Here is a 144,179-nt window from a genome sequence, read left to right on the forward strand (position 1 = left end):
TTCAGTCTTCTTTCAGCGTTATCATGATTACAAGTGTTTTCACTCTTCCAGTGATTTGTCACTTTATCCATGCTTCATATGTTCTGAACCCAAAGCAAAACCTGACTGTAGCTTTGTGGATATCCAGATCTCGAGTAAAAGATGTGTTCACATATTCAGAGCCCTTTGATACTGGTTTTGGAAAGGTGGTCTGATCAGAGAATTTCAAATTCTAAAAGTTATACAAAAACACAAGCTAAAAAACCTCCAAACAAACCAAGAGCTCAGTATGAAATAGCAACAGGCTCCCCTTCTTACACCATAAGACTAAATCTTTTTTTTTTTTTTTTTTTTTTTGATTCAAAACTAATAGTCACATAACTGTTCATGAATAATTTTACCTGGAGAATCACAAGACTCAACATTTAATGGCTCTCCTGTTTTCTGACTAGGTATTAGATGTTCCACTTCAACTGACGAGCAGAAGAACCCAAGAACTTTTTCAAAGTCCTTTTAGACAGAAGAAACTAATAACAATACACATCAATAAATTAATAAATATTCAGAGACATCCAGCTTTATTTAGTTTGCTGCACTGTACATTTTTGCTTTAGAAGAGAGTACCACATTTTTATAACTTCCTCCAGGATTTCTCTGTAAATAGGCAGTTTACCATTCACATTCATGGGTGGCTATGTTCTGGTCATAGTCACCCTGTCATGAGCATAAATCCAAAGATTTCTGTGTTTTGGCCAAAGTAATTGAAACATGGATCTGACAGAATATTTACCAAATTTTGATTTAGTTAGTCTGATTTTGATTCTGCAGTGTCTCAGCAAAAAGCAAGGTAATACCGAGACTGTACAAGTATCTGTAGCTAATATCAACTTTCTTCTGAAGAATTAGTATGCAATTATGTTGTACCCCAGCCATCTCAGTGAGAATCCTCAAGTCTGCTTCATTTCTGAATTCACCAGGGCAGAACAAGATCGTGTGATGTGGGTCAAAACACTTTGAACAGAAACACTCTTGGCACAATAATTTCATCATTCACTATTTAATGAAAGAAAAAAATATATTCAGTTATTACCTTTGTCCTGGCATCATGGACAAGGCTTGTTACCTTGATCTATGCTTATTATTTGAAATTTGATCATCAGGTCAGATCAGGTACTTGTTGTTCATAGATGTTGCCAAAGGGTAGGGTTTTTTTCCATCACAAGTCAGACTTAAGTATTTGTTGATATACACATCTACGTGAAAGCAAAAGAAACTTCAAAAGGTGAAAGTAGAAGTGAGAGTTAAAATTTAAAGCTACCAGATTTAAAATACTTCAGAGATTTGAACCTGTTATATGTAATGGCTTGCAAAAGTGCCCTTTGAAAGTAGTTTTCCCTAACACTTTTGGGCTGTGAGTGAAATCTCTTCTGTTTGTTATTTTCATGATGTTCAGACTCATATTTGATACAGTGTGAAGAATTTGATCCTGAAAAAAAAAACCTGCAAAAGTATATAAATCAATGTACTGTGACCAGGGGTAGCTAACAGAAGAGAAAAAGAAAGCAGTCAGCACTTAAGTTCTGTACTATATGCAGACCATATTAGGAACAAAAATGAAAATGCAGCAGAGAGGGAGAGAAAAAAATAGAGATATGATAGAAATAAAAGGGAAATGAAAAGTGCACTTAAAATGAAGCACTTAAACTAAGTCTAAAAATTTAAATACACTCCCCTAAAAATAACAAAGAACTAAGGCAACAAAAGTACAACTTCATACTAGTCAAATTAAACTAGAAAAAGAACAGAAGGAGAATATATTAAATAAATAGTGCTTTAGAACTAGAGATAAATAAGTGGGGGGGGGGGAAGCATATACTGCTTGATATAACCAAAGATAATTTGTTGTAAAATAACACTATACAGCAATAAAACTATACAGACAACAAAAAGAACATTAAAGTTATCTGTATTTGAGACAAGGATTCAGGCCTCAGGTGTTTGCAGGAATGGCTGCAACAAGATTTTAAAGGTTTTTCAAAGCACTAATAGTTTTATTTCCTTGCTTTACTTATTTTTACACAAGCAGTTGTAAAGTGATGAACTACAGGATAAGCACAAAGTGATAATAGAATTTGATAAGATAGAACATGTTCAGTGTAGTACAATTCATGCCAGATGGTGAAACTACCAGAAATTGCAAACAAATAAAAGGTATTGCTCATTCAAGTCCAAAGCTGATCTCCCAGAATTCACGGGGGGAATGTCAGATAAAAGGAAGAAGACATCTTTGCCCCATAGCACAGTTTGATATGGGCTACAGTGTAAGAAAGCTTATGCCTAACCAATTACCTGTCGTCTTCCACATTTATTACTTGGCTATATTCTGGCCCAACACCAAGTCTACTCCAGTTCTAAGATCTCAATACAGTTGCTAGAACCTCTCATTTTAAAGATGTATTTCCCCTCTCTTCCATCACTGATTGACTCCTCCTTTTCATAGCATGGAGGTAATCTGAGTCCAGTCCTAGTCCAAGACTTATTTTAGAACACAGCTAAACCCTCAGGGGATAAAGAGAGAAGCAGGAGGAACAGCAAAACCATCAGAAGAACAGAGACATTCATTGCTGCAACTCACCAAGACTACCCAAGCCCTAGGCCTGATTTATTAAAACAGAAGGAATTCTATTGCTAAAGGGGAAGTTTTATGTTACAGACTCATGCCAACAAATAAATACTTCAATGCTATTGATTAGCATCATCTGGTATAGTTTTGCCATTTCTAGTCTGAGCAGGCTTCAAACTAGCAACTCAAAGAAAATAATCTTTCATATTCTATGTCAGCCACCCACTTCCCTACAGGCAGAATAAGATTTGCCAATACTTCTGCAATACATTTATAGGCATAACAAGAAAGAGTATCATTATTAACAGGCCACAGCACTGGTTTCACACTTACTAGCTCTTCTGATCTCCTCTTCCTCTGTTCCTAATTAGCACAAGATGCTTGTTTGTATGCTTCAGGCTGGAAGTAGTCACCCTCACATCCAGTTGAATGTGTGGCAGTTATTGCTGCAGCTGCAAAGCTGCAGTTGTAGTCAGAGGTCCCTCCAGCCCCAGAGATTTGCTGCAGCTGTGCCTCCTCTTGTTAGCCTAGCTGCTGCAACGCAACTTTAAGCCTAGCTTGGGTGACTGCTCTGTTTCCACCCCTTTTTTTGCAAAAAGCCTGACTTCCCATTGCCTTGGGCAGTGCGCTATCATTTACCTCTATGCAACGTGAGTATAACATATTATTAGAGCAGTACATTAGACAGATGAAAACTACTAAGATCAAGCTCACAACATGAGATGGTTTCCTCGCAGCAAGAAATTTCAGTAAGACACTTTCAATTTAAGTGTAAAATTCTCTGCCTTTTTCTCTACTGTAGATTTAGCAGGGGCCAATCCTTTCACAAGCAACTCTGTGTTGATTTTTCTTAGGCTTCTTGTTTTCCTCATGGACCAGCAAACACAATCAAGGCTACTACTGTAAAGGTATTTTACCAGACATACCTGACTCACACAGCAGGCTACAACAACAACAACAAGAGATCTGATGGGAAAGTAGACTGGTCCAGAGGAAAGGAATAGTAATCAAACATAAAATTGTTAATGAAATGGGGAAAAAAAAACTTTAGAGAGCTATGCAAGCAAAAAATGCTGGTCAAGAACAATTGAATTGTTAGCTTTAATTACAGAAGAACAACTGGAGAAAAAAAACAAACAAAAAAGATTACTCTGTGCCAAAGGTGAAAGCGTTGCTCCCCTCACTCCTTTACATATTGTAAGAAAATAATCCCTTAATGAATGTAGCAGGATGGATTCAGCAAAAAAAAATGCAAAAAACAGGGAAGAACCATTAAAATAGTAAAAAGGAAAGATGCGATGCAGTACTCATTTATGACCTGTAACCTTTAATGTCCTAGAAGAGAGATATACCTAATTTCTTACTTTTGGGCTTGTTTCTTTTTTTTAATGATTGCTAGTTCTCTGGTTTGTTTCATTTCCATTCTCACAATATGCCCTAATTTTATAACTGAGTGTTTCTAGGGGGTTTTTTGGTTTTTTTTTTTTTGTCAGTTGTAACATCCTGTAGAAGGAGAATGCACAGCTTGAAAGAAATTGTGGCTGTACAGCCTCTTCCCCTCTACCTACAGGGGTAGGGGCTGTCATAACATGCTGTTTGGAAAGCCACAGTGCCTAAGTAGTTCAAACATCAGCAATGCTATGTATCCAAGCATGCCTGAATTGCAGTCAAAGACAAAACCATACAAGTTAGCTTTGAACTGGACAGCTTGTGTGCCAACAGCAATGTATCTCAGCATCACCATGGTTCTTTCTTCACTATTTCAAATGAATTTCCTTATGTGATCTATATGCAGAGAATTACAGAGTTCAGCACACCTATCACTTCAGCCTGGGAAATATTAGAAATAATACTATCTCTTTTATAGTAGAATTACAATGATGTATAAGAGTAATATACTACATAGAACAGATCATTTTAATTAATTTTTATGTTTTTCAGGGGAAACGTATTTTTTTCCTTGTCTAAGCATCAGAAAGATCTAATCATTATATTTGATGACCACCCCATCCATCCATCCATCCATCCATCCATCCACCTGTATACAAGAGTATCTCATGGTATGATGCATTTCCACTGAGTCCCAATATTTGCTGTTAAATAAAACAGAGACAGGGACCAGTGTCTGGGCAAATGGTTTGGCTTAGCTACATCCACACTACATAGCACTTACTATTCATCTTTCCCTGGGCCTTGGTCACCTTATATCATTTTTAACATATCTATATGTTTTCTTTTCAGCTGAATATGTCTAGACTACTGAGAACTCTGTGTTGCCGTCTATCAGTGTTTCCTGCCTGAAACTGGAAGTGTTTTGGAGGCTCTGGGGTGTAGCCTGAGTATGTGCATATGGGAATGCTTGAGGATGCCAGGCTTGCTGGTATACTGTTGGGAGGACTGTACAGGGCAGAACTGTTGCACTATAAGTGACCCTCATGGACAGGGATATGAGAGCTCCCTGACACATGCTATCCCCCAAATTCTACTCAGAGATTGTTTCAGAATATTCTGGTGGGTGCCAAAACCATGACTGGGAGCATGATAACAAAAAAATAACATGCATGATGACAGAGCAAGTCCGTAAGCCCACTCCCTGGATCTGTTTTGTTTAGCAGTGTAGATACAGTTTATGCTACACACATTCCTGACTAATTTTTCCACTTCTTTTTTCTTGTTCTTTTACTAATGCCCCAGGCAAAAAGGACTGTACAATTCAGTTGAGTCAGTGGAATCTTTTAACAGGACCTAGCAATCAGCAACAAAAAGAATAAAGACAGGAAGCAAGTATAAAGAAACAAAGACCTGATTAAGTGAAACATTGCACACAATTAATGGTAATTCAAATATGAGAAGGAAACAAAGGCTTAGATGGCCATGGCAGCAGTATTCTCATTGATGTGGTGACCTATGCAAACATGCAAATTATTCTGTCCCTGGTGTCACAGATCACCATTAAAGCAAGTCTACAAAGGATGTCTTAAGTTTAGGGGCTTGTTTGCTTTTATTCCCCTAAAAAAAAAAAAAAAAAAAAAAAAAAAAAAGGACAAGCTAGAAATCCAACTGCAGAAAAGGCATTACCAGCTGTCATTTACTGACAAACTGCTCTAGCAGTTCAGATGATTCTTGCTGCTTTGCAATTAGTTACAAATTTCTGAGGCCCTTTTCTCCTTGCAAAGACACAATGGAGGTGACCAGGGCTAATCATGGTGTCTGAGCCAACACTCCCATTAGTGGGCTCTGATGCAGTCTCAACTCTGTGAACTACATCTGAGCACTGATCTGTCTCCCCCACAGAAAACCTGAAGTAAGAATAAATGTAGACTGTAATCACATTTACAAAAACACCTATGAAGAAACTGAAAGCTAATGAATATGTACCAAAAGGATGTGCCCTGTTTTTCTAGGAACATTCACATTATGACTTATTTTGCTGCCGTTAGTCTTCACGTAAATGAATGCAAAGTCATTATCTGCTGACCAGTATAATTAAAGAAGTGATTACTTTAACAAGTAATTGGTAACAAAATTTCTAACTAGCAATCAGAAGCACAGGCCATATGTTTTTAAATATGACCAAATCATTTGCATAGTGTTTATGTGCAATAAATTAAAGCCAAATGAAAAATCTGCTGACAGGAAATAAGTAGCAATAAGGGTAGAGCGATATGTTAAATCCTTCATTCTGGATCATTTAGGTAATGTTCCATTCATTTTAGATTCATGAGTAGAAGACTTTACAGATTGGGCATGCATACCATAAATCTCAGGTTATCCATTATTAGGTGGCATTCTGCTGTTTGCAATTGTACATGTTTACTTTGTGCATAATTAACTGCATAATAGCTGTCTGTGTTCTGCACAGAATTTACACTCAGGCTCTCATCAAAACAAATGACTCTAGAAAGTAGGGCAGTTCCATTAAGCTCTCTGCAATCTGCATTTTCTAATACTGGTTCTCAGAAAATGGAGTTGGAGCTTTGATTTTCCAACCACAATCAGAATAAAATCCAGTCTTTCAAAAGGCCCCATGTTTGTTTTTCAGGGTATTTTATTAAATCTCACAGAAGTAGTTGGAACACCAAGGGGTGGAGACAGAGCGAAGCTGAGAATACCTAACAGAAGCTGGGATGATACATTTCCATAAAAATAATAAGTACAGAGCAGATTTGGACAGGCAATTGATCATTGCACAGCTCCATGCTATGGATCAAATACTTCACCCCGCAGTTCTTCTATTTCTGTGCACGATTACGACTACTAGGTCAACTACTTCTGCCATACAGTTTCTTTATATACTGTATGTCAGCAAAAGCTCCCAGGTTTTTTTTTTCCATAATGCAAAATTGGATGGAGCAGAGAAAAAATAAAATAAGACAAAAAGAAAAGAGAGAAAGCTGCTAATAAAATAAAGTCAGGCTCAAAGAAAGACAGAAAAGCTGCTAATATGGAGGCCTGCAGCCACAGAATAAAATGAGACAAAATATAGAGAGGTGGTGAATTTGACTGCTTCATGGAACTGCAAGCTGATGTCTCTATATTTTTAAATGATCTAGATGCTGCATAAAGAATATTTAGTACAAATGCAGGTATGCAGTGAATATTATTTTACAGCTGATCTGCTGCATAAAGAAATTGTTTTATAACAGGAGTTGTTTGAAAAGTGATTACTAAAAATGTGTGGGAAGAAATCTTATAACCTACCCTTATGTCTGAAGGAAGTATTGTGATAAAATGTGACTATTATGGTGCAGAATAATATAAATATTCATAACAAATAAAATCTCTCAGATTGGGCAGCTCTAAGCTAAAAAGCATGAAGAATATAAATGGCCCACTAATGCTAATGAGCTTCCATTTCCCCCCATGAAATGATGTAGGGCTACACTTGAGGGAAACAAATTAAATGCAAAATTAATTGCAAAGATAATAGCATGTGTTTTAGATAAATTCCATTCTTTCTGTTGTTTTACAGGTTGCCATAATGTAAATTGACATTATTTTGTTACAAACAATTATATACTACTTCCACTCGGGGCAGGGAAGGCAATTGTTTCTTGGTTTTCCTTTTTGCTTTTAAAAGAAGCTGTGGTTGCTTTCAGAACAACAATTGGAGGGGCTCTTTTTTATTATTTTTCTAATTGCTTTGCTTGGGAGGGATCTCTCTCAGTCAACACTCTACATCCCCCAGATACGTTTGCTATATCTGATTTGTGTAATGTCAGAATGTAGGATTTTTTGTTAGAGGACATTCCAAGATCTTGTGAAGCAAATGACAGTGCTTTTCCAAATGTCATATTTAAACAGATAAATCTTTCTACAGCCTGGCATGGTTTCCTTTTTTTTTTTTTTTTTTTCAAAAACACTTCACTATTGAAAAGTAGATATCAAAACATATCAAAATCAAAACCAAAATATGCCACACTCTGCAAGCTGATGTCTACACTTTTAAATTATCTAGATGCTATGTAAACAATAATTAATACCAACACAGCTATGCAGTGAATATTATTTTACACCAATCTGCTGCATAAAGTGGTTTAAAACAGGAGTTGCACTCAGTCCTCATACTGATTAGTCCCAGTACTTTTTTTCTGCTCCCTTTTGTTTTTGAAATACAAGGGATGAGCAGCTAACACAAAAGTTTCTACTGCAGGCTTTTCCAGGCTGAGATTTATTTATCTCTTCACAACTAAGATGTTATAACACGCTGCTTTATACCTTACCTTTCAGCAAAACATCTCATTATTAAAAATTCCTTCTGCAGACCATTGTTTTCTATTCTTTTTATATATGATGTATTAACATATACAGATACCTAAATTGAACAAAAAGGTTCATCAAAGGCTGTTAAGCACCCAGTGGAAGTGGATAGAAGTTTCTGCTTATTTCCCATTTATGCCTTTGAGAATCTATACTCTCACACCTGCAAGCACCATTGTGCAAGTTGAAATAGAAGTCTGCATTCATCAAAAAGCTACTCCAGTAGAGTCATCCTTTTCATTTACAAGCCCCCGTCATCTTTCTTACAAGAAGAAAAAAAAAAAAAAAAAAAAAAAAAGAAGAAGAAAAAAGTTGGAACTCTTCAAAGAGAAGTAAAAAAAAAAAACCTTAGACATTAAATGTCACCTGGACCCATGTGCATCCAAGGGGTACCTGTATAAAACCATGTACAGCTCAGAGTCTTAAGCAAACTCTGCCCATCTCAGCTATGATCAAATCCAATACTCCACTTTGAACATCTCCTGTTGTAAAGCAGCACAGCCTCCTGGCTTTCAGGAGGCTTGTTCATTTTCATTAATTGAGCACTTGGTTCCTTTCAACTTGTGTTTGCTCTTGTTATGATCAGGTAGTATATTTATATTATATATCTACAAATGCATGTATATCTATATCTTTACTATGTAATTTATAAACACGAATATACATATACATGCTGCTCTGTGAAATATTATTTCCAATATATTTTGTAACAAGAAATATATATAGCTGGTCTATTTGAGATTTAAACATCCTCATCAGAACATTTTGTGCCATGAAGAAGGTAAAGGATTAAAAGAATGAGAAAGTGATACTTCAGGAATTGTATTAGCTTTATAATGTTGATGATGTCTAGTACACTATTGAAAAGTATGCTTGGACAAGACGAGCATTTACTAATGTGCATAGTAAGAACAAAGAAAATAGCATTTTCTGTTTGGTAGGCTTCTTTTTAAATAAAAACCAATGATTTCGGGGTCAAAAGTCTTTCCCTTTCTTTATAATACTCAGCGGTGCATAAGTTGCACCTCTGTAAGAGCTCCAGAGATCTGGAGAGGATTCTCATGCAGGAACAAAATTACCCAATCTGTCACTTTCTTCTACCTGGAAGTAAACAGTGAATCAAGGAGTATAAAGATGTATGTCTACATCTTATAATTAGTCAAAATTCAGGTAGATTAATTCCTAGGAATGGTCAGAGAGGGCAAGAATAACTCCGAGCAGTTTTGAAGATCTGCCTCAGACTTTGACTATGGTTTGTTTTGTCTGCAACAGCCCAGGACAAAGAGAGAGTAAGGACTTCTTAATTTCTCCTTGACCACCTGGGTTAGATTCCTCTCATGTAACTGACCACAGTCATTGACAATACAGACATCTACATATAAATTGGTAATGCCTGGTTCCCCTCCTGGGCAATGGAGAGAAAGAGGTGCTTCTGAGGTTCAGTGGCCCATTTTAGATAGTTCCTGTGGCATGAGATGTTTTGTACCCTTTCTCTGACAAGGAAGAGAACTGAGACACATACCTTGGTAATACGCACCTGCACTGCAGATGTCCTCAATTTGGACAGATTGATCCAACCTTTTTGACTGCTCTCATTCTCAGGATCCATTTTAGTGCCGTTCAAGGCCTTGACTAAGTAATTGTTTTTCGGCAACTGTAGCCCTTGGTGCAACGAGTAACAATGTTTTTATCTGTAAACCTGTGGAGACAGAAATTCTGCAGCAGCAAAATTTAATCTGGTCTGGCCATCTGAATCATTCTAGAAAAAAATCTGGATCAAAGCTCATAGTCTGAGTAACTTAGCCGGTAATATCTGACTCCCTGTTCTAATTTTTGGAGCCTCTTCTGCCTAGATAATGTCTGTCAAGTGTGGTCTTGCCTTTCAATTTTTTTCCACATTGTTGAAAAAGCCATAACTTATTTTTTCTCCAGAATCACTTTGTGTTGGGAATGAGAACTCTCTTACTCTGCCTCACCTGATAGTCTGTATTACTGGGAAAGCCAAGCCACAGGGAAACAGGGTGCCCTATCTGAGCTGCTGGTGGTGAGACCGCTGCTTATATGAGCTCTTACTGCAAAGGGTTCCAGCAGTTCATTCACCACAGTACACAGGCACCAAATTTTAGTCCTGTTATGAATTTATCCTGACAACTACTTTCACTTCTAGGCTGGTCTTAAAATCAGTAGAAGAAATTCTATTAGAAATTCCACAAAATCATAATGTCTTAGTTTAATTTTTTAGTCACTTTTGTCTGTGCAAATGTACATTTTGTAGACAGTAAGAATGAGGTGTACATCTCTATTCACCGGGTAAAAAGTCTTGTTCCCCTGTGAGCCAGCATATTTTTCAAGAACAAACAGAATCATGAATGTTTAACATGTAAAGGCAGGAAAACGCAGGAAACAATTGGATGTAAATTTATTTCATCCCAAGCACTCATTATAACAGCAGATATTTTTTAAGTGAACTGATTTTACATCCCGCATGTCTAAGCCATAGAGGTTCCTATTTCTCTCCACTGACTACAAAGGAAGACCCCAGGGAGAAAATCAGGTGAAGATGCCTAATCAAAAGCTAAGCAACATGAATGCCACCATTCACGCTTTCTGATTGAGTTTTCATTCTTGCAAATAGTACATGTAAATTTAAAGCACAAAGCCAAGTTCTCTGGCAAGTGTAAATATTTACAGTTATTACCTTGGTTATCATTCTGGGTCACTGCTACATTTACCCCACTGATTTTTGTTATTTTAGGATTTTGATCAAAGACTCTGTTGGGAAAAGTCATCTTCTACCCTTCTAGTTTTGCTTAGTCAAGGTTGCAGGATGTTTTCTTATGGTAAAACGTGTTCTCGTTTCTAAACTAGGGTATGATCAGAGTAAAATCTTGAGGGTGGTTTTCTCAGCAAGAATGATAAACTGATACATGTGAAAGTGATGACTGCTTAGATGTATGTTCCAGAATATGTATGTAAGTGCAGATAAAACAAGTCATATTTAACCTTCATGTCTCTGATTTCTCCTTCAGTAGGAAGAGGAATTATAATGCCCTGGGCATTTATCATATTCTGCAAAGAATTAGGTTATGAAAAAAAGCTACTATCATTGACATCCACAGAAACCATTTCACAATGTGTCTTCCACAGTATTATGCAGGATTTACTTAACATTTGGTGCTTTTATGTGATTCCTTCACACTTTGTAAATTAATTTGCTCATACAGTCCTAGAAAATGAACACTCTACAAGTTATCTCATAGAAAGAATCTATGAAATTTGTATAAGTATCCACAGGGGTCATTCAGGCCTGTTTTTCACAGAGGCATGCTTGAATCCATACTTAGAGCTCAGTTTAAGTTGCTTTCAGAACATGGTAGCAGTTAATAACAGAGGAAGGTATTTGCAGCAGCAGAAACTGTTACAAAGCTAACTTGAGACCCTTCTTCAACTGCTGTTTATAAACATCAAATCAGGAAAATAAAAGAGCATACTTAGTTCCACTGTAAACACAAATGCTTCTCAAACATGCTGCCTCAAAATCCGTTTCCCTGAGTTTGAAGGTGCTTTTCATAAACATAATCCCCTCATTGTTGCACAATGAAAATACTCTGATGTCTAACAAGCAATTTCTTGCACACTTGTAAAGTCAGCCCAAGCCAGACCCTATATTAATCACATCACTAGTATTGACTGTTTCATTTATTTTCCAATCTAAGTGTCTCAGACATACTTGAATGAAATGCATGTCAGCCTATAATGCCTGGTTTCTATTCAGTAATAGGAACGACAAATGTATAGTCTGCAGCAATTTATGTCAAACCAGTGTCATGTTATTTTTAAACTGTATTTGGTAGGGAGATTGAAGTGTTGTGAATAGGGTTATCAGTCTCTCTCCCACCTACAACATCTTTGGAGACAATTTTCATCACATTTGAATAATGTTTTGGCATAGAAACACTTTATCTCTAAGATCTGGAAGCAGCACCTATACACAGTTTTCTTACATTTATCATGTCCTGTATATTCTGAAAGAGTTCGAAAGAAACAGGCCGTTTTCCTTTCTGACTGGCTGGAAGTTCTGTTAGTGATTGTCATCAGTAGAGCAGAGAGATCACCAGAAAAAAATCAGTCAGTCTGCCATGACTTATCCAAACACACAGTCAGAAATAACACCATCTCTTCCCCAAGAAAGAGAGACTATCCTGTTCTATCATTGGTGCCTGCTATCTCTGTAAGAGTCATAAAAGGAAATTAACTTTACTGTCTCCCACAGCCTACTAATGCATGATGAAAGAGCCACATATTATATTTAACAGAAGATGGAGTGCATCCTAGAGGAGATTTCATTGACGAAAGAGAGCGAACTTCTATCGAAACCTAGTGAAGACATCTCCCTAAGGTTTGGTGAGACCCTTTTATACACAGCAATGTGAATCATTACTGCCTATATTCTGGTCTGTGCATCAGTCAGGGGCTTATCTGTAGATAATGGCAGATCACCATGACAACTTACATCGGCCTGGATGTTTACAGTTTGTTGTTTCTAGCAGAAGTTTAAATTCTGCTCCTTCCTCAGTAATCATAACATGTGAAGACTGAAGTAAGAGCCTATGTATTTATCTTTACTTTCTGTCTACTATTATATGTCTTTCCTTATCACTCTCATTTCAGTTTGCCTGTCTCTGTCATATTCTTAACTTACATTAAATTTCCACTGACAATAATGTGAGTTAGGCATTGTAAAAGGAACCATGAAAATGGGAATAAAGAAGTTGCCTTTAATCCAGAAATTTTTATAAGTGATAATGCTTTAATAAAACATCACTTATATAAAAAGGGAGAAAAAGAGAAAACATGGTAAGAATACAGCTAACATAAATTTGTTGTACAGTAATAAGAATTCATGTACCATTTTTCTAATGAAATATTAATAAGCTATCAGTTGCACAAGCCAAATAACAAAAACTACAAGTATTGAAAAAAAGGCACTAATTACTTTGTTTTAATTCTTGATTAATTTGAATTTCTGCTCCTGTTGACCAATTGTTATTAAAAACAGACTATGTTTTCTCCAGTTTATATGGGTTTTTTCCTAATTCAGCAAAAGACCTTTTCTATTTTGTTCTTTAATATAGAACTCCATCTCTTAGAATTAGTGGGAAGTGCTTGGATCAAGGGAAATCAGTCTGCTAATCCCAAGGATCCTACTGTGCATGCCATTCTCATCTCCTTACTAGAAATGGAATAACTGCTATTTTGAATGAAGGGGGCAATGCTTCTCCACATTAATCACCATTAATCACCATTATTTAACAGTCAGAAGAGTCACATCCCATCTTTCACTTCTGTTTTGACACATCCATGAAATCAACAGCTTTGAATCTTCGGTGTTCAAAATGGAAATTTAGAAGAGATAGTATGAAAATTTTAAAATAACACTTACCTGTTCAAACATTGTTGTTTCAGCTGAAAACAGAAAGGAAACAGGAAATATTTACTCAGTACCACAATGATGTGCTGCCATACATAGGCTCATTTTGAACAGTTAGCAATTATGTGAAAGCAAACCGCGAAAGGGAATGAGAGAGACAAAGGTCCATCTAGATCAGTATACTGTCTCTGACTGAAATCATAATGTTATGCCGTGTAAGAGTGAAAACGAGGCAAATATGTCTAATGTTTTCTCCTAATCAGCTGTTTACAGTTCATTTCCAAACTTAAAGAGATGCTTTCGTGTGATAAATACAGCTACTAAGTTATGACTATACAGGAGGTTACAGTATTCTCTAGAGATATCAAAATGACCCTTCAATAAGACAATTCAACTATCAAAAGTAATTTAGCCTATGCAGGAAGTTTTGCATGGGTTAATTTATCTCGATTATCGCTGAATTATGTTGTATGTAGTTGGACCAGTTGGGCCCTCTGCTCTTGAAGCTGACTAATTTAAACTTAGCTCTACATTAACAAGGTGTCATTATGCTGACTGTAGAGTAAAACAACGAGGGGGTTTTTGCAGAAATATTGCAGTGTGAGGTTGAAGCTCCACAGGTAGATTCACCAGTGCTCAAATGTATGCCTAGAAGAGACAAGAGTTTCTTGACTATTGACTAGAGAGGAACTGTCAGGAGTAAAGATCGAAGTGAAGTGACACATAACCCACCCTCATCACCTCAAAATGTGTCACTATTTTCTAGTATTGTTTTCTAGTCTTGCTTTCTAATATGTCTAGTATTCTCTATACCATTTGTTATTTGGTGGGAGGCAGAATATGCTGGAGATCTAAATGTGGAAATTTTAGGAGATCACTGTATTCCTGGGGATCGCAATGTTTACTGCAATAGTTTATCATAAACTCAGTGAAAGATATTTAATAATGAAATACATTATTGCCAGCACATTCTTTCTGTAGTTTAACCTCAGATTTTGACATATGAAGAATCTAGAAAAAAAAAAAGTTGTTATCACACATATTTACTGCCCCATTACTGCAGCTGTACTAGAAATATAGACAGGCCATGTCTTTAATGGATTGAGACATGGACATTGTTAGTATTCAGCCTTTTCAAATCCATTTATAAGATATATAATTAGAAATCATCTCAGTAACCTTTTCTGGCTCATAACCTGGACATGGGGCAAGTAATTACTGACTTAATTTTACTGTGTTTTCTGAAACCAGTTATTTAAATGATCATAGACAATTTTTTTCTCTAAGGACACTAATTTTGTAGGTATTATATGGCTAATCAAGTCCACTAACTTGTTGCTGAAGGTACAAAATTATTTCTGTGAAACTAAATAAGCAATTCACTAAGCATGGTCTTTGGCAAGGTACTGCACACTGCGAGTTGTTATCCTTTCAATGAGGTGTTACAGGGAAGCCACATCTGTTTGCCTCTCTTGACAGATGGAAGTCAAAAGACCCCCAGTAGTACTATAGTCACGTTAATCTTGGTGTCCTTGCCAATGTTCTTTTATCTATCAAACAGGTCAAACAAGTCCTCATCTTAGGTCCTGTAAGCTTGAGTCATTACTGAATATAATACATATTGCAGTAGGCTACGTTGTAATTGCACAACATTCCCCTAACCTTATTTATTGAATTATTGTCAATACTATGTATATGAAATTAACTTTTCAGAGGCAGACCTTTGACAAAACCACATATCTGACCTTTCTGAATTTAGAGAAACTTTTGTTTCCACTCTTTAGAAACAACTTTCTTGGTCCAGTCCTTAAAAACAACTTTCACTTAAGTAATATAGGGAAAATAATAACTGTTGCTTTGTGAAATGAGTGTGAAATCATAGGCAGACCCCCTGATTCTGTCCTTGAATTTTATGGATGACCCAGGATCCAGCCTCCAAACAGCTGCATCATGACCTGAGTTCTATGACTCAAGACTGATTTCTAATGTAAGTCACTGTTGTACCCCAGCATGTATAAAATGAGTAAAGGACCTTATTTACTCTTATCTCTAAGTAAAGCTTCAGCTCTTCACTCTTTTCTAATATACATTTAAATTACTTTAACTCCTCTTTACGTTCCAGTCTTAAACTGATACTTGATTTATTTCTGTTCTGTGTGGTTTGTGTTCAAGGGGAAAAAAAAAAAAAAAAAAAAAAAAGAAACTTTATTAGATATTCACTTTGACATTCTGGCCCCAGAAGAAATAACATTAGTTTCATACTTACCCATCTGTTTTTCTGTTTTAGCTGGAGAATCTCTGCTTATAATTTTCTAGGGACATGTGGGCAACCTTCCATTTGTGCCATTAAAATCCGTTACATCCTAACAACATGCTAATTAATGTTCTCTGATGGTTTTGCATGCAAAACCACAGTGGAAAATATATCCCAAAATGAAAAGTTTGGAATTCAAAAGCAAAAGCCAAGTGATGTCTGTTACATTCTTTGCTTGATATGAAACCTTAGTTTAACACATCTGAAATCACATTTAAATAATAATAGTTTGAATTTCAGAGAAGAATACATAAAGCATTTTTTAAAGTCAGCTCTTGCAAGAAAAAGGCTGACCACTCATGTTGCCTAGCAACTCCATTTTGTTACAGAGAATCCAATATTGGATTGTAATGATTTGGGGAGTGCTAGTTAGAAGTAATGATTTGCATGAGAAAGATATTAATGCCTGTTCTCATTAGGAACTACACATCTTTACTAAAATTGGTCAGCAGTAATCTGGAGCTAGCCATCTGCCTGGATATGCTTTTGTTTGTGTGAAATAGCAGGTGAACATCGTACTATCAGCAGCATCTTGATGAAACAACAAAGCAGTTCAGATATTAACAGAGAAAAAAAAAAAAAAAAATCCCCACAGAATCTTGCTTGGGCTTACACACTGCTAAGATATTGCACATTTAATAATATGTCCCATTCAAGGATTTCAAAGACCCTTGCAAGCATTTAAGTTAGAAATTATAAGTTATCATATTAGTCCTCATGAGAAGGGCTTCCACTGATTGCTTCTAGCATTTTTTAAAATGCTTTTTCCTTTTATACAGTTTTTATACTGGTTTAATTTTCTCTGACCTCCCCTCATTCTGTAAAGCACTTATAATTAGCACTTGGGATACAATTTAGGGATTAAAAATAGCATTAAAATTTTAATATTTTATCTGCTCCAGGTCTGTGTTCCTATGTAACATTTCTGTGGTAAGATCTCTTTTAGACAGGCTGAATCAGACACAAACTTACTGTCAAGAAACAGGCCCTGGTGGGTCAATGCATATTTTTTCTTTTTTCCTGGATGTTACATTTGTGTTTGAATATAGGCCTTGACAAAGCTCACAAAGATAAAAACCACAAGCACTGCATCAACACACCCAAATTAATTGATTATTTACATTTGCTGGATTCTGACTTTTTACGTCCAAAACATTGAGTTCTGTTCACAAAGCTCTGTGTTTCCATCTGTCTTCCTCCTCTTGAGAAATTGTATCTATGGACCTTTTAAACTTCTCCCAGAGGAATCATTACACTCTGATATATTGTAAACAAATACCATTTTATAAGCCTACAGTTCATGTTTATGATGAATACAAGCACAGCAGAACTCAAGTCCATCCAGACTGTAAGAAGCTGGTTTGGTTTCTCGAATCAGCAGTTTCTTTAATCATGAAGCACTAATTAATATGCTTTATTAAGTGTGCAGATAGCCCCACTGAAATATGACTTCCCTTGAGCTCTGCAGAACTAATCTCTGACAGAGCCTAGAGAAAGACTAAAAAAATGAATATGTTATTGTACCCTGCATGGTGTTTCCTCTCAGCTAATATCAGTCTATGGCTGAAGAACATACTGACTGAAAGGTTATACCTGTATATCCATATTAAATAACCTCTTTTAAACTTCTCTTCCATTAATTCATCTTACTGCTTTTCATTTTCTCACTTACACCTGTAGCTTCTACAGCCACAAAGGATTCCCAGTCTTAAGTCTGTATTATGTAGAGAAGGAATTCCTTTTGTTTTAGTCTGCTGCCTGTTAATTTCATTAAGTTCCTCTGGTGTTTTCTGATGTAAGAAATAGTCACCATTTCTTTCCCATATATCTTTGGCCTGTCACTTTAGTATTTTAGGAAGAAGTAGTCTGTCACTGCAGACTAAACAGAATAATTACCTCTGTTAGGTGTATGATTTTATAGAATCTACCATAAGATCATGTATTTCTTTCCCATGTTAAAGTATCCTCGATTTAATTTTTGTAGAGAAATAATTCCATACTTTCAAATACATCTGCCACCATTATCTTTTTGTTCTACTGCCTCCTTCTTTTTATTTTCTTTTTCTTTTATTTTCCCTCAGTGAAAGCAAAATCACGGGAAACAATACAGATTAGCTCAGTAATGATTTCTGTAATTACATGACTATATTTTCTTGTTTATCCCTTTCCTAGTGAGGAATTCTCAAATTCTGTTGACAAGTTGAGTGCTGTTGACTACTGAACATAAAGGTAAACAAGTATTTACACATTTACTGCATCAGAGTTCAATGACTTTTATGTATTTTCTAATATGAGGAATAGAAGAAAAAAAGGTTCTAGCTAGTTCTGATCAAGTGCCAAGCTATAAGGATCACATACTTTAATATTTTGAGATAGTTATAGTCTATTTGTTATGTTTACAACCTAAGCCTGCAATATTCAAAACCACTGATCATCCCATAAGGTTCTTTGAACTCAAGACCAGCAAATAACACAGAATATCTAAAATACTAAGCAAGAAAGATTGAGCTGGTGACAACAGAACACGTAATCCTGTGCAGCTGAATCATGTTCACGGATAGATATCGTAGGGTGTAGACTGAAATTCATCTGTGAATACCTCAGAAGCACAACTAAAGCATTCATTTTTTTGGCTGAAAGGCCTATTGCTGGTGAATGGAGTAGTCCGAATATCCTATCACTGGACAGATGAATCATTAAGGAATAGGATGTGCTGTTGATGAAAGAGATGACTAATATCAGAAGAGATCATAATAAGTATGGCCTTCATTCATCATACTCATTGAAAAGATCAATGTTACACATAGAGAAGCACCATCTCTGTTTTCACTGTAGGAGACTGTTGTGGTTTAACCCCATCTGGCAACTAAGCACCACACAGATGCTCGTTCACTGCCCCTCTGGTCAGATGGGAGAGTGAATCAGAAGAGTAAAAGTGAGAAAACTCATGGGTTGAGATAAAGACAGATTAATAGGTAAAGTAAAAGCCACGTGTGCATGCAAAGCAAAAGAAGGAATTCATTCACTGTTTCTTATAGGCAGCCAAGTGTTCAGCCATCTCTAGGAAAGCTGGGTTCCTTCACATGTAACGGTTACTTGGGAAGACAAATGTCATCATGCTGAATGTCCCCCTCTTTCTTCTTCTTCCCCCAGTTTTATATGCTGAGCATGACATCATATGTAATGGAACATCCCTTTGGCCAGTTGGGGTCAGCTGTCCCAGCCGTGTCCTCTCTCAACTTCTTGTGGACCCCCAGCCTACTCGCTGGCGGGGTGGTGTGAGAAGCAGCAAAGGCCTTGACTCTGTGCAAGTACTGCTCAGCAATAAGGAAAACATCCCTATATTATCAACACTGTTTCCAGCGCAAATCCAAAACATAGCACCATACTAGCTACTATGAAGAAAATTAACAGTATCCCACACAAAACCAGTACACAGGCTAAGCCAACTGTTAAAATACCAGGTCATTATTCTTTGTAACTTCATCTGTATTCTTTCTCCAGTGACAAGAACAGCGATAGCTACAACTTATTTCATATTAGGAGCTTATTCTCTCACCATAGCTGTTGCCATAAGTCTGTGATATATTTTGATCGGAAACTTTTTTGTGGGAACTGTTGTTAGCAATAAGGATCAAGTTCAAATACATACATATACCTTACAAAATTATTATCAGATGTACCACTTCTGGTTCTTGCTATCAGTGTCCTGATTTCAACTTTGTTTTCCTTCCCTATGCCAGTATTTTGGCTCCCTGGGCTCAGGAACAGGTTTTGGTGCCATCAAGAGGCCCTAAATTGGAGAGCTGTGTGGAAAGAGCAGTATAAGATACAGCAGCAAGTAGATTCATCACCCTCTTTGTTCAGAAACTGCATTGAATCCTTGGCATTCACTCTTGGTCCTGTCCTGCAGTACAGTGCAGGTATACCCTTGCCTAGTCACATACCTTGCTGATCCAGCCCCAGATTCTTGCCTACAGATATGAATTCCTGGCTTGACCTCAATCAGACCTATCTCATCACTACAGAATTATCACCAAACTTTTGGCTGATCCTGTTTACCGTCACTGGCCTTGTTCCACTCACCTTGTTCCAGCACAGTGGGACCACACCCATGTCAGTGAGACCCCTACCCTGCTAGCCCTACCATTACCCCTCAGCCCCCATCTCCCCTTCCCATGCAGAGCAGCCTCCCTCACTGCTCCCTGACAATCACCTAGAAACTTGGGTGAGCTAACCACTTCTTCAAGTACTCTTAATTAGGCAAGTTTTTGTTTAAAATGAAAGAAACAAAAACCCAGAAAAACTATTGAGAAAAGAGACACAATTAAATGTGGTAGCAATAAGTAAATCCATGTTTATATAAATAGAGGCAAAGCAGTTAACATATTGATATCTTAGATATAAATACTTTGCCACTGTTCCCACACCTAAGAATATGTATATCTTCTAGATATGCATCTCCTTGACACAGCATTATTATTGTTTGGTGCGAGCCTGTCGTGACTTGCTGTCACTGGTTAGCAGTGCCCCAGTGCCCATAGATGGCCTGTCTCCCAGGGTTTGGTGAAAGCAAGGCCAGTGTGTTTATGCTGATATACTTGGTGTCACCTCTGGCAATGAAGCCAGACTCATCAGTAGGTGCTGGCAGAGAGCATTTATCTAACACATTTATACCACATGGCTTCCAGATGAATACACAATTATTTTAGATGAAATTGCACCAAGAGTATGTGATAATATTTAAAATGTGTGTAGAAGTACATATAAATATATATATATATATATGTGCATATATTATATGTGTATACACGTACATACAGATAATTTTAGGATTAAAATTCTACTATTGCGCCTTTTTGGGTACTTTGAATATGTTTACTTCATACTCTTAGGTCTTCTTTGTGTTAAAAAAGTAATCGTTTCTTTGATCTGGAAAAAAACCCACAACAGACATATGTAAACATGTTTCAGTCTCTATTTATGTATACTTGACCTGATTGTTCAAGGAGTTCATTGAAATGGACTGCACAGTGCATGTATTCAGAGCTTTCTTACACATGTGGATTATAAAAAAGAGCCCATATACCTAGTGGTAAAGCTTATGTACAAAAGTACTAGATATTTCCTAAATTTAAAGTGCTGATTAATAAATGTACATTTAGCTTCATAGAAACTTCTTATTACATGCCAAAATTTTTAAATGCATTACTAGTGTGTCTTTCCAAACAACTGTGGCATTGGATGCTAAGAACCCAAAGAACATTAAATTACATAGATGAATGCACATTATAAGATTCATAATGATATTATTGGATGGTTCCAAATTATGCAGGTATACATTATTATGTAGACCTGAGCTTCCTCAAAGTGAAAGAGTGTTTTTACATAGCCTTGGAATCTGTTTTCTGAGGACAAGAATTTTTAACATCAACCACTGTTTACATATTGCCAGCTGAATTATATGAAAAATTTGCTGATCAAAAAGTCACAAAGATCATCATGTTATATCTTTTTCTACATGTTTTCACACTAAAGTGACAAGAACCATACAGCCATTATTTAGGTATTGCACCAAAATCTCCAGTTTTGGCTTTAGTATTTCAAATAGTTAATGCCAACACTTTCACAGCGAAATTTCTCTAGGAAAATCTTAGAGGACTGGAATGAGAAGAGGTGTAACTAAGACAGATGCTAAACCTGTCATTGTGGAATGTCATCCAGTAAGCATATTTGCTTAAGAATAAGATTTTGCTAGAATTTTGTAGTTTTGGACACTTCAGAAATGTTAGCCAACTCAAAGGTAGAAGATTCTTATTTATTTTGAATGAAGGTTTAAGCAATAACAGTGACATTCAAAGGATTGCTTATCCCCACCTCCTGACCATGTGAAGTGAGAAACCAAAGACCACCTCTTCTGTCATCAAGAGTAGCTCCTGAACCCTTTTCTTTTTGATACATCACCTTCTGTTGCTGTTTCATTCTACTTTGAAATTGTAATCCTGTGTTCATGACAGAATGGGTTGTCTTGAAAATACTGAGGTTCAACAGTTATTTTTACAAACTTTCTGCAAATGTGGGATGAAGAAACACTCTTGTAGCATGTAAATATAGTTGATGTGGGCTAACACAAGGAGGGGGAAATGAAGGAAGGGCCTCTACTGTCACCTCTTTTAACAGAAATAGAGGCATAGTATTACTGGCAGGGAACCTGTTGAGGTAATTAAAAGAGATCTTGGACTGTAACTTACCACTGCTCACTTCACCAATGGTGTAAAAACTTACATGGGTCTCTAAACAGATATACTAAGCAGACACTTAGCAGACAAACCACAGAAGTAATGATGCAGTCTCTCTGCCAGTCTAGAGTCTGCCTGCAGTCCTGGAGTCACACACTACAATGGAAAGCTCTGTGATTCCCAAGCATGGCTCCAGAGAAGGTCTGTCTACTACAGCTGGGCAATGCAATGATTCATCTTCCAAAGCAGGCTCCCATTCCCGTCAGCAAATTGAAGATGTTCTGCCCCAAAATTCCTGCCCCAAAGGAAGCCATTGCTTTTCTCTGGAAAACTCCTCTGGAGTTCAGTTGTCCCTGTATATAACTGTCTCTCCAGTAGACTGTAACATTAAATAAACATTTTTAGTTTGATGCAGTTAATGTTTTCCTAGTGGATGTAACTTCCTTCAGGATTAGATGAACTGAGTCAGTATGTTCTGAGAAGCAGAAAAAATGTGTTTTTTGAGAGACCATTCGTGTTTTAGTCTTTCCTCGAGTAACTTTTTTTCTGGCACATTTTCTAGCTGCTGAGAAAATGATATCTTTGCTTCAAAGACACGGCAAAAAGTTTCGCAGTGAGGCATGAGTCTGGGTCACTGACAATTATATTTCCAAACACAGTGTCAGTTTTAGCTCCACACTGTTGTTACCAGCAGGTATTGTCTCTTTTCTTATATGAACTCTGGAAAAAAATACATTCCTGCTTCTCCTCTAACACTCACACTAACTCTAACAGTGCTCAACAGCAGTTTTTGCTTATGCTTTTCATGTTTATGACTTCAGCTTGTGAGCAATTTACTTTTATTTTAGTCTTTTTATTTTCTGAATTCTATGTGCAGTTCTCCATCTGCTGTTCTGCTTTTAATTTTTCTCTATTAGAAATCATGCTTGAAATTTTCAGTCACATGAGAACTAGATGCTCAAATCCCATTAGTGTTCAATTAGATGGACAGTTCTAATGAACATTCTGTTCTGATGGAGACCCAGTGAAAATCTCAGTCACTATTTTTGACCATGTTCTAATCTAATACAGTATGGCTCATTCTTTAACCCTAAACTAATCTTTTTATTTTCTTTTTCTTCCTTTAACAAATATTGACAGGACTACCCATTTAAATCTCAACTAGGCACATATTTATGCCATGATCTGAGTGATATTGTTGTGTTTTTTTAATGTTTCATCCACTCTTTACAGACAAAAGTTGACTGTCAGATCACACTGACATGGTATTAGGCCTAAATGATCCATATAACTTTTTCCAAATTCATTTCTTTCCAATTATACTGACATTATTGCAAGAAATTCAGAATTTGCTTCAATGGATATCCCACGTCAGTGTTAATTTTTTCCTCATTTCTTAAGGCAAAGAAGTCTTCAATCAAGGCTGATGTCTTTTTGTTGTTTGCCTTGAAGAGCACGCAAGAGTAGAGAGATGTATGAGGAAATTTATCAACCTGGATCCAAAGAAGCACTCTTTCAAAATAGCTTTTTATATGTATTTTATTTAGTTTACCTACTTACTCCCTAAATATTTCTTTACCTTACTGGCCAAAACATATTGAATTCCTGGTGGCTATTTCAGTCACTTGTTAAATTTGACTTTTCTAAAACATATGTCAGCAGGTATTATCATATGGTAAGTCTAGAATTAAATAAAAATAGTAATTATCTAATTTAAAATTATCCCAGCATTTCTTTAGCTAAACAGACCTCCCATTTCTTCAGTTTTTCTTTCCAAATGAGTTTTCAAGATAACAGAGAATCATCAGTATTTCCTCAATTCACTTTATTTTAATTAAGAACTCATTTCAGCCCTATCTTTCCCAGCTTGCTAGAAAAAAAGGAGAAAGTCATTAGGGTCATTACAGAAAAGTTTCATATTTTCCTTATACATGACATAGAATATTGTCTTTACCTCGTTGTCTGTTTAGGAGTAATTACTCCCACAATTTTTTGGTGCCTTTTCTAAGCTGCAGCATAAACTTGAACCTGCTCTCTAATCAGCATAACCATGAGTCCTGCTCCCATCACTGTCATTCTTTGCATCTCCCCTTTCCTTTTGATTTTTATTTTACTGCTTCTGAAAAACACTGCATTCAGTACTGAAAACTTAAAATGTAATAAAACCTACTAATTTATTTAGATTGTTCTTTTAATTTGAAAAAACACTTGAATCAGTATTCTAGGACAACTGTACCTGGAAAACCTTTCAGTGAAAGTACTATTTATCAGGAAAAACATTATTTTGTCAGTATTGCTGATTTCCAAAACACAAGTTTTGTAAGCATTTTTATTTAATATAACTATATTCACCACACAGATATTGTTGGTTACATGTAGGATTTTTCTTTCCATCCTTTTTGCTCACAAAGCATATTTTTTCATCCTAAACCTCTAAGCCCACTCCCTCTACCTCAAGCACTGTTGTGCCTGTTCCGTGTTGACACAGGTGGCCAATTTCTCCCATACACAAAATTAATACAGTATTTCCCATTGCCTTTCCCATTCAGCAGACCACACACAAACTACTAGACAATGTGAAATACAATTAACATGTTCCTTGTGAGAAGGGACAAATAGTATGAACGTATTTTTCTTACTTCCTCATTCAGAAGTTTCAACAGCAGACTAATCAGGAGGTGTCTTTTAGTCAGAGAGGTTTGTTTTGTGTGTCCGTGTCCAAATGCTGGCAGTGGATGGGCTGCAGGGGTGGCCTCTGTGTGGAGAGACCAGGGGCTGCCCCATGCCAGACAGAGCCAGCTCCAGCAGACTCACCACAGGGCACAGCTGAACCCTTCAGCCTGGTGGTGCTTTGGGGGAAATATATTTAAGAAAGAGCAAAATGATGCATAGCGGTGAGAAGTGAGGAAAAAACCAACAATGCGGTGGACACCAAGGTCAGAGAAGATGGAGAGGAGAAGGTGCTCCAGGAGCTGGATCAGGTATTTCCCTGTAGCCCATTGAAATTTTGGAAGTGACCTTCATGAAGCAGGTATTCCCTGCAGCCCATGAAAAGGACCATGCCAGAGCAGGTGGATATTTCCTGAAGGAACTACAGCCTGTGGACATGAGCCCAAGCTGGAGCAGGTTTATCCTGAAGGACTGTAGCTCATGGAGAGGACCCACGCTGCAGCAGGGGAAAAGCGTGAGGAGGAGGAGGGAGTGGCATACAGGAGCTCAATTTCTCATTCTTCATCCCCCTGTGCTGTTTGATGGGGGTGGAGGAGCTAGAGGAGCCAGGAAAGGAGGAGTGAAGTTGAGCCTGGGAAAAAGGGAAGTTGAGAGGAAGGCATTGTTTTAATTTGTCTTTGTTTCTCACTCTCCAAACCTATTTTATTTGGCAACAAAATAAATTAATTTTCCTCAAGTCAAGGCTGTTTTGCCCACGACAGTAATTGATAAGTGATCTCTTCATCTTTATCTCAGCCCATGAGTTTTTCCATTTCTTTTTCTTCCTCTGTTCTGTTGAGGAGAGGGAGTAGGAGAGCAGCTGAGTCGGTGTCTGGCAGCCAGGCAAGGTCAACCCGCCACAAGCTTTTACATGTCCTTGGTCATTTATCAAAGTTATGATCCTAGTTTAAGAGCAAGTTTGTAAATCTTTCCCAGATCAACAGATAGCTTATTTTTTAGGGGACAGAACTTTAGAGTAAGACACAGACTCTTTCTGTTTGTGGGTTGTCCTGGGTTCTTTTAAGAAGTTGGAAAATTGTTCTTGATTTGTTTGAATTAAGTTTATTTTTTAATTATATGATGTTCCTCTATCGCTGAGTAGCGTTATGTAAGTACATAGTAAATATGATGCATTGTACAACAGTGATTAAGTAAGCATATTCTGTTATAATAAACAGGTTCATTGTATTAACAAAGGGTAATTTTGCACATGCTGATGTATCACCAAGCTGCAGGATTTTGTGTGTCAAGAAATGAGATAGTTATGAGCTTCTCATTTTTACCACTTTATCACAGTGCATCCACTGGAACACTGCATACAAGTGGAAACCACTTCTACTGGAATGTGGCAGTATGAAATATTATTCACTAACCATTCCCATTACTCATGTTAGATAGAAGCAGGATGGCATCAAAGGAATCTAACTGCAGAGACTCGAGTGGTGAATAAAACTAATTAGAGTCACATTTAATATCTTTATGTGGTTTATGTCAAACTAACAGTATATCTGTATTTCCCATGGCAAGTAATAGGTATCTTAATTTTTCCACAATAAATCACTATAGTTCTCCATCTCGGATAATACTTGAATAACGTGAAATTACAAGAATTTTGTTAGAAAAGTATTTTAATCTTCTGTCTACTTTGCCAAAAGGAATGTTAATGTATAAAACCAGTTTTATGGTTAATATTTCAATCTGAGGTGTGAGATAATAATAGCTTCTATTTTCAGCACCAATATAGACTACACAGACCAAAAGGATCATGTTACTTATGAATAGACTAGTTAAAAAAAAAAACCTCACTGGTAATAAGAGAGAGGATTTTCTTCCATTCTCTATTATATAGGACTTATCCTATGGAAATAATAAAATCATTCATCAGAATCAATGAAGACACTCTGGGTTTAGACCATTATAGGTCAGAATAATACTTGGATCCTTGAGTATAAATACCAGGAAATAAACCCCAATATTTTTCCTCATACAAATTCAGGTGATCTGAATTATTGACTGTTTGATAAGGGTAATTTTCTTATGTTTAAATGCCTACAAAATAAAATCAGAAGGAAGTAAACATGCAATTCAATTCCTCTTTGTAAAATAGATTATATATAAGATATATGTGAAAGGTGATCCAAATTTACCTTTGAAAATGCAGACCTGTTAAATATTATGAAGGGATTTTATCTACCTCAAATTACACATATTAATGTTAATCATTCATATGAAAGATAGGCACCTCAAATCCACTTTAAAGATGATGGAGAGAAATCGGCACATTGAATCTATCCTAAAATAGGATAGAATATGAGCTCAAAATAGGCGAAACGAAAAAAGCCATGTCATTATTTTTTCCCCTCCTGATTTAAATAAATTAATAGGAAGACTGATTTAGAGTTAGGTGAGTGTTTTGCTGATTAAGGATACCAATTAAGCTCAGACACCAGAGTGAAAAGAGTAGGGGTATTTTACTGGTGATAACCAAATAATGTAACAGAGTAATACAGAAGACATGCAGTAAGAAAAGGCAGAATATTGCACCTAAAGCAACAAAGAGGAAAATACAGGGTAATGCATCAAATCATTACTACATGAGAGAGAGAATAGTGATTAAGAAAGATCCATCACCACTTGCACATGTTACCATCACCCAGCCCCGCAGTGGCTGGGGAGCCCCGGTTACAGCGAGGGTTTGCAGAGCCTGTCCCGGCAAGGGGGAAATCCTACGCGGTGTGTCCACCTGTAGGTGAGGCTGCCAAAGTCACTGTGAGCAGGTCCAGCCTTATATATACCAGAGATCGACAAGCCAGAATAGCTGGCACCTTTGTTTTGAACAGAAAATTTCTGTTTTCGTTCTCCTGTTGGATTCCACCCAAAGCCTGGCCAGGGCTCAGGGGGGAAACCAAGGGAGTTTCTAACAAGGCCAAATACGTGGGTTCTCAGCCTTGAACAAGGCTAAACAAGGGAACTTGGATACATTTTTCTCAGCATTTCATCCTCACTACTGTTTATATGCTGTCTAAACTGCAACTTTCACTAGCTAGCTTACATACTTTGTTAATGATTCCAGACTAAGTTAGTAGCTTTGGTTTGGGGCCTGTTGTTCAGGCTTCAGTATTTCAATGCTTTAGCACTTTTTACATCAGCATAAGTGGGTTGTTATAACTTAGTACAATACCTATTAGCACAATGGTTATCAGTTATAAAATATGCAGGATTCATCTATAGGTCAACTCTGGCTTGGGCTTGTTGTCCAAGCCTTAGCACTTCAGTGAGACAAGTTAAATCAGATTATATCAATTCTGTCCTATGTTTAAAAAAACCCAAAGCCATGTTCACTTGGTTTGTGTTATTTGTTGTAACTCAAGGAGCACATATATAAACAGGAGATGTCTGGCAATGCCCACTTGGATGTCGGTGGTTCAATTTCTTTTCTACCAACAAAGATGGGTCAAGAAAATTATGATTTCTTCCAAGTGCAATCGTTATCAGCAATGATAGCAGAGCCTTCAGAAGAGCTGATACAGTTTTACTTCAAAATAAGGAAACTGAATGTCAAAGGGAGTTCCCATTAATTTAAAAATTATGGAAAAGACACTTTTATACAGAAATACGGCAACCAGGGTTGTTATAGATCTTTATTTAATAATATTTCTAATTTGTATTCCTATTTATCAGTAGTTAGCATTATTTATTATTAATCTTTAGTACTAGGAAATATTAAATATCTGCAACATAATCAACAGAATAAAACCAGCTTGCTCAAAATTCTCACAAAATCAGAAAACAATTGTTTATATCTGAGCAAGTTTTGTTCCAGTTTGTAATTACATCACTGAAAGTTGTAGATCGAATCTTCCTCATTTACAGAAGTATTAGCATTGTTGGGAGGGGAATTTCTTGGGTTTCCGTGTGTTCAACCACACAGGTGCAAATATTTTTAAAGTGTTTATTCCTTATAAAACCACTCATTTTTTGCATTTTGCATAAAACATACAAGCAAGGATCTAACACAATTGCTAGCTATGTATATGCTAAAGAACTGTCACATTATTTTTAGCATATTTCAACAAGCTCCTGTATAGTAATTTGCATGTCAAAATGTGTTATTTCAAAATTGTTAACTTCTTAGAGTCCTTTATGTTCCCTAACGAAAGGTTCTACTAATGTTTTCCTGATATACAGAAATTTTAAAATCATCATATTCGAAATGTCAGTTACATTTTTCAAGACAACAACATATAGGGCATATGGGATTGACGCTTTAAAATAATCATGAAAATTATTCACAAACAGCTGATTAAATATAGCTTTTATATATAACTAGCACTTAGTAATGTTCAACAAGAGTTTTCTGTATAGTCAATCACTTTCTAGCAGATAGTTAACATCTTACTCTGGTTTATAGCTTACAAATTACTTCTTTTCATTGTAGATGTGTGTGATGGTTTGACTCTGGCTAAATGCCAGGTATCCACCAAGTCGCTCTATCACTTCCCCCCCCCCCCCTTCCCTTTGTTTTCTCAACAGGGTAAAGAGGGGAAAGAAGATAAACTAACCCTTGTGGGTGAAACAAAAGCAGTTTTAATATAAGCAAAGCAAAGCAAAAGTCAGAGCGCAGAAGCAAAAGCAAACAGATTTATTCTCTACTTCCCATGAAGAGACGATGTCGGGCCTTCTCAGGAAGCAGGGCTCCAATACGTGTAGTAGTTGCCTCGGAGGACCAAGGGTGACCCCACCCCCTTCCTCCTTTCTCCCAGCTTTATACTGAGCAGACGTCATACGGTATGGAATATCCCTTTGGTCGGTTTGGGTCAGCTGTCCTGGCTGTGTCCCCTCCCAAGATCTTGCCCACCCCGTCCCACTGGGGGAAATATCAGAAAGAGCCTTGGTGCTGTGTAAGCACTGCTCAGCAGCAGCCACAACACCAGGGTGCTATCAACACCCTGCAGCTCCCAGCATAAACCACAGCACCGTGAGGGCTGCTATAGGGAAAAACCAATTCCAGTTCAGCCAGACCCAATACAATGTGTGAGACCAGTTTTAGGAATTTCTGCATCTAAGACTGAGCCACATATGTTTCCATCAACAATGCTGGGAGCTGAAAAAGCTCATCTCGTAAAATCAAAAATTTATATTTGTCATTAATGAAATTGTTATGATGCTCTCTTTTTGGAAGACAGTGAAGAACAGCAAGGTAATTTAATCTTCCACCATTATCGGTGAGACATGCAGAAGTCTTTCAAAATATATTTTCTACATTAAATTAATTTTTCTGGAAAAAAAAAAAAAAAAAGCTGCATTTATAATTCATGTTGAGAAAAACTCTTGTATCCTTAAGAACTAATCCTATTTCATCTAATATTATTAGCAGAACAAGCTTATTTGGAGACATATGTAAGTGCATTGCTTTTGGATGTGTTCTACAGTATTGTGGTACAAGTGGAAGATTTTTGAAAACCATCTTAGTCAAATATTCAACAGCTAGGTGTGAGATCTTGAGAAGAGAAAGTCAGACACATGAGTGTACTTACTGTCAAAAAAAAAATCCCCTAAAACCTTATGGTAAGATATCCCTTTAAAAAGTACTTGAGTATTTAAGGTAGAAATATCATATTTATTAACCACCACCTGGAAACTAGCTACTTTTCTGTTTTCTTGTTTGTTTTGACAATCACCCTACTGAAAGCTGCTTTGGAACCTCACTGTGCTCTGGAACAATTCAAGCATTCATTGTTCTAATTGTATTTTTAACAATGCCTCTCACTTAACAACTGAAATACATATTTGTCTGATATCTATTCTGGATAGAGATATCTTCACGTCAGTTGACACATACTGATCATTTTCAAAAAACAGGTGCCACATCATAAAGCCTACTGGAAGACATTTGAACTCTATAAAGGTAGTAGCTATAAATTCATTCCACTGTCCATAAGACTCTAGACATAAAACAGCCAAGTGAAGAGCCCTGATATTTAGCCCTGATATTTATCTTTGCTGATTAGGACTTCATCTCCTAAAATGTTGCTTCACAAAAGGATCAGCTTTCCAGAACTAAAAACCCAATCTCCCTCAAAAGACATTTTAACTCCCTTGTGTTTTCCATTTTGTTTGAGTTTAATGCAATTGTCAGATTTGGCTCTTTATTTCAGCTTCATTGTTGCACTAAAAATATGAAACCAGGATGACAAATCTAGATGATGTTCTCACAGCTGGGCAAAATGTAGCATGAAGACAACTGAAGACCTTAGAGAATTAATGGAGTAAAAAAGAACTGTAAATACTGACCATGTCCTTTAAGTGCTGTATTTTGATTATTTCTTATCAGGCTATTTTTTACTTCCAGTACCAGAAATATGTGACTCATAACTGGGAGCAGGGAAGGAGCAAATAAAAGAATAGGTAGTAAATAAGTTGGTTTTCCACTTGAAGATGAAGTGCACTGCATCAATGCAAAGGTTAACAAACCTTGACACAGTTTTTTCTACCAGATGTGTGTTTTTAAAATATTAGATGTGTAATGGTGTCACTGGTAGTAGATTTCAAAATTGCATTCTATTATAGACGAAGTGGTTTACAATCTTTTCACTTGATGTCTAAAACTTTATTTGCTGGCACCTGTAATAAGCTACATTCTGCAGATGATTCACAATGTGACTCACCACAGCTTGTGCTAGGTGAACAGCAGAATATCAGATTTTCTCTAATCAGTTAATTGAATCTCTATTAAGCAATATATTGACTTTGTGTTGCTCTTCTGGCCTATAAATCATTATTACATAGTACTGAACCTTCTATTCATACCTAGCTGGTCTTCTCTATGTCCGTACTTTTTAAGTATTAAAGATAACTTAGGCATCCATTTTCTTGACATTTATATCATCATTAAATATGATTGATAGAAAGCAAGTACCCAGTTTAGACTGGGATTAAAAGCTTTCTCATCTTTTGGTCATTTTGTTTTTGGTCAGGCATAATGTACACATATTGCCTGGAAGAAGCACCTCTTGAAATATCTGGAATTGATCTAGGCAAGACAGAGGAAAGGTAAATAGAAGTATTACTATGGCTTTTTGCAAATAGGAAACACAAAAAAAAATTAATTATTTTGCATGGGGTGTCATACTTCAGTCTTGTGAGATTTAGTTCCTTCATCACAAGACAAACTCTCTTTGAAATTCTTGGTTTTCTGGCATTTGCTTCTTCACAATGTCAACTCCCATAAACCAGCTCCTCAGTTGAAAGGAAAGCTTAGGGATTTTTTTATTCTTTTTGATGGGAAGGGGTTGGGGGGGGTTGGGGTTTTTTTGCTATTATGTGCAGTGAGTCATAACACCCTGAACACACTCTGGAGTAATATGAAAAAAATGTTAAAGTCAGTATCATGGGTATTATCTTAATCATTTTATTAATTGTGTTTAGGCAAGTGCTAGAGATTAAGACAGAACTGCCGGAGTCCAGCCCTGCTCCCACAGAATTTTTCACAGGATCAGGCTCAAGCTGTGCAAAGTCAATTCATTTTCCTTTTCTCATCTTGTCAATATTGACATAAAACTTTTAAATAAGGAATATGAGACAGACAAGACCTACTAATTGGGAGGGGTGGAAAGAGGAGGTCTTTCATTATCAGCACAAGCTGTGCTGCCTCATAAACAGTGAGTGATCAAATCTAATAAAGATAAACCCTTGAATTCCTGCTGCTCTACTGCAGCAACACACTGTGAAGGCTTCAGGCACTGGTTTGGGGGAGACTGAATCCCAACATATGGAGGGACTACCAACAGACATGCAGGAGAAAAACAAAGTTGAACTGCATCTCTATTTCCCACTGTCTCTCTCCAGCCTTAGGCTGCAAAGCCATTTCAGATGTAGTTTTTTAACAACACACAAACAACCTTAAAAATCAGTCTAAGCATAAAAAGCATTAATCTTTAAAGAATCCAGATAATTTGGTATGGGATAAAATGGGACAGAGATCTTTAAGATAGAGACAGGTGTAAAGTGAGGATGATTAAATACCTTTTCTCTACAGAAATTTCCAGATTTCATTACTGTCAGTACTCCTGTATGTATGCAAAATCATGTACCAGATTCCAACTGTCAGTACTCCTGTATGTATGCAAAAAATCATATTTCTTATGCTGAAACAACATTTTCCTGAGAAACAGGGTATTTTTCTACCATTTCAGTAAGGCATAGAGTCCACAATATCCACTACAATATGACTGGAGGGCAGAGGTACCTTATAACTAGTATTATGAGAGCAGATATGGTTTCCAAATTTCATTTAAACAAAAGGAAGGAAGGAAGGAAGGAAGGAAGGAAGGAAGGAAGGAAGGAAGGAAGGAAGGAAGGAAGGAAGGAAGGAAGGAAGGAAGGAAGGAAGGAAGGAAGGAAGGAAGGAAGGAAGGAAGGAAGGAAGGAAGGAAGGAAGGAAGGAAGGAAGGAAGGAAGGAAGGAAGGAATTCCAAAAACATGCAAGAAGGAGGTAAGTCAGGCTAAATATATGGCCCCTGCAAGTCTATCTGCATTTCAATGGGAGCTTGTGACGGTCTGAAAAAAAAACCTGTTTCAATCATACAGAACTTTGACAAAGGAAATGGTTTCTATGGAAACGCCAGGGCTGTACAGGTAATGGCAGGGAGACACGGCAAGAAGAGGGGGTCCTGCAGAGGTGGGACCACAATTTTCAGAGGCTGAACTTCCCTGTCTTGAGTCACTCGCTGAAAAACCAATAGAGAAGCCGTTTTCACCACACATGTGCCAAAAAGAAAGGTCAAATAAAAGTCACACCCACAGGGAGGAGGGAGTAACTCCACAATGACCCCCAAGCCCACCGACTCATTTCCAGAAGAATCTGAAGGTACAAACTGCACATGTACCAAAGCACGCAGAATTCTGGAAGCATGAACTGTGCATGATGCCTAATTAGCCTAACGAGTCCAAGTGCCCATCCAGAGGATGGGAAAGGAATCATAAAAGGACACAAGTCCTGGTTCCCTGGGTGGCTGTGCCCCTCTGGAACTGCACCTCTAGGCTGACTGGATCAACGATGGAACCAGGATTGGTGAAATCTTCCTATTTTGTCTTTTTCTCTCGCTCTCTTTCTCCCCTTCTCTCTCCCATTCTTATTCCTTATGCCCACATATAAGGCAAGGCTTGTTTGGGCATGTTTAAGGCTTATTGGGCTATGTTGTAAGATCTGCCTCTAGTTGGTGTAAGTTTAATGCCTGTTGCAGAGGTTGCAAAGGTTACTGACACAGTTTCATGCCAATTATCTGTTGTGAGTGAATAAAAATTGAGTTTTGTGAGCTGAAGAATCCTTAGTGTCATTTCAGCTTAATTCTGACCTGGGAATCAGAGAATCTGAGTTGTCGTCCTGAGAAATTAGGATGTGACAGATAGGGGAGAGAACTGGAAGGACAAAAGTGAGAAAACTTGTGGCCTGAGTTAAAGACAGTTTAATAAGTGAAGGGACCAAAAAAAAAAAAAAAAAAAAAGAGGAAAAAAATAAGTGGTTGAAATGTTATCATTATCACCAGTCAATTGATGCCAAGCCAGTCTCTGAACAATGGCTACTTGGGAATAATTCCCTTCTTGTTTTATTGCTTAGCATGACATTATAGGGTGTGGAATATCTCTCTGGTCAATCAGGTCAGCTGTCTTGCCTGTATCCACTCCCAACCTCTTGCCTATCCCTAGTCTACTCATTGTAGGGGCAGAGTGAGAAACAGAGATTGGCGCTCTGCAAACAATGTTCAGCAATGGCTAAAACATTGGTGTCTTATCAGCATTGTTTTGGTCACAGATCTAAAACACAGAACCATATCAGCTTCTATGAAGAAAATTAACTCCATCCCAGAAAGACCCAGTGCATTATGAAAAGAGTTTCAAGAGGTGAGGACTCTTCAGTTTGGAAAATAGAATGAGGGGATATATGATAGAGCAGCATAGAGAAATGTAACTGGGGACAATTATTCCCCTTTTCTCACAGCAACAGTCCAGTGGAGCATCAGACGAAATGGTCAGGCTGCAGATATAAATCAAATAAAAGGAAGTGCTCTTTCACACAGCATGTAGAAAAGTCTGGAACTCATGACCAGAGGCTCCTGTGGAGGCTCTTTGTGTAAATGGGTTTGAAAATCTCTTAGACAAATTAATGGAAGAAGAGTCAATCAAGGACTATCAAACAGGATGCAGATGCAGCTTAAAACTGGAAAAGTAGTGAGAGACAGTAGCAAGCTCTGCTTTCACCATTCTTAAGCTCTCTCACCATACATTTAGTACAGGCTCCTTTCAGAAATGTGATACAGGCTACACAGACCTTTGGTCAGATGTGTTGTTTGGGTTTTTTTGTTCTTACGTTTATGTTATTATTAGACTGCAGTTCATCTCAGGTTATACTTTCCCGGTAACACATTTTGAGTAGAGGAGGCCACAGAAGATAGAAACCAGGATTTCCTCACAAAGATGAAAAATTTAAAACATTTCCCATCTACACCATTGATTTGTGTTAGGTGTTCAAAACTAATTTCTTCCCCAGCAGGTGATTTCCAGTTGGAAACATCCTTGTTGACCTCTGTCTTCAGTTCTTGTTTAAACCGTTTGTACGCCTTTTTTTCCCCCTCTAAGTTCACAAGTCTAATTTCTTCCCCAGAGGGTGTTCACAGTTTCTTCAAAGCCTTCATTCCTTATCTGGAGTCTGTGATGTTCCTTGACAACATTCACACCTCCTGTTTGTCAGGTCACCCTGGTCAGGCAAAGAAGAAGAGGTGATTCTGGTTAGAGATGCACTGAACTAGCTGATTCCAATTAGAGGAGGTTAGAAAAACACCCAATTTCAGTCTGCTGCTTTCATTTCAGATAGTTTATCCAATATCTAAATTGGAAGCAGCAGGTATCTGATCTGAAAATAAATTGTTTTTCCTTAAATCTCAACCTTAGTGCTTTGGTATTTTTTCACTGATGCTTCAGTTTGAGTTAGTGGGAACACCCACATCAAATTCTGTTTGGAATTGTAAAACTTGTAACACTGTGCTACTGTCTGAGGGTGGTATAGAGGCTTCAGTGAGGTCTTTTAGACAAATGTTTCTAAAATAGGCAATACAACCACTAAATATTGGTTACTTGGAAGCTTGTTTTCATTACCGTTGAAAACATAGTTACAGACTGAAATGGGGTCCTTTGACCATAATGACATAGGATTTTACATAAAGTACTTTATACTTATGTCTTCAACTATCTTATTTCTCACTTTATACAAGTCTAATAATATCATATTGAATTAATGTAAAGGTCTATTTGCAATTAATTATTTTTAACCAAGAGAGTTAAATCTGAATTTAACATTTGGGTTGAAATATCTAACAAGATGTATAAGTGCAGTTGTGTATTTTTGAATTTGTGCATTCAAGTGGCAGTGATATTTAGGTTCAAGGTTTTACACTAATAATAAATGCAATGTTAAAACATTTTAGATATATTCTGTTCAGAAAAGGAACCTATATAGGCCCAAACATTTTCCCCAAACTGGGTCAATGACCTTATACTCTCTATCTTCCTTCATATGTAAATGCATGTATAAGAATGGTGGTTTATAACTTCCAATTGATCCTTTCAGATCTCTTTCTTTACTTAAAAATGGGAACATAGAATCCATAGTTCCTCTAGAAGCCAAACTTTTAAAAATAAGGTAGTTGAAGACATAATTAAAACAAGCAAAGAGAAGTGGGAAAAGTTATATCCTGCTTTGATCTTTATAGCATTATCTTTAACAGATCTAAAACAACTGCCACCAGCTGCCATCTGGGTCCCAATGCTTTGTTCTTCCACTGGGAAACAATTATTTTTGAGCTAGACCTAATAAATGATGTGTTCAATACTGATTCATATTTTGACCAAGACATTGGCTGACCTACTACTGTTGTGTTAGAAAACGTTTTTAGAGGAAAGAGCAACCTATCTATGCACACCGCACTGTGCACTCTGTGCCGTGCCTGCAGAAAGTGAGGGTCCAAACCCCAGCAAGCATCCCTCCTACAGATTGTCTGCAAGAAATGGTGAAAACAAGGAAATAGAGGACTGTGCAGTAGGCTTTAGGAAAAGGATCATCTTTAATTCTTAGATATTATTGCCAACTACTGTGCAACAGAGAACCGAAGGTAGGAAAACAGAGAAAGGAAGAAAAGACAGCACAATTGTGTGAAGTAGAGTTTGGGGCTCAGAGTCAACTGTGCAAATCTTCGTCTCTGATCTTTTTTCCTGACCAAGTAACCTCTAACTGAACAAGATATCTCAATTTGGTTTGGGAAATGGAACCTGAACCCTGATCTTTCTCATCTCTGTCAGGGGACAGGAACTCCTTGAGGACCTGGAGCACTGGGGATTTCCCATGGGGTTTGACAGGGCAGGGCATGGCAGCCAGGACCAGTTCCACCATCCCACCCAGGAGCAGGGCAGCTGGGGAGCTGAAATTGTGTCCTGGTCTGTAGACAGGGTTGGGGGAGCCCTGGAGGGCTTGGGCAGGGACAGAAAGGCCCATTGGTGCCCCAGGGCCCTGGCAGCCTCTTTCGCAGCAAAGCATTCCCTTCTGTGCTACCTTATATTGCCTTTGCTCTCATTCTGTCTGCTCCCTTAATGAATCTTTCTTTTCTTGCAATCCTGTGGCTACATGCAAGATGAGAAGTGATCTGATCCAAAACTGATAACAGCCTATAGTAAAAAGAGACATCAGATCGCAGGAGAATTAACAAGATTTGTGCCAGGTAAGAGTCTATTTTTATTTGCTAAGGTGACAGCATTTCTACTCAAGCATAATTCACGCTTTCTTGTTTTTGTTGAACATCCCACAAACTGTTGCATTAGTTGTATGTTTTGGTGTCCAGGACATCACAGGTATTGAATAGACTAGAGCTGAAGTTTGTAGTGTGATGGGTTAGCACAGGGTTAACTACACTGCAGATACTTATGCTTTTTCATTGCATACTATGACATCTTCTGTATGTGACAAATTTTTGAACTTGTGCTTTTCTGGCAGGTGATTGTTAAAGAGCTTCTTGTGACACTTTAGAATAAATGTCCAATGATTACTAAATCATTTGGCACTCCTCAGCAATAATGTAAATCATGATGTTCTTCTGTGGCATTAGTGGATGTAATCTCTTTCAAAAGTCCCATAAAATCCTTGTCTCTTGTCTCAGTATAGTTAAGTATATCTGCTTTAGTGTATCTACATTTGGCAGTGCTTCACTTTCTTTGATGTATGTAGTAGAAAGAGATTGATAAGTAGGTACCAGTGTTTAGGGATAAGCAAAGCCAGTTTAATACAGATATCTTAATTTGATTGAGTTTCAAGAATTTAGAGGTTTTCTAATGTCCCTTCCTTCTTCTGCTTACCCTTAAATTTAATTAGATTGAGGTCTATTAGGCTTGGAAATAAAATCTTCATATCTAGCTTATAAAGAGAACATGGCAATGTTTTGCTGTTTCTGTGGGAAAAAAAAACCAAACTTCCCCCCCAACCCCACAAAAACAAAACCAAACAAAACCCAAGACTTTTCACCCTTTTCACATAGTAACATAAAAAATCCAGATTTTGCATTTAGAAGTTGGTTTTGCCAAATGTGAGATTCTTATTCAATAATACAGAACAACAAGCGACTATTTCCAAAAATGTTTTAAAGGACACACTTGTAAGTGCCTTACAATATTTGAAGTAGTGGTATTTCACCATTTTTAACTTCTCTCTTGAAATTCTTCACATGGAGAAGCCCTCCTTGCATTATATAAAAGCATATCTCTTCATACTGAGGTATTTAGTTGCTAGGTTCACAAAATAGAACAGTAAGCACTTGACCTGTGTTGCTGCTGCTCATATAATATCATGAACAGGCTGATGGATCATGAAAAACGAAGATAAAGATAGGTACCAGAAACTGAGCTCCATTTTGCTGTTCCTTTCTCTGCTGAGGTTTATAAGAAGGCAAGGGTGCCTACTTAAACATATCTTGCAGCTAGAGTCCTTATTGTGACACAACACCAAATATGTTCCTGTTTTTCTGAAAAGAATGCCTTTAATAAACAATATGTGTCTTACTGAATCAGTGGAGAGAACCTTGAAACACACCAACTTTCTGAAGGCAGGATTAACTATCCCTATATCATTACAGTCAGATATTTGTTCTGCATATCTTGAAGTCCTCCAGTGATGGAGACCCCCCCAAACTACTAACTAATCTAGTGCTTTGATATGAATAGGGATATCCACTTTTAATCACACTTTTATAATTCTAAACTTTTTCTTGTATTTTGGTGCAATTAGATAGATGACCATACTCAAAGAGCCTCCTTCTATTTCTGTGCTTTCTTTTCAATTTCCAGTTTTACAACTCTGTGACATCCTAATTTCTTGGGATAATGACTCAGATTTGCCAATTCCTAGGTCAGGATTAAGCTGAAATGACACTAAGGATTCTTCAGCTCACAAAACTCAATTTTTATTCACTCACAACAGATAATTGGCATGAAACTGTGTCAGTAACCTTTGCAACCTCTGCAACAGGCATTAAACTTACACCAACTAGAGGCAGATCTTACAACATAGCCCAATAAGCCTTAAACATGCCCAAACAAGCCTTGCCTTATATGTGGGCATAAGGAATAAGAATGGGAGAGAAAAGGGGAGAAAGAGAGTGAGAAAAAAAGACAAAATAGGAAGATTTCACCAATCCTGGTTCCATCGTTGATCCAGTCAGCCTAGAGGTGCAGTTCCAGAGGGGCACAGCCACCCAGGGAACCAGGACTTGTGTCCTTTTATGATTCCTTTCCCATCCTCTGGATGGGCACTTGGACTCGTTAGGCTAATTAGGCATCATGCACAGTTCATGCTTCCAGAATTCTGCATGCTTTGGTACATGTGCAGTTTGTACCTTCAGATTCTTCTGGAAATGAGTCGGTGGGCTTGGGGGTCATTGTGGAGTTACTCCCTCCTCCCTGTGGGTGTGACTTTTATTTGACCTTTCTTTTTGGCACATGTGTGGTGAAAACGGCTTCTCTATTGGTTTTTCAGCGAGTGACTCAAGACAGGGAAGTTCAGCCTCTGAAAACTGTGGTCCCACCTCTGCAGGACCCCCTCTTCTTGCCATGTCTCCCTGCCATTACCTGCACAGCATTTCCATAGAAACCATTTCCTTTGCCAGAGTTCTTTAACAGATGGCTGAGACATCAGCTATGGTTTCATCAGACCGTCACACCATCCCACTGAGCTGAACCAAGCAAGGGACTGGTTGGGCTCTTACCTGCCAGCCAAGTTCAACTCATCCCACACATGTAAAGTGCTCCATACTTGTAGACACTCTGGTCACTCCTTGAGTTTTCTCACTTGCTGTCTTCCATTTCTTAATTCTGAGGATAATTTAAGTGAATAGTATGTTTCATATTTGTGTTGGTTTAAGCCCTGCTGGGACTGGAGACCACGTTGCTGTTGCCCTCCCCCACCCTCAGCCAGTCAGGTTGGAAGTGAGGCACAAACCCCGGATTGAAATAAGAAGAAATTTAATACAACAGTGTGATAAACAATCTGAACAACAACAGTAGCAATGATAACAGCAATAAACAGTGATAATAGTAAGCAAGACAAACGATATACAGAGAAATACTGCAAATGGTCACAGAACAGCTCCCCGCCACCAAGACCACGAAGGAAAAAGTTCTCACGCGCGGACCTGATGTCAGCATGGTATGAATAACCCGGCTGGAGATCCCTTCCCCCTCTCTCTCTGCTGGGGAAACTTAACCCTATCCTAGCTGAACCAGGACAATATTGCAAAAAGTAATTTAATTGAAGCAGTTTCTGAGACCAATAACATTACCAAACGGTTTAAGTCTACACAGCATAAGAGAATGGCAAAAGATAAGTCATTTCCCAATTGAGCTATTCTCACATACCCTCCATAGCTTTCTACCTACCTACTCCAGATAGAGGATTAAACAGATGAGTAGCCCATTCTACACAGTGTAGTTGAACTCAAATACATACAGAGGTTTTCTTTCTCCATTCCAAGTCCCCTTTTTACCATAGAATCATAGATTGGTTTGCATTGAAAGGGACTGTTAAAAGATTATGTAGCTCCACCCCCCTGCCATGGGCAGGGACATTTTTCACTAGATCAGGTTGCTCAAAGCCCTGTCCAGCCTGACTTTAAACAATTCAATGGACACCCACTCCTCTGGACAGCCTTTTCCAGTGTCTCGTCATCCTCATAGCAAAGAATTTTTCCTTCTATCTAATCTAAATCTGTCCTTCTTTAATTTAAAACCATTACCTCTTGTCCTATCACTTCATCATGGGAATGCCAGTAGATTAAAAATAAATAACAGTCAGTCAGGAGGATTATGCCAAGCAGAGAACAGCATTTACAGCATGTACAATAATGTGTACTATCTGGGATACATTTCATATTCAAAAGTAGTATTTATCGCAAATAATGAGTAATATTTAATGCAAATCAACTAACTTTGCCCTAGGATAAAAGTTTATGTGCCAAAAAAACCTGCAAGGACCTTCATGATCTAGTTGTCGCCAGGCTGCAGTTCCAGTAAGCAGAAGCTAACATTTCAAGAAGAATCTGTTTCCAGAAAAGCTGTTAAATTTTGTGCTTTGGAGGCATGAGGAAGGACAGTTAAAAAAAAACATGTCAAATCTGTAGTTTATAGTTGATTTTCATCAACTTTTTCAGCATATATTATCTTATAAAACTATAATACATAACATACATATGTTCTTTGAGTTAACTATCAATTTTCTATCATTGCACCTTTGCAAACATTTTAGTTTAGATTTTGGGTGCTCTTTTGAAGGACATTTCCCCATACCTCCCATTTACTGAGCTTCAGATAGAGTGAAATGGTCTCGTAGTGTCTGAATTCCTTTCAGGTAAACCTAAACAAAATTATATATATTTCTGGAGATTTTCTGTTCTCCAGTTGCTATTGGGCATTCAGTCCACAGAACCAGATAATGTGAAGCAACCTCCATAGAACCTAAATGCACAAGGTAGGAGCATCGTATCATAATCTCTCCCCAGACCCACTCCTGCTACACTCATTAATGTAGACATAGCCTAGAAAGACATCTAAATGTAGAAACTCCTACTGTGAAAGAATTCTTTCAGATGGGTTGTTGAGATTCCCTTTCTGATGTCAGATACCTTTTTAGTCAGCAGTTTTTAAGTTGTTCCTCACTCACAGTATTTACAAGGGTTCTTTCCTGAAACAGACCTCTTGGATACACAGACACTGGTGTGTTCACTACTGCCTAAGAACACTGTTTCTTTGAGGTCACTTGTAGAGTAGTTGCATAGCATACCCTACAAATGCTTAATTTTTAAATGTGCTGCAGTCAGTCATGACTAGTTCAAGTATGAAATATATACTTGGTCTATATGGGTCTGTAAGACCTATTTACAAATTGCAAAACCCTATAGTCAACCTAAATTCTTTAGTGCAAAATGCTAAAAGCTGCAAAACCTAAGTCTGATGCAATGATAGGATTGTTACCCTGTTAAGAACCATATGGCAATTGACAGCAATGTACAAAAGTCCTTATGTCAATTTTGCCTTATGCTAACCTTAAAAGGCCCCAAACCTGGCCTATAAGGCCTGCTATCGAGCTGTTATGAGAACTCACTATGTGATCCTGAGATTGGTACTTGATGTTTTTTGCAATGATTTGGAGTTCAAGCATGAGATAGATGACAACAAAGGTGTTGAGAATACGGACACAGGTTGAAACATGACTGAATCTCCATAACCGTAAATAAGTCACTGATGGTAATTACTGGTCACTGAAGAATTGCAGCCTTAAGAAAAGATTGTTTTGTGCAGGACAGCCAAGAAAAACAAAAAGTAAGTTTGTGTGATAAGGCGCCTGTCACCTTGTGGGAAATTATCACTTACCAGTATTGCACAGTTTGTAGTCTGGAGGCTGGAGGGAAAAGGCTAAAAATATCTGCCTAGAAACTCAAACACCTTATAAAATACAATTTGGAGAAGGAAGATGGGAATGGGAATTCTGACATGAGATCATCATGGGAATTGTATCATCAGACTTGCGAGTGCACTGCCTACTTTTCCTGTCTGCTTCTCCTGCCTGCTTCAGAACTCTCTGCTCCCATGCCCTGCTATCAATGACCAATTTCTCAAAGACCTTTTCACAAGTCAGACAACTACCCAAGACAAAATACAAGGAAATGAAAGATTGTGTGTTTCTTTGTGTGTGCATGCATTTGTGTGTGAAAGAGTACATGTGCTGTAGACTCACAGAAGAATAGGGAATTTATTCAGAGTAGTTTAGAAATTAAGCTATGACCCAGGGTATAAAGGAAGGCAGAAACAATCTGTCCAAAACAAAGATCTCATTCCTTCTTGACAAATCTAAGTTTCAGTTTAACTAAGCACATAAGTAAGACACCTGAACTGGGCAATCAAGGCAATTTCCCAAAACCTGTTGAAACAGTAATGCACCTGCAAAGCATCTCCTGTCCAGCTATGGCTGGAGAGGCTGGCAAAACACCAGGATGTCCAGACACAAGAGCACTCATCCATGGGATGGAAAATATAAGGGACTCTACTAGCCTCCCAGAAATGCCCTGAAGTATGGAGAAGAATCAAATTTAACTGGAGTGATTAGTTATGAGATAAAAGAGAGGAAACTTACCTTTTTTCATAGAAACAAAAGGAACAATAAGTGTCCTTGCTGGGTCAGACATCCTCACAGAACTCCACCAAGTGTGTGAGTCAGGATTTCCTGAAGCTCTGTTGAGGCTTTCCCAACATCCTGTGCTTTTCCATGTGCTCAGTGGTCTTATCTTTTAGATATTCTCATCTTGCAAGTGTAGAAATCACTCTCTGGTCTGTAGTTCCCACATTCCCCTCTGTGGCTCTCAGCCTTTCTTTGTAATGGGAGTTACTCTTCTAGCCCAGTAGAAGTTGCATAGTGCAGTTTGCAATGATAGTTTACAAGGCTTTGCCAGATGCTCTGCAGTTTCACATCTGAGTTACTCCAAGGATTTGTGCCAAATGCTATCCAGTTCTGGAGCCTTACCTAACTTTTTTGTTTGGTCTAATTCCCCCTGTATATTCACAACAAATTTTTCTAACTCCTCTGATCCCTCTGCTGTAAAGAATAGCGAGGAAGTGGGAATTATCAAAGTCTTGAGCAGTAGACTAATATAAAAATCTGTTACACTTCTCTAGCTACGTCTTGTGCATCCCTGAGTACCTCTGCTATGCTCTGGTCATCAAATTTCCTGTCTTCCCACATATGATGAAGAAGTAAACAACTTGCTAACAATTTGAGAATTCTCTGCAAGCCACTCTTCAAATTCTGTTCTAGTCTTCACACTTTGTCTTTAAGATCAAGCTGACATGTTTTGTGGTCTTTTTCTTCTCATTCAGACAAGCTTTCCATTTTCTATAATGCTGACCTTTCATTATGATAGCCTTATTAACTTTTCTATCAGGTCATTTTGGGGTTTTTATACTTTTGTTTTAGTTTGTACCTTTTATATGTCTATTATTAATAGCAGGCATTTATATAGTACTTCTCAGCAGATAGTGCTTTAGGAAGGACATGAGTAGCACTAGCTCTGCTCTTGAGAAAGGGAAACACAAGGGGGGAAATAATTGTCCCTAAGCTTTTCAATAGACCAGTAGAAAACGAGGAATAAAATCCTTTTCAGTCCCAATGGTCATTACATTGCATGCACCAATAGGGTGGAATTCATATGCATCTTTATACACTGTAGTGGTGTACTGGGTCTGGCTGAGCTGGAATTGGTTTTCCGCTATAGCAGCCCTCACGGTGCTGTGTTTTATGCTGGGAGCTGGCAGAGTGTTGATAGCACCCTGGTGTTGTGGCTACTGCTGAGCAGTGCTTACACAACAGGCTCTTACAGGCTCTTTCCAACATTCTCCCCCCTCAGTGGGACAGGGTGGGCAAGATCTTGGGAGGGAACACAGCCAGGACAGCTGACCCGAACTGATCAAAGGGATATTCCAGACCATATGACATCTGCTCAGTATAAAGCTGGGAGAAAGGAGGAAGGGGGTGGGGTCACCCTTGGTCCTCCGAGGCAACCACTACGTGTATCGGAACCCTGATCCTGAGAAGGCCTGACATCGCCTGTTCATGGGAAGTAGAGAATAAATCTGTTTGCTTTTTGTTGCTTCCGTGCACAGACCGTTGCTTTGCTTTGCCTATATTGAAACTGCTTTTGTTTTATCCACAAGGTTTGGTCTATCTTATTTTCTTTCCCCTCTTTGCCCTGTTGAGAAAACAAGGGGAAAGGAGGGGAAGTGATAGAGCGACTTGGTGGGTACCTGGCATTTAGTCAAGGTCAAACCACCACAAGTGGGCTTCCATCTAGCCATTTGAGCTTTGCTATGCAAGACCTCTACAACTATACATGTTTTAGTGGGCATTAACAGGAATGCAGACAAATAGGAAAGTGTATCTAGGATAGATTAACAAAAGCAGTCTTGACTTTTAAATTAAAAAAAAAACAACAACAACAACAAAAAAAACAAACAAACAAAAAAAAAAAAGAAAAAACAACATCAAAACTCAAAAAACAAAAAGACAAATAAAACCCTCTGGCTACAAGCTTCTTTCTGTACTATTAAACAATGAACTGTGATGACTAAGTTTGGGTGTTGTAAAAAATGCACTTAAGTTTCAATACTGAGACAGCACAGTTTTCAGACTGGAATAGTTTCAGACTAGAACATGGTGAACTCAGCTTTGCAGTGTTCCTTGGTCCATCAAGGAAACTTTTGGAATATCATTCAAAGTACAACCTTTAATTAAAAGTAACCATAAGGGCCACTGAAAAAAGAAAGCATATGACAGGGATTTGTGCTAAATGACAAGCATTGACAGCAGACTGACTAAGGTACACTGAAATGTGTTGGAATTCAATTTTAAAACAACTCATTGGACCTCATTCTCTATTATATGAAGGCTCCTTCTCACTGTTTGGCTGGAGAAACAGCCATAAGGTAAATAAGAATAAAACTTATTGGCACTAGGTAATCCTTGTCACTATCACTTAGTCAAAGTGTTGCAGGTAATCACTTCAGTGTGAGATCTATTATAGCTCAACTCCAGCTTGAATTTAAACAAGAATCAGAGAAAAAGGAGACAAACTAAGAAGGAAGGAGAAAGCAATGCAGCCAGGAAGAAATTCACATTTAATATTATTTTTAAAATAAATAAATAAATAAATAAAAAAGTAACCACAAGTAAAAGCTGGAAACAGAAAGAAATGGAAATAACTACAGTAGTTCAAACAGATGTAGTAAACACATATTCTTCTTGATTTCTGTGTGTTACTTGATATCACTGTATAAAATTTTGTGCAATATAAAAGATTCTATTTTTATTTCCTGAAATCATATTCTGTACAGTCACAAGGTCCAACATGCAAGTGGAAGGGCAGAACAAAAGGAAAAATTCTGCCAACTTCTTGTTTAAGAATGTGTGCAGTTAGGTATAGTTTTTTCAACCCAAACTTCAATAACTGTAATCATTACAACATGTCAGACCATTTTTCTGTGCTAGGGACTTCTGCAGAAGCTTTATTTCTAGAGATTTTAGCTTGTATCTTTCCTGACGCCATCAAGATCATCAGTACATTACAGCTTTATTTTCACTGTTAAAAAATGTATATGTTCTTAAATCACACTCAGTGGTAAGTAATAAATATTTTGAGCATAAATTCTTTCGAAAAGACCATCATTTTACCATCATGCCCACAAAGAACTGACACCATGAAATGTCTCTGGTACTCTTAGAGCACCTATAACCAGATCACTCTCCTGGCCTCTACTTACATGCAGCCATTCCTGCTTGAATTGTTCTTAAATAATGATTAAACTGCACATATGGTATTCCCAAAATGTTGCAGACATCCCTAGGTCTGTTGTGTGTCTTTTATGACACTTTTTCTGTGTCCTGTAGTTCAGGAAAGGAAAGTTGTGTTGTGATAGCCATGAATGCCATCATCTCTGTAAGCTGAACAAAGACGAGAACTAAATATTATTCTTGCTGCATCAGTCATGTTGTCATAAACCAGAGCTGTGATAACAAGTTTATTGTTAGCTTAACAGTTTTACATCGCCAAGAGTGTGCATACTCACCATTTTTATTTCTTCCTAAAACTTTTTTTCTTTCCATAAGGCCATTTTTCTTACATTTCCATTCTTAATTTCATTGCTTCTATGAGCTCCTGTTCCTGAGAAACATAAACACATACTTCATTGCAACAAGAAATGATGACCTACAGCATGATTTTTAAAGTTTTGTATTTTAAACAAATACTTGGTATAAGTCTTGAAGTTTAAATCCAGTTCAGATTATGTGTTACTGACTTTGAGATTTCATAGCAACAAGAATGCTTGATGGATGCATCACAAGAATTATTCCTTTCTGTTCTTGATCATGGCAGCTGTGCCGAGTGGAAACACCATAGCTGATAGGGCCCATGAGAGAAAGTTGTTACGCTATTCTGTGTTCATTACTGAGCCTAATTACTCTCAGATTACAATGCAAAATGCATCTGCTTTAAATGACACTCTAGTAATAGACACGCAGAGTGAACCAAATAGCTCTTCCTAATGTCATAGAAGCAATTTCTTCTTCAGGATGGTGAATGACATCGATATGCACATATATATTATTCACAACAGTTTAACAATTTAACACTAATTATTCACAGCAGTTGAATGGGTTCATTTCATGTATCCAATAATACCTCAACATTGTAAGTGGCATCTGTATTACAGTATCCAGGAACACATCCAAGTTCTCAGGTCCAGGCACTCCCACAACTACCCACTCGCAACCCAGTCTGAACGACTGATGGTGGCCCAGACTCTCCTATCACTCCATCTCTGCAGTTCCTGGTTTCCATACAATTAAAATACAAACATGTAGGCTAGATGGGAGCATCAGAGCTCCTTAATTAAATGCTAGATCAGGGACTGTGTTTCTTGCACCTGCCAGTGTGAGTGCTGCAACAAGGGGAATGGATTCATTCAGACAGTCCTATAACTTAAAACAGAAATTGAACTAATTGTCACTTAGCAAGGTTACTTCTGTTCTTGGTTTTTTATCACTTTTTCTTTATAGTTATTGTTCCCATTTGCCTAAAATAACAATAACTTTCAAATTCCATTTTTAGAGGGATTTAGAATCTCTTTACAGAATATTCAAGGGCTAGCTATAATAATAATAGATCAGCTAAGACAGAAAATAGAGGTGATATTTTGAGGAGGAAGCTTCCTTGTCTTTTTCTGTTTTTTTTAATAGAAAGACTTCATGTCTCAAAGAAGGATCAAGAAAAAGCAACAGACAATGCTCATAACAGAATTTTCTGGTGTGGATCCTATAACTTGATAAAAGCAATCTACTAGAAGAAATGTTTGCTATGGTTTAGAAGTTGTACATTAAGGTTTAGCCTGCAGTGAATTTGTACTGACAAATTATAAAACACTTAAAATTGTACTGTAAACAACTGTAATGGAAATCCTCTTTTTGAAATTTTACTAGCATATGACAGAGCACCACTGTAATAAGGCCTTTTTATTTGCATAGCTCTTCAATATTTTATTAAAATATTTTAAACATTCTCTAAATAAACTTAGCCACTCTTAATACTAATATATTGCGTTTTCAGGGTTTGGGTTTTTTTTTTTTTTCCGAAATAATTCTGCTTTGGATTAAAATTACCTTGGTATTTCACCACAACTATACTATAAATTGCATCTCACTTCATATTTCTCACAGGACCTCTCTCCACTGAAAATATTATCCATTGCTCCCTACCTTCTATAAAAACATAGTGCAAATTTTCTGTGATTAACTGAGAGTGGAGCTTGAGAAAGACTGTTTTAGTTTGGGTATCTCTAGAACCTCTAGGTAACACAAACACAGAAGATTCCTTATTTGCCTTTTTTTTGTCCTTCGTATCTATCTGATCACTGCCACTTTTCTCTACAATCCTAGATTCTAAAGATATGGGAATTCTTTAGTCCTTTCTAGTTGCACAAGGAAAATTAGAGTAGTGAAAGAGGAGAGGCAGAAAATTGGTTGTAAGACCTGAAAAGAGTGAGGAATGTTAAAATGCAGGAATAAAAATATAGTCAAGAGCAAGAGACTTCCACAGCACACGGTACTTTCAAAGGCAAATAGAAGAGGTTAATCTCTTCTCATACCTTCACAGTAACATAGGAACACCTTAATGAAAAGAATGTTACAAATTACCAAGCTTGAAACTAGTTTTAGAAAATAAATTTGAAGAAATTGAGACCAAATACTTCTTTGGTTCAAATTTTACTATCATTTAACATGTCTGGTAATGCTGAAAAATTATCCCCTCTATATATTTGGGTTACACAGGAGACATGGATAGAAGCATATGTTTCTGCAGAAGACAGACTGAATACTGAAAAAAATAGATTAATAACAGTTTCTGGCATTCACTGAATTTAATATCATAGAGTTCTCCCAGAAAGAAACAAAAAAGAGGAGGGGGACATCTCAAATGCGATTTTCAGCATCACTATTTGACAGTAGAAGTTAAAAAGCGATCTGACTGACAATAAAACCTTTTCAAGAACTGCAACGTGGAGAGAGAACTGCATGGAGTTTATGGGATTTCGCAATATAGAGGACTGTAAAAGGCTGTCTGTGATAAAACAGTTCTAGAGGAACATCCTCCTAAATGTACACAACATCTGACAGTGCAGAAAGGATGCTAATTCTGAAGATGAAGACAGCACTGGAGTTGAAGAGGCACATAGAGAATTAAGACATTTTAAAGAATCTTCCCCATGAGAAGCAAAATGCTGGCTTTCCTATATATAATTCATCATCCCACCTAGTTATTTAGAGCTATCATAGATATTTGGTAATCAAAACAGTCTGGATTGATTGTTGACTATGAGGCATGATTGCCTAGTGTAATGTTGTATCAGTTCATTGTTCCCCTGATTAAAAGCACTTGTTTGTATAACATTTTTAAAGAATCCTCAAATTAATGCAATTGGAAGAAAACTAACAAAAAATCTTTTTAGAGTGTTTGGCTCTAGCAAACTTGGATGAATCAGGGTAAAGCAATTTTTTATGCCACTAAAATTTTTTCAGTTCATTTTCAGGAATATAATTCAAGAAATTCTACATATCAAAAGTACACCAAAAAAAAAAAGAAAAACAAACAAACAAAAAAAAAAGCCCCACAAACCAACAACAAAAAACCTGCAGAGAAAAGGACATAACTGTAAGAGAATCTATTTTTTTCTACTCTTTCTCTCATTCTCCACCAGATTCCCTCTCAAATCATTCATAACATTTAAAGGTGATATGTCAGGTTTGGCAGATATATGACTGGATACATGAATATACATAATATAATAACAATGTGCTAATGGTGATGATAGCTGGTAATGAAGCATCATTACGACATTTTAATGTGCCTTATCATTACTACTCCTATTGAATTGGAAGTAAACAGTGTTTTCAAGAAACATAACCCAACTTGAGATCTTGCTGGAGGCAGGCATTTACCACTGTACAGAAAAAACTGTTGACAATACAGGTGTTTCACTTCAGATTTACCAATAATTTCATAGCAGTCAAACAGCATTTGCACTTAGGGTGCAAAGTTTCTTGGTACAACAGACAGAGCAGAGCCATCAGTTTTACCACTACAAGTGGGACTAAAAGTACTTTTGTTTCTCCTTAGACCCTAGCACTTGCTGTAGTCTAAGCTTTCTTCTGGGCTGCTCATAAATTGGACTCCAAGGCCATGTCTTCACTATACACTCATTAAATTTGCAGATGACAGAAGATAGATTTTATCTGCAGGCCAAAGAAAAAGCATGTTTAATTATCCTTTACTTTCTCCTATTTACAGAACAACAGGGCCAGATTTTGTTCATGATGATTTAAACTTGTGTCTTAGCCATTGATGTACAGATGCTAAAAAATTTGGTGAAGAGTTATAAATATGTAAAAAAAATAAATTTGTTGATTGTGAAATATATAATGAAATAAGATTTTCTTTTTTTCATTTGCCTGAGTTTACTAATCAGATTGCTACGGTTAGAGTTTATGCCTCATCCTATATTCAGCTAAATTAACAAAAAAAAAAAAAAATAATCAGCAATTAGACAGTCAAAAGGAATCTCTGCATGCATCCAGCTATACAGTAAAAATTATTGGTAGAAAACCACATATTGAAATATTTGGATTAGCTTAAATTGCATGCACTAAGCACCCTGAGTGAAAAGCACCCCACAATCTCTGCTCTGCCAAGGAGAGAGAGATGACATAAACTGGAGGGAATTGCTGATTGACAGGTTAATTTTTTGGATATTTTTGGTATTTGTTCCCCAGATTTCACACATGTTCTAATAAATAAATCTCTGCCTCACAGAAGGACTCTACCCTGGCTTCTCTTGAAGCTGAAAGGGTCATATGAAAGGGGGAACAAGAGGGAAGATTGAGGCAGGCAATTAGAACTGTGTCTGATTGTTATAAATAAGAAAAGACAATTCACCAAGACAAGTATTTATATTCTGCTCTTCTTTTTCTACAGGCTAGAAGTAGCAAATATTCCTGTTATGAATGAGAACTGAGATCGTGGTGGAAATTATGAAACCTGTGCATCCTGCAACTGGGGTATATAAAAACTTTTGGTATACATTAAATGTTCCAAAAGGTGTGAGAATGGTATAGATTTTGTCCATTGTAAGGCTCACATGATACCAGAATTAGGCTTTATGACCAGAGTTTGTGAGATGTTTTGCCAGCAACAATTCTCAACCTGCCATTTCAGTGGAGGCAAGGGATGGAGACATGCAGCACAACAAAGATGCAAGGGATACTGATGGATCAGTAATCGTGGTAACACCTGTGAAAGGTCAGACTGGAATTAGGACCTCTGAATGCAAAAAGGTGCTGGGAACATCAGCCCATCTGAAGTGCATCTATACCAGTGCACACAGCATGGGTAACAAACAGGAGGAGATTGAAGCCATGATGCAACAGGAAAATTATGATGTAGTGTCTATCACAGAAGCATGGTGGGATGTCTCCCATGACTGGAGTGTGCCAATTGATGGCTACAAGCCCTTTAGGAGGGACAGACAAGGAAGGAGAGGTGGTGGGGTGGCTCTGTATGTTAAGGACTGTTATGATTGCTTTGAGCACAGGTGTAGTGAAGACAGGGTTGAGTGTCTTTGCATTACAATCAGAGGGAAGGCCAACAGGGCAGATGTCACAGTGGGAGTCTATTATAGGCCACCCAACGAGGACAGAGAGGTGTATGAAATATTCTATAGGCACTTAGGAGAAATCTCACGATCCCTTGCCCTTATTCCTGTGGGAGGATTTAACTTCCCAGACATCTGCTGGAAAGACAACACAGCAGAGGGAACCAGTCCCAGAGATTCCTGGAATGTATGGAAGATAGCTTCCTGACATCTGATGAGTCAAGGGACCAGAGAAGGTGCCCTGCTGGACCTCCTCTCTGTGAACAGAGAAGGACTGGTGGATGATGTGGCGGTTGGAGGATGACTAGGGCACAGCGATCATGAAATAATAGTGTTCACTATTCTTAGTGAGGCCAGGAGAGGGCTAAGCAGAACTGACATCCTGGACTTCCAAAGGGATGACTTCGACTTGCTTAGGCAAATGCTTGACAAAATCACTTGGAAGACAGTCCTGAAGAGTATAGTGGTCCAGGAAGGCTGGACACTCTTTAACAAGGAAGTCTTAATGGCACAGGAGCTGGCTGTCCCCAGGTGATGTAAGAGAAGCCAGCAGCAGAGAAAATCACCCTGGCTGAACAGGGAGCTTTGGCGGCAACTCAGGGAGAAAAGGAGAGTTTACAGCCTTTGGAAGAAGGAGCTAGCCACTCACAATGATTACAAAGACATTGTGAGGCTATGCAGGGTGGAAGTCAGGAGGTCTAAAGCCCAGCTAGAAATTATTCTGGCTTCAGCAGTCAAGGATAACAAGAAATGTTTCTGTAAGTATGTCAGTAACAAAAGAAAGACCAGGGAGACCCTCCATCCCCTACTAGATGCAGGAGGAAACATGGCAACAAGTGATGAGGTCCTTAATGCCTTCTTTACCTCAGTCTTTAATAACAAGACTAGTTGTACTGAGGGAATGCAGCCTCCTCAGCCAGAATACAGAGACTGGGAGAATGAACCCACTGCAATCCAGGAGGAGACAGTCAGTGACCTACCGCATCACACATACACAAGTCTATGGGACCGGATGGGATACACCCGAGGGTGCTGAAGGAGCTGGCTGGGGTGCTCACCAGGCCACTTTCCATCATTTACCAGCAGTCCTGGCTGACCGGGGAGGTCCTGACAGATTTGAAATTGGACAATGTGGTGCCCATATATAAGAAGGGTCAGAAGGATGATCCAGGAAATTACAGGCCTGTCAGCTTGACTTCAGTGTCCGGGAAGCTGATGGAGGAGCTCATCCTGAGTACCATCACACAACACATGTGGGACAACCAGATGCTCAGGCCCAGTCAGCATCGGTTTATGAAAAGCAGGTCCTGCCTGACAAACCTGATCTCCTTCTACGACAGGGCAACCTGCTTATTGGATGAAGGAAATGCTGTGGATGTTGTTTACCTTGACTTTAGTAAGGTCTTTGACACTGTTTCCCACAGTATTTTTCTGGAGAAACTGGCTGCTCATGGCTTGGATGGGCACACGCTTTATTGGGTAAAAAAATGGCTGGATGGCCGGGCCAAAAGAGTTGTGGTGAACAGAGTTAAATCTAGTTGGGGGCCAGTCATGAGTGGTGTCCCCCAGGGATCGGTTTTGGGGCCACTCTTGTTCAACATCTTTATTGATGATCTAGATGAGGGGATCGAGTGCACCCTCAGTCAGTTTGCAGATGACACCAAGTTGGGTGGGAGTGTTGATCTGCTCGAGGGTAGGGAGGCTCTGCAGAGAGACCTGGACAGGCTGGAGCCATGGGCTGAGGCCAACTGGAGGAGTTTCAATAAGGCCAAATGCCGGGGGCTGCCCTTGGGCCACAACAACCCCCAGCAGCGCTACAGGCTTGGGGAGGAGTGGCTGGAGAGCTGCCAGTCAGAGAGGGACCTGGGGGTGCTGATTGACAGCCGGCTGAACAGGAGCCAGCAGTGTGCCCAGGGGGCCAAGAAGGCCAATGGCATCCTGGCTTGTGTCAGCAATAGCGTGGCCAGCAGGGACAGGGAAGGGATCTTACCCCTGTCCTCGGCACTGGTGAGGCCGCCCCTTGATGTCTGTGTTCAGTTTTGGGCCCCTCACTCCAAAAAGGACATTGAATGACTCGAGCGTGTCCAGAGAAGGGCAACGAAGCTGGTGCAGGGTCTGGAGCACAGGTCGTAGGAGGAGCGGCTGAGGGAACTGGGGGTGTTTAGTCTGGAGAAGAGGAGGCTGAGGGGAGACCTCATCGCCCTCTACAGCTACCTGAAAGGAGGTTGCAGAGAGCTGGGGATGAGTCTCTTTAATCAAGTAACAAGTGATAGAACAAGAAAGAGGTAATGGCCTCAAGTTGCACCAGGGAAGGTTTAGACTGGATATTAGGAAGCATTTCTTTCTGGAAGGGGTTGTTAGGCGTTGGAATGGGCTGCCCAGGGCAGTGGTGGAGTCCCCATCCCTGGAGGTGTCTAATAGTCGCATTGACATAGCGCTGAGGGATATGGTGTAGTTGAGAACAGTCAATGTTAGGTTAATGGTTGGACTGGATGATCTTCAAGGTCTTTTCCAACCTAGATGATTCTGTGATTTACTTTGGGTGTAGTTAAACTTCCTCTCTGTTCACCAGACTCAAGCTATAATTTTCACCCACGGCAGGGTGATTAGAACAGTGCATGTTTTTTCACTATGGGAGTAAAAGGATTGACTTAGATGTTAAAATCATGTTTTTGAGTACAGAGAGAAAAAAATTCTTTTAAATCACTCCTATGACTAGTAACCACCTTTTGTATAATGAACTTGTTATCACAAGTGTACATTGTTAGCACAGTAGCCTGTGATGGGACTTGATTGTACTGCTTTCCTGGAATGAAAGAAAGATTGCATCCATGGCTAAGATATATGAAAACTTTAAACTTTATCTCCATCATGTCAAATTGCTGAAGTTATTTTAATATTTTTTTTATTCAGAAGCTTTTCTGACCAAATTTCCACAGTTATGTTTTTATTTTCCTCTCAGCTTTCTATTAGTTTTCTTACAAATCTTTTGTTACAAATCAAAGAAAGCACACTTCACAGAGAGCTAGCCTTGTATTATCTTCTATAAAAAGGGCTGAGGTAGATTCACTATTTCTTTGCCTCTAGGACAATGCAGCATTTAAAATCAGCAAAGATTTTTGATACTGCCTCATAAAAATGAGCTTGATGGAATGTTTAATATTTCTAGATTCTAAAGCCAATACTGACCTTTTTGATCTTCATGTAACTTCTACAGTATTTTCATGAAATCTAAATAAAAAGAGACACCGGGAAACTTTGCTGTGTCCTCTAAAACTTTGTTGATATAGTTCTTTTGGAGATACCAGAAAATCTTAGTAAAAGTAGCAAAGCATGAGCATAAACTGCCCAAGCTTCCAAGAACTGAGAAATATAAATACTTAAAATACATCTACTATCTCAGCTATTGGTAGTTTATATTAAAGATATTCCAGACTTAAGTGTAATTTCTATTCAACCATGTTCAAAAGTGACCCCATTTGCCTCTGTACACGACAGTAATGAGCTGATCTTGTCATGAGAAGGAACTGCTGTGCCTCCATGGTATCTCCCAAAGAGGCTCAGTGTTCTAAGAAGAACACAGGAAGATGGCCAGGAGCTAGATCAAAACTGTGTAAAGAAAACAGTGGTCTGGAAACAGGTCCCAGCCACCACCTGGTGGGCAGGGCTTACACAACCAAAAGGCTGACTGTTGTGATGTATAGTATAGCACATCAAAGACAATCAGGTGTTAATACAGTTGGTTCGAATCCTCAGTGTGGTTCTCAAAGGAGCTGACGGTGCTGTATCAAACTGAGGGAGCAGTGTTGATGCACAGCTTGGAATCAGCGCTGACTTGCTGGGTTCTGCACTCTGAAGCCGCACACAGCACGGGAGCTTACAGCAGGGGCAGCATCTGCTCTCCTAGAAGGTCTGTGGTATAATCTTAACATTTTAACTCTGTTATTTTATACACACACACACACACATACATACACACACACATTTGTTATAAACATGCACTATACTCATTTTGATGTCATTCTTTTTTTTTAAATAATGTCCTTGGCTCTCTAATAAATGTAATTCTTGTAAAATACTACAGCATTTTGAATACATGAGTATATGTAGAACAAATACCAACAAATACAATGCTGTTCAGCATAAGGGAGAGCAACTCTGTGTTCACTTGTCACAACATCTAGGCTGCCCACAAGTCCCATTTAGTTTAGGAACTGTAACAGAGCTCATTTCTCTTTTTTCTTGGTCCAAACTTTCTTTTACTCTGTTTCATCTCTGTAACTTTGAGAACTTGACAGAAAAATGTCTTTACTACAGCTGTGACTGAGCCCATAGAATGTAACCTTTGATTTTCCTTAATTTGTGATTTAGGGCTGATCCTGATAGACACTGGAAATTAATTTAATGAAAATTGCTCCAAAAACCCTTCAGAAGGCTTTACCTTCCACAGGATCACACCTGACACACCCAAACTTTGCAAAGAAATGCCTTTTTCCTAAAAGTCCCCTCCAGACCATTTTAATACTTTATTTTTCTTTAGCAATGAGCTGATTTGCTGTCTAGTGAAAGCTTTGAACCTTTTACAGTTCACTTGTTACGGGATCAGCTGCAGTTTTCCCACTAGCTCAACAAAGAGGTGATGTGTCATTGGCAGACACAGGTACAGCCCATCAGACAGACTGTAAATCAGAACTTTGCTCCCTGTCATCTGTGTAAGCAGTGCAAAAGCTAGGGACAGGGCACGACTAAGTCAGGCTACTCAGGCCCTGATTTAGTTTTATATTTATACAGGTTTCATGCTAGTCACTTATATGATAAAAAGTTTATGCTCCAGTATTTATGTGCATTATGTCGGCTAAATTAAGAGGCCCAATAGTTATTGTTTAAAATAAGTAGCACCACAAAGCATGATGAAATAAGGCCCTGTTCTAAAGTGTCTGATGTCAGCTTGATGTGGTAGCCTTTATAAATAAAGTCATTACTTAACCCTTTGCTATGTGAAATTTCTGACGTTACTTGAGTGTACATACCTTACCTCTACATCTTTTGAAAGACACTATATGTTTACATCACATAAAACAGACATTCAAAATGACACAGAAGAACTCAAAGAAAAATGTTTTAAAATGCTAAGGTCAAAAGATAAATATGATTATAGTTCTACATGCTAAAAAATGTAATGGTTATTAGCATTTTATATTATTATAGTGAAATATTGGTATCTAAGATAAATGTACAGGGCTGACAGAGCTGAAACAGGACTTGGGGGGTATCTGCCCTTTGTTAGATCAAGAACTGGATGCCAGACCATTACTGAAGAGGACAGCAGAAAGCTACATCTAAATATCTTTGTTACACTTCAGTGAAGTGAAACTCACTGCCTGCTCCACATTTGTATTCCAGAGGCAACAGCAAGCAAGAACAAAGTAAAATAACAATAGCTAAAAAACCAAAGAAATAAACAACCATTCTTCCAGGGAGATGAAAAAATATTATTAAAAAAGAAAAAAACACCAAAAAAATAAACAAACATAGAAACAGACAAACAAAAACACAAAACAGAAACCAGAAACCAAAACTTCATAACTTAGTTTTAAGACTGGAATAAGAACCAGCTCATCCTGCAGCTTCTAGGGTAGTATGTAAAGCACAGAATGACTTGACCTGCATTTCTTGATTTTCTGGAGAGGACTGCTGGGCTTTCTGAGCTGTTCACAGCAGATATAATTTAGACCAATCCCACTTAAGTCCAATTTTTGAGCACTTTTAAATCTTCAGGATAAAAGACAATGAAGTAGAAGATATGAATACTAAGATGCTGTATAGAGTGTTTGTATGAATATTATTTGAGCTAGAGAAAACAAGTAGTTTGAATATAAAAAGACTAGCTGCTCAGGTAAGCTCATGCAAAAAGTTTTATTTATATTTCTTTAAGAAAGTAGGCATCTGTTTCAATCAATTTCTTCTCTTTAAAGTAATATTAATTTATGAAACAGAAACAGAGGGAAAGGTTTCCCCCCCCAAAAAAAAAAAAAAAAAAAAAAAGTAAAAATAATATCGCTATAGAATCACGTAACCAAACACAGAATTGTTGAGGTTGGAAAGGACTAGTCCAATCCCCTGCTCAGGCAGGGTCAGCTAGAACATGTTGCTCGGGGCCATGTCCGGTTGGGAGCTGCTTATCTCCAAGGATGGAGACTATACATCCTCTACAGGCAATGTCTTCCAATGTTGGTTCACTCACATCTCATTAGTTTAAGATGATAAACACTCATTATGATCACTCTCATTATTTTAAATGGAATTTGCTGTATTTCACTTTGTGCCCTTTGCCTCTTGTTCTCTCACCGGGCACCACCAAGAAGAATCTGACTCTTTTTCATTTCTTCCCATTATGTATTTATACACATTAATCAGATCCCCCTGAGCCTTCTCCTTTCCAAGCTGAACCACCCCAGCTCTCTCAGCCTTTCCTTATATGAGACATCCTCCAACCCCTTAATTATCTTTATGGCCCATCACTGGACTCAGTCCAGTAAGTCTACATCTTACTTGTACTGGGGAGCCCGGAACAGGATGCAGCACATCAAATGTGGCTCACCAGGAATGAGTAGAGTAGAAAGATCACCAACTCCAACCTGCTGACACCACTTGTCCTAAAGTACTCCAGGTCGTGTTGGCAGTCAGTATTTAAACACTATTTTTATTTTCCAGGTACTTATTGGTATATTTGGCATATTTCCATCTTTTAACTTTCCTGTTATATTAATAAGCTAATGGGCATAAAAGCAAAAGGCAAATGTTGTAATGAAAACAGCTTCTATCCATTGAAGATGACCACAAATAATGAACTACACACATTTTTTAATTAAGCCATAGTAGAAATAAGAAGGATTTATATGGGTAAAACTAATTGTCGACAGGTATTGTGAGATAATATTATGGACAAAAAGCATTACTAACAATAAGTGAAATCATAAATTATATCTGATCTTGACTGTATAAATTGTAGCTTGACATCCCTATCTACTCCATCTTTTATCTGCATAGAATAAATGTATCTTCCAGTCATATACTCATATATTTACAACTCCATTTGGCTTACTACAAATTTTTTCTTAAAACATGTTTCTTCTTAATCCTAAGAGGTGAAAAATTTGTAGTTATTATATCAAAACATTAATAATTATTTTAGCATAGGATTTGTGGTTCAGGTTTTTTTTTCCTCTTATCTTGATGATGTTTTTTTTCCTTAATGTCTCTTCTCTTTAATTTTGCTGTGCTTGTAGGTAATTGTACCCACTTTTTTCATCAGATAAGAGAAATAAATGGAAAGCAGGTCCTGAAAAGAGGGGAGGACACACAAGGCAAAACACAAGAAGCTCCCACATTTTAAAATTTTCTGACTTGTCAGCAGCAGGGAGATAGAAGCTGGGTGTACTGCACATGCCTTCATCATGTTAACTGAATCTGCAATAACCATTAGTCTGGCTGCTCTCCTTCTCCATAGTGCCAAAGGAACTACTGCTCCCTGGAAGATGTTGAGAATCACCCTGGTCACTTGTTTTGTGCACCTTTTTGGGAGGGGGGGGATGGGGGTAGGGGTGTGCTCAGAACAAATAATGTGCTTTGCCACTTCCACAGCCTCACAGAGATACAATCAGGTTAAAAAACAGGTGGACCAACATATTCAAACAAGGACCTTACAAAAATGTTTCACTGTCACAGTTTGCAGCTGATATCCAATGCAAATAAAAAATCAGTTCTTGGAATTAAAAGATTTGAGATTCTAACAGTGGACATGTCTACATACAAAAGAGAGAACTAGTATCTTTACATACCAATGTCCTCCTATAATGCCTCTCCTCCCCTTACCTATTTGTGAGGATCAGAACCAAAGAGATTAATTAGAAACACTAAGACATCAGAGAGCCTGAATAACGTACACTGAACTATATGCTATAGAACAAACAGCCTACAAGCTCTGCCTTTTTGTTTTAATATAACTGTGGATAAACAGTGTATGCTACCATCATCAAAAGTAAGTTACACTACTTTCTGACTTACAACACAAGATTCTGGTGTATAATGTCTTTGCCTTGGTTCTCTCCCCTTCTTTTTCCAGAGGGTTCTAATTCCCAGCCAATTAATATTGAATATAAGAATTAGCCTAATAGCAGGATAATTTGTAAAGTGCTTTGAAATTCAATGTAAAGCATTTAATAAGGCTAATGTTCTTTTCTCACTTACCAAAAAAAAAAAAAAAAAAAAAAGCTAAGATTCCCTCCAATTAATTTTCCTATGAGCAGTTCACTTTTTAAAGATTTTTTAATTATAGGAGTACAATGAAAATAAAATTAGCAGGTGTTTTTAGGGAAAAGTAGTTGTAATGCATACCTTATTAGTCTAAGTGACATCAGAGATTCCCTAGTGTTTGAAAACCTCTCATAGAGGATTTCTGAATTTGGCATTATATTATTACTGGTTTTACTGCTATGAAAAGAAAAATTCTTTCTCATTTCTTCTCTAGTCTCAGTTGTTTTTCTGGAAATATATTTCATGGGGACATTTACTAACTATTGGAGAAAAAGGAAAGAAGACAAAACAAACTCTTTTCCAAGATTGTATTAATCATTTGAGAAGAAACAAATGATTCTTTAAAGTTGATCCCTTGCACAGATGTCTTTATTTATAAAACCCATTTTATGGCTTCAGCATCTTGGCGCGCAGTGATACAAGTCAGATTGTAACTACACGTGCACATTTTTCCTGAAAAACCTGCTGTGGATTTCATTCCACACTCTACAGATTTGAGTGTTCTGTGTTCCTTTCAGCAGTACTAAGTTCCCATATCAGTTCTGGGCCCCTTAGATATATTTTTAGCTTGAAAATCTCCCAGGGATTCCCAACTAAAACATAGTCCATATTCAGAAAATTATTGAAATATGAATTTAAATATATATTTAAAATCTGATTTGACTTGGCTTTAGTGATAACAAACATTAGTGCTAGTAACATTTCCTGATTATCATTTCAACAAGTGATCATACATTTCTCTTTTTATTATCAATTTGAAATAGCTTTCCGGCTCCTGTTGAAGCTGCAGTCTCTACTAGAAGTTTATGCTCTCTCACTCAGAAGGTGGAGACACACATAGCGAGCTCATCAGTCTGCAAAACTGGAGCAACAGGAAAGTCCAGCAGAGGCAAAAGTGAATGGCTGAGGAGACGACAGGAAAGCCTCATGTTTCTGTTTTGCCTTCTGACTGCAGGCAAGCAAGGTGCACTTTCCTGATAGAAGTGAACCACTTGCACAGCCATACGGCTCCTGGTACTCAGTTCTGCCTCAAACTTACGTCCACCATCACCTTTTCTGCCAATGAACATTAAATCTACCCAGTGAACATTAAGTCTAATCCTCTTGCAACATGAGAAAGGAGATGATGCCATGATGTATTTTAGCTAACTATCAATCTCAGTGAGAAGATCTGGTGAGCACATGGAAAATCTGCCCAGAGCATCCATGATTAATGATCACTATTTAAGAATGAATTTTGTGGGTGACTGGAGAACAAACCTGAAGGAACCTGAAGAATATAGAACTGGAAAACCTGATTTATTATACAGTAATTTCTTTTTCCTAGTGTTTCCTTTACAGCAGAACCTGGAGTCCTTATGTAGAGTTTTGATCTACCAGACTATGGAAAGAAGTAAAGCAATGACAATCTGTGGGTGGAGTTGTGGAAAAAGCCAGGATGGATGGACCTTCTAAAACTCAGGTTTGTTCAGCTTCTCACATGAAAAGATTTACTTGTGATCTCCAAAGGATTAGTACAGTATAGTCGTTGCTTTTTCAAAGCATAGCTACTAAGCAATTTTAGCTGGACAGTCTTAAGAAGATTGTTCAACAAGATGAAATCAAAAAGACTAACAGAAAGTACTCAAAGAGGATAACAGCCACAGCACAACTGAATGCATCGTTTCCAGTGGGGAAAAATCAGCCAGGCATAAAATATATTAAAGGCATAACAAGATGAGAGGCATACCTTAAATTCACAAGGTAGTGCTGTTGTAAAGACAGATCTCACTTGAGGATTTGTACTAGGAGGTCCTACACAGGACAAGAGAGGTAGATATCTTTGCTCTGTTCACTGGTAGTATGGGGTCCATAGCTGAAGGATTCAGACTCATCTGGATACCTTCCTCTTAAGAATGATACTGGCATGCTGCAGAGTCCAGAGAGGAGAACTGGAGAAAATATGGAGATGCAGAGGGTTTTAGAAAACATGACTTGGGAATAAAAATAGATGTATTTAGTCCAAGAAAGAATGGGTTGGTTAATAGAAAGCATAACTGTCATCCATTACTTAAAAAGAAGTTATAAAACGGAGATGAACATTTGTTCTTCAGATACACAGGTGGAAGGACAAAAAGAAATCAGCAAAGACTTTAGGTTTAAAGCAGTAAAAATGTTCTAATGAAGAGTAATGAGGCACTTCAGCAGGCTACCCAAGGATGTGATGAACCATTCTTCAGTGTTTTTAAGAACAGATTAGACAAGCATATGGTAGTTTTACATGATCCATCTTCAGTGTAACGGATTGAATGAAATGCCTTGATCTCTAGAGATTCTTTCTGACAACATATGTCTATGATTCTTTTCTCTTTTCATGTTACCCTGAAATGTACTTTCAAAACATCTCAGTGATTCCACTTGAAAAAGGATAGTAGCAGCCAGCATACAATGCCAGGTTAATTTTGCAAATAACACCAGATAAAGTATTCTCTTATGCTTCTTCTGTAATACACTAAATGATTCCTTCATTTGCAGTATATCAGGAAGGAAGGCTTTCAACACCATACGTTCACCTAAGGCATATCTCCAATACAATGCCCATTTTCTCCTTTTAACTGAAATGAGAAAGGATTTTAATCAAATATCCTTAAAAAGAGATCTGATGAGTAAAATGAATATATTTAAATATAGCAGAAGCAGGCATGATTAAGTGCATAAAGAATTGAGGTTAAAAGTGGCTATAATAAAAGGTTGAGTAAAAATTAATTTTAGCATACGCTTTGTATAACACCGCATAAGCTTTTCTTTTGTTTCGTTGCCTTTTTTGGGGGGGGCCTTAATTTTCAGTTAGTCAGTGGCTTACATCTTATCTCACACCATAATGGCAGAAATTAATGGGATAAAAGTACTCCATTCAAAGACAAATTATCATTTCACTGATCTACTTCACTGAGTGCAAATTCCCTCTGCTCCCATTAAAAGCTTTAGAGCAGTAGAAAAATGCTAGTTAACTAAAATTGTGTTTCTTTTCTTAGACCATAAAATTTTCATTTATTCTGTCTGTAATACCCTTGTGTAAATACAGTAATTTTGAAGCCTTTCAGTATAGTGTGATACATACTTTGGCATTGTTGCATGTCTGGATTTCTTCCATGGTACTTTAATTTTGTGGTTCAGTGAGCAAAACTAAGAGTTCTCCTGAAGGGCCTGTGCTTAAAACAGTCAGGGGCGTGTTGCCTGCTGAAACAGTGGATCTTTCCCCTTGACAAGAGTGTCCATCCACTGTTCGTATGAACTGCATCTTTGTTTAAATTTGCATCAGTTCTTAGTAGCAGCTTCTTTTGGGCAAATAACAAGCTGTAGTAGACAGCTAGACAAGGAAAAACATTTTCAGGATATGATACAAAAATGTCATGTCTGTTGGAATACAAGGGGTTTCAACATTTGGAGAGGAAGCGCCAGAGCAGAGTTTCCCCCTGCAGCCTGTGGTGACAGGGCAGGCTGTCCTCCTGCAGCCCATGGATGTCCACAGTGGAGCAGATGCCCACCTACAGCCCATGGAGGACTCCATGACAGAGCAGGTGGCTGTGTCTAAAGAAGTCTGGGACTCTGAGATAAGCCTACGCTGGGGAAATTCATCTCTGGGAGGATTACACACCATGGGAGGGACCCATACTGGAGCAGTTCATGAAGAGCTGCAGCGCATGGGAAGGACTCATGTTGGAGGAGGAGGTTCATGGAGGTCTGTCTCCCACGAGAGGGACTCCTTTCTGGAGCAGGGGAAGAGTATGAGGAGGAAGGAGTGGCAGAAACAACAGGTGATGAATTGACTACAACCCCCATCCCCTGTCCTTCTTCACTCTCAGGGGAAGGAGGAAGAGAAATTTGGAGCAATTTCTCTGAGACCAGGAAGAAGGGAGGGGAGGGGGGAAAGTGTTTTTAAGATATGGTTGTATTTCTCACTGTCTTACTCTGATTGGCAAACTGGTGATGTTCAAATTAAATTGATGGTTTTTTCCTTCCCCAGCTAAATCTGTCTTTTGCCAGTGACCATAATGGGTGACTCATCCCTCCCTATCCTTGTCTCAATTCCCGAGTCTTTTGTTTTATTTTCCACCTTCCCATCCCTGAGAGGGAAGGACTGAGTGAGCAGCTGCATGGTGCTCAGTTGGCCTCTGGGCTTAAACCACAACAACAACCCATGAAATTAATTATAGCTGAAGTCCTGGAATTTCAGTCTTAACTGGAAGAAACCTTTAATGTAAATCTTAAAAATTAAGCCCAGAATTGCTCTCACTGATAGAAGTTTAACTGGTTTCAGTGAACCTTTGCCTCAGTAAGTCTGCTATGACAATGAAGATAAGACTTTAAGATATTCTCTCTTGTGTAGCAATGGAGGATGTAGCACTCACCAAGGCTGGCAGAGCAAAACTAGGCACAGAGCCTTTCCATTTGCTATGCTACTCATCTCAGTCAACGTGTCTTGGAAAGTCACCAAGTGAATTGCTAGGTCAGTAAAGCAAAGACAGTTTTAGCCCAGAGAAAAATCAGGATATTATTCAGTCATTCTTGGTGGCCCTGGAAATGTAACTGCTTACCATAAACCAAACCTCAGCAGCAAAACAAAAAACCCACTGGACTAATCCCATATGCAAAGAAATTAATTCATCCCACCCCTACAAATGGAACGAAAGCAAGTCTACAATTACCTTGATTTAATTAATACAGCACCCCTAAAACTATAAACATAATCACATTATTTTTCAACAGCCAGATAGTGAAAGTAGAAACTTTTGCTGAATCCTTGAGGAACTTTTAAGGACATAGAACAGTTAATGTTGGATCAGGTAATAAAAGCGTATTTCTGTACATGCTAGCTGGGAGAAATCCAGTCTTCTCCATATAATGACCTTCTACCTCCCTGGTCTAGGTGGAAGATCAGAATCGACGGAACACTATATACCTGCCAAGGAAAGGCCTTCGGGCTGTTCTTCACTAAACCAGTATTTCCAAAAAAAGTAATGCAAAAGGATAATATAAACTGCATTTCCAAAAATAACATATATTCAGTCTTTATAAACTATTAATCAAGTCTGATTTAATGGGATCATTATATCTGGCATTCTGCATGTGCTAATAGCATCTAATGCACAGATGCTGGTTTTTTGACTGTTGAATGAATAATGATCTGGGATTCAGGTTTCCTTAATGGTTCCTTAATATCAGCCACTTTAGCTAGAGCTGCAAATAAAAATACATGACATTTATTTTATATTAGCAGCATGGAAAATGTGTATATTTGTAATCAAGGTAAAATCTGACAATGTAGACTTAATGACTTTTACTGAAGAGGGGATGATTATGAAGAGCACTGCTTCCAGCAGATACGTATGGAGTGCTGTCACATCAAAAAGCGATGGGAGAATAAGCAAAATATTGATAAGATACTATGAATTCACACAGCAAAAGTGAACTGCTTCTTTCTGAAATAAATTACTTCTTAGAAACTGAGCAAAAGAAGGCAGGAAAGCAGGGAAAGAAGCAGAATTCCATGTGTTTCCTGCCATGCAACACAATAGGTAGAGAAAAGAAAAAAATTCAGAAGACTGTACAACATATGTATATCTATCCTACTGATTCATGAAGTTATCATGAGTAAGTCAGTTAACTCTATTGCTATACAATCCCTTTCTGTGAAATTTGTATCTGTCTTCTGTATAATGCGTAACTTTTACAATCACTTGTTGGACTTTTTTCCACTATGGAGAAAAAGATGTAAAAAAACCCAAAACCATGAGTGAAAAAGAACACATGTATTCTGTAGTGCCATCAAAAATCTGACTTCAGCATGCACAGGCATATAGGAAGTCTTGAATATAGCTAGGCAAGTATGAATGAGCCACCTGTGAATGAGTCAGGACCCAGTTCAGATTGTATATGCCCAAACCTAAAGTAAAAGCCCCTGAGAATTTATTACTACAAAAGTAGCTAAGTTAAAGATAATATAGGTATGTTTAGTCGCAACGCAACAAGTCATGTTGCTGCACACAGGCATTGGTATAATCTTAGCAAATGTTCCTTATAGTTACACTGGCTTTATGCCGATGCATGTGTCATTGAAATAGGGTGAGCCTATTTGTGGGCAGACTAGTACTTGTCAAGCTCAGTGTTAATGGTGCAACTCTTGGTGCTTTCAGTTAGCCTACCTATGCTGGTATGTGTCAGTAACTCACTATGAGGAAGGAAACTTAACCTCCTTTGGAGATTATTTTAGAGAAGGCTTAACTCTGCATATTCACATACTCATTAGTGAGGGTGTCCACACTATGAAATGGCAGAGTTATTGAGATAGTAGGTGACAAGGCCCTTCAACTTAAAAACTGCTCCATACACGGTTTGAAGTTGCCTATACAGGGATGGGACTTGATATAGGATCTATGTTTGAGTTACAGATTGGTTTAATTTTGTAGTAAATACAAGACCTTGGTTATGTTGCTGTTAGATAGATAATCAGAATTAAAAGAATCATTAAAGAAAAACCCTAGTTTTGTCACTTAAATAAGTAGTTGTGACAGTACATACAAGGACAAGATCAAGTACGATCAGTGGCAGCTGTACTTTTGAAAAATAAAGCATGAATACAAATTAAAAATATCAAATTTATATTGTGAAAGCAGAAATGAGTCAGATTTAGAAGGTTAAAGTTGCAGTCTAAAAATGAACTCAAAAAGTTAAGGAATGTTCTTATCTTAGAGCTTGATTTCTCACACACACATACACACTCATTGAGAGGAATATCTCAAGAAAATGTGTTTTAATGTTAATTAATTTTGTCAGACTGAAAGATTGTTCAATCTGGGTTCTGTTAAATTTATGGATCATTAGTCTCTTATCTTTTCATTATCTTTTCATTACGGTCTCCTGAGAGGAACCATCATAAAGTTAAATGAACACAGTAGGAAATTATTACAAGCTTTCTTTCCCTTTCACCCTACCTCCCTCAGTGGAGGAAGACAGGGTATCAGTGCATTCTTTCCATGCAACGAACAATAAATATATGATTTAGAGTCTCTAAGGATCTGATTTATTTTGTCATTTTACAAGTGCTGAGATTAATGAGAAAGATGTAAAGTACGGGTTTTCCCCAATAGCAAAAGTACCAAACACACATTAAAACTTGGCTGCCAATGCTTAAATAGAAGACCAAAAAAAGATAAACGTTTGAAAGGAAAAAATTTTACACTCTTTTGTTGCACACCAATAAATGAACACTAACCCCCCACACCCCAGTTTCACGGCTAAACCTAAAGATTTGTGCACACAAACAAAATATTTGTGCCCAGAAATATATGTTCCACTCTTTAGCCCTGAGCTTATTTTTATGACCATTCAGTACTTCAGAGAAGTGCACAAGTATACCAGTAATAAAATAATCACAAGATTCATTTCTTGTAAATCATACTGTCAGAAAATAAACTCTAAGAAAGAGTGATCATTCATAGACTAAAATAAGCTCACAGCACTTCTTGTAAATGTTGCAATACACAACTTCTATTTGCCCTAGGAAAAGAAGCAGCTTTTTAAAATGCAGAGCTCAATTTTCTTTGGAGTCACATTTTGACTTGCTAGACTCTTCAGCTGTACTCATCAGAACTATGTTTCGTGGGTTTGTTTTTTTGCTTCCTTGTTTCCATTTTTGTTTGCATATCTTACCTGCTTTAAATTATATTAAAAGTATCTAAAAATAGAGGGATAGAAAACGAAGTGCTTTGTGCACAAGAGATTCAGTGACCTGAATGTTTGTGCCTTTGCACTTTATCTCCTGCAAACAGTTGCCTCCTTGGCATGAGGTATAATTCACTAAAATAAAAGAATACAAAGTGCAGCTGCTAGTAATAAGGAGAAGAAAGCAATTAACTGTTCACAAATGTAATTCGAAAGGTCCATGGTGCACAAAAGGGATTTATACTTAATACCAAACCAAAAAGGTGTACTTGACTGTTGGATAAAAGTTACAGTATATTCTAGTCTTTATTTTTTCCTGTTTACCAGGTGGGATTGGAGAAAATTGAATTTCACTCATTGTCCCAGAGATTTCAACGCTGAGATCCACAAAAGTCATGCAGTACCTGATAAATTGGCCAACCATTTTCATGTTCATTTGGTGCAGCTTGTGGCAAGATACTGCAATCAAAAGTCATCACTAAAAGCAAAACTCAGCAGTCATTTTAATCAGACATTGGCAAAGTCAGCAGCAAGTGTTCTAAGTGGATATATTATTTCTGAAATCTGCCACTGTGATTTTAGTAGTGTTGTTGAAGGGAAATGACATGATACTATGTAAAATCAATAATGACAGAATCAAGTACTTCTTTGGATGGATGTCACACTTGATCATATGAAGACACTGGCCATTGCTTGTTCCACTATAGCTGTGGTTAGTGACTAACATGATATGCAGATAAACTGCCTGCTGACCTTAAGCTATAAAGAGAATTCACAGTTTAAAAAACAGAATATGATTCTGATCTCTTGTTTTCATGACTATGGAGCTGTGAGAGACGAGAAACCAGGCCTGTGAGAAACTAAGACAAACAACCTGGGAAAGCAAAAGTTGAGGCTGATTGAAGAAATGCCTCAAACACTCGCAAGACAAAACTCTGAGTCCCAGGGTGCATTCTGTGGAGGCCCAAGCTGATAACGCTGCCCGATGTAGCTGGGGGAGAGAGACCTGTGGAGACAGGACGGCTCTGCCCTGGGGCACCTGGGCAAATTTCAAGGGCCATGTGTCCGGTGAATGAACTTTGCTTCATTATCCACAAAATGCATATTAAAGTTGACACCCCTCAATATGCTAACGAGGGCTAATGTGATCATGCTAATGACATCATCCCATGAAACACCTTACCCCTCCCTGTACATGGGATACGTAGCTATGTGGGTCGACCTAGGGGACGGACCCAAGGAAAATGGGTATAAATCAAAGGGGGGAAGAAAGGGCTCTCTCGCTCTCTCTCTCTGCCCCCCCCTGACCGTCTGGAGAAAGCAGTGAAGGGAAGAAGACGAATGCCAGCGAAGAAGACGGCCGCCTCCTGGAACCCTCGCCGGCAGGATCAGCGCAGGAACCCAGACCGGTGATCTGTATCCCCCCATTCCCTCTATCTCCCTCTTTTCCTTTTTCTATTAAGAAATGCAAAGCATATTATATTGCTCACCACAACTTGCTCTGTACTTGGCCAATTATCATGTGTTCAATTAGTGCATTGTAGGTAGTTAATAAATGCTTGAACTTGGAGACTTGTTGTCTGCTCCAATTGGGGATTTGCGAATCTGAGTCACTTGTCCCCCTTGTCAGAGTGGGACGTGACAGGAGCCTTACTAATATGATTTATTTCTGCCTTCCTCTATATAGCTGAAGACAGAAAGAGACCTCAGGCACATGGAAATCAGAAGAGCAATATTAAATAGGGCCTTCTTTCACTATGCAGCAATTCTTTCCAGTCTTAGGAGTTATTTAACTTATTTTTTTAATATAAGGGGAGAAGAAAAGATTTTCCAACTTCCTGAGAAAAGTAACTGGCAAAATTCTTGTGCCATAAATTAGAATTTAATTCCAATTTACTTAGATAAGTAGGAGTTAAACTTTGATGAATGTTGCTGCAGCTGTGTTGGATTTTACTGTGCCTGTGATCTGGCCATTTGCTATCAGCAGATTCATGTACTTCTGTACGTCATCGCCTCAAATCTAGACACCTAGTTTAAACTACCTTCTACAATAATCCACACAAAGCTGCAAGGCATAACCCTTAAATCACAGAGCAACAGCCACATATTCAGACTGGCATTAATGGACTAACTAAATCAACAATTAACTTAGCTGAAATACAAAGTAAATAAAACTTGAGACATATTTTGTTCACATTGACTTAAGTTAGGAACTGGCTGAAAGGACCTTTACAGATAAGAGATTTAGTCCTGCTAGTGATCTATTGGTTCTTGGTACCCCACTACTTCAGCTTCACTTTTGCCCCTAACACATTCACTTTTGCCCCTAACTTGTAAGCATGGTGCAAAAATACAAAAATATCTAAAGGAAATGTCTTGCTGTACTTGAATATTTCACAGAGCTACAAAGCAGCAAACACTGTTGAATTCAGGAATGGAGAATATACTCAGGATCCAGGAAATCTCTGTAAATATGTAAGTGATGTGGCTGGCTCCTCTTAAAATCCATCTGCTGATCCAGCTGCAGAGACCTGAGATACAGGATAAGGTAGCTTCCCTCCTCTCATAAACTGATAGCTAGTTTCTTTAGATCATATTCACTTCACCTAATTTACCAAATTTAGGTTCGAAAAGCAAGGAAAAGAATAAAGGGGCATAAACCATCTATTCCAAATGTCTGTCTCCCCTAGGGCTCTCACTAACTTAGGACAAGCAAGCTTTAACTTAGATACCTCGGGAAGATGATGAAAGACCCTAACATCTCCTTATTTCTCTGGCACAAAGACTGATGACATTTTTGTTTTGGAGATGTCAAGCAGGAAAATTAATGGAAGGAAATATACTTGGGTAGAGTTCAAACAGACCTCTAGCTGATTCCCAGTTTTGTGAGGGATACACATTGGTCCAGGAGCATTTGAATTGAAGATATGGTCAAAACTTCCTACTCAAATAATTTCTCTGAAAGAATTAGTGAACTTGTAGGAAATTTTACATGCTCTATATACACATCTTTCATAAAGACTGAACAATTCTTTATTGCTCTATATTTAACTTGTAATTAATACAGAAATTTGAAATTTGCAAAAATGATATATTAAATGATGACCACCCAAAAGACATGAACGATTCCTAAATCATTCTTCCTAAGCTCTTTTTGTCTGCCAACTGTGCTTTTCGACAGTATTCCTCTTCAGCGTCTTTTAATATTTTTTAAGAAACTTTAATAAGTTGCAATAAAAACTACTGCCAACTATTAAAATAAAAATTAAAATCTTGAGAATAGTCATCACAGGCTAGCTTTAGGGAAACCTATGGTTGGCAGATTTAATTCTCGCTTTGTTTTCAGCCATTAAATCCTTGTGCAGGATCCCCTTTCTCTCAATCTGTTTCACATTCATTCATTCTCTCTCAATTTCCTCCTACATATTGAATGTATTTTAGTGTGTATGTATATTTAAAGGTATACTTACAGCATCTATTCCATAATCAACAGAGTAGCCTGTTTTCCAGTGGTTTTACTGGGGAGTGGGGGGTGTGAGGGGGTGTTAAATCTAATTAAAGTATTTTTACTTCAATTAATAACAAATCTGATATAAACAATGTAAACACGTCTTAAAGCTAAAGGAGGTGTCAAGTATGTTTATTGGCTGATAGGCTAACCAAGTCCTCTTTGCCCCACTCATCTTACATTTCTTGACTGATCATCAGATTACTGCTTATCTTAACAAATGCTAAAATGACATGAACTCCCTGTAACAGTTATCGATACATACTAAACTGCTGCTATGTTCCTATCCTATCTCAACTATAGCGTGTTGACTATTACAGACTTAGAATCGTGGAATCATTTAGGTTGGAAAAGACCCTTAAATCATCAAGTCCAACCATTAACCTAACATTGCCAAGTCCACCACTAAACCACGTGCCTAAGCACCACATTTACACATCTTTTACCTCAAGCGATGGTGACTCAATCACTTCCCTGGGCAGCCTGTTCCAATGCTTCACAGCCCTTTTGGTGAAGAAATTTTTCCTAATATCCAATCTAAACCTCCTCTGGTGCAACTTGAGGCCATTTCGTCTTGTTCTATTGTATGTTACTTGGGAGAAGACACCAACACCTGCCTCACTACAGCCTCCTTTCAGGCAGTTGTAGAGAGTGATAAGGTCTCCCCTGGGCTGCCTTCTCTCCAAGCTGAACCACCCCAGTTCCCTCAGACACTCCTCATAAGACTTGTGCTCTAAACCCTTCACCAGTTTTGTTGCCCATCTTTGGACATGCTCCAGCACCTCCATCAATTTCTTGTAGTGAGGGGCCCAAAACCAAACACAGTATTCAAGGTGCAGCCTCACCAGTGCCAAGTACAGGGGGACTATCTCTTATCTAGTCCTGCTGATCACACTATTTCTGATACAAGCCAGGATGCTGTTAGCCTTCTTGGCCACCTGGGCACACTGATGGCTCATATTCAGCTGACTGTTGACCAGCACTCTCAGATCCTTTTCTGTCAGGCAGCTTTTCAGTCACTCTTCCCCAAGACTGTAGTTTTGCACAGGGTTTTTTTAACCCAAGTGCAGGACCCAGCACTGAATCTTATTGAATGTCATACAATGGGCTTCCGCCCATTGATCCAGCCTGTCCACATTGCTCTGCAGAGCCTTCCTACCCTCAAGCAGATCAACACTACCACCCAACTTGGTGTCATCTGCGAACTTACTGAGGATGTACTTGATCCCCTGTACTGAGCCCCAATACTGATCCCAGGGGAACACCACTTGTGACTGGCCACCAATTGGATTTAACTCTGTTCACCACAACTCCTTGGACCCAGTCATCGAGCCAATTTTCTGCCCAGCCAAGAGAATACCTGTCCAAGCCATGAACAGCCAGTTTCTCCATGACATGTTGTGAGAAACAGTATCAAAGGCTTTACTAAAGTCTAGGTAGACAACATCCACAGCCTTTCTCTCATCCACTGAGCAGGTCATCTTGTCATAGAAGGAGATCAGGTTAGTCAAGCAGGACCTGCCTTTCATAAACCCATGCTGACTGGGCGTGATCACCTGGTTGTCCTGTACATGTTGCATGATGGCACTCAAGACAAACTGATTCATAACCTTCCCAGGAACCGAGGTCAGACTGACAGGCCTACAGTTCCCTGAATCCTCCTTCTGGTCCTTCTTGTATATGCATGTCACATCTACTAACTTTCAGTCAACTGGGACCTCCCTGGTTAGCCAGGCCTGCTGACAAATGATTGGAAGTGGCTTGGTGAGTGCTTCTGTCAGCTCCTTCTGTACCCTTCAGTGGATTCCATCTGGGCCCATAGACATGTGTGTCTAAGTGCTGTAGCAGATTGCTAACCATTTGCCCTTGCATTATGGGGGCTTCGTTCTGCTTCCTGTGCCTGTCTTCCAGCTCAGGGGGCTGGGTACCAAGAGAACAACTGGTCTTACTATTAAAGACCAAGGCAAAGAAGTCATTAAGTATCTCAGCCTTTTCCTCAGCCTTTGTCACTATATCCCCCCCACATCCAATGAAGGATGGAGATCCTCCTTAGCTCTGCTTTTGTTGCTAATCTATTTACAGAAACAAACTGTCTTTATGGCAGTAGCCAGATTAAGTTCTAGTTGGGCTTTGGCCCTTCTAATTTTCTCCCTGTGTAACCTCACTACATCTTGTACTCCTCCTGAGTTGTCTGGCCCTTCTTCCAAAGGCCATAAACTCAATTTTTTCCTGAGTTTCAGGCAAAGCTCTCTGTTCAGCCAGGATGGCCTTATTCCCTGTTGGCTTGTCTTTCAGCACATGAGGACAGCCTTCTCCCGAGCCTTTAAGATTTCCTTCTTGGAGAATGTCCAGACTTCCTGGACTCCTTTGCCCTTCAGGACTGCCTCCCAAGGGACTTTGTCAAACAGGTACCTAAACAGGCCAAAGTCTGCCCTCCAGAAGTCCAAGGCAGAATTCTGCTGAAACCCCTCCTTACTTCTCCAAGAATCAAAACTATCATTTCATGATTGCTCTACCCAACACAGCCTCCAGCCATCACACCACCCACAAGTCCTCCTCTGTTCACAAAAAAAACGGTGCAGTGGGGTGCCTTCACTAGCAGGCTCTCTCACCAGTGTCAGGTAGTTATCTTCCATACACTCCAGGAACCTCTTATTTCCTTTCTGCTGTATTGTATTTCCATCAGACATCTGGTAAGTTGAAATCCTCCATGAGAACAAGGGTTAGCAATTGTGAGACTTCTCCCAGCTGCTCATTGAGTATTTCGTCTGTCTCTTCATCCTGGTTGGGTGGTCTATAACAGACTCTCAGCATGATATCTGCCTTGTTGGCCTTCCCAATAATTCTTAACCATAAACAACCCTATTGTCACATCATTAAGCTCTAGACAGTCAAAACACTCCCTAACATACAGGGCTACCCCACTGCCTCTCCTTCCTTGCCCATCCCTTCTAAAGAGTTTATAGTTATCCTTTGCAGCACTCCAGTTGTGCAAGTCATTCCACCATGTTTCCATTATGGCAATTGTGTCATAGTTTTCCTGCTGCACAATGGCTTCCATCTCCTCCTGTTTGTTGCCCATGCTTCATGCCTTGGTGTAGCTGCACTTCAGTTGGGCTATTGATCTCTCCACCTTCTTGGGGGTAGAAAACCTAATTTCTATGTGTCCATTTTCAGGAGCTTCCATGATTTCTAACACACCAATAACCCTTGTGTCTTTGCTGTTGCATGAATCTCCAACCCCTACCTCCTCTGAGATTGCAGACCAAAGGACCTCCCTAGCATGCTGTTCCTCAAATATTGGCATGCTGCCCCCAGGCTTATCTCTAGTGAGCCTGGTTTTACCCCTTTCCCCAATCAAATCTGGTTTAAAGCTCTTTCAATGAGTCCTGCTAACTCCTGTGCAAAGATCCTTTTCTCCCTTTGGGACAGGTGTACCCCATCTGTTGTCAGCAGACCTGTTGTCATGTCAACCAACCCATGATCAAAAAACCCAAAATTCTGCCAGTGACACCAGGCTCAGAGCGAGGTATTAATCTGCTGACTCTCTGTTTCTTCCCTTATCACTCCCCACAACTGGAAGGATAGAGGAGAACACTCCTGTGCTCCTGATCCCTTAATGAGTCATCCCAAGGCCCTGAAGTCTCTTCTGATTGCCTTCAGACTTCTTGTTGCAACTTCATTGCTGCCTACCTGAAAATTCAATAATGGATGATAACCTGAGGGCCGTACCAGGATAGGAAGCTTTTTGTCCACATCTTTAACCTGAGCCTCAGGGAGGCAGCAGACTTCCCTAAGTGGGTCTGATCGGAATATTGGGCCTTCTGTTCCTTCAGAAGGAAGTCTCCTATGACAATGACCTGTCTTTTTACCTTTATGGAAGCAGTTTTGATGGAGGGCATAGGCCAACATAACTTTGGCAACACTGCCTTGCTAGATGAACCATCGTCCTTGTTACTGTTTGGTTCCACTTGCAGACCCTCATACCTAATACACAAGGGCACCTGGGGAGGTGGGGTAGTCACAGAGGAGATGCACCTGCTAGGCCAGGTAGGAACTTGTTCTCCATTGTCTCCTATCTTTTAAGTCACTGTGTTGAGCCAGGCTGAGAGAGGATAGGGAATTCTCCATATCATGCATCCTGTCTGCCTGTTGGGCCTGTCTCAGGGAAGGTAGGGTGAGATTCTAGTAGTTCATCTCTCTCTCTCACTCAACCTACTCGCTTCATCTGAGACTCCTGTCACTAAATGAAGGAGTTCCTCTCTCCAGCGCACCCCTCACCTGCATGCTCACTGCTGCTGTCCATATTGGCAGAACAGCAGAGTCCACGCTGCAGACTGGCACCTGTGTGGCAGCATGTTCCTACCACAGCTCTGTCTGGGCTGCTGTGTCAGTTGTGACAGGTGCAGAACTTAGAGAGGCCATGGCTTTCTGCCGGGTGGATACCATTGCTCCCTGGTTGAGCTGGCAGGGCTTCAGCACCCTTCCTGCATGCCTTTATGGGTGAAATGCTGCTCAAACTGCCATGACACACCCTTGCTGCTGTGCCATGCCGGGTCCCGTCAGCCACTGTGGTGTGAGCTGCAGGTTCCTGGCAGCTTTCTCGGCTGCCCCTGAAGGTTGGAAACTCCCCCTATGCACCATGCTAGAGGGTCTGCTGCGAATCATGCTGGCACCAGAGTTGCTTGCCTCAGCGACTGAGTGCTAGTTTCAGTTATACTGTGTTTAAATCTCCCACTGTTGTTTCTGTATTATCTTATGTTGTTACTATATATACATCTACAGAAGAACTTATGACAAAATGAGAAGCCTGCATAAGGTTTCATTATTTTCTCCTTTCGAAAAGCTATCGTGCATGAGGCCTGTGTAGCACATCTCACTGTTCACACCCTCTTCCAAGCACATACCACCTGCAGCTCCAGGCTATAGCAAATGGAACCCAGAGAGGTAGACTACAGGCTTGGACAAGCGGGATGTCTGGCTTAATGTGGGAGAAGCATATTGCATCCCAGGATGGGCCAGATTCCTCCCAGCTGTTCCTGTGGAGTAGTACCATACCCCTCCAGCAATTTGACTGAAATACCATGTGTCAGCTTAGTCACATATGGAAGATGATTTAGCAATGCTTAAAAAAAACCACTGTGCTCTATGTAAGCTACTTGGCCGCTCTAGAATTGCCAGTAGTTCTACTTCATATATTTTTTTAACAGGTCTCCCAGGCTTAGCAATGCCCAGTGGCTTTACATCAAGTCTTCCACAGAGAAAAATATTTACTCAACATAGTGTTACATAAAGATCCAAATGCTCCAGAAGTCTCCTGATATTTCTCAATCTATTTATCACAGAGCTGCATTCCTCTTTCCCCTTTGAATACATATAAGAAAGCTCAGGTAACAACCAAATGGTACAAAGTATACTTGAAAATTCGGCCATAGTGGTTCAGACCAAAAGTACACCAAACTCAGATTTTTGTCTCCAAAACCAGTCAGTAAAAACTGCCGAGGGAAAGCACACAGGAACATAATAATAAAGAGAAACTTCCCAATTATATCCCCTTTCTAGAAACCTTATATGGTTACAAGACTTTGCCAGCAAAGCAGATGACCCAACAGTCTCTCAAAATATCACGAGGTTTGTTCAGCTAGAGCAGAAGTTGCTGTTACTTGGAAGCAATGGGGTGCAAGGGCCTGACAGTGCTGTTCTCTTGCTGTAAGAGACAGACCTTGGGAGCAGCAGCAGTGAGCCACCCTGCTCTGTACAGGCAACCAGAAGTGAGAGTCATCTTAAATTGCATCAGCAGGGCAGCACTGACTAGACTTAATCATGAATCTCACTATACATCCCATTCTCTTCACAGTCAAGCTGTTAGAAAACTGTTATGATCATTGTTATTTATGGCTGTATTTGATGCAGAAGCCCAGGTGCTGGCAGTGGGGGGCTGCAGGGTGGCCTCTGTGAGGAGAGGTCAGGTCTGCCCCGTGACAGAGACAGCCCCACCACAGGGTACGGCTGAGCACAGCAACCAAGAATGTGGCACCTCTGGGAAAGCGTATTTAAGAAAAGGCAAAAAACTTTTCACAGAAAGAGAAGAATGAAATAAAAAAAAAAAGAGTGAGAAATAACAGCAAGATCAGAAGAAGAGGAGATACAGCAGCAACTGGAGCACATAGTCACACTGCAGCCCCTGGAGAGTCCATGCTGGAGCAGGGTAACGGTGTGAGAAGGAAGCAGCTGCAGCAAGAAACTGCTGTGGACTAATGCTAACCCGCCCCATCCGCCCTGTGCCACTTGGGCTGGGAGTGGAGTCCAGCTTCAGCTGGGCAGAGTGGAGGGGAAAAACCACAAGATTTTTCATTCTATTTCACTTCCTCTGTCCCACTGAGGAGGGGAAGTGAGCAGCTAGGTGGACGTTTGGCTGCTAGCCAAGGATAACCTGCTACAACGGAAGAGGTAGCAACTGGTAAAGAATACATAACACCTGTCTGGTAGTCAAAAATATCTCACTGTGTGTCTCAGGACACACCATAGCTGCACTTCCTGAGAGATATAAAACATTTATATCAACTTTGTACACTTGAAAAAGCATGGCAATTGCTATACACTCATCTTTCACTTATTATTGATAGCATATCATCAGAAAAGAAGAAAACCCACTGAAATAACAAATTCTTTGAAAAATTAACTCAATTTGAAAAGAGCAACAACACCCTATCTGCAAGTCAACAGCTACAAACCAGCACTGAAATATAATGTTGGGAACATGGTTGTAACTGAAGCAACTCCTTGCGCACATTGGAGGGTAGTTGAATAGGGTCATATACACCAGTTGTTCAAGTGATAAATGTTGTGAGTGCACAGAGCAGAAGGTATTGAACTTCCTTAGAGGACAGAGTGAAGTATTAGACTAAGGTTGTCAAATTACGACTACCCATAAATTATAGTGGCAACAAGGGAAGGGCTAAATCTGCCAAACCGAGATTAGCCACAAAAAATTCCTGTTAAATGTGTGCATGTGATGAGGGTTTAATGACTGAATGTCTTCTAAAGTTTCCAAAATATTCCCTACAAAGAGCCAGATGATTTTTCAGGGAAAGGTTCAGAGAGATTATAAGTCTAAAATCAATATAATTCACACCACTAATACTTGCTTAACACTGGTTAGGCACATTTATAATGAAAATGAAAGTTTCGTTGGAGTCTCTGTGGAATCAAGTGTACTATGAATCAAGTCTAAAGTTATATTAAGAGAGACAAGGTGTTGCAGCTGTACAGCCACGCTCTTCTTATTCTACTGTTCATCCCAGTGATATTAAAATTTGTTTTAATTCTAAAAAAAAAAAAAAAGCCATTAGAACCATGTAAACCAATGCCTAACTCATGAAAACACTGATGTATAATACGTTCAAAATAAATACTACTAAATGTACGTTCAGATTAAAAGCTCTGTCCACATTTCTTGTAGAAGGTAACTACTCACATTACAAGGATCATAAATCAGCATACTATTATCAGTGCAATAGACCCTTTCAGCTGATTCACAGGTTGTTTCTACCCGGGGATAATGATGAAGAGCCATACAAAACTATTAGGCAGGAGGCAACAGTGGATCTTGATCTAAGGCAACAAGACATCAACAGTTGCTACGCAGTGAGACTGTATTGTACCTGAAGAAAGATTTTAAATCTGTCTTCTGTTCTTGATAATTTTTATAATTAAAAAGAGAAAAATATTTGTGTCAGGAAACATAAGCAAGACACCTGGAAGCAGAGCAGCTCATCTAACTGAGATCAGTGGGTCAGTCATGCTTTTTGATATTTACCTGATTTTGATTGTTACATACTCATTTGCTTGTAAAGGATTCACTTGGAAAAGGAACCAAGGACCAACAAGGTCTGGATCAGTAACACAAGATTCATCAGGAATACAAGCCTTTATGGCTTGGCAGATGTTAATATCTTCAGTAAATTTAGTTAAGACTATATCTTGCTAATAGGAAAATTACAGACTAACCTAAAATATATCTGACCAGGTTTCAACATGTGCACACTAAGTACATGTCTGTAGAAAAAAAAAAAAAGAAAAAAAAAAAAGTATATGGCCTTTTTTTTAACATTTTTAACAAAACTTTACTTGCCATATATTAAATTATCACTCTAGAAACTGGACTCTGGATAAGATCATTCACTGTTTTAAACCAGTAAAACTTATTTTTCTTTATTTGAAATAACAATTTTCTATAAACCTAGAAAGAATAATTACTAATGACATGCAGTTTCCCCTCAATAAATATTTTTTTCATCTCATTTGACTCTCTTCTTACTAATTCCACCAGTCAAAAAGATCATAATTACTGAAGCCATGTCCCATCTCCCAGAAATCACTAGCAAGAAAACAACTGACTTATTGCCATATTTTCTATTCAAAGTGAAAAAAAAAAAAAAAAAAAAAAAAGATTATTACAGAACAAATTACAGCCTAGATACAATCCCTGCAAAATCAAGCAAATTTTAAAACACAAAGCATACCTTTGAAATTCTGAATGAAAGTCATCAGTATTTTAAGTAAGTAGGGTTAGTGTTCAAGTAGCCCAAAATAGTACCCCATCGTATATTAGTAAGCATGGTATAAATACTTTAAAAATAATACCAAAATAATTTCTTCAACTAAGAAAAGTTCAGAACTGGATAAAATTCTACTTCTAGCATAAATAAATATACTGCTTAAAATTAATTTTGCAATATTTTCTTTTTCTTTTCTGGGTTTTCTAATTTCTAGAGACTATGTATCCTTCAGCTCATTATATCCTTTAAAATATATTTCAAGATGTAGCTTTTTGCCATTCTTTTCTCTTTCACAAACATCATTATTACCAGCATTCACTTAAATGACAGTTTTTATGAATTCTGACTAGTTAAATACATGAGTCCAAGTTTGGCCTTATGCTTTTGCCTACTAAAAATCCTCTATAGGTGAAGTATTTTGAATCACTGTAAAGGTGCTCTGCCATTTGTACTCTGAAAACCTTCTACCTCTATTTTTTCCTTCAGATTATTAAGAGAGGCAATCTTTTTTCATCATCTCTGGCTTGAATGAAAATGCAGAGGTTTAGATTTCAAAAGGCCTCCTATTGTAGACTTTTTGAGATTCAGCCATTAGTATTTTCCTCTTATTCAGTGTGAAACAGTGGTAGGCACTAAATGGATTTTTTTATATTGTGATTTAAGAGGAAGGTTTCAAAAAAGAAAATAGAGAATAATGTAAGGATATATACAGCTTTGACATGAAGAAAAAGCAAAGCAAAAAATATATATTAAAAAAAAAGGAGCTCTGGACAAACAGAAGTTACAAGTTCACATGGGTTTTTTTTCCTTGAATCCAAATGTGACACACCGCAACCAAAAATTAATAAAATTTCAGTGACTATGCTGATTAGAGTATGAGGATTTTTATTCACACTTCAGACAGTAACCACTGTCAGTTCCTTTTGCAAATTATGTATATACAATTTATTTTTGAAAAATGTAATTTCATCCTGCAATGGCAATTTTTGTTGTTGTTGTTGTTCTTGTGCATTACTATAATCTCTGATAAATCTGCAACATGAGAGAAAAAAACACATAAGACCTGTAGGACCATCTTCTATGGCAGAAAACACAAGGTTGAGCTCCATATGTAAAACAGTGAGACTCACACATACAAACCTGTATTTTTAAATTATTAGATTACTACTCCAGAGCAAATAACCCAAGATTTGGCTGGGTGAGTCTAGCAGAGCATTACTTCTACATGAAGTGATCCTTCCTCTACCACATATGGTATGGTCATGCTGAATCTCCACATAGCCTGTTTAACTCACCAATATCTAACACTCTCCACCCAACCCAGCCTGCCTTGTCCCCTTCTACAATAGAACATTATCAATGATGTTTGAGTCATTCTTCAGATCATGTGCCTATTCACTATGCTTCAGTAACAAACATCATGAATTTCAAATGATCTGGTGGCATTTACTGTGCATTCGACACATTCCTCTGTTTCTTCTTTATATCTCATCTGGAACCATGTGTGCAAGGACCCGAGTCAATGAGAAAACATCAAAGCAACAGTAAGATGTGTGCTAATTTGATATTTAGCTTGCTTTCAATTTTCATGACAAAAGGAACATTTCCTACCACACACAGTAATTAAGGTGGGGCCACACACAAGACCTTTCAGAAGAAGACTGAGTTGTTCTCCATATCTTTATCATACTAGGTTTCCATATGTCATTCTTTAGTTTCAGTTTAATTTTGGTTTTCAGGAGGACATTATAAAAGATAAAAGATTCCACTAAAAACAGAAAGGAAAAGAAAAAGAAAAAAAAATATATTGGAGATTTCAGATGCATTCTCATAGGTGGTGCTAAAAACTAAACTGTGGTAATCTTGATTGTCTTGTCTTTTCTGAATGCACTTTACTAAAGAGTGTGTACACCCATATCTCAGCCACCAGCCATCATCAATAAATCATCAAAACTTGTCAGAATCATAGAATATCTCAAGTTGGAAGGGCCCCATAAGGATCATCGAGTCCAACTCTGTGCTCATTGCAGGACTACCTAGCACTAAACTATATGACTAAGAGAATTGTCCAGACCTTTCTTGAACCCTGACAGGCCCGGTGCTGTGACCACTTGCCTGGGGAGTCTGTTCCAGGGACCAACCACCCAATCACTCACCACGAGATTTCAATCTCAGTGAAAAACCTTCTCCTAATGTCCAATGTGAACTTCCCTGATGCAGCTTCATTCCATTTCCTTGTGTCCTATCACTGATCACCACAGAGAGATCAGCAGCACCCCCTCCACTGCCTCCTTGAAGAAGTTGTAGACTGCTATGAGGTCACCCCTCAGTCTTCTCCAAGCTGAACAAGCCAAGTGACCTCAGCCACTCGTCGTAAGTCTTGCCCTCCAGACCTTTCATCACTTTGGTCGCTCTCCTCTGGACACACAATAGTTTGATGTCCTCTTTATATCGAGGCGCCCAAAACCACACACAGTACTTGAGGTGGGTCTACACAAGGACAGTGTAGAGTGGGACAATCACCTCCCTCGACCAGGTAGCTATGCCATGCTTGATGCACCCCAGGACACGTTTGGCCCTTTTGGTTGCCAGGGCACACTGTTGACTCATACTCAACTTGTTATCAACCCAAACCCGCAAATGTATTTCTGTGGGGCAAGTGAACTCAATCCTCAAAAACCTACCCCTAAAGCTCTAGGTTTCAAATTAAACTGAGGCAGTCACCTATCTTTTCCTCCCAAGTTCAGACAGCAAACTTGAAAGCCAGTGGTTTGTATGGATACAATCTCACAAAAGGTTGACTTCTCACCAATTCTTCCCAACTTCTACCACCCAGAAGAGAGGAACAAATCTGCCAGCTGCATCCTGGTAGTTCCTCCATTCTGGGACAGAGTGACAGAGACATGAGGGTTCTGTGCAACACTTTTACCTCATGCACGTAGGAGTGTACCTCATATGCAACAGCTTTGGTAGGATCAGAAAAAGGTCCTTAGGGGCTTGAAAGACAGAATTATGTATATTCAGTGGCCCACATATATATCCTTAAGAGTCTTCTCCATGATGCTTTCACACAGGAAGAGAGTCTGGTTTGTCACACAACTTATAATATCAGGTTTTGGGCTAAAAGTTATTTTTATGTACCCTGAAGAGTTACTTATTTCAAGCCTGAAATGTACAGTTGAAACAGGAGCTACCAAATGACAAATGAAACCTAAAAACCAGTTATTAAAAAAATACACAGCAAAAGAAATGAGTGGTTTAAATGACAGGCAAAAGAAAGACTCAGCATATACCAACCTAATTTATAATTAAATTTTAGATTTACAAAAAATCCAATGGAAATGAGAGATGTTGGACAAATCTCATGTTGTAAATCTTTTCAAATCTCATAATGTAAATAGAAGTATTTATACAATTTAAAATGCTAATTTTGGACACAGGCAAAGTATCATACATGGCAAAATTGAAGCCTGCATAATGAAAAACATTCATCCAAAGTGGCTGTTTTCTTTGGGAAGCTTTTCAATTTCTGTTTCTAAACATAATTTGTATTGCCTAATGTATTTCATACACTTTTTCCGGCTTGTGAGCCCAGGAAAGAATTCAGATACTCATTATTCCTTAAGCATTTTTATGATTAATTATACCTGTAATGCAGCTCTACATAGCCATTAAAATATTGTGTGGGCATTTGTAAAATTAAAAAAGAAAAGTAGATGAAGAGACATTCAGATGAGGCAGGTATGAATTTTTGCACTAGAGACTCTAATAAAAATAAAGTTTCCCTCACATTTTTAATTCCCTGGAAAGTTGCTAAATGGTACAAGTTATTGCCTTACATAAGACATTTCCCTGACCTTTCTCTTTTCATCTTTGATCATCAGAACTTGTAGTTAAAACAAAAAGGCAGACAAGGAGGAAAAAAGTTTAAAAAAAGGCGGAAATGAACACACAGATAAGACTCTACAGATGAGAATATTAAGGAATAAACTTTCACTGTTCTCCCAGAAAGGCTTGTTACTTTGATATCAGAGCACCTGCTGTGATGGAGGTCTTCTTTGAAATGCTTAAGGTGACGTGGTTTTATACAGCTTTTTAACAAGATCTTCCTGGAAAATGAGAGACATTAAAAGCTGATGTTAGAGGTAATTCAGTAGGTGACCAGCTGGATTGTGCAACCAGACACTTGTACTGAAAAGAAACCAGCCATAGGAGACAAAAGAGCCAAACAGTTTCTTTTGGCAGCAGTATCAGCTTCCACTGGCCACTGGTACTGGACGGTAAAACTGACTTTCTCTGCACTGTTCAGTAAAGGAAAAAATGTCCTGGATGTCATTACTGACTATTATAATACTATGTGTTAAAAATAGGTGTTAGACTGTTTTGTTTAACAACTTGAACTTACTACTTTTCCAATTAGTCATTAGACTATTCTTTAGCAAGAAAGACTTGGAGAGCCATCTTCAAAGTTAAGCAAAACTCATGGTTCATTGTGCATTTCACAAGAGTAACCAGATGTTTAAAATTAAGCATGGCTTTTGCTGAACTGGGGTCTTACTGAAGGTCAATTAGCTATGCACAAAGAGAAGTGACCATTGATTAAAACCCCATTGACTGAAAGTTGTTCATTGTTAAAGATGGAGAAAAAAAAAACTTGTGGTATAGCAGAACACAAAAGAAAGGTACTGTCCAATACTTTCAGATATTTATTTAATTTCACAACAAATCAAGTAGTAAGGCTGGCATTTGTGAGCAAGATTGATATTTGATTAATATGTAATGTAAATGTAGGAGGTAATTAGGCTTTGTGTAGTCCAAGCTTGAACTGAGATATGGAAATTTAAAATGAGTATTCCCTACAATATCCATTTTAGTTTTCTAAATAATCTCTTTTTCAGTGGCTGTATGGCATCAGTAAAATGTAGAATTATTCATTATTGTAATATTTATATTTTTAATTGTTGGCTTTTAATAACATACTTTAATATATTGTTGCTATACATATTTCTCATTTTCTCACAAGCATTTTTGTATGTTATCTCACATTATCTTTTAAAATCTTAATATAATAAATGCACCTTTTATCATCAATAACAATGACTATTCAAAACAAAACACTCAGACATTTTGAAATCATATATACTGAAGTGCTGCAGAATACTTATAGGCAGATCATAGTTACACATGTAAATACATCAACTAAATATTGGTGCTTAGTAAAGTCTAATTATGGTGAATATATATGTACCACACTTGGGTACTTAAAAGATTATCATATCTCTCAGACAATCTGTTTACTTTTGTTTCCTTGCTTTAATAGATGTTGGAGTAATTCAGTTTTCATTCATCTTCAGGCTTTACAACTGATTAAAATGGTGTAGAGGGCAGATATCCCATGTTCCAAGTGCTTGCCAGATTCTAGGAAAGAAACTCAAAAGCTTATTTTCAAAGAAACATCAAGTTTTTAAATCAGATTCTTGTACTATGCTTAAACAAATCTAATAGAGATATATTTCATCCTTTCTTACTCCTGGGCTACATTGTAAATGTTGTATTAGCATTGGAGGGAGAAAGATAACTGACTTACAGTTTGCCATGGGTCTAAATGGGAAAAGATTCTTTGTCTTGCTGAGGATTTTATAGTTCTTACTTCTCTACATAAAGGTGGATTTGATCGAGGCTACTCATACAATCTCCTTGGAAGGAGAGAAATAATGCTATACAACCTTGTTGAACTTCAAGCAACTACATCAGCTTTCAACTCAAAGATACCCAATATAACCAGACAGATTCCACTCTACCTAGTTCTTATTTATTTACTGTATAAATAAATATCGAGAAATGGGAGTGGGTTCAGAGAATAAGCAATTCAAGGAGCTCAATAAATTCATTTTGTAAAAGAAATTGAAGCAGTGACAGAACTCCAAATGTAGGCAGAAAAAGAACACTAAACTACAAAAGGAAAACATGGTACAATGACTAGAATTAGAAGGAGGAAACCTTAAAATAAGGCACAGTGATTTTACAACAAATATTTGAAGGTAAAATAATTATTGATATTTCTTGAGAAACACCGTAACTTATCTATCACTGAATCTTTAAGTCGGGACTTGAAAATTTTCTTTATAGTACAGAGGAAGAAATCCTTTGCCTCTCAAAATTACTCTGAGATGTAGCCACTGACATAAAAAGTCAATATTTATTATTGTAAGTGTTAAGATGTATCTTAAAAAAGGCACAAGCCAGCTCTGAGGTGAACCAGACTAAGACAGTTGAGAAAGGCCTGTGAAGGATGGCAAATGGCAGCACAAAGGCAAGAGTCCATGCCAACCTGAGCACTGCTGTTTTAGAGGAAAACACTATACTCCCCTGCATCTTCCCACTCTTGCCTCCCTGTCCTTGCTTCTCTGACTGTTGAATAATTTCATGCCTTCTAAAGACTTGCTGTCACTAGACCGTTAGAAGGCTGACTGAAGACTTCTACTAACCAGTTTAATTACATTTATCTTATATTAAATACTTACCCAGCAGTCTGTAGTTTACCTGCAAAAACACTAACTTTGCTCTCCCTGCACTTACTTTGGTTTATAAGCTGAGTCTCGCTAATTAACACATTTCTACAGCCAGACAAAAACATGATGAAGAATGAGGAACCTGTCCCTGTGAATTGACATGACTACCTTGTAGGGTGGTCAGGAATTTCCAACATCAGATTATTTTCCCAGTCAATAATTCATCAAGTGCATTTCTTTTGTCAGCCAAATGTTGACCTACTCATATCTGATTTTAAAGATCTGCTCCTTCATACTTCGTGGACTGAAATCACAGAATCTGTGTTGAAAGTTCTTTCTTTTCTCCAATGGACAAAAATAGATGACTGAACTTCTGGTAAATCCATTAGTTGTAGTCCCTTATTGCAACAGGTATTTATTTGTACATTTCATTTTTGATGACTATCTTAAGAGCTCAGATTAAGTTATAACTAAATCATATTAATGGGAGTGCTGAACTCCTAGACAAACAGTGAGAAAAGCAGGCTGAGCGCTAAACACCATTCTGGTCATATTTCATCCACATTCAGTCATGGCCTTGCTGACATCACAATTAATCTTTTCATTTTTCAGTGAAAGCATCAATAAATTCTCGAGGGTATCCCTCATTAATGGCCCTCAGTACATGAGCACCCAATCACACACTTATTTGCAATTGTTAGAACACATTAGCAAGTTGAATTTGTATGAAAATACTTAGATGGAAGTAAGGTAGTAAACTCACACAGGGTGGAAATGTAAGAAAATTGTATATTCATATATACTATATAATTGTATATTTATATATACCATAGCATCAAAATATTCCAAAATATATTTATATTCTATAACTCATCTTTGGTCATCTTTTTATGCCCATTATGTGTACAGATGTTACAAAGATGTTATTTTTCCTACACTTTGGCACTATTTTAACATGGATTTGCAAGATGATTTACATAATTAAAACATTTGGACAACTATAAAATTAGCATCTCCTAATTATCAGGTACCTGAATTAAAATAAAAACCTTTATCTTCTTGCAGGAAATTTCATAGATTCTTGGAGAAGGCAGCAGGCTTTTTCGGTGAAAACAAAGACATTTCATTCTATTCCAGTTAAATAATTTGCTCACAATATTTTCAGAGGATTGGATCTTTATAACTTTTGTCCTTGAACTACAGTATTACAGGACTGATTTACAGGAGGAAAAAAGCCACTGATGAAGACTGTGTCCATTAGATTTCAAAGAGTTAGGAGTTGTCCTATGCTATATACAAGATCAGAGAAGTAATTTTTTTAAAATTACAGTTCAGTGCAGTCTCTCTGGTCTCCTTTTTTCTCATGAGAATATAGGGACCCCACAGTACCATGGAATTCACTGCAGCAGAGAAGGGTTGCAGTCATCAGAGATGCCTACGGGATTCTGGAGGACCCACAGTGGCTTCTCCCTTTCAGAACTCCCTGTTTCAGCATATCTTAATTTTTCTGAATGGTTTAAATGTATTCATTCATTTTCTGGAAAGATTGTATCCTCTTGTAATGTTTTCATATTTAAGAATAAGTCAAATCTGAAGTCCTTACTGAGTTTAGGTACTCCTTGAAAAAAAAGTACTAATGATGACTTGGACAAGAAAATATTTTAGCTGAAGGAAAAGAACTTAAAATTTAGAATTCTATTGAAATGTAATTTCTTCTGGTTTTAATTATTTGGATGAAACTTATTTTTATGAGGAAGAAAATCAGGTTAAAAACATCCAATGAACTCTACATAAGTTTTAATTCGGTTCCTATGAGAATTTTAATTGATGATATGCTGAGCCAAAATTTTGGAAATGTATGTGGAAGGAAAATTTGAATCCAGGACATGTAAGAAGTTTGAAAAAAATAGAGGTCTCTCAGGGGATGTACTCCTTTCTAGCACCAACTACCTATCTTCCCTTTGTAAAGAATGACAAAATATCAATTTCCATAGTATAAATTTTCTGCTTAAATACATAAACTTACCAACTTACAGCTGAGACTTTTAATAAACTTAAATACAATGAGACGCAAGATTCCCACAGCATTATTGTATCAAATGTGTATTACTAGTCTACATCAGTGACAACAGTTTTCATCCAGTGAAGTCTTGTTATATTCCTTGTGACCAGAGCCACACTGTAAGACAAAATAAATTAAGGCTAGAAAAATTAACTACAACCCTTAAACAGATCATAATGACAAAATCTGATGAACCTAAAATAAGACAATAACAACAATCTTTATCATATAATACTGTGGCAAGTGCACCCGCCCAATGAAAATAGGGCTTCTTGGCTGCTGAAGTGTAGCAGCTCCTGATTGCCTTTGCTCTTGGGGCTTTATGGTAGTTGGGGCCTTTGACCAAAGGGAGCCGCTACTGACTACAGGGCAGATTCTGTCTGGGTAAAAATGGAGTCCCCTGGGGAGCCATTTTGAGCTTGTCCCCTGGAGCAGCACCCTGCGGTCAAGGACACTTCTCGAGGTGCCTTGGGTCAGGACGCTGCCCTGAGCAGGTTCTCGAGGTTGAGAGCCCTCACTTGTCAGGTGAGTGATAAAGAGTTTTGGGTTGTCATTAAACCCTAGGGAGTTGTTCTGTTCTCTCACAGCCATTCGAACTTGTAATTTATGGAGAGCTAGTTAATTGTGTTATTAATAATTCTTAATTTTTGGTGGTTTCTTGTTTATTTGAGAGTCTCCGTAACAAATACAAGTTACTCAATGCCCCAAAGCACTGGACTACTATAAGCAGTAAAAATCCAAAGAGTATGAAGTTCACATGAGATAAGAATTACAGTGTCTTTAATTTGACCTCAAAGATGTTCTTGAAATTTATAAACATTCCACATTTCAAATTCTGCTTCTTTTTTGGTTTGTTCTATTTTTGTTTTCCAGAGGGGATTTGAGTTTGTTCAGATCTCCACATACAACCCTCATCACACTGGTAATGTTAAATTTTCTGCTATCTATTACAGTTCAACACTACAGCCAAGTATGCCTTTTAGATCTCATCTGCAGGCCCTGCTGCCAGCTGACTGAAATCTCAACAATTACAGAGGTTATCGTGAAATGACCCTCTACATTCAAGCTATTTCTTATATAAATAAGAGGAGACATTGTGAGCAAATCACAATCAGTTATACCTTCTTGCATAAACGCCAGGTAGGTAATCTAATTCATAAAATGTTCTTCATTTTCCAGTTATGGAGAGAACATATTATAATCTTTACATTGATTAACATAAAATTTCCAGCCATTTTCTGTTTAATGAAATAAATTTGTTTCATCAAAACCTAGAAGCATTGAAGATATTTGCATGTGCCATTTAATTGATGTTCAAAATGGAAACAAAATCAGAGTTAGCCAAGGCTGTTTGATAACCACCTATGAAAGAAATTCCCTCAGAATATTGGGAATTCTCTAGGCTTATGCAGAAAGTTCCCGAGACTTCATAAAGTCAGCTGATTAGGCTGACAGTCACTACCTATATAATTAACTGCCCTCAGTGAAGTGTCCTAGACAAGCTAAATAAAAACCAGACAATTCCACACTCCCTACTCTTGTTTGTGTATGACACAACATTTGCTTAAGAAAACCAGTTTTTAAAGATGGAGAGGTGTATTCTGAAAAGCACAGATGCAATGGCCACAGTTGGGTGAAACAAGAACAGACCCAGGAGCTAGAAACAATTGTATAAGTTCAAATTTTTAAAAAGTTGTGCATAGTTTCAGAGATGGAAGTAATACACCACTGGAACAATCTGCCAAAGGAAGTGATTTCTCCATCATTAGAAAACTTGAATTTAAGATTGGACATGCTCCTAAAACATGTGCTGTACTTCGACATGCTCCTCCATCTTACAAAGAATATCAGGCAAGGTTGTCTGTCTGGTGTGGTATAGACTACAATGGCCTTAAAATCTATTGCTTATGAATTACAGCATCTGAGCTGAAAGCAACTTTTTTGTGGCCTCCTTGAAATACTAGCTCTTGAAATAGCCATATTCACTCCCCAGAGGTATGTGTATCAAAAAGAGTTGAACTGTATGTAGTAACATCATGTTCTCAGAACCAGGCTTTGTCTGTTGGGCACAATTGCACAAAGAGATTATGAGGGCAGAAAAAGCTGATCCCTCCAGTTATCTCCAGCTCTCTTCTAGGCTTCTCCTTTGTCCTCCATGTGCACTAAAAGGACCAGTACCCTTTTCCATAAACTCAGTCACTGTGCCTGAAGATCTCTTAAGTAAAATCTATAAAGTACACAAGACAGGGTATGGTTTATTACCCCAGAAATTGCAATGTGAATTTCACTAGATAGACCCCTCAACAAAATATCATTTAGGGGAATCAGCATCTGTGAAAACTGATACATAGGATAAAAAAAATCCTGCTTGAAAATAACAGATATCTACTCAGTGAAAGCTAAACTGATGAAATTGAAGAAAACTGGAACAGTAAATCATCGATAACCGTTGATATAATTGGATGAATTTGCATGGAAGTCATAGCATTGCACCTGCTCATACCAAATCTCATTTTCTTCAAATGCTATTCATAGCTGACATGTTATTAATTATTCACTTTTCAGTAGTGCACCTGGAAGCCCCAGTGTTCATCACTGTGCCAGATACTACACAGTCTCAGGGAAGAATGATTGCTTTTAATATTCAGAAGTTTTCAAGTAGTTATTTACCAATAATCCTTAATATTATTTTTTTAAAAAATGCATCTTCCATTTCATTAATAGAATATCAACTCTATACATAAATATTATGACAGCAAGGTACAACTAATTAATTATTTTCTTAGCATTCATTTTCCAATGCAAATCAGAAACTCCAAGTTTCACAAAAGCTGAAAAGAAATTAACGGGAAATTTCTAGTCTACTGTCAGAGTCGTCACTCATCCCACACTTAGTTATACACAAATCTGATTTTATAAGCAAACAATAAGCATGAAAGATAATTTTTGGCCATAATTAACTATTCTACACTGCTCTAGTATTTACTTTCAACATAAATTTAGCAAAATTAAATTCCAATAATGCAACGTTATACTCTTGATGATCTTATGCAGGAACAAAGACAAATTCTTTCTTGCTTTAGGTAGAGAAAATTATAACCCCAGACACTATCTTCATTTGTAACATCTCTGTCTCTTCATTGATGCAAGTATAATAACTATTAAGGTGGTTCCCAAATGATAATCCATCTTTGCATGTTGACTGGCATTCCATATGAGGATGGGAAAAGCTTTCAACATCTGTATATAGACAAGCTTCATTTGCAATACTTAATATTATTATTTCTATTTTGCTCTGATTTTTATTTTTTAACTTTAGAACTTCATTCGTAATCAAAAGAGTAGATCAGAAATTTGCTAGAAGGCTCTTCAGACTTTCACAGATTGGATTAATGTTCCTGAAGAAGTGTTCCAAGAATGCTTTTCTTATAATCTTTAAGCATCAACTGATCATCAGAAAAGGAAAAAAAAAAAAAGGTTCCCAATAGTATATTTGACCAAACCTAGCCCTCTTTCTATTTAAAAATGTCTACTACCCAGATTCTGTATAACTTTTACTTAAATAATATATTTTTTCATTCTTTAAAGTGAAGTCTGATATATTCAAAATTGCAAAAGAATTCCTCACTTGTGACTGGCAATTTACAGTTTTTTTACTGCAAGAATTCATAATTATAAATCAAGTATATGCCAGTTCATATACATTGAAATTCTGCTTCTGCGAGGTTTACAAAAACAGTTCAGTTCAATCTCTTTTTTGTAGAAAGCGTACATAAAGGAGAATTTAGCACAGTCAAAACACAAATGGTAACTGGAAAACAGCAGTTTCTTTTAATATTTTCCCAGATGTATTAAATAATAATTGTTATTTTTCCTATATGGGCAATATATCTGTTTTTAACACAAATCTGCTCTCTTGTTAGCAGAGGAACTTTTTAGATGTATATTTACAATTTTAAGTGCTGGTTTTCGGCATAATGCATTTTTAGTTTTGAGATGGGATGTTTTCCGGTCTGAGTCTAATTAGTTATTCATAAAGGCATGAGAAAAAAAAAAAGCCTTATTATTGTAACCAAAAGGAAAGTACAGTGATGATTTTCAAAGCTAAATGGAACAAAATTAATAACTGAGAACTAAAAGTGGTTAGAAAAAAAAATTAAATATTTTTAAATGAAAGTTAGAACTATACCAACATTAAGTATACCAACATGCACCATGGTCCAGTTAACACCAGTCCAACTGGTCATATGTTCCTCATGTATGTCTTTTAGGCTTTTTAATAACTACTTCTGAACACAAATACTTCAATAGTGATTTTTCAATCCTGTGATTTTCAACAATATGTTCATAAAAAATGTCATAAATTCATAAATTACATAATTTGTGCACACACCCACAAAAAAAATAAGGCTTATGAAAACATCGACAAGAACTAAGTGTCCTATTTGGTAAGAATCTTTTCAATCTCATAATTGTGGGCCACAGATTTCAACACTCCCACAGTTCCAAAGGATTTCTGAGATTTGTGGTTGTTCTTAACTGGAACTACCATTCAAGAAGTCTTAAGGGAATTTAAGGATTCTCACATTCATCAGCACTTTCTGCTTCCCAAATGAGACTTCTGACAAATTCCTCAGAGTTTCACCCACCCACCATTTTATGAAACAAAGCTGGAGGCAACCACAGTGTGTGATGGGATGTGCTCTCTTCTCCCTGGTAAGGTTAGTGCTGCTTTACCTAATCTGTAGCCTATAACCACTTTATACTTCATTTTTATGGTAAATCCACCCTAAAACAATATCATGTAGGAAAGGGCTGGACAGTGGTTAAAATTCTTATTTTCTGCCTGTAGGCCTATCTAAAATTAAAGACTTTTTTCCAGAGTTACTCTGACTTCTAAAAAGAGATGTGGTAGAAAACCAATATACTGCTTTTACAGCAACTGTATCTCAATCCATTAATTATACCTGAAGTAATATATGTTAATATAACTGCCTGGCCTCAGAGCACAAATATAACAAATAGTATGGCTGAAATTTCTATATGGCAAATCAAAAGAAAAGATTTCACAGAGCACATTTATTTCTGCACCTCCAGATCTGCAATACCACCAGAGACAACTTACAAGTGATTTACTACCACTGAGCTAACACTCCCTTCACTCCTTTTGTTCTTCTGTGTCCCTCTTAGAAGTATATTTTACTGCAGTATGTTCCACTGGATGATGGATCACTGGACACTGAGCATATATTTATCATTTCAAGCTGATTTTAAACAATAACTGAATGAAATAAACACGACATGTCTCCTTGAATTAGTTTGCTAGAGGAAGATACAATTTCATTGTTCCAAATGTGTATATATAGAGAGAAATTTAAATACACATTTTCCAGGGTGAGTATACCAACAGTTGTTGCCAGACATTCATGAGAATATGCTTTTACTGGCCAGTAATTTTGATGAACCAAAAGGAGCTAATAGCAAGATCAGCACATATAACAGGAGCTGTGTCAAAAATATTCAGTTACATTAAAAAAAAAACCCAAATTTCTAAAATAATTTCAGGGAATGAGGCTTATAGGTAACTAGTTTGATTCCTTAAAAATCCTAGCTAGTCTCAAGAAGATGATTTCTAACAGTCATAAAGGACAGGTTGTTGACTGCTTTCCTAGCATAAATGACAGAAATCTGCATGCTGAATGTAGCAACAGATTAGACAGGACTAAATGCTAAAGAATATACGGTTGTTAATAACTCCATACTATCAATAAGATGGCTTAAATGGTTTATATAATTTTTTCCTTCCCCAGCTTCTGAAGTTCACACTCTGTTTTATTCCTGTTATCCTTGAATTTTTAAAGAATGCAACATAAATGTATTTAAATCCCAAAGAGAAAAAGCAGTCTTGTGACCATAAAGGCTATGAAAACTTGCATATTGTGATCAGGGGAGGGTAAGGATTCATCTGAGTCTTCCAGCACCATACGCCTTGTGCAGAGGGACAGTTTGAGACAGAAAATCCAGCATATTTTTGATAATTTTCTATCTGAACATCAGAAAACACTTTTTACTGTGAAGGTGACCAAGCACCGGCACAGGTTGCCCCGGGAGGTTGTGGAGACTACATCACTGGAGATATGCAAAATCCGTATGAACACAGTCCTAGAAAACCGGCTTTATCTGGCCCTGCTTGATCAGGGGCGTTGGGCGAGATGACATCCAAGAGGTCTCTTCCACCCTCAACCATTCTGTGGTTCTGTGATTTTGTAACATCTCTATTCATCTGACACTGACTTTTCACCATGATTATGTGCTGTAAGCCTTGTATCTGACAAACCTACCTTCCCTCCATCGATAAAGGAACAAAACTATATCAGGAATATATTCTGGCTGTCACTTTCTATATGATTTATATATTCACTCTCTATATTCAGAATGTCATTTTAAATATATAAACATGCCATGAATATTTCACAGCATAAACACAATCAGCGCCCCATTTCAATACTTCAGCAGCAGAGTTCCCAAGTGTTCACCTGCTTCCTGGTCCACTAATCTCAGACATCTCTATATGAGTTAGAGGCTATTATGTCCCTTCTATCTAAATCTTGCTTCGTAGAAGCACATTAGAAAAAAAATGCTGGCACCTCAGATATGCAGATGATGTTATATCAAGGTGACGGCTTTTTTATGTCTTCAAACTGCCAACAAAAATATTTACCACCAAGGATAAATCTTGTAATAGGCTACAGTGCTTAAAGACCTACAACAGCCATTTACCTGTAGTATCAAAACTTTCCTAGCAGGCTTAGTCAATTATTATTCTGCCCACTGATATATCACAAGAAATACAATCTGATATTATTTTTTATAAAGCAGTGATATTTAGCAATAGAAGCATGCATATGAAATCTGATTTTATTTTTATGCACATCTAAATTCTACTGCACAAAATCCCTGCAGTTAACTATTATTATGATACCTGTTGGCTATCTTTTTCCTTTTATCGACGTGCACTAAGCACTTCTCAATGATGTTTCACGGTTTGCAGAACATATCTGAACTTAGCTGAGAAATTATTTCAAAAGTAGACTTCCACTGGGAATGTCAATGAGGTAAGGACATTTTTGACATATTATCTGCATTACTGAGCTTTATTTGATTTGCAAGATTAAAAGAGATTGAGTTGAAAGAAGCAGTGAGCTGCACCTTAATGGAACAATAGCCTGACATCAAAGATGTGTGTGATTTGAAAGACTGAGTGGCAGCTGCTACAAGGAGATTATAAAATCAGAATCCAGGCTTCAACAGTGTACTCCAAGTCTTGGTGTGGAACACAAACCTGCAGTTCAGTTAAGGAATAATTTTAGCACATCAAACATGTAATCTAGGCTGACTACTTTCTCACTTCCATCTTTTTCTCTAATTGGATAATAATCAACAGCTTACATGACTGTCTAAAATATCCAGAGAGAATTACATTTCTTTTCTACTGTGACAGCTCTATTTTTAGCCTATTCTTAAACTCACATCATCTAGGGAATGATTCAGTGGTGTGAGGTCAAAAACGCCAGTCCAGACATGTAATTTCACTTCCTAGGAAAAGAAAACAGAGAAATCACTTGTGTCAATCCATCATTCCTATGCAGGGGATCCACAGGAATTTGAACTTACAGCTCTCTTGTTGGTCTGGTTCCTGGGTAATGTATCAGTTGGGCAATTCTTTTCTAGGTAAATGTATCCTTTTCCCCCTTTTTGTCTTCTTTATGAAATAAATGTCTGATCAGATTTTGACACTGTGCTGTAGGATAGGTTTGGCAGCTGTGAGTGTCTGATCACAAGGTATGCTCCTAAATGTTTGGATGATTGGGATGAGGCCATGCCTTAGCACTTCAGCATTTTCCAGTGACCAGTTAACACTTCCTAGCAATGGCCAGTTTCATTCTTAGGCACTTAGTTCAACTTATATCATGTAGGGAGAGCCCTGGCATTTGACTTGGGCTCATGAATTCAGCTGAATGGCAGGATGACTGAAAAGAATTAATATGTTCTGTCTTGTAAACCCTGAGCAGTGGCTTTTACCTTAATGATAATGTAAGAGAACTTCTGAAATTGGTATAAAAGACTAAAGGTTGTAAAAGCATTCTGAAGGGCAAATCAGGATGGTTTCATATTTGGGCTGTGTTGTTTTTGGCAAGTTAAGAGGCTTGAGGGAAGGGACTTGGCTACAGACACTCACATTCACCTTCTCTGGCTGGTAGCTTATCCAGAGGGCTGTTTCCCTTTATAAATATGTCGGCTCATATTAAGAAAAAAATACATAACACAGAAGAATAAAAATAGTTTTATATATGACAGGATGGAGAATTGGCGCTTATGTTTCAGTTGGAACATTGGATCATCCCAAGGATATTGTCATAGACACAGGAAAATGGAAGCTGCTAATTGTGCCTGTAAGAGTTATTTGCACTCTCCTTCGCTCCCACTTACATGCCTAATTCAAGCAAGATTTTTCAAGTACTCTGAAACAATGAAAGGAGTAGATCAGTAAAAGAGAAGTACCTATAAATGGCATTCTCATGGAGTGCAATTCTGCATCTTTGAAAATTACTACCTTCTGTACCTTTAAAAACACGAGTGTCCAGAGCCAAAGTCAGTTTTGAAAATTTGAGTTACATTTGAAGCAAACAGGTCAGAGGGCAACAAAGTAAAAAACTTCAAAGCTTCTGAAATATTGTTTTCAGCACAAGATCTGTGTACTAGTCTGTCTCATTTAATTTCTACTACAATTCAAATCTGTACTACAGCATCCATATAGTGAAGTTAGTCTGGTGGTGAAGACAAATTATTTCTAAATCTGAAACCTTCTGTCTTCATCCACATTGTTGATACACATTTAGGTCTGCATGATCAAACAGATGTTACAAGTGACACATTGTTATAAAGATGCCAGACAAAATCGGATGTAGGTGACATTATAATTGTTCTGTACACACCATTGACATTACTGAGATTGCTAACTGCACTGAGTAAAGAAAATTCTTTTTCTTGTAAGGAACAATTCCAAACACAGAGCTTCAGTAACAGCTAATTTATCGTTAGTAACAGAACAAAAATCTTGTCTCATAAGCAAATAAAATCCAAGGCCTTGAAAAATATTAAAAGCCCAGAAAATATATTAGAAAATAATATAATAGAAAAAGGTAAATGTAATTTTTAGGGAAGGAAAATAAATTTTCCCTTAATTACTATGCAAGTTTCCTTCCCTGTGACCCAGCCTAAGTATATGCCTAGACCCAGGTAGGAGCATCACACAGAGCTTAACTAGTCAAACTGAGAATAGTTAATCTTCTTGACTTGACAAGCTTAAAGTTATTCAATTCACTGTGGATTTGTGTACTATCAAATGCTTCTCAGAGGCAACATCCTATATATGAGGTAATAATAATTTCCTGAGCTAAGCAGGATAAATCATCACAAAGTTTTGTTGCTTTCTTCTTTTTTCTTTTTCAATGTGAATTTTATTATGAATACTATGTGATCAAAGTAATTAAAGACTGGTGAAACAGTAACCCACAATTTAGAAAGTGTTGTAATAGTCATGCAATGCCTAGAATGGTCCACAGTGTTTAAAATGCAAATACATTTAGTCAAATCATGGCATTTTTATAACCCCAGCATTCAAAAATATATTCTTAGCCTGCACTATGGACACTATTTTTTCTGGAATCAAAACTCTGATATGAAGATGATGAATAATTAATCTATCATAATGCAATAATTATGTAATAAAGTATATAATGTAGTGTCAAAATAAACAGTATCAGTCAGGAACAATATTACTTGGAAGAATTCTCTTTTTGGAAAATATTTGCCAAAATTTAAAAAAAAAAAAAAATAAAAAAGAAAACAACATAAAATATTAAATTCAATTTATAAATTCCATTATAAATTTTTGCTTTTGATAAAATAATATTTTTATATCAAATAATGCAGTGGAAATATTTGAGCTATAATTAGAAATGAGACATGAATGAAGAAAGAGCTTTACATGTTGCAATTACTGCATATGAAGAAACTAATAAAGCTGTAAAAAGGACAGTGAATACTACAACTATTATTGCTGACCCAACATTTTTACTACCAAGACTCCTGACCTTGCTCCAAATGCTGAACATGCCTCCATCCTGGTACACATAATGATAATATCACTGTCATCACAAGTATTAGATCAATGGTCATTCCCATGTGGCTGCAATCTAGTCTCACACTTTATCATTATGGGCAATGTTATACAGAATATTATAAGATGCCTATCAAGTACTTAAGAGCATTTTTTTAATATTCAGTAATACCTCATCAGATTTCTCCACCTATGTCCTGATTTAGTACAAATTCACTGAGTTAGTTTATCTTCATCTTAATAATTATTTAAAGCCATTTTCTAAGGCAGTTATGTAGTCTGTGCTATATCACTCATACCCTGAGTCACTAAGCATTGTGTACGTTCCCTAAGATTTCTGTGCCCTGTGAATTTCAGTCTTTGAGATAAATACAAATTCATGTCAAAATTCATTTAACTCTCATAAATCAAACTTTTCTTGGATTACCTATCAATATTTCAAATACAGATAAAAATAGGACTCTCTGCTAAACCGTGACTATAATACTACTTCAAAATGAGAAATTTGTATCAAATGCAAACTTTTTAACATGAGAGGTAGCATGGTCTGATGGTCTCCTTTTACTCCCCATCAAAATATTCACCCCATCAAAAATTTTGACAAATTTTTCTGCATTACTAGTTTTTTCTCAAGTAGAAATGGGTGCATTCTCATTATTAAAGCCTTAATATGCTCCTCCCTGCCAGAACAGTGGTTGTTCTGCCATATAATGTGTGCTAAGTACTTGCAGAACTTTGCAGTTTGGCCATGAGAGCAAGCTTTGTTTATCTGGAAAGGGTTGGGGATTCACACATTTAGGTCTAGAGGAATTAACTGAAGCTTTACAATGATCGATATAAAATGTTTTATAGATTACACGTATTTTATCCACATGCTTATGTAAGGAAAGATGAGCCCCAAAAAGAGGCTTTGCTATGCTAACCATGAAAAATATCACTTATTCGTATCAATATAACAAACCCTGAAAAATATTCTAAGACATGTTCTACCCCAGCAAGAATAAGACATGCAGCAAAACTGCAGCTGATGCATTCTGTGTTAGTATATAAGATAAAACTGTACATATGACTAATCAGAATTTATGTCATTTTTGCATCATTTATGTTAGGAAAAACGTGTTTTTATCGATATACAGATACACATAAATCCATATTAATAAACATGTTTCAGTTCTTAACTGGATGTTAATGTAAAATTTTAAATAATTCAACTCTGCACCAATTATTTTAACAGACAATGGATTAGTATGACTTTCCTATGTCCTGTATCCATTTTTATTGTTAATATTTAAGTAACTACACAACCATATGTGGTGGTGCAATTCTTACCCCTCCCTGCCGTCCTTGTTGGGCTGCTTGGTGCCAGGTGTGATTCCATCCACATTCCCCCAAGCCATACACCAATCTATGGAGATAAGGACTGATAACCTTGAGGAGCCTGGCTCCTGCCCCTCCCAATTGCTTGGAAAAGGTTATAATGGCCCATCATCTCCTGATGGCCTGACACACCTATGACTGGGATGTGATCAGATGGAACAATAACAGGGTTGCATGTTATTCAAATTCTTGTGCAACTGCCGGAAGGCACCAGATAGCATTTGACAAAAGTCAATTATCTTGGATTCTATAAACTGCGACCACCAGAGAGACCCTTTGAGCTCTCCTGGATCGCAGCGGCCTGTGACCAGCATCTCCCCTGAGCTGGGACGCCTCTCAGGTACCAAAACCCTTAAGGTGTCGTCTGCTCCAGACGGAAGGCCAGGGCGAAGTCCCCCCACTCGAGTCTCAATTATCGCCCGTTGAAGAATGCCAAGGCATTGTATTTGCTCTAAACTCGAGAGGGAAATTTTCTTTGAGCTAGCTTCCATTTCACCTCTTTATTGGTGGGGGTGTGTGTGTGTGGGTATGTACCCTTACCCTTGTTCCTGTGTGTTTGTCCCTTTTGTGTTCATTTTACCGAACCCAAACCCCTTTGTTTCTGTATGTATATGTCTGGTTTGTGTATGCGCATGTATATATGTGTATAAATTAAGGTACCGTTAAGTAAGTTAGAGTGAATATTGTCATTTTTGAACCTGAATAAGTCGCTTTTCTTTCTGAGTTATTTTGTATTGACAAATAGTTGTTAGTTATTAATAAATCTAGATTATTTTTCTAAATCATTACCGTGTGAATACTTTCATCCACGACACCATAGAAAAAATAGGCTAATATGAATAAACTGAAATAGACCAAACTGACATGGACCAATGGAAAGAATTAATTCTTATGTAAATATCTTCTGAAATTAAACAATTTAACTAGGTAAATAATGGACTTCCATGTTACTAATAGCTGCACACATTGGCCTAATCCTCTAGATTTACTTCCATGTGAAACACACAGCAAAGTCTGGTGGTATACATCATACAGCTGTTTGGAGCACAGACTGCTTTCAGGTGCTTGGAAACCATTTTCTGTACAAATAGGTGTTATTGAAAAGTTAAAAAAAAAAAAATAAAACTAAATATCTTCCTTCTGATGATACCATATTTTGGTATCAACATTTTGATATTGGCATCTCACAAAAGGCTACAAAGGCACTGACAACTGAAAATCCTAATATCTTTATGTGATCATAAATCGGTGCATGTGGACAGTGAGAAATCCTGATCACTGATGGATGGGCTTACTAAGTATGGGGCAAAACTACTGGCTTTTCCTGTAATCTCAGATCTACTATCCATGATATATATCTGGAATCGTGCAGGTAAATCTCTTCAATCAGCTTGTTTATTCACAACAGTATATATATAACACTTGCTTTTTTAACTAATGAAAGTCAAAGGCAATTATGATATTAATTACTTGGGTCATCGTGACTCAAGAAAAAAAGGTAAATAAATAGAGAGGCTATGTAAAGAGAAACACAACAGAAGAAGTAGGAAAAAAAGGAGACAATTTTCCTCTAGAAAGGACAAGTAATAAAATGACAGAATGAAAGCAAATGAAATTAATAGTTCAGAGAAATTGGATGGGGTTTTGTAAGTACCCTTCTTTCATGAAAGAACACAAGGGAACTGTATAAAAATGAAAGGCTGAAACATCAATCTGGTAACAGAAAAAGGTTTTCACCTGACAGCAATTAAACTATGGAGCCTCCTGCTGCAAGTTTTTGCTGATGTTAATAGAACAGTCAGGTTCCAGAAAAATATCAAAACTGTAAAAATAATATAATAATGACATGGGTTATAGTAGAATAAAAACCTAACTAGAACTTTTGCTAGACATGTTCTTTTATATCAAAGCACAAACTGTCCTTCGTTATAGTGATCCAGCCGTAGCTGCAGTTAACAGGTTAAATTTCTGCTGTAGGATCTCCTGAAGGATCACAAGTTCCCTCTCATCATTTAAGACCTCACTCATAAGCCTTCCACTGTCATTTGGATATAGTAGCCACAGCTCGGCCTCTACAAACCAGGCTGTTTGCTGGGATAGAAGGAAGTATTAGACTATTAGGGGAAGAATATTTCTTCCAGAAGCCTCTGTCATCTCCTTTTGTTTTCTCTCATCTTTCTTTCAAACAGGTAGTACTGGCCACTGCCAGAAACAGGGTAATAGACCTCCATTCCAAATCTATGTGGCAAATCCTGTGTCTGCATCTGTCAGTGGAAAACTTTCTGCTTCCTTTGTCTGGCTGTAAGTAAATATACGCAAGGTTGCTGTAAGGATGCTGGGGGTTTCCTACATTTTTAAACGGGTCTAAATCTGTATTTTGGCAGCAGAAACATAGTCACTGTGTTGATACACTTGATCCAGTTAATGTTGAAAACCTCAATATGAAAGCACAGAGAAAGCTCTGTGATATAAACGCATAAAACTCAATGTTCTGTTGCTATTTGTGATTTAAGTACTATTTATGTCCTGTGTTTGAATGGAAGTGTGTAGCAAGAGAAATTCAAGTGAGAAAATAAAAACCTTTACCCAGAAGAGGAAAGAATTAATAATGGTGTAAAATCCTTTCTGTACATAGGATTTATTAATATTTTGCTGCTGGTAGAATTCATCTACTTCAGACAGCTCATTAAACAACTGCTAAAGTGTTTAATAAATTAACTTATGATAATAAATTAACAGCTTACCCAAGATCAGAACCATTTTGACCACACAATTATCTCCAGTTCCCCAAGGCTCCCATTATACCATAACCTTATACCTGGTAGACCAAGCAGTACTTAAAGAATTTTTACTGATTATTACATTAGATATATTGTCTTTTCTTTCCTCTCTGAAGATGATGCTGCAAGGTTATGGACTTTATATAATGGCTTCTAGAAGCAATATTGACTCAACTATAATCCATTAATAATATAATTACTGTGCTCTATAAAGGATGCCAGTCTGAAGTTATTCTGTTTTCAAGCCACATGTGTTAAATCTATAGCAAATCAACTTTATTGAGAAACTTCCCTAGATATAGTAACATGTTTCAGAGAAGCTATTCTGAAACCTGCACAACTAGGAGAACATAATAAACAGTCAGTTTGAGAAGATAACAGCATCTTGTATGTTCTTATAAATGTCTGAGGATATCCTTTTCACTAACGTCTCTACAGCATCTCCAAGCATCAAAAATGCCTGCAGTCCTTTGAGTAACAGTTTCACATACACCTCCTTTGAGTTACTACTTTGCATACACCTACAGTTCATTCTGTTGCACTACAGATGAGCCTTAAGCAAATGCCAGAAATTAAGACATCCAAATTTTCATCTCTTTCTTATTTGAATACAACCTTTATTGTGACAAGTTCACTGTAAGATCCAAAACATATTTGTGGAAGAAAGATCTCAAAAACAGTGTTTATCAACTGGACTATATTATGTATATATTCTCCTGTATTTGTTTTTTACTGAATCTGACCAATGAAAGGGCTTATTATGATCAACAGCTTAAGAACTCTGAGCAGGTTACAGATAATTTTAGCAGTTTAATAACTATGATTTGGTCTCTGAGTAACTTTTCCTGATCAGTGGAGAAATTTCTGTAAATGATCCCTCTAGAGAGTTTCACTGAAGAAAAACACATATACCCTTGCAACAACACGGAACACTTCTAAATAAGGAGAGAGAAATGGATGTAATTTACTTTGTATGTAGCAAGACGCTGCCTTGCATAGTATGTATAAAATCATGTTAGGACATCACTGGATGGATGAACAACCAGATGGGTCCTGTTCAGTATCACTGTCAGTGATCTGGAGCAGGCAATGAACTATGGTCTCACCAAGTTTGCAGATGACACTAAATCTGGGGAAACGGTTGATATGCCTAAAGGCAGGCTGCCATTCGGAGTGAGCCAGATAGGCTGGAGGAAAGGGCCAACAGGAACCTAACAAAATTCAACAAGGCCAAATTCCAAGTCCTGCAGCTGGGAAGGAAGGACCCCCTGCAGCTATACAGACTGGGGGCTGCCTGCCTGGCCGGGGAGTAGATCTGCAGAAATGCCCCAGGTGTGGTGGTGGTGAGCTGGGCATGAGCCAGCAATGCACCCAGGCAGCAAGGAAAGTCAACAGCATCCAGGGCTGTATTAACAGGGTAACAGCCTGTAGACTGAGGAAATGGGTTATTCATCTGTACTGAACACTCATGAGAGCACATCTGCATCCAGTTTTGGTCTCCCCGATGCCAAAGAGACAATAATAAAATAGAGCAAGTTCAGCAGAAGGCTGCCAAGACAGTGTGGGACTGGAGCACTTGTCTCATTAACAGATGCTGGGGAAATAGGGCTTGCTGAGCATAAAGAAGTGGCTTCAGGAGGACCTAATGGTAGTCCACAGAGGTCTTCAAGAAAATCTCTATGAAGATACACCAAGATCTTCACAGTGATACATGGTGTGCGGACAAGTAGCAACAGACATGAGTTGAGAATAATTGAGGTTCCCACTGGATATAAGGAAAAACATTTTCTCCTTGTAGTAGGTGGTGTAGCAGTTTGTGCCCAGAGAGGCTGTGCATTCTCCATCACTGGAGGTTTTCAGGGCCTAGATGGCTAAAGGTGTGAGCAACCTGACCCAATACCGTAGCTGACCCTGCTTTGTGTCAGTAGCTGGTCTAGAGATCACCTAAGTTACCCTATGATTCTGCAAAAAGCTATATGAATGGGTAATCTATTTGTCTATCAGATGTGGAAAATAAAAAGCCTACTTATTTCAATTAAATACGTTGATAATTTTGAAGTATGATCTAAAAGAACAGCTAAATTTTACTCACTTATCCCTATTTCAGTTAATAAGTACATATTCACAGAACTATTAGAAGTGCTTTTGAAAAACCTAATGTCTACAACTCCAGATTTCTTTACATCTTATCTTTTTTTATATTTTTAGCTTGTATCTGCACATTAGCAAACTTCTGCTCCTTCATCTCTCTTTCTTAACCAATTCTTATTCTGATGATTCACATCACATGTCAAAAGAATGAGACATGCTTAGATCTAAGACACTGAAAGGAGACACTTAAAATATTTTTTAATGAGTGCTACCCACAGTATATGTCGTACAGTGTTCTCAAATGACTTCTGCCATCAAGATCATAGATCACATTTAAAGATGAAGAGATTAATTAGAACTTCCATAAACTGCCTAAATATACTGTAAATAAATCCCTTTCTTTGGTACTTACCACAGACATATTTCAAATGCAATCTGTAAAGCTCTCTCATTGAGGTTCTTTTATGGTGCTGTAATGAAACCTGTTATTCATACATTTTATTTTCAGATTTACATTAATTTTAGGTACTAATGAAACACCAACATATAAAATAGGTCCTGATTTCTTAAGGACCCTTCTGTGATGAGAAAATCGGCAGTCTTTTGAGGGCAGCATGCCAGACTTCATTTTTGTTCTTAAGTTAGACATCAAAGAGGTCAAAGAGTAATCTCAGTGAGTACCAGAAGACACTGCCTCTCAGAAACCACAGGTGTCTTCTCAGAAAGTGTATCAGCCTTTCTGAGAGACCCAGATAGCAGGAAATGTGGATCTCAGCAGGAGCGAGCTGTTGCTGCCTTTCACTGCTGCCTTATCCTAGATGCTGTGGCTTTCTTTAGCCCTTTTATCTGACATCCTAAACCAGCATTTATACTGGGTTTTGCTGTTCTTTAATAAGTTGCCAATCCCCCATCAAGCATTATAAATGATTGCATTTAACAAGTTAGAAACAACTATAATAGGAGCTGGTAGTCTCAGTTTCAATCTTTTCCATGGAATGAATCTACACTTTCTAGCTCTGTAATTTAAAAGTAAACCCCTTCTCCAGGACTTCATATAGATGATACACATCTTATAAAAAAGTACAAAAACACATTAAGTCAACCAAATCCAGATCACACTTATGCAGATACAAATATAACTTTAAATTAATAAGGAATTGCTTGCAAGAATATGGATCTCAGCCATTTCCACTCAGGAAATGCTGAAAGAGTAAAACAGCATGAAAACTTTATCATACTAGATTAGCAATTTCCCATTGCATATTATTAGGAACTGTCATATTACCCTAGAGTCCAGCACAATCATGGATCTCCATTAACTTAGCAGAGGGGCTTTCTTCTCTCCCTGACATAACTGCTAAACTACACAATACTACTCTTTCCTTCTGTCAGAAAACAGCTCCATCAGATTAACCATCTGGCCTGAAATACTTTCCTTTCCTGTTCAAAATCTGTTCCATATTCCACCCAGAAGAGTTTCTGAACACAAAAGGGCTATTCAGACCTCGCCATTTATCTGGCAGAGCAGACTTCTATCCAACTGCAGATAGACTCACAGCTGTGATGGTGTTCTGCACGGAGTAATTTTCTATCCACAAGAGAAACTGTTTAATAAAAAGAAGAACCTATTCTCTGATTCAGAAGGAAGGTTATATCATACAAACACAAGGGTATACAGTAAGTGTGATTTCTCTTGCTATTTGTAAATCAGTGCCAGCTAATCTCAAGCAATTTGAGCCAGATTAGTTTAAATAATTGTGTATAATATTTATAGCATATTTCAGTATAGGAAGTAGGTTATCAGTCATAGAGCTGTCCTCCTCTAAATTACCAATACAGTAGATATAACTGACAGTGCCATAGTATTACTATGTCATTTTAAGGAAGGTAAAGCTCTGTGTCGCAATGAAAAATACTGGACCCCAAATAGGTCATGTGTCTTTTGAACCAAAACTCCAAGGTGCACATATCTCTATACCAGCAAGATAATCCTCTCATTTACTCTAACTGTAATTCAATGATCCACCAAAAAAGTTAAGACAAACTTCTAAAAGCAGCACAAGTAAAGAAACTCCCATTGTGGAAAGTTAAGTCATTGTATATAAATTTACACAGATTCTTCTTTGGTTTCTTCACTGAAATAAACATTTGTAGTAATACAGCAATATGATTATGCACAGGAACTAACCCCTGCCTGAGCGTCTGTAACCTGTGAATTTGCCTACAGAGAGCATGGTTTTGGGAAGCAGAAAGGGATAACATAAATATTTTCTCCTGAGCTTCCAGGAGGAACCAGGACACTACCTCCTGTTACTACAGTGTTTATTTTTACAGTAAAATAAAAGAGAGTGCCTTTCATGTGACCATTCTCATCTCAATATAACAGGTACTACAGATAGATTAATTAATCCATCCAACTATTTCCCACTGATTTTTGAGTCTCTGTTTTCCTGATTTTCTTGTGGAATTGTGAGGAGTTTTTCAGTTACTCAGTTTTTAATGTTTGGGACCTGGCAATGGGGAGAGATTGTTTTCCAGGAGAAACACTTGTTCATGACAGTCTTGAGCCATGAGAGATCCTACACCTTGGCATACAAGTGAGAGGTACAGTCAGGGAAATTATTTATTTATTTATATTTAATTCATGGAATCAGTTGGCAACTTAGTCCCTACATTGATTCAGGCCATATGCTTTTATTTATCTTACCTACCACTCCCTTTTTCATCTTTAGGCTGGACTTCAAAGCTCTCAACCCTGCTTGCAGTAGCAGTGGTAGCGCCATTAACTTTAGTGAGACTGCTCATGCAAATAATAACTTGCTACTGATTTTAGGAAATTGCTAGGAAGTAAGTGGGTTCAAATTTACTTGCTTAGCCAAGGAAATCGGTAGGGAAAAGATGAAAGGCACCTGCCATCTTTCTGAGGGGTGGTCAGCAAAGTAATCTGAAGCTGGATGTCAGTATGATTTTGATGGCTGTGTTTACTATAGAGTACTCCAATGTCTGTGACTTGCATCAGGCTGACAAGCCCCCCTGCCTGAGGAATCTCTGACTAGTTTAATAGGTTATATTTGGTTTATGTTCTTGCTAGTTACCATCAAAATAGCATATATTCTTCTATATGGTTCAAATCTATAAAACAAGAAGTGATAAAATCATTAAGGTGAGAGTCTGGACCACTTCCAGAAGTGGAGTATGTTATACATGAGAACAGGAGCCAAGCTCATACTGAGAGCTGCTGTAACTCATAAACCAAGTAGAGGTTTCTAGTGCAGAAGGGGAAGCTGGAGAGACCATGTATGATACAGAAACATACTCTGTATGAGTAATGCCATATTAGCTGCATGGTACTTCAGTGAAGCATATATCTACCTTTTCAATCTGTGTATCCTTTTCAAGGGACATAAAAATTATAATTATGTGAAGCATTAATCTGCAGTCTGAGCATTTTATTAAATCTACAGCTGTTAAATTAAAATAATAATCAATGCAAACTTTTCTCTTTTTTCAGAAGTAGTATTGAAAGGCTTTCTACTATAGGGCATCCTGAAGGTCATTTGTTGAAGAAGAGCTCAAACCTGGTAGGGGTTGTCACTGTCATAAGTGCCTAATCATCTGGGATCAGATCAAATCACTCAGGTTACTATTGATAGCATCCTCTGTGGCTTCATGCAGGCCAGCACAGCCCCAGCTGCTTCCCACACTCTCCATTGCAGGTCCAGCATCTCATACTTTCCATTAAAAGGCACTATTTTTAGGTAGGCGATCAAATGCTCTTTGCACTTGTTTTAAGGAAAGGCATTCAATAGCAACACAGGCAATCTGAAAACTGAGCTGAATCCTTAATACAGTGTAAGCCTTCCATCACTTGTACCGACTTAAATAGTACAGTTTTAAGGAAAGACAGGATATCTGTTCGGGTTTTTTCCCTCCTTCACTGCAGACAGACAAAAATTTGGAAAGTAAACAACTTAGGAAGGTGACAATATGATTTATAAATTTAGCAGGCAAGGGAAAAGCATTCAGAAAAACAATACACATTTTTTTCCAGTGGGTATACAGTTTAAAACATGCCTGTGCCATATGGAAAATTGATGATTTATAACCGGGGGACTCCAAGCTTGCAAAATGTATAAAACTATTCCCAGAATATTTATTAAAAGGAAGAATAGTTCCTGTGCAGAACAGCATTTACTATGCTAATTTCTCGTATTTAAATGGAGGAATAAAAAAAATTCCATAACTTAAAGGGCCAACCATTTATTTGTTTCTTTGTTCTTAAAGATGCAGTTTAACAGCAATTTATCCTTATTTATTTATTTTCCTTTCAGGCTAGCCTGCAAGTTTGGAAGGTGTCAAGATGTATTAGCAAAGAATTGAAGGTCATGGGCTGCTGCTGGCTACGGTGACATGAAGCTAACACTCTCAGTCAGCTGGGTGCAGTGTGCTGGCTTGTCGACATATGGAAGACTCTATAGTGTGCAGTGAAGAACCGCTCCCCCAGCAGCACTGGGCACAGCTGCGCTGCACGCAAAGGAAGTGTGCTATGAAGGCACACAGGAAAAAGGACCAGTATACATAAAGCAGAAACAGGTATATGTATGTTTTCTCAAGGTATGAATGTGTTGTATGTTTAGCCTTGGCAGGCAGCTCAGCCCCATACAGCCTCATTCACACCCCAGCAGGATGGGGGAGAGAATCAGAAGGGTAACTGTGAGAAAATTCATGGGTTGAGATAAAGACAGTTTAATAGGCAAAGAAAAAGCTGCGTGCACAAATAGAGCAAAACAAGGAATTCATTCACTACTTTCTATTGGCAGGCAGGTGTTCAGCCATCTCCAGGAAAGCTGGGCTCCATCAAGCTTAACGGTGACTTGGGAAGACAAACACTGTAACTCCAAATGTCCCCACTTCCTCCTTCTTTCCCCCAGCTTCATTTGCTGAGTGTGATGTCATATGGTATGGAATATCCATTTGGTCAGCTGGGGTCAGCTGTCCCAGATGTGTCCCCTCCCAATTCCTTGTGCATCCCTAGCCCCACCACCACCACCACTAGCGGGGTGCTGTGAGAAAAGGCCTTGACTCTATATAAGCACTGATCAGTAGTAACAGAAACATTCCTGTGTTATAATACAGTTTTCAACACAAATCCAAAACATAGCCTCATATGAGCTACTATGAAGTAAATTAACTCTATCCCAGTTGAAACCAGTACAGAATGATAGTCTTTAACATATATAGTAGGAAATATATTGAGGGCAGAATAACAGCAGCTGGAGAAACACTAATCAAAGGTCCTTTACAGTTCTTTCTGTGACTGAGAAAACAAATCTTTCTGTTCTACTCACTGAAGTTAACTAGATGGATATCGTAGTATAAAACAAGTCAAGGACAGTTAAGTTCTCTGAAACTGAGAATATGCTGCCACTGACCCACTTCCCCCTTGTATGTACTAAGACACAAAATTTGAACTTGGGCCCTGCAGTCCTGTACAAAGGGAAAGCTGATGTCTAAGTCGGACAACACGGACTAAGACTGCTTGTCAAACAAAAGATGGCTTCTACAACCATCAGTGGTGGTCGACCATGCCATTTTCAGACACTACCAGTACTATAGTCCTGAATATTATTTACATTAAATATGATAGAGGATTATTGATACAGCAGCTATTAACGTTCTTCTCAGTGACATGGTTGTTACTCTGCCAGGCATTACGTACTTATCATGCCTAGTAATAATTATGTTATGAAACACTCCTTGAATGACTGTTAAAAGCAGAGGAAGGAAAAATTGGGGAGAATAAGTGAAATTTAGGTCCAAATTAAGTATTATGTGAGCACTAGTAACAACTCAAGAATGTCTATTTTTCTTGCATTTCAGGAATGGTTACTGGTGTTAGTGAGACTTGGTCTTTCTGTGGGCTACCATCACCAACAGAACTGCAGCCTAAATAACAGGAAACAATGAGTGCACCAGTATTGCAACAGTAAAAGTAGCTAGACATTTCCTTTTAATTACAAACATAGTCTTTCTTAAGATTTAAAAATAGTTTACCTTACTTGTTTTTCTTTCCCTTGTTCCTTCTGATTAGAGCTGAAGTCCTGATATACAAAATCTTCTTTAAATATGACTGAAAACAGGAAATACTATTGATTCTAGTTTTCACTGAGGTTCTAATTACGATATGAATAGGCTCAGATAAACAGTCAAATTAAATCCTTTTTTAATATAAATTAAGGACATCATATTTAGACATCAAACTTCTCAGTTGTTATTTGAAAACAAGGAGGCCATCGAGGGTGCAGTGATCAAGAGATGATCAAATTTTTGATCCATCAAGAAAAAACCAGAGGGGTTAGTAAAACTGCCACCTTAGTTTTCCAAAGGGCTAACTCTGACCTGTTCAAAAGACTGATTGACAAAATCCCTTGGGAGGCTGCCCTGAAGGATGTGGGAGTCCAGGAAGGCTGGAGATACTTCAAGAGAGAAGTCTTAAAGGCACAGGAGCAGGCTGTTCCCATGTGCCGAAAAGCAAACAGGCGGGGAAGGAGACCGGCCTGGCTAAACAGGGACCTCTGGCTGGATCTCAAGAACAAAAGGAGAATCTATGACCTTTGGAAGAGGGGCCAGGTCTCTCATGAAGACTATAAAGATGTAGTGAAGTTATGCAGGGAGAACATTAGGAGAGCAAAGCACAGCTCGAGCTCAACTTGGCTACAGCTGTTAAGGATAATAAAAAATGTTTCTATAAATTCATTAACAGCAAAAGGAGGATTGGGGAAAATTACCCTCTTTTACTGGATGGAGAGGGGGACATGGTAACAAAGGATGAGGAAAAGACTGAGGTGCTCAAAACCTACTTTGCCTCAGTCTGTAGCAGTGGAACTGGCTGTTCCATGTGCACCCAGCCTCATGAGATGGGAGATGGGGAGGGGAAGCAGAATGAGGTCAGCACAGTTGAAGAGATGGTCAGAGACCTGCTGCACCACTTGGATGCACACAAAATGCACACAAGTCTGTGGGACCAGATGGGTTACACCCAAGGGTGCTGAAAGAGTTGGCAGATGTGCTCGCCAAGTAGCTGTCCATGATTTAACTGAAATCATGGCTAACTGGGGAGGTCCCATTGGACTGGAGGGTGGCAAATGTGACACCCATCTACAAGAGAGGCAGAAAGGACGATCCAGGAAACTATAGACCTGTCAGTCTGACCTCGGTGCCAGGGAAGGTCATGGAGCAGGTCATCTCGGGTGCCATTAAAAGTCATATAATGGACAACAAGATGATCAGGCCCTGTCAGCATGGGTTTATGAAAGGCAGGTCCTGCCTGACAAACCTGATCTCCTCCTACAACAGGGCGACCTGCTTATTGGATGAGGTAAAGGCTGTGGATGTTGTCTACCTTGACTTTAGTAAGGCCTTTGACACTGTTTCCCACAGCATTCTCCTGGTGAAACTGGCTGCTTGCGGCTTGGATGGGCACACGCTTTGCTGGGTAAAAAAATGGTTGGATAGCTGAGCCCAGAGTTGTGATGAAAGGAGTTAAATCCAGTTGGTGGCCGGTCACAAGTGGTGTCCCCCAGGCTCGGTTTTGGGGTTACTCCTGTTCAACATCTTTACTGATGATCTAGACGAGGGGATCGAGTGCACCCTCAGTCAGTTTGCAGATGACACCAGGTTGGGTGGGAGTGTTGATCTGCTCGAGGGCAGGGAGGCTCTGCAGAGAGACCTGGACAGGCTGGAGCCATGGGCTGAGGCCAACTGGAGGAGTTTCCATAAGGCCAAATGCCGGGGGCTGCCCTTGGGCCACAACAACCCCCAGCAGCGCTACAGGCTTGGGGAGGAGTGGCTGGAGAGCTGCCAGTCAGAGAGGGACCTGGGGGTGTTGATTGACAGCCGTCTGAACAGGAGCCAGCAGTGTGCCCACGTAGCCAAGAAGGCCAATGGCATCCTGGCTTGTGTCAGCAATAGCGTGGCCAGCAGGGACAGGGAAGGGATCTTACCCCTGTCCTCGGCACTGGTGAGGCCGCACCTCGATTCCTGTGTTCAGTTTTGGGCCCCTCACTCCAAAAAGGACATTGAATGACTCGAGCGTGTCCAGAGAAGGGCAACGAAGCTGGTGCAGGGTCTGGAGCACAGGTCGTACGAGGAGCGGCTGAGGGAACTGGGGGTGTTTAGTCTGGAGAAGAGGAGGCTGAGGGGAGACCTCATCGCCCTCTACAGCTCCCTGAAAGGAGGGTGCAGAGAGCTGGGGATGAGTCTCTTTAATCAAGTAACAAGTGATAGAACAAGAAAGAGGTAATGGCCTCAAGTTGCACCAGGGAATGTTTAGACTGGATATTAGGAAGCATTTCTTTCCAGAACAGGTTGTTAGGTGTTGGAATGGGCTGCCCAGGGCAGTGGTGGAGTCCCCGTCCCTGGAGATGTTTGAGAGTGGGGTCAACATAGCGCTGAGGGGTATGGTGTAGTTGGGAACTGTCAGTGTTAGGTTAATGGTTGGACTGGATGATCTTCAAGGTCTTTTCCAACCTAGACGATTCTGTGATTCTGTGAGAAAATATTCTGTTATATATCACTGTAACAAGTGCAGTTCACAAAGTACTTAGGATGACTAATTTCTCTATAGAACCCCAGAGTTCACAGTAAATCTTCTGTAATTCCTCTTTCAACTCCTTTTTAAGTTTTGTTTCAAAAAAGTAACCTGAGAGGGATACAGACTTTATAACATACCTCTAAAACTTTCATATTTTGTCTTAAACTTTCACTAACTAGTTTAATTGATTCCCTTTCCTGAATGATTGATGTACAGGATTTTATGTGCTCTTGAAGGCCACCTGTTCTATAATCATCTTAATTATTGAATTGCATCATTGTACCAGCACATAGCAGCTTCACCTTAGTTTAAAATAACAGATCTATTTATGCCTCTGTATGATCTTTCCTTGCATTAGTATCTTAACTGTCATGATAAAAATCCAGAGGCCCTTATTCAGGAACTGGAGCAGATCTCTTTTTCAGAAGTATGAAGCAGAAAATAGTCAAATTACCTCAGGACATTATTGTTTATAGGGTAACATTTAAAATTGGGGCTGGATGAAATTAGGCATGTTTAGGGTTTTTTTAATCACTGTTACAACTAAAATGTGTTTCCCTCATCTACAGAGGGAACTGTTGTGTTTGTTTTCTTTAAATGTGGGATCAAAGGAAACTGTAAACCTGGGGGAATCATTTCATACATTTCACTCCACAATATAAACTCATTTCTTAGTTCACAACAAACAGCTGTGCATTGAGTGTATATGCTTATGGCTATGAATGTGACAAAACCTTTGAAGAAAATCTCTTCTGTAAGCACATCAGTTGAGGAACAGAGGAAATAGAATATATCCCATACCACTGGTCTCTGTGCTTTTTCTTTAGTATGATATTGTTTCATGCTTATCTACAAAAGCCTTTGTAAATTTTTTTAAGAAGTCATGGTCAGTCTAATGACTAGAATGCAAAAATAAGTATTGCTTAGGATATGCAGTGAACCCATTATCAATAAATCACAATATGAATATTAGAGGGTTTAGACAAATGAACAAGTTTCACAAAGAATCTTTCCATTTCCATTGTAGTATCTTGGAGATTCAGCTGTTCATCTATTAAGGTGAATCTCCCTTCACACCAACTTGAATATGATGGGCAGGTATATGCAATATTAAAAACATGAATAAGAATGTGGAAAGGTATGGACCTTATTCCTCAGTGGTGTCTGCACATTAGTTTAATAAAAGCATTACAGGAATTAATAAATACTCCATTCTCTCTATTCTTCCAATGCCCTTAACTATTTAGGCTAGACTGAAGTCAGACAGAAGCAAAGAATCCCTGCATTCTCCACGTATACTGAAATGGAAAAGCTTCCTGAAAATTGAAATTAAAATCCTCTGCTCAGTTTTCTATTTTGTTGTTTCATATGACACCAGAAGCTGTAACTTCTTAATTTGTTCCCATGCTGTAACATAGATTCACAGCACCAGCTTTCATTTTATCTCTCAACCTAAAATAATATATGCAACTTTTATGTTGTGATATTAAAATAGGCTTTCCTGTGACTGCTACTGTTTTATAACAAAATTTTATTTCTAGATGTAAAACTCTGGAAGTGACCTAAATCTATAACATAAATCTATGACTGAGACACAGGACAGCTAAGCTGAGACAAAAAAGCAACTGAACAGTAGAATGTAAGAGAATATTAGCTTTATGTCCTCATCTTCCTTGAGACCTAAACTCAAATCCAGACTTGGATCATAAAAGAAAATTAGTTTTATTTTCTCATTTTGGCATCCATTTGTGGAAATCAGAATACATCAATGGAGTTAACAGTCCCTGGTCAAGGGAAACATGAAATTGAAAGTCCCCAAGTGTCCGAAGCCAGCAGATGGAGGGTGTTCTGGGACAAATTGCCTTCAGCCATTCCCTTCCTTGGGAGCATATCTGACACAAGCCGGTGAAACCCATCTTTATTTTAGAGAGGGCATATTAGACCGGATAAGTCTCAGGATGACAATTGGCTTAGAAATTATTAGCAGAACGAACTTGGCATTGACCATGAAATGGCAAAAGCTCCTCAAGAATATTTAAATAACACACATATTCTTTAATATTAACTTCAGTTTAGTGTTTTTAAGGACTGAAAATTCCAATTGCTTCTCATTTGCAAAATATCTTAAAACCTCATGGAATGATGCAAATTAAATGGACCAACTTCTGTGATCTGTGAGTTTTCTGAGGGCAGTAGGTTGACTCCATATTATACAGCTGAGTCCATTTAATTTTAATTAATGACATTTTCTTCAGTGCAGGCCTCATTTGGGAATCAAGAACATAGACATTACAATACAGGAGACGCAAAAACCATTCTCACTATTTCTCTTTCCAGCCCCACTACCTGCATTGCTGGATACTGGGAATATTTACAAGTGTAACTATGAAGCTCATCTTCATCTTTCAAATTACAATATTTTTAGCCTCTTCAAGAAGTGGAATGGAACCCGAAAGACCCCATCTTCATTTAGTCTAGCAAATCACTTCTGCCTTTTGGGCCAGAGTGCACTGAGCTCGCTGAATCATTTCAATTGTGTGACAACAGGTAAAGAAATGTGAGCTTGGGAAAGGAAGAGGTTTATAACTCTACAAATAACCCAAGCTCCATTTCACCATTACCATAACTGATTTTCTTCATATCTTTTATTCACATATTATAGTGTATGATCCAGTCCTGCAGTACCATCTACTGGGGCTTCTCCTCGAAAGGGTTTAAGGAAGTATCCATCCATTTTCAAACAGCAAACTGGGGAGGCAACTATTCATACCTCTTATTCATATCAAGTGGGGCTTAAAGTTAAATTCCAAATCTTGTATTTGAAAATACATCTGCAACCTCACTTGATATAACATAGTCCAATGTTATTTCCCATTATTTTTTGAAATGTGTGCCAAATAATTTAATAGAGTGGTAGCACAATACCTTAAATAAGACAATAGCAATAGGCTTAAATTCAGAAATAAACTCCTGAGATTAAAGAGAACCAGAAATCAGAAATAATCTACAAAACAGTATTTTAGACATTATGTATAAAAAAGATGAAACTGAAACTGATTTTTTTAAAATACAGTCCACTAACTTGAAGAAGTTTGGTTTTTCCTTTTTTCTCTTTCTACCTTACAGGAGACTTGGACCAGAAAGATCATTATGGAATTGTAGAACGGTTTTTGTTGGAAGGGACTTTAAAGGTCATCTAGTCCAACCCCCCTGCAGTGAGCTGGGACATCTTCAACTACATCAGGTTGCTCAGAGCACCATCCAACCTGACCTTGAATGTTTCCAGGGATGGGGCATCTACAACCCCTCTGGGTAAGATGTTCCAGTGTTTCACCACACTCATCATAAAAAATTTCTTCCTTATATCTAGTCTAAATCTACACTCTTTTAGTTTAAAACCATTACTCCCTGTTCTGTTGCAACAGGCTCTACTAAAAAGTCCATCCTCGTCTTGGCAGGGGGGTTGGAACTACATGATTTTTAAGGTCCTTTCCAACCCAAACCATTCTATGATTGTATGATCTTTCTTATAAGCCCCCTTTAAGGACTGACAGGCTGCAGTAAGGCCTCCCCAGAGACTTCTCTTATCCAAGATGAACAATCCCCTCTCTCAGCCTGTCCTCACAGGAGAGGTGCTCCATCCCTCTGATCATTTTTGTGGCCCTCCTCTGGACTCAATCCAACAGGTCCATATCTTTCCTGAGCTGAAGGCTCTAGAGCTGAATGCAGTAGTCTAGGCTGGGTCTCACAAGAGTGAAGTAGCAGGGGGAGAATCACCTCCTTCTCCTTGCTGGACATGCTTCTTTTGATGCAGTCCAGGATACAGTTGGCTTTCTGAGCTGTGAGCGCACACTGTTGGCTCAGCTTTTCATCCACCGGTACTCCCAAGTACTTCTCTGTAGAGCTGCTCTCAATTCCTTCATCCCCCAAACTCTATTGATACTGGGGGTTGCCCCAACCCATGTGCAGGACCCTGTACTTGACCTTGCTGAACCTATGAGGTTCACATGAGCCCACTTCTTCAGCTTGTCCTGGTCCCTCTGAATGACATTCTTTCTCTTAGGCATGTCAGCCGCACCACCTGGCTTTGTGTCATCTGAAAACTTGCTGAGGGTGCACTTGATCCCACTGTCTGTGTCACTGATGAAGATATTAAACAGTACTGATCCCCATACAGACTCCTGAGGGACACAACTCATCACTGATCTCCATGCAGGTATTAACCACTACTCTCTGGATGTGTTTACATCTGACTCACTTTTCCCAGTTTAACAGAAAACTAGATGCTAAAAATACTGGAAGTGCTTCATGTGCTTGGAAAGGTCTTGTTGAGTATTTGACTAGAAAAAACATTTGTTGTCCATTCTCTCTTACAACAGTTATAGGTTACCATTGCTGATAACTCCAATGTGATGTGCACTTTCAGCCATAACTCTGTATGTTATCATTATTTTTCAAGCATTCCAGTTCAGTCAACCACTGACAGCCACTTCCTTTTCCCCCAAGGCATGCTATACCAACAGCTCAGTAAAGTTGCCAAATATTTTTCATATCTTTAAAGGAAAAACAGTTCAAAACTGAGTTTTTAATATTTTTATTTGCCAATAAAAATAGAAAAGTTGACTCAACAGAAGGAAGAATTATCATGAACAGTGTTCTCTTTTCAATGTCCACCATTAGCTAGTAACAAATGGGTTTTCTTTTCAACTGCAGCTCTTATTTATGCAGGATAGATGAGAAGGAAAAGCATATCATCTTTCGCTATGATCAACTGGTTTATATTATTGTTTCTCTTGAACACGCATAAATGTATAATCCCCGAGCTGTGTAACTCCCCTAGATGCATTGAGCCATCAGGAGAGATAGAGTTTTAAACTAAATTCAGACATATCACTTACAGGGAAGCAAGTCACCATGATCAACTGGTCCATGGCAGCTGTCCATATACATGGTCTTCACCCATGGCAAGTGCCAGGTAACTGAGATTAACCTCGCCCTCAGTAGGATGGTGTGTGCAGACAGATACTTCACACTGATCAGCTACTGGGTGGTAACTTGTCCTCTACATTAAATTGGTTGCCTGTTTCAGCCTTATACATGATGGTGCTTTATATAGACCATAACTTCAATATTTAAATTTGTCTCTGTGTAGTAAGTAGCATGGTGCTGCCTAGGCTATGATAGAGCTCCTAAAATAGTTGTCATAAGGTGTAACGTAAATTACAAATACCAGAACTAACTTTAAACATAGAATTACACTATTTCACTTATGGAGGCAAGTCTTTCCCAATTCCACCACCGTCCAACAGGTTTTGGTTAGAGGTAGCCTATGCTGGATATACACTGATTTTGACTCTTAAATCTTTCAGTCTATATGTGAGGGAAGTACTTATGACAGAAAGCCTTTATATCATATTACATACATTAAGCATCACTAATACTCATCCTTGAGATAATGTAAGAAACATTCCACAAAGGGTATTCTGATATCAACAAGATTAATCAAAGAGAAATGTGATGTCATTTTCAGAGGAGAACACAAGTGGAACACTTCTGAATTCGCTGTCTGACGTGAAGGGGATTTTGAGAGATGTGGTCCAGAAATCAACCCATCTGAGGGAATTTCTCAGTGAAATACATGGGTTCACATTATAGAAAAGTAGGAGTGAGCAAATTCTGTGGTTGTTCTGGCAGACTCTGTTTAACAGGTCATTCAGATTCTGCCAATTACTTCTCTCTGAGTTCAAGTTGTGTTTGACTTTCAGAAAGGACATCCAGTCATGATTTGAAGACTGTAATACAATGAGAATTCAAGCACTTCCTTTGTTCCAATGGTTAATCAATCTCACTTTTAAGAATATTGTACCTCATTTTAATTTTAACTAGTCTGTCTTCAGCTCCCAGTCATTGGTTCAGTGTTCTGTATTTTTCCCCTGAAGATACTTATACACTATAATCAAATTATCTCTCAGAGATTGTTCAGTCTCTGAAGGGCACTTTACGGTTCTTTTCTGTACCACCATTCCAAAATCCTTTTAAAAAATGTTGATACCAGAGCAGCAAGTCATACTCCTGTACCAAGCTCACTACTGCCATGAGTAAAGATTAAAACCACTTTCCTGCTCTCATTTGCTGCCACCCTGCCCATACACCAAAGGATCTGCCACATCCTAGCTGCATAACAGAAGCACAGGTTTAGTTGCTTGTCCACTATAACCCCAAGTTTTCTTCCAGCACTGCTTTCCAAGATGTAGTACACCATTCTGCTTGTTTTCCTCATTTCCTTATTTCCTCTCCAGTTCAAAGATACCTTGTCTGGCAGTGTATGCCTGAGATCAGGACATTAATGCTACAGTATCAGTAAGGACATTATCACCTTCATTTGGAGGTAGTAAATTTAACTAATGAGAGTTGCCCTTTACAGACCAAAACTCTAGACATGACATGGGTATCTGTGGTCATGTTACTATTAGAACATTAAGAGATACAGCTGTTACACAGATGCAAAGAGAAAGCAGTGAGATAAAGAAAAAATATATATGCATGTGTGCATACATGCATATATATAAACACTGAAAGATTGATATATTGTAATATTCGTTAATATTTATGGCTTTACACAATTTTAATTTTACGGTTTTGATAAGTTTAAATGAAAAACCTTTTTTTCATACATCTCAAATTTTATCATATCATCTGCACTGTACAAGTGCCTGCACACTTCATTGTAATTGTGTTTTCTATGTAAAAAATATATACATTATTATCTCATCTATATAGCTGCTAGAAGTTCTGGCTCTGCCATCAACACCTCTCATTTAGGCTGACCTATCCATTTCGACAGTTAATTATGGTGCTTTTGATCGTTCAACTCCTTCAAAGGTGAATTCTTGTGAAGATGTCAGTGGCAAGGCATGCTTTCTTATGCCTTCAGAACTATCAAGGTCCCAGAGTACTTTATCAATTTTTTTCTGGTTTGGGTTTAGGGGTGGCTTTATTAATAAACAGAGGGGGGGAGAGAAAATATTGTTACATTTCTGTTTTATTTGTTTGGCCTAAGAGTTCCCTTAGATTCACTGGGTTGGCTTTATCCCAAAGTAGGACAATCATATCAGATATTTTAGGATAACATGCAGACAGAGATGCTTTTAAACTGTGGTTTTAAGGCCTTTTCTGCTGTATTATATACTGGCCTCAGTATAATATTCACAGTCCACAGAGATTTTGAGGTGAACTCATATTTGATCCATTCACTCTTTCAAGTTCTCTAAGAACCGGAAAAAAAAGGAGAAGAGACCAAGGCAATCACCACATAATGAGGCATAAGATAAAGCACAGCCTGGACTCAGTCCTTGAAACTGCCATTTCCCATGTGCGTGGTTAGATAAACTGCCAAATGATTCTGCAACGTAGATCTCACGACACTACAAGGCAACAACAGAAAATATCCCTACTAATTTGACAGAGGAAAATTCCTCCTGGACTCCAAAGCTGCCAAGCCTGATAGAACCATTTCATTACTCTCATATCCTGCTTCAGACAAAGAAAGTAAGATTTTTTGTAAAGAAGCCAACAGACCATCTTAATCAGATCAGCATGTTATTGTAATGAATGAATGTGTGAAGTTCTGATTTTTGGCCCAGCTGGAAGAACCTGACAAGTAAGTAAACATCACCACAAATGCTAGGGCTATGCCTCACACATCAGGGACACAGACATTTGAAATGGCTCTGCTTATGCCGACACCAAAAGCAGAGTCTTTGGTGAGCATAGCATATATTCAACCCCAAAGCCACTGCTGAGCTGTGAAGACTTAATGATGTACAGCTCCAACTGCTCAGGGACCTCTGCAGTATCTTCTCTCTATGGTGCAGACCCACCTTCAGGTCATCACCATTTTTTACCCTAGGAAATCCTGTAATTTTTTAAAAATAATTACTAAAAAATTAAAATATAAAATACATAATATGGCTATCTGTACCTAGCCTAACCTATCAGAATTTCTGTGTACATAAATATAACCTATTACACGCTAGTTCTGTCCTCTTGCATTCTTCACAGCCAGTTATTTACCTCTACAGCTAATATCCAACAGATCTTTCCCTTCAGGAAAACTGGAACTGTCTGAAAAGCAGAAAACATTTGGCAGAAATAACCATAATGAAGATAAGTGTTAACAAAACATGCTAAACTCAGTCCGGGACACAGACTCTCAAACTGCTATTTCTAGCTTGCAGGTGAGAAACTGTTTCAGACAACATAAAAAGCTGTATCTAACACTTTCTGACAGTGGCATATTGGCTGGGACTAACACAGAAAGAAGGTGTACATGAAAAGACAAGGATGATTTCACCTTCATTCCTAAAAAAAGTTATAAGCTATCAAAATAATCACAAAATTAAAAACCAAAATACATCAAGAAACTAACTGGTTTGCCTCCCAGCAGCTTCAGTTGGAAGATCAATGGGATCTTGACAGTATTGGTATCATCTGCCCTTTAGAGCTATTCAGATGTTTGTTTAAAGTGAATTAAAGTAAGCCAAGCTTTAAGAGTGAAAAAAGAAACAGCTATAATAGAACAACTCAATCAAGGGAACAAAACAGTACTAATGTCCACAGAGAGTCCAGAACAGAAAGGTGTGCACTTACCATTGATCAGGACAAATAAAACCCAGTGAATAAAGGTTAAATAAAGCAATAAAGTACCAAAAGCCACTGAAAATTACAAGGAAGAGGATAAGATGTAAACCTACACAGAAGACCTTTAGAAGAGGGCTGCCCAAGCTTTTTCTATCTGATCCGTTTATTGACAACAAGCAAAGAGCTAATATGCATGTAACAGAGGGGAATTCAGCCTTCCTCCTTTCTTTTTGTTGGAAAAGGTATCGATTTAAAATTGGTGTTGTGTGACATGAAAAAGCAGCAAAAAGATCTTGATTCAGTGTCTAAAGGACTGAATGCTACTCTGTCTGCATCACTTACTTTCACAGTGGTTTACTTGCACATTCCTCAGCAGGGGCAAAGTCTGCCTCTACAGGCAGACACCAACAGATATGTATAAGGGGTCTGTAAGGATTCACAGGCACTCTCCATCGATTTGTGCAATTAATTCCTCATAAATGGACATAGGGGACACACATTTTCCTTCTTCTCACTAAATATCCATTGAGATTAAACCCAACTCAGACACTTCAGCAATCTGAAAAGTCTTCAAATACAATTTTAAATAAGGAAAAATATTTTTTTAAAATATATTTTGCTTGATTTAATCTTATAAAGTGTACAAATATCATTCACTTGGATTTATTTCATATTCTTTCGTGCAACGGAAGGCCATTCTTTTTATTTTCTGGAAAAAAAACCCTTCCAAAATAATCAAACACTTTACACATAACCTCCACTTGCACAACTAAAAACTAATGTTCTAATGTTATATGGGATCCTGAAAAACGATATTTTGGATAAGTAAACTAAAATGTCTTTTACGGGGGTGTTAAAACCAGCACATGGGCAGACTTGCTCCTTCCTCGGCTCAGCCCAAGGAGGCAGCAGGAGCTCGGCCATCAGTACCACAAGTCCTGGCAGGGTTGCTCGGGAACTTGGCACCGTACAAAAAACAGAGTCAGTAAGGCAGACAATAAAGCCATGTGGCCAACCCAGTGTCCAGTGTTGGATTTATTCACTGTGACTTTTATTTTTTTTTGGGGGGGGGGGCAGACATAGAGCAGTCCAGACATATCCACAGCTTTTACTTTCAGAAATTCAGTGAGAACAAGCAGTGTGAGGAGTTATATAGCCTACTGCTATGCACTAATTACAAAATTAGGGTGATCTGATGAAAAATAAATATAGCTGTTCACAGATTCTGACAGATCTTATTCCTTAGCAGGACCTTTATGAACTGAAGGAAGATTTCAGTGCCTAAGCCAAAGGTGGTAATAAAAGAATGGAGAAAGCTACAGACAAGGAAAGCCTAGCTAGTAGAATATGCTTGGTGACACGCAAAGAAAGAAGCCTTTAAGCCAATGTAGATGCCTTGTGCTTAGTTTTTTTTGGTTGGTTTGTTGTTTTGTTTTTTTTTTTTAATTTGCAATATCATTGGGTTTCATTAGAATAAGAAGAAGAAAAAAAAAAAGATTATTTTCCAGGGGGAATAAACAAAACCAAAACAAAACCTTTCTTTCTTGGCAAGTACAAAGACTTTCATAGGAATTGTCTAATTCAATAGGTATCTATCAGAGTCAAACCAGTGTCCTGTTGGACAACCTGATCTCCTGCTACTTTCTTACTATGGCAATTCCCCTATGTTTTAAGATCCCCAGAAATAAATATCTTGGAAGTTGGCAGCATAAGAAACTAACTCATCCCAGCTCCAAGCTTCAGCCCTTTCGTCAGGGGTTCAACTTTTCCTCTCTACGTGTACAAAAGGAACATGCAGCTTCTTCAAAGTTAATTTCTTCAGAATATAGTCTTTGAGTTTCTCAAAAAGATAGACCTGCTTTTTTATTAAAAAAAAATATATATATGAAGGCTCCAGGAGAGATTTTTTGGTTTATATTTTCACTCTTCAGAATTTTTGCAGGAAGAATATCCCTAGTTTTGTTCAGCATTTAGCATTACCTTTTCTCTGCTGCATGGAATGTAGTTATCTTTAATTTTATGTGATACAATTTTATACAGAAAGTAATTTCATTATGTAATTACAGATATTTAAGACATCTTTTGGTATAAATATGTTAAATGTTCTGAGCTCACCATATTTGTAGCAGCTTTAGTCACAGCTGGTAATATTAATTGCTCTAATTTCTGCCTCCATTTCTCTTTCATCTTTTATTTTGTCCTTTCTCCCTGCTGGAGATAAAATTTTGCACTCAAAGTAATGTAACACTGCAACAAGAAAGAACAGTTAAAACCATATGGTTAAGACCTTCAGTTTATCTAATATCCACTGCCATCAGAATCAAGCTGGTCTCCAGAGGACTTTGGCAAATGTATTTCCAGCTGCAAATTATGACCTTTTTGCAGTTTGCACACTCTAGATCAGTAAACAGATGCATTAATGAACATCTGAAAAGGAAAACTCCTTTGGACATTGCTCATCTGTGACCACTGGAAAAAACTGTTTTGTCTGGTGCTTTGGTTGTAAGGGATAATTTATGAGCTGCATCCTAGGAGGAGAGCCGTCACTTCTGTCACTTTCATTGCCACAACACATGAATCTGCTGGGACACAGGAACACTGTTGTGAGCAGAAGGATGACAGCATCAACAGTGGAAATACCTCATACATAAAAGTGACACACACACAGAAGACCTATAAATCAGATAACAAATTAGCAACAAAAACAAGCAGCTTCCTGGCTGTCAATATCTATCATCATAGGAACTAGGGAGGCATTAGACAGGCAATGTGTTGCTCTGATTCAACAAACCTGCAAGTCCCTGAAGACACTCATTTGATGGTCGGCACGTGTAGATTCGATGGTTCTCCTCAAACACGCAAATGAACACAAAGGAGACTGCTCTTGTGCACAGGGTTAATACCCTGCATGCAGATTTTATTTCCTTTGGCAGAAAGGAGACTTGGGGCATTTATAAATGGGTTCATTCTATCTACCTGAGGTAACTGATTCCCCAGCATTTTATTACCTAAATTTCCAGGTGATAAAATTTATTGGTCTCTGAAGCTAGATAAAGAAACTGATGCGAGCATATCCATGTACATATGTGAATGAATGTGAGGAGAGGAAAAGAGACAGTGTAGGGTAACAAAAAAAGGCCAACAGATTTTTTTTTTCTTCCTTAAAAGCATAGAATTTTAAATTATTTGCATGATTCTTACGTGTTTACATAGCAGCAAATTCTGTTATTCTATATAGGAAATTACAGAGAAAAAAAGGGGAAACAATAATCCCTTACTAGAGATATAATTAACTGATGAACAATAGCTAAGTAGGAAAAGAAAACAACATACATAGAACAGCAAGGTATCAGCCAGCTGGTAAACAAGTGTTTATTCTATAACATGCTGGACTGTGACAAAAGCTGGTTTCCAAATCGACAAATAACTTCATCATTTTCAGTCTATAAAATCCAATAGCAAGAATGACTACTCAAGCATTTCATACATGTAATATTACAAAGGAAGTTACTTTCTTGAAATGGTAGAGATGTTCTAACTTTGTCTCAGGGTTTGAGAGAAATTACATTGCTAAGGACAGGCCAGAAGACTCCGTAACTCTACATGTGTTAAAGGTATTAATGTATTGCAATACAGTTTATTTTTCTGAAGTAACATTTACATTTATATTTTAATTCTGAAGAAGACAAAGACTTTCTCATATGTTTATGTATACATACACACAAGTATATATATGGGGAGCGGAAACAAACTTTTCTTGATTCTTCACACCAGACAAAATACTGTGGCTAAACTCTGGAATAGTTCCAAAGGTGTGAGACAATTCAGACATCTTTAGATGCCAAACCAAATGACATCTTTGTCAGCCTATCCAAATACTAAATCGGAGTTTGTCAAGCAGATCTGGTGCAAGATGTGTTCACATCTAAAAATAATCATTAAGGTCCAATCACCTCTAACAATTTCATTTAATAGGGCTGCTCACTGTGGTTTTTAGCTGTTTTAACTGCAGTAATGAAAAATAAAATACAATAGAATACTTGTGGGTTTCTACCTGAGACAAGAACAAAGAAGAAAACTATAAAGTGCCACTGTGGTATTCTATAAACCCAACCATTGCACCATCTCGAAAAAGAAATAGCAGAAGGGGAAAAGCACAGAGAAAGTAACAAGAATGAACCAAGCCACTGAACTTTTGAGGAGGACTGAGGAAACTGCTCAGAGATTCAGCTGTATAAGAAATATTAGCAGGGAGGAGTGAGATAGGAAAGAGGCCTCTGATGTCATGACTGTCATGAAACACTGATCATTCTGTGAAATAAATGTTCATTAAATTACAGGCACAAAGGACTATCCTAAAGTGCATACCCAACTATGAGTTCATTGCTGTGATACGGTGGAAACCAGCATTATATGGTCAAAGGTGGATTTGTAGATTGGCAGAAGAAAGATCCATCAGTTATTAGTAACCACAACACTATAGATACAATAGATCGATGGAAGTTGGAAAGGCTTATGAAGGGAAGCTTCAGTAAATACTCAACCTCTTCAGAAACCCCTTCCCGACATGTTATATCAGCACCTCTCTCAAAGGAGACACTGGACTTGGCAGACTTTTGGTGTAATCCAGTACAGCTATTTGTATGGCTTTAAATATTATTAGGTGTTGAACTTTGGCAGTGTATTTTAGTCAAACAGTCCTATTTTTAACTTCTTTTTTACTAGCGTGTATACAAAAAAGAAAATCTGACTTTCCCCATCAGTTCTTTGGGGCTGTTCTCTATGATCTGCGGCTGTGTCTTCCATCTTTCTCTGCAACCAATGATCACTGGTGGGAACATTCTCTGAAGCCATCTGCTGTTCATTAAAAGATCAAATACCCAGAACCCAGAACATCTGAGCGTGAGTCAGGTTTTACAAATCAGACCTTGTTTTCTGTTAAAAAGTTTCCCACAAGACTTCAGCAGATGGCGGAAATGTTATATATTATTAATGCTATCCAATTCCATTAGAAATCATGGTTTTGGTATTTAGGACAAAGAGATAATTCATAATCTCCATCTGTATAGAATGTTTGATTCTGAAGGAGTTTTACGTATGTGATGAAAACATATCTACTCAACAGTTATTGCAGAATCAAAGTATTATATAACAGACATCTACTTTTACACCTATTAGTGGTTGTTCCTTCTGTATTTTTAAACCCCAAAGTGTAGACAGGGGAAGGAACTTAATATATCAGGCTGAATAGAGTCTAGAATCATGCCACCATTAACAAAATGGATTTTTTTCCCATCTAGTTCAGAAATATCCCTAAGAAATCTGCTTGTTTTGTAACTGTGAAAAATGTCACAACCACAAAATATTGGTCTTTTTCATCCAAGAGATGTCAATATCAATATTAAAACTGTCTGAGGCAAGGAATTTTCTTCTATATTTCATTTCACATTTAGATTCACACTATCCTGTTTTACAGAACTCATCTGCATCTCTGTCTTTTTAAAATGTTCAGTGGACAGAATTCTCCTCTCTGATTTATACCTTGATCAAGCTGAGTGGAACAAACACATACATTTTGGAGGCCTGCTACAGGTACTGAGCATCTGATAAATGCTGAGAAGGTTCCCAGTTCCTATCAATTGTATCCATTTTGCTCTCTGCATTGCATCAGCGTAAAAAGATGGGCTAACCAAGGCACAAAAAAAAAAAAAAAAAAAAAAAAAAAAAGTTAGGATCAAAGAATCTGAAGGAAAAAAATCTTTATCTTCCAATCTTACCTAAAAGGATCTTTTATCTAATAGGGATAGCAATTAATATTTTTAAAAGAAAGAAAAAAAAATTCCAGTATTTTGGAGACAATAAAAACAAATAGAAAAGTTTTAAGACTATCTTCCCACACATTTGGCTGGTCAGGCACAAAAGTCAGTACCTCACATTTGACCGATCTATGAGTAATTCAGGTTCTTTCCATTTTCATAAAATCTAATGGTAAAATATTCAAGCTACCTACCTAAATATATATTTAAATCTCCACCAAGACATCTAAATAACTGATCTTTGGACTGTATAAAATTTCTCTCTTGCAATAATGTAGCAATTCACCTGAGACCCTTCAAAGCCACTGCAGTGACTGCTAATGATAGGACCACCACCATTAAAGACAGACTGCATTACTGCTGCTGAGCTCCCACTGAGGCATCCCAGCTTGCCACTTCCCAAACCACAACCATGTTAACACACAAGCTGATAGCTGCCCAGTGCTCCCTGTGAGCAGCTCACCTAGGTGGATGCCTCTATATGCCAGCGGTCCCCAGAGGCAAGCAGAAATAAGATCCAGCTACCTTTGAGCAGCACTATATAAAACCGTTCACACATAGTTTGTCAAAACATAGTTTTTTCACCACCATTCTGAGAAGACATCACCTTCCCACTGGAGTAATATGGCAGGGATATCTCAGAGATCTCAACTTCCCCAGCTGAGGATGCTGAGTGCCCAGAGCTAATACTCACACCGCAAAGTCATTGGGGAACAAGTGTCTTTCTGTCTGTGCCTGCATGCTAATTTTCCTGTCCATGACCAGAGTGTGTAGGCATATTGGTAATAAAAATAATCACTAACAAATCAATGGCACTGCACTAAGATATGAAAACATAACTCTGCTCAGGATTTTTAATTTACTGCTATTGTATTGATGTATTGTGTATTGTACTCCAATATTTACAGAAAAATATATTTAAATCATGCTTATTATGGCATACCTATTCAACTTAAGTGTCTTGGGAAATTTCTCTTTGGGCTTTTCAGCACTAAATTGATTTCAATGAAAAACAATTCCTTTACTCTTTCTGAAAAGAAATGCTTTTGAGTGAAATAACATCTCAGTATTTCAGCCTCTGAAAAATGTGAAGGGTATATAGCCTATAACATATGATGATTCTTGCTTGTACACAGTATATAGATGGTTCCTGCTAACCATGAAAGCATGAGACATACAAGTGACTCATGCTCTTGAGGGACAGTAGTTGGTCTGGTCTGTGAGTGCAAATTTGATGTAGCTGACTAGAAATAGAGGAAAACCTTCGACTTCCCCAAATCCTGTGTTGTGAACCACATTCAAATTATCTGGGTTGCTGAATCAGGGCTTGAAGAGATGGATAGCACCTCTCTAAAACAGAATACGTTGTGTTTTCCACAGTATAGTTTTGAATGTAAAGGAGGGCTAGGATAGCTTTGATCTGAGCAGAACCCTGCTCTATAAACACTACAACTTGGTGGGACATCTTATTTGTGAAGTACTACACAAGGTAAATTTTCATGAGACCCTTAATTTCATGAGTATAAATAAGCATGAGAGCTTGCTTTTGTTTGGTCTGAGAATATTGATTAAATTCACAGAAAACATCACGGAATCAGCTTCACAAAATTGTTATGCAGAATGCTCTGGAGGGCTCCAGTTTTGCAATGGGGAAAGTGATGGGGGAAAAAAGATGTCATTTCTCTTCTAGTGTTCCCAAGTTCTCCCTTATTGTCAAATTCTCCCTTATTAATTCCCTTTTTTATATACATTTATTAAATAGAGTAAATCATGTGATGAATAGAAAGAGTTAATTTTTCTACTGTTTAAAAAGAAATCATTAGTGAGTTGCAGTGAAAAAAACCAAAAGGCAGAAATGTACCTCTCATGTATTCACACTATGAACTATGCTTACCAGCCAATAGAAATATTAGTCTGGCTAGCTCACAGGGGAAATGAGTTCTGTACCTGAGAAATACAGGCTGGTATCTGACTTATTTGTAGTTAACAGTGAGCTAAGACTAAGAGATGACAATGACTATGACAGCAAAAATACCAATCAACAAGAAATCAAATTTGGCACAAAAAGGACGCTCTGAAGTCTTGTCATGCCAAACAAAAGCTTTCCTTCTACAGCTGAGAATGTTTGGCTCTCTAATATTCAGAAATATAGCAAACGTATTAAAGATAATGAGATGCTTGAATTTCATATCAGGTTATATTTAATTCACATTTTCAAGCTTCTTTGCTTAAATACAAGACACCTAACTTGTGATTTCTTAAATGAAAGTTGAAATTCTAGTGTAATCACTGAATTTACGGCAGGCCTTCAAGAAGAGACACTTACTGCATTGAAACCACAAGAGCTAACAACAATGTCTGATTCTGACAGAAGCTTTAACACTGTCTAACTTTAGCAATGCTAAATAATGATTAACAAGCTTCTGTTTCACAAAACAATCCTGTACTTTCCGTAATTATTTTAAAATTTCTGTGTACATATACTAGCAACACATTACATGCAGAAAAACACAAGTACAATATCCAGAACACGGGGAATTATGAGACAAAAAATGAATCTGTGACTCTGAACAAGTTTGGGGTTTTGCTTATTTTGACTTGTTTTTTTCCTTCCTGAGAAAACAGTTTGCATAAATGTTATTTGTCTCAGCATATGGTAGCTCGAGAATTTAGGGAGGAGGTTTACAGAGCTTTTTATCTTAATAAAAACTATCAGCTAAAAAAACCCAGCAGTCTTTCACTGAAGCCTTAAGTCAATTCTTGCTAATCAATATTATTAAAACATCTTTTCTGCATGTGTCAGAAGAAAATAAAAATTGCACTCTCTTCTGTAGTTGATGTGGGTGAACCAGTCGTTAAATGAGCAGAAAAGCTTTTAAGAACTATCTGGTGTACTTTCCAACATTTAAAAGCATTTCCTGGCACAGCTATTTGAAGTAATTTAGAGACTGCTTGTTGCCCAGGGGAAGAGGACAGTTCTGGGGAACTTTATGTAAGTTTAATAAAAGTAACTAATGTTTCAACGCCTTGCAAAGGTTAGTTAGCAGTTAGCAGTCTGCAGTCACAAAGGCAGCACTTTGCAACAACTGCCTTTCTGTAGCAGTAAAGGTGTTGGGTATGGTTTGGCCTCCAACTTCACATCATTCTGTCGATTCTGTCTTTATTTATTCAAGTTTGTGTACTTCATCTTCATCACCATCACTTCTTTTGAGCGTGTGTTAGTCCTCACTCGCCCTGCCTACCACCACCTTAAACAACCCCAGGTAATGCATCTTTTCTCTTCTTGCTCACCTGGACACTTGCAGCATCTAGGTGAGTGCATAGCAGAGGCTCCCAGTGGTGTTAAAGGCAGTAAAACGGATTGGGAGAGTCAGTCCCATGCATGTCAAGTGTCCCTAACGCCTCACGTATCAGCTTCTCCCTTAGATCACTGGGGCCATAAAGGAATCACTCATGCTGATGGTAAACAGATGTGGCCAGGGCATCTGTTCCTGGAGTGACTCTATATTCTTGGTAATATTTAAACATAGCCAAACAACATGAGTGCCATTAGATGAGTAAGGAGCACCTATATTTTCTGATGAAAATAGAAGATTTGAGCAAACTAGAAAAAGCTAGTACAGCTGGTACACTGCATTAGAGCTATTTATCTTCTAATTTCCCTTAGTCCCCACAAATAAAACAACTCTAGTAATAGAAATCCCATGGATGCCTTGATCACTTCCCAGTTTATAGTTCTGTAGCTATTTTACATGTATTATAATCAAAACAAAGAAAAGGATCAAACAGCACACACAGGTTCTTTTTAAAAAATTTCTAGCACACTGAGATTTTCATGGGTTCATTTGGTCATACAAGGTCTAACATAATAGATTGGCAAGGAGACTAACAAAATAATGACGTATGAAGTTTCCTGTTGACCTTATGTGTTCCTTACTTTTTCCAGACTGCTCCAAAATGCCACAGCACATCAGCTTACCCAGACAGGACAGTGGGAATTTTTAATGAGTAAGAAAATCATGTATTTCTTTCTAAAAGAAAAGATGTGATCTTTACTTTGTAGGAAAAGAAGAGAAGAAATTGGAAGAAGCAGAGCATAAAATGTTACAAATTAAATTTTGTGAAAGTTATGTGTGCTTCACAGTGAGGCACAGCAATGCATTAGTTAGAATTCATACTGATGTTTATCTCAAGCATTAGGTTGTCTGAGTAATTAGAAATTTATTACATCCTAGCCCACCTTTTCTGCCATATTTGACATGAGCCAAAGGGTTATGATCAAGAATTTAATCAATAATGTCCTCTTGGCACAAAAAAAGACTCCTACCTGACATATGAGAAAATTTTAAAAAGTCCTCTTCAAGAGAGAGCCCTCTAGCAAGAAGAACATCATCCATACTGGTAGGGTACACAGGCAGGCATGAATGTCCACTTAGTAGACCAGTTCTCTGCTTGCTCTGTGTTACTTTAGAGTGCAACACACAGCCATTTGCCTAGCAATGTCTCCCTCATAAGGGATAAACAATAGCACTTTGAGGTGAGTTCTCATAGCTTAGGAAAGGTTCTTCTTCCACAGGTTTCCCCAAGATCCACAATTTCAAAAAAGTCTGAAGTTCTTAGAGACATATATGATTTTTTCTACAAGCATTATCTTGCAAAATTTCTCAACTGTAAAATTTCAGTTGTTCTTAAGCTCCAACTGCAAGTCAAGCTGCGTTCTCTGTGGAATAACATCTCCCCTTTTCTTTTTCACTAGTTTTTTAACACTGAAATTCTCATGGTTATGAATGGTACCTAGATGTCATGAGGGATGGTGAATTGGAAGGATAGGTATGGGGTTAACAGGCAAAAGCTTTTGGTCTAAAAACATCAATTAACTGGCAAACAGCATACATGAGCAAGTGAGTGTGAGCAAATACTGATCTGAAACAAAAAGGATTCTCTGAGTAAGGAATGACAAGCAAATGCCATACAACATTCTGCTTTTCCCTCTCATAATTCTGTTTTTTCCAGGTTTAAAATATAAAAATACTTGCAATAACTTTCATTGTTAAGTAGCATACTAATTCTGATAAAGTTCTGCTTTAAAAAACAAAACTTTTAATATGTAGTATCTTATCAAGGTATTGTGTATCCTTACGTACACATGAATGTGAGAATTATGTTTCATTGAAAGATATCCCTAAAGAAAATATTGAAGACTAACATCTTTTCTAAAGCTAGTTTTAAAGAATTAAATGGGTCTTGGAAACTCTTTGGAGAACGTAAACAAAGGAACTACACACAGCTGCTACAGCAGTTTAATTACTGGAATATGAGCAGGTATTGTTCCCTTACACTCTCACCCCAATCTACAGGACAGTGTTTCTTTCCTTCTTTCTACAAGAAGGCTTTCTGCATTTACAGGATAGTGAAAGGAGGGAGAAATGATGGGTTTATATCCCTTCGCATACTCTGATGTAATTCATAGCACTGAATCTTACTTACTGTGCTGAGGGGAATCTGTCTCTTAATTAGTACCCTTCTTTTAAAATCATACATTTAAAAAAAAAATACATAAAACTATACCCTGATAGTTAATTTCTGTACAGTCCATTGGTAAAAAGCAATTATTTGCTTCATCAGTTTGACAAAAAAAAAAAAAAAGGCAGAATAAAGCAGCTGTTATTTCAAGAGAAGTGCTGCTGAAGCTTTTAGATTATTTCTATTGACTTTAGATAGATGTTTATTTGTGTGCCTGCATGACCAGGCAGGTAAGGTCATCTTCTATCTCTGCCCAATAAATTAGAGTGAATTGATGTTAAGAGAAGAGGGGGAAAAGCCTTATGCAGAAATTTCCAATGTTTTCAAATTCTAATAGGAACTTTTGCAAATATGAGTTCTACCTAATGTGCTTATTAACGGCAAAATTATTACAATGGTATGCCAAAATGGGAAATATTATTTCTAAGGTTATTGTTTTCCTCTGTGAGGTGAATTATTCAGTTCATCATGACGTTTATTTAGCAAAATGTTTCTAGCAACATCAGTTAGCTTTACCCTGTTAAAATTATAAGAGTTCTTTCAGCTGAACTAGTGTTTCTTTTTCTACAGATGGATTTATTCTTTAAAATATAAGTATGATTTGTATTATTTAAGATTGATAATTATATCAAAGAAAAGTGAGTACTCTTTACTAAAAAATCTACATTTCTTTATTGAGTTCTTTGCAACAAAACCCCCCAGTTAAGACAGATACCTGGAGAAGGGTCACTTACATCACTTAATCAAGCCTTATAATACAGTCAGTGACAAATTGAGAATGATTCTCAAAATGCCTATTCATACCATAAAACCTACAAATACCCTAAACCAAACATACCAGTATGAACTTCCAAAAAGTTGTAAGTAAAAAGTGTCACCAAAAGAGCACAATGGGCATTACAAATTTCATAAAAGACTACAGTATCAGGCAATTTATTAAATAATGTGACAAAAGATTTCTTAAAAGATCTTACCTCCTCTCCCAAACATACTTATCTCACATGAAGAGAAATCCTTTATGAATTTAAATCAGTAATAGTCTTTGTTCTTATCATCTGAACAGGAATTACCAGACAAGCACTTCAAAATTTTTTTGTTAGTCATACCGCTTCATCCTGGCCAGTGTACTGTCCACAGATGCAACAACCTCTGGTGCACCAGAGGAAGAAGAGGGGGACAAAGAGAAGAAAAGCTGAGTAGCTGTCAAACAAAGAGGAAAAAATATTCCTGTTCCCACTAGTGTCCAGAAGCATGGGATTAATGAAATACAAAAACAGTACATCCAAACAGCTATTCAATCTCCCTTCAACATCTCTGGGGAAATCCCTGCAATGGGTATCCAAGGACACTCTATAGGCTGAATTTTCTGTGTGTTGGAATGCTGCAATTTGGCATGTAAACATTTACCGAGGTTTACCAAGCATCATCGTGGAGAAGGTTTTGCTCATCACAGTGCTGTTTAGTTGTCAAATTATTGTTGTTCTTCAGTCTTGAGATGGCTGGGAACTTTCTACTACAGAACAACCTGAGACACATTGCGGTTCTGGGAGGAAGATGTCCTGATCAGCATTAAATTAAGAGTTAGGAATTTATAATGAAATCAATGGAAAATCCACTATATCCACTAAAACATTATTAATACATGTATTGATAAAAACTAGTATGGGTTAAGGGGGCTTTTTTTCTGCATTCTTGGCAGAAACATGTCTTTTTCTTCCATGTGACTCATAGGTGCTCTGTTACTAGAAGTGACAAAAACCCCCTAGTACCAGGAAACAAATAATTTTCTCCTAACAAGGACAAAAACCCTATAGAAAAGTTTAACATCATTCTCTCTATTATTTAGAGTCCTCTGACTACAAAGAAGAAAGAGGTGATAGATGGCAAAGAATAAAAATTAGCGTATTGTTTAATAGCTAAAGACCTGGCCACATGTACATGAGCTCCTGAACGAAGTCCTTCAATTTGCTACATCTGTGTAATGTAGAAGCCCCATCTTCAAAAGCAGTGAGGGTTTTCAGACAAAGGAAAACTCATTTCTCTGAGTGCCTTTTGCACCTAGATGCACCAAAAGCCCTTTGTAAACTAGGAATTCACTCAAGAGCAGTTTAAACAAGAAAAGCCACAGCCTGATTTAAATTTTGCTAGAGACTGTGCACATAACCTTTGTTAGGAGAACTGTATAGATCAGGGAAACATTACATGGATGCAGAATTGTACGGTTTAAAGACTGCTGGGGCAGATAGTTGGCAGTTTGTTTGCAGGTTTCTGCTGTGAGAAGAATCTCAGAAGAGATGCCCATATAGTGACCGGTGATTAGTGACTAGGGGAAGGTAGCAGGGTCCCAAACACGGCAAGGTGGTGAAGCAAGTGCCAGGTCCACCCAGGAGGAGCAGGAGATAGGGCTGAAGATCAGCACACCTGCATCACACAGCTCAAGCAAGGCTGGGGGCTGAGGGCAGGAGTGGGGTTCCCACTTGAGGGGTTGGACAGAGCTGTTAAAGCCTATTAGTGCCCTTAGGACCCTGTCAGAGCTAGATAACAAAAGGAAAGTCAATAGTCCTGCAGTAAATGCTTACAAATGTCATTATAGTTGGATAATATAAACTACAACATAAAGATATGTCTGCAGTTATAACAATTCATTTTGATTACTATATTTTTCCTATCCCAGTTACCCAAACATTTTGGACCTGTGGATTCAGAAAGAGGTTAAACATTAAAGGAGAGCAAATATACATACATGAATATGAGAAGTGCATCCACTTTGTAGCAACTAAATAGTATTTACTTTCCTTTAAGTCATATTCACAAACAAACAATTTATTAATGTGCTTCACTAAACTTAATATGTCATTGGATAATTTGCATAGAGAATCAATTCAGTTAGTTCACAGAGAGATAGCATTTGAGGAATAAATCAAATCTAAACACTTCACAACTTTGATAGAGAATTATTCTCAAAGTTGGAAGTCTTCTCATCTTCTTAGGCACTATTTTAAGATGTAAAACAATTTTTTTTAGCCCCATATGATTCCTATCTAATATGGACTGCAATTACACTTACTACTGGAGGTCTTTGCAGAGTAACTTCATCTGAAATGATCTTTAATACATGAATAGCAGAAATCAAAATCAGGGCTGTAATCACTTAAACTAAACAAAACTAAAAACGTAATTCATACAAGTACAAATGCCTGTGATGATCACAGGTTTAACATCAAGTAGTTCACAAAAGGCTGAACCATGAGCATTCCTTGTGAAACTCTAAGGACCAATCCAACACTCCACATAACTATCCAAAACCATCTGTGTCTGGGAGGAAAGGCTGGTCCCGCACCTTGGGGAACATGATTCTTCCCGGGCCCATGCACACATCCAGTGTCTTCGGCCTCAGTGCCTCAGCCTGGACAAATAGGTAGGAAGCAGAAAGCAAAATTAGCACCATTTGACCTCCACTTACCACCTTCTCTAAAGAACAAGGACTAAACAATGCAGTCTTACGCCAGGTTCAATTTCACAGTGTGTGCTACAGGTTTAGATTCAAATGGTAGAAACTGGACACATCACAACCTGCCAGCCACTTTCTGGATGGCAAATCCATGCAGATTTAATTTAGAAAATTCTTGACAAGGGAAGGAGGGCCCTGAACTCTTCTGATAGAACATATTCATACTCAGTTTGAAAACACATTATGATACAAAAATGATTTAACTGCTTAATGAGGTTCTACTCAGTCAGAGAAGTTCTATCACAACTGTCCATTGTCCCTTGATGTAGCTCAAGTTCTAGAAATACTGTCTGAAAAACTTGTCAACCAAGTCTCTGTCCACTTGCAATAAAACTCATGACCTTCTTGAAAAGAGATTCTATTTGAAACTGTGCCTTTGCATAAGAAGCAGTGATATTTAACCTTACAAAATTTTCTTAATTCTCCTGTAAGCTCAGGAAAACATTTATCCAGGCTGTTAGGATTTTCTAAATATCTTTTACAGCAGTATTGCATGAAAAATATATATTAATTTAATCTTTTCATGTATGTATATATGCATATGTATTTAAAGATTGATTTTAAGAAACACTAAATGCACACAAGCCCATAATATAATTACATTCACTGATATATGTTCTAGAAGTGGGGGAATAGAGTTCAAAAAATAATATATCTGAAGTTCCTGGCAGTCACACAATCAGAGTGAAGCAATCTCTCTAGGCAATCTCATTCAGTATTTGACCACCTTCCTGGTAAAAAATAAATAAACAACTTCCTTAATATCTACTCAGAATTTCCCATGTTCTAACTTGTGTTCTTTGGTGCTCAGCCTGTCCCTGGGTGCTTTCAAGGAGAGTCTGGGTCTGTCTTCCGTATCTTCTGGTTAGGTGGTTGTAGACAGCAACAAGGTCCTGCCTGAGCCTTCTCTTTTTAAGGCTGAACAAACCCTACTCTCTTAACCTATCTTTGTCCAACAGGTGCTCCAGCCTCCACCAGCACCTGCCACCTGCCCCCATCCAGTCCCTTCTCAAACAAGAAGTCCACCAGGTTGCTTCCTAACCACCATGCCCTGAAACGGTGAACACTTCTGCCACCACATGCTCCTGCTGCCCATGCTGTCTTGGCATCCAGTAGTTACTGAACCTACAGGAGAGTGCATGGCAGTTTCTGAAACTCTCTAAGTAAAACAGTGGGTTTTTTCTCTTCTTCAAGTTAGAAATTTTTAGTAAGAAACATTTAGAATATACGTTATAATTACTTTGTATTTCTTCATATACAAAAAGATAACGTAAAATATTTTTTCTCTTTGACATGTAAGATCATGTTTTAAGTCAGATATAAATATGCTTATTCAAAATAGGAAAGGCATTTTTCCAGTTCTGTTTTGCTTAATAAAAGAAATTTACAAGTACACAAATTGACCAATAAATAGCTTAAAGTATTTTTTAAAGAAATAGATAAATCTAAAATCATCCAATTTGAAAGAATAAGTTGAAAGAAAGAAATTACCTCTCTTACCCTATACTGGAAGTGGACATGGATCCACAGTGATTTCCCAAATCTGAATATACTTTGGATGTATATTTTCAAGGAAAAGAGATTCTTCTACTGTTGCTTCTTAGAGACCCTTAGGTTTTTACAATTTACTGGTTTTTTTACAATTTGAAGAATGCAGTGAAAGTGAAAGAAAACAGAAACATTGCACGAACAGCAAACACTTGAGCTTCTCCCGCACGCCTGTGCCAGCTGGTTCCTTTGTGTGGACTGCAGCAATGAGACTGTATGTACTAAATCAGTGAGCCTTGACATAGTCCTCCTCCCCCACCCTTCCACAAGTCCCTGTGTTATTTTAAAATAGTTAAGGCAATGTGCATCCACATTATCCTTTTTCTTTATTATTGAAGTGTTATACTTCATAAATTGATTTCTGTATGTCAGATTCCAGGAAACAGAAAGCCAGGATGCAAGCATGTCTCAATGTAGGATCAATGATTACTCCATGAAAACAGTCTCGGTGTATTAATAACAGTAGTTTGACAGGGAATCTCAGAGAGAAACTAAGAAATCCATCAAAAAATACCACCAAAACATCTTCTTATACTGGTTTTTATTCTCTTTTTTATTACTTACGAGATGATATTTTGTGAATTATATTTTAATGAGTCATGAGACTGGACATAGAGCAGAACTGTTTGTTTTGCCATGATAAAAACTTTATAACCTTCAAAAGATATCTGTCCAGTTCTCCAAATTTCTCTGTAGGTCGAGAGGCTTTAATTTGTGGACAACATATCTCTGCTGCCTTTGATGAATTATTGCACACGTTTTTCTTGGCAATGTTATATTTTATTATTGTTTGTTTCTGCTGACACTCTCTGTGTGACAGTGGCTATACAAATATGAAAATGCATGCAACCTGAAATGAAAAGCTTCTGTTTTAAACAGTGAAAAAGAAAATAAGAAATAATAGTGAGACTAGAGGAATTAAAAATTGAAGCAACTTTTTGGTAATCAGCTGCATTTTGATTACACCAAATTACAATGCATCTCGGGTTTTGCTTATTTCTATGAAATCCTGTATTAATCTACCACAATGTCATTAAAACTGAGTACTGATACAGGTAATTTCCCTTGGAAGGGAATTTAAAGGTAATGTACACAGTGATTTTACAGACCCTTTTCTACCACCAGACACAGAATGGTCTAAAGTACAAGGGACACAGAGTTCATAGGAAAAGCAACATCTTCAGATCTCTTTCGATACTTCAAACCATTACCAACAAAAACATACAGGCTTTGAACATATGGTGCTTTGTGCTAATAGAAAATGTTATTATTGTGTATTCTAAGCCTTGCCTGCATTTCAGGTTGCCTGTGTTCAGGCAAAAGTATAAGGAGAGCTGTTAGAGAAGTAGTTACAGCTTAGTTGTCAAAGATAACATATTTGATTCCCTTTTCACCTACTCTGAATGGTGGTCATCTCCCACGAGATGACCAAGAGTAAACTCCATATCAGGGTCCTCTCCCTGAAAAATATGTGCTTAAGCTTACCTGTATTAGTATCACTAGTAGACGGAAAGCTATTAGAAGCTTGAAAGAGTACTGATTTGGGAAAAAAATTTTATAAATCATTATGAAGTCTCAGGTGCATACTGGCTTCTGTACAGTGTATGCCTGCATGGATCAACCCACCTATACTGTGCCATTTTCTCCCTTGTGCTGGAAAAGGGATTCTGTGGAGGAACAAGTTAAATGTGTAAGATCAGGGTGTTCTTAACAAACATTTCATAAAGGCTTCACACAGAACAAGTTCCTAACATGTAGGTTTTTCTTACAGAAAAATTCAGATAACTCACTATTCTAATATTGCATTTGTCATAGGTAGAATTTAAAATACTATATTATACGTAGAAGTTTGTAACCAAGTTTTACTACTGAGTAGTTTGACAGACCTTAGTTCTGTCTCACTAGAAAGCAAGACCTCCTTTTTCTATTAGTCTTTCTTTTTTCTTTTTGTTTTTATGCTTAACCCTGTAAAATATGGTAAAGTTTACCAACACCTTCTGCTTGAACTTTGGGCACCCTACTGAAGAGCAGTCATTTTTATTTAAGAGTAGATAAGAACTGTGTATTTGAAAATCGAGATACTGAGATGTATTAACATCCTGTTAGACTCTACTAGGATTATTTTCTGTGACTCAGGATGGATTTTGATGCCAGTAAATCTGAGATTATAGCGGAGAAAACAATTTCCTTATTCTATTTTCTGGGTTAAAAAGCAGGTTCCCTCTATATATATATATGCCCTTCCTTTTCCTTCTGTTCCCATCTATTTTCTTCCTGATTTCCATAGAAAGAAAGAGGCATACTGATTGCACAGATGTAACATATTCAGTATGCCCACATTAGTCTGGCAGACAAAAGACTAGGCAGTTGGCAAGGCCCTGCCCTGGGGTGAAGCTAGCTGAACAGGACATGGAAAACCACTGGACATGACATGAGAAATTGCTGGACACATCAGAGACCAATGTAGGAAGCTGCTGAAAGTTACAGATAGTGTCAAGAGGGACATCTGTGTGTGGAAGATGGTTAAAGGTTGAGTTATGTGAAAATGGATGAACTTTGCAGATAGTGGAGAGGAGTATTAGGACCTTTGGGGGAGCAGATTCTTGCAAGGCCAGCAATGCCTAGATGACCATTTCAGTATTACCTTATGACACCCAACTGTCTTAATTTCAGTATATGAAATGCCAAATTTGTGTACAAATCTAACATAACTAGGACCAAAATGGAAAAAGTAGCTCACTACCAGTGGCCAGAGTTTTGTTGTTATCTGCTATGTTGGTTCAAGACCTTCAGGAACCAGTTTATACTGTAAATTACTGGATCATATTAACACCAAAGAAGCAGGTCTCCCCATCAGAAAATGTTGCTTTCATCGTAGGTTGAACAGAGATTACCCCTGCTCAGAAAGGCACTGGAAAGAAGAATCAGCCACAGCAAAGTCCTCCTCCAATCACCCATTCCATCCCTTGCCAATGGTTCATGCTTCCTTCCCTCCTCTGTACACCATAGTAGGAGCTGAACACTGGAGATGGCAAAGCTACCTCCATAACCTCTGTCTTATAAATTCACAACATGTCCAAGGGCTTTTAGACAGTACAAAATTATTTTAGATGATTCAGGAATTTAAACTTCAGGCCAAAGAACCACTGTGTTTTAATGATGTCGTGTTGATGGCTTACCACAACCTGATGAGATGGTGTTAAATTAGACATTTCTGCCTACATTATATACTGACTTATGAAAACACCATAACAGTAAATGAGATCAGTGATCTTCTCTAAGTATTTACAGACATCTCTGCAGTTTCAATTTTTCTCTTTTAACATTTTCTGTAATTGATATGCAGTACTTTCCTATGGATAGTAGAGATTTGCTGAGCTTTATGAAGAATGTCAGTCTTTTGAGTTTCCTCAAACCTTTTAAACTAGGGATTAGTATGTAAGGGTAGAGCTTGTCAGAGGGCACTTTGAACAGCAGAAAACTATCAGTCAAAACAGTGGCTTGATAATGCAGCTGAGGCAGAAATTATCTCAGAATGAACAGTACCTCACCCAATCAGACTGATATCAGAATGGAAGTCCATCTGAACCCAAAAAAAAAAAAAAAAAAAAAAAAAAAAGGGAAAAAGAAGAGCTGTGCCCCAGAGGTTTTCTTTTGCTGCAGCTTTTCCAAGCACAAGCCAGTGTAGATGATCAGTACAGCAACCTGTTGCAGAGATCACTTGTGGTTTGATAAGGTCAAAGTAAAGCTGTTTTCCTTCTTTCCAAAATATAAAGGTCTGGTAAGAGAAACTTGAGTCAAAATGACACAGGCTGATTATGAAGACTGTAGCATCTTTGGCCAGAAACTTCTGAAAATCCTGGATTGCTATTTTGTTACCATCCTGAAAATACCGGCCAATTTTGCTGAAGTTTTGGGAAAGTTTGGTAGAACAATTCTTCATATGAATGTATTGCCTCAATGAATAAAGCCCTGTTATGTCTGAAAACCTAGCACAGCATGTTGTCCCCTTTCCATGCATCCACAAAAGCAAACATCTAGCAATAGTTCCTATTAAATGAAGTAATATTTGGCTGTTAATATTGGCAACCTGAAGGCATAAAACTGAACAGCATGACATAATTGTAAATAAATGGCAGGTCCTGTTGATCCCAGTGAGACCACTGTAAGCCTAACTCTCTTCAGCTGAATCAAGTAGCACACACCATCCAGTATATTTACAGAATCCGGGATCCAATTAAACCTCAAGCAACAGATCCCTTCTAGAAAGCATTTTAGACTGAAATTTACCTTGTGCAATGTCAGACTGCAAAAAGTTTTATACTTTCTGAATTAGAAGCATCAAACTGCCAATAATACCGTCAATATTTAAATTGCAATTCAGTTTAATTCATCCAGGGATTCAAGCACTGATCTTGATACTACAGAGTGTCCCATGACTGCAGTAGAGTTCCTCTGAATGTGTTGCAATTTGCAGAGAATAAATGTCCTTTTATGACATGCAAGCCACCAATTCTACAAGGATTTTCCATATGGCAGCATAAGGGGGAGAGGGACTAAAAGTATCCTATTCCTGTTCCCATACTTCTGAATAGGGATGAATGTGAGATTTCTTCCCATACTTCTGAACGGGAATGATTGTGAGATTTTTACTATCAAATCATAGACATACAAGTGACCAGAAGGGAACCCAAGACATGAATCAGCTCCATCAAGTGAGGTCATATCAAGGGAAGACTGAGACAATTGTTTGCTTACAATTCTTATCCAGCAAAAAGATGTTCTCTTGATAGATAGACTGCTTAAGCATTTACCATTCTAATATCAACAGCTTCCTTGTACTCAGTTTAAAAACTCCCTGATCTAAATGGAACTAATTCCATCTTGTCATTGCTCAACAGAAACAGAGAACAACTGCTCGCTATATTTTTATAACAGACTTTAAACACAAGATCATTTTGTGACTCAGCCTCCTCTTCCCTAGACTGAAAAAATGCTCTTATTTCAAGCTTTCCTCATAGATCATATCTTTTAAATCCCTGGACTGTCTTTGGGGTATC

This window comes from Athene noctua, chromosome 1, assembly GCF_965140245.1.
Source record: "Athene noctua chromosome 1, bAthNoc1.hap1.1, whole genome shotgun sequence".
Lineage (NCBI taxonomy): Eukaryota > Metazoa > Chordata > Aves > Strigiformes > Strigidae > Athene > Athene noctua.